The sequence below is a fragment of the Anguilla rostrata genome, chromosome 3 (genome assembly GCF_018555375.3).
Source record: "Anguilla rostrata isolate EN2019 chromosome 3, ASM1855537v3, whole genome shotgun sequence".
NCBI lineage: Eukaryota > Metazoa > Chordata > Actinopteri > Anguilliformes > Anguillidae > Anguilla > Anguilla rostrata.
This window is the reverse complement of record NC_057935.1, coordinates 48,801,466-48,942,699: the sequence shown is the minus strand read 5'-3', so window position 1 is coordinate 48,942,699 and position 141,234 is coordinate 48,801,466. Positions and strand designations below refer to the sequence as shown.

General features: G+C 44.0%; 2 protein-coding genes across 10 annotated transcripts in view; both read right to left on the bottom strand.

The window, feature by feature from the left end:
• The window catches only part of LOC135251026 (serine/threonine-protein kinase 24-like), a 37,358-nt gene extending 6,619 nt beyond the window's left edge, over nt 1–30,739 (bottom strand). Inside the window, exons 1-9 of the mRNA XM_064327978.1 lie at nt 30,329–30,739; nt 29,886–29,939; nt 14,772–15,002; nt 6,487–6,543; nt 6,144–6,252; nt 4,990–5,147; nt 1,838–2,023; nt 1,167–1,312; nt 499–631 (exon numbers count right to left, since the gene is read on the bottom strand). Of these exons, the coding sequence (XP_064184048.1) occupies nt 499–631; nt 1,167–1,312; nt 1,838–2,023; nt 4,990–5,147; nt 6,144–6,252; nt 6,487–6,543; nt 14,772–15,002; nt 29,886–29,927 (1,062 nt within the window). The 5' untranslated portion in view covers nt 29,928–29,939; nt 30,329–30,739. The remainder of the gene's footprint in view (nt 1–498; nt 632–1,166; nt 1,313–1,837; nt 2,024–4,989; nt 5,148–6,143; nt 6,253–6,486; nt 6,544–14,771; nt 15,003–29,885; nt 29,940–30,328) is intronic.
• Nucleotides 30,740–34,183: 3,444 nt separating this feature from the next.
• LOC135251024 (dedicator of cytokinesis protein 9-like) lies at nt 34,184–139,895 on the bottom strand. 9 transcript variants are annotated; one of them, XM_064327974.1, is made up of 53 exons: nt 139,801–139,895; nt 90,657–90,773; nt 85,324–85,413; nt 82,369–82,451; nt 80,997–81,066; nt 77,787–77,882; nt 77,095–77,229; nt 72,481–72,655; nt 71,164–71,216; nt 69,034–69,108; nt 68,707–68,847; nt 68,014–68,226; nt 67,507–67,629; nt 67,033–67,115; nt 66,040–66,162; nt 65,668–65,747; nt 65,377–65,564; nt 64,760–64,825; nt 64,468–64,560; nt 63,970–64,093; nt 63,306–63,424; nt 62,244–62,330; nt 61,879–61,968; nt 60,487–60,602; nt 59,209–59,278; nt 58,926–59,051; nt 58,042–58,113; nt 57,487–57,633; nt 57,044–57,127; nt 56,567–56,678; nt 51,372–51,550; nt 51,128–51,244; nt 50,646–50,757; nt 50,227–50,360; nt 47,834–47,948; nt 47,516–47,582; nt 46,561–46,608; nt 44,797–44,933; nt 43,908–44,023; nt 43,378–43,515; nt 42,784–42,966; nt 42,545–42,658; nt 42,180–42,395; nt 41,877–41,934; nt 41,637–41,743; nt 41,083–41,205; nt 40,782–40,895; nt 38,230–38,376; nt 37,410–37,620; nt 36,672–36,862; nt 36,286–36,386; nt 36,052–36,190; nt 34,184–35,562 (listed from the first exon to the last, which is right to left on the bottom strand). In XM_064327974.1, exons 1-53 carry the CDS (start codon nt 139,834–139,836, stop codon nt 35,437–35,439), a joined length of 6,180 nt encoding a protein of 2,059 aa, XP_064184044.1. In that variant the 5' UTR covers nt 139,837–139,895; the 3' UTR covers nt 34,184–35,436. The 9 variants fall into 9 exon arrangements, with proteins under 9 accessions (XP_064184044.1, XP_064184039.1, XP_064184047.1 ...); XM_064327969.1 differs by lacking the exon at nt 139,801–139,895 and adding an exon at nt 139,058–139,318; XM_064327977.1 differs by lacking the exons at nt 44,797–44,933; nt 139,801–139,895 and adding exons at nt 44,397–44,440; nt 138,462–138,934.
• Between the last annotated feature and the right edge of the window lie 1,339 nt (nt 139,896–141,234).

The window sequence follows — 141,234 nt, the reverse complement described above, 5'->3', positions numbered from 1 at the left end:
GAGTGACAAAAATGAAACACAGTTCAAGATATACGACTACTCCAAATAGCACAATTCCTGTAAAATGACCCCCTTAAACTGTGTAAATGCTTCAGTATACACTGTATTTCCCTCCCAGTTTTGGCATTTACGATGTGTAACCCTTCAATATATATTTAAATTGCAGTAAAGCCAAACCAACTGCAGTCGCTCTCACACAAAGTCACCAAATTAGCCCAATTTTTTAGCCAGGAAAAACCCTGCGACAAGCACCTTCTAAAGCCCCATTGCGATGCCAGGGCACTGAACTTCCATCTGGTCCAGAGGGAAGAGCGCCCCCCTACTGGCCCTTTGCAACCTCTTCCAGCAGCACTTTTCACCGTGTTCCAAGGAAGGCTCACACCCAGGTAGTACGTCCACAGTTCACACCTTACGCGCTTCAGCAGTTTGACATGAGAAAGGTAGCGGGTACGCAGCTGCTGCTGGGAGGTGCGTAACGCACCCTCGGTGCCCTCTCACCTCGTTCCTCGCCAGTTCGTCAGGCTGCGCCGCTCCGTTGAGAAACTTCTTGGGGTCCTTCTCTCTGATGGTGTTGAAGATCCAGTCGTCGTTCCCGGAGTCGTTGCCCCCAGAGGCCTGTCCATCTTGCTCTCTGACGGCAGGACGGGAGAAAGCAAGACCTTCAGGAATGCCACGTGGAGATTTCCCAAAATCTCCAAATGTGTACAGCTTTAGTTTAGCATGACCCACACCCACAAAATGTCCACCACATCAGAGTCTTCCATTTGCAAACTGCATATTGTTCATACAGCATATTGTTTATGACCATGACAGACTGTTCTTACTTATCGAAGGTGAAGTGAATACCCTTTTAAAAACACTGCAAACAAATTTGGACCGCCTTGACCAAAGATGGCCAAACAAAGTCCTGGAGACCTGGGCCCGCTGGTTATTGTTGTGACCCGGCACTTAATTCATCAATAATGCATCCGATTACACAGTTAATCCACCTCACCTGGTTTCTCAGGTCTGAAGTGGTTGTTGTTGTATTTCAGGTGAAAAGAAAAGCCAGCAGATCCTGCGGCTCCCCAGGACCATAGCTGGACACCCCTGATCTAGAACATTCTAGACTGGTGCCTCAGAAAGAGGGGTATGAGAGAGGGGGCCCTGCCCACGAGGCCACTTACGAGTCGCTCTCGTCCGAACTGGACTCGTCCCGAGTCTGCTCCGCCTTCCACCTCTTGTACCGGTCGATGAGCTCGGTCAGGTAGGACGTCTTCTTGGCGTGCCGGACGATTAGCTTGTGCTTCAGCAGCTCTTTGGCCGTGGGCCTCTGAGGAGGAAGAAGAGGCGGACGGGAGAAGAGGTGACCCCAGCAGGCTCGTTCATTCAACGCTTTAAAACACGCAAGCCGACTACATAAAGGACTAATGAACTGCTGCAAATGTAAAACAGACCGAGAACTTAAGAACACCTCCATCACTCCGTAGAGTCTAATTATAAAATCCCACAAATGTGAAGTACGGGCCAAATTTCACTGGATGACACAAATTTAAGAAACATCAAGCGGTTATGTTAAATTTGTGGTCAGAGATAAGAGCAGGCCTGCATTAAAATCAGTAATCCTTGCTCAGGCAATCCTAGTTCAGGAGTGGCAGGGGGATATTTCCTGCTTTCATTCCACCTGAACTCTAATTATGCAATGGGAAAAGTCGCTAGGCTACATTAGTCATGTGCTCAAAACCACATGGGGTTTGACCATGAAGAGACCAAGAAAATCCCTCAGGATCTCAGCAGTCCAGGAGCAGGGCTGTCCGATGGAAGGGAACTGGGAACACGAGCGCGGGCGTGGACTCACGAAGCTGGGCTCTTTGTTCAAGCAGGCCTCCACAAACTCTTTGAGGGGTTTGCTGTAGCTGCCTTCCAGGGTGGGCGGGTTGTTTTTGGGGATGAGGAAGAGCACCTTCATGGGGTGCAGCTCAGAGTGGGGCGGCTCCCCTTTCGCCAGCTCGATCGCCGTGATTCCTAACGACCAGATATCAGCCTGAGAGAGAGAGAGAGAGTGTGTTTTGAGTTTTATCCCACCTGAATTGTGACACTGTCTGACCTTTTAATACAGAAAGCAAAATCAAAAACCACAAACCAGAAACCAGAAAAAAAAAACAAGATCAAAAGTGAAGCTCCTGTGTTTGCCACTACTGTTGTGTAAGAATCACAGTAAAATATTCTGATGAAATATGTATCCATACTACTTTTTAATAAGAATTTTTCTAGCGATTTTATACACCAAGACAGACTGTCAGGTATAAAAGCCCATCGCCTTGTACTTTGCTTTGTACCTGCCTTCTGCTCTTACTGCTATGCGCTGACAGACAGCAAAGGTTGGGTTTAGCAAACACAACGTTCAGAAACAAAGTTAAACGTCAGGCTCTTTCATGAAGGTTTCCTTCTTTTGTTCGGGACCCTTGGGTAACCATTTATGTCCTGATGCAAGCCTGGTCTTAAGTCATGCCCCAGCATTAGGAAAGGCACAGTCTAAGCTTGCAACACAGACTACGAACATCATGCTTCCTCTGCGCTACTGCACAGCACCACACCGATTGGTCTGTTCTACTGTGCAAAGCCACACCCTACTGGACCACAAAGCAGACTCCCTCCCCCAAGTCTTACTCATCTTGGCCATTTACAGAAAACCTCCATATCCTGAGACAGACTGCGGTGGAGGAAGGCAGTAAAAGGCAGTGTGTGTAGCAGTGTCTGCCACCACAGCCCAGAGAAACAGCATCACGTCAAAGCAGGGGCTGGCTACATTCACACTGACATATTCACTCATGGATGCTGCCCACAGTCAATTATTAAACATCTGGAGAAACTCATGGGCTCTTTTTTTTTTTACTTTGTACTCATTCCAGAGTGGCCCCCTGAATCTTTTCTGGCTTTGAGGTCATTGCCCCCACTTCTCAACATTTCAGATTATTTCTGATGCTGGGCAGAGAGGGATCAGTGGAGTGAAATAAGAAAGGCTCAGATGTCATTTCATTATGTCAAAGGACATGCTCCCTTAGGCCTGGGCGACGGGACTTTGAAACTGAACATCGGCGAGAGCGGGCGTGTATCGCTACTTCGATCGTGATTTAAGTGCCAACATTCTGATATCATTTTTGAAGAGATCGCCCAGCCCTGTTACCCTAACAGAAAAACAGGAATTAATTATCTTATATTAACATCACTAACATCTAATCTGAGGACATACCACAGCAAACCAATTGCCTGCTCTTCAGAAATGGCCCACTTATGAGAACCAAATTATACAAAATAGCTGTATTTTTCATAGGAAATATTGTAACACACAGAGAGCTGTACTCAGCAGTACCTTCATTTGTTTAAATTACGGTACGTGGAAGCAGGTGTGTTTACTGGAATGTTACTGCAAGGGCTCTCAGCAAAATATTACTTTTATTATTCCGGAGAATGTGGCTTCCCGAAGCATGCGTGAAAGTCCAGAGCTCCTAATGTGTGGCTGTACTTGTATAGGTGCTTGTGTGGGCTTAAGCAGTACTTGTGTGTGTACGCTGCTCTGGCAGAAGGCACGCAAATGCCATCGGACTGTTAGCACGGGTCACGCAAATGCTAACTGTAGTGCTGGTGTTCAAATGAACCGTGACGGCATTATCTGTTTCATCTCAGTTCCCCGGATTTTAAGCAAGCCTTTCCGCAATGGACGACAGTAAAACATGCATTCTCTCAGACACTGCTCTCACATACGCAAGATGTACCTTCAGAAATTCAACAAACCACCACCCCCCCCCCAACAAAAAAAAAACTCCTTGGGACTGCTTTGAGTAGACAGTGAGAACATGACTACATAGAGCCAGAGTCTTTAACGGTAAGGTCATGTGCATCCTTTCCACAGGAAGCGTGTGTGTGTGGGGGGGGGGGGGCACTACCAGGCTCTTCTCTGCCCGTTTTCCAGCTCTCTGTATAATCCTTCTGGAATGTGTCAAACCCAGGGGGTGGAGCTAGATAGAGAGAAGCAAAACTGTGGCCAGATCCGCTTGGAATCGTTCGCATGAGCACGATGAGCTCCTAGCGCTGAGAACGGATCGCTCTCGTCAATGAACGGCTCGTCCGCCCGCGAGCTGAAATGTGCTAATGACCAGCGCGACGGGCTTGGAGGGCAGAGGAGCCGCGGTAACCTCGCCGTCTCCGCCGGGGAGGGGGGGGGCGGGGACGCAGGCGGCCGGGCGAGGCGGAGGTCTCTGCGCCGGGTGACTCACGCCTTGCGTCTGTCGCTGACGGATCGGACGGCGTTTGCGTCACAGCGCGTTCGCTCGTGTCGGCGAGCTCTCGAGAGGTCAGTGAGCTCGATTAGCGCCTCTCTGACGCCGACGGCCCTTCATCGCTAAACCCGGCCAGGCCGCCAGACAGCGCTGCTCAAGTGCGCAGGGACGCCAGTGCTCTGAAAACGCGCAAGTAATTCCATCAATTCCATCGAATCACGAATATCCCAAATCAAATTCATTCGATCTGCCTTCCCAAAACCTCTCGCCGCACTCAGAAGAAGCTTGATAACCTTATGTTCGGAGACAAAAAGGTCGGACATCAGCCTCAGCATTGAAAATCTTATTCCTTGTCTGATCCACCCCTGACATAAGCAGGGTGGGGAATCAACAAAAATGCGCCATTATCTGTGTTTACACTGGGTACAATTATAGACAATCCAGACTATTCAATAATAAGTAAGAGACAGAAACTTGAAAGGAAATATGCAAATAAATGTTTCCCACAGAGAGCAACGACAATCAATGTGCTTTCCAACTTTGGCAATTTTCTCTCGTCAAATGCACACGGATTACCCTTTCAATATAAAGTTAATAAATAAAACATCCACAAAACATGTTTTGCAGTTACATTCCACTTTGTCTGAGCCAGTAAATTCTGTTTGTCCTCTTGATCCTATCAGGGTGCAGGTCCACACTGTAGGCGCAGGAAGTCTGGGGCGACGCTCACCTTTGAGTCGTAGGCAGACTGCTTGATTACTTCCGGGGCCATCCAGAAGGGCGTGCCTACGAAGGTGTTCCTCTTGATCTGTGTGTCCGTTAGCTGACCCGCCACGCCGAAGTCCGCCAGCTTCACGTCTCCTTGCTCCGACAGCAGGACGTTGGCGGCTGGGGGGGGGGGGGGCGGAAGGTACGGTTCAGGGCCTCCGGCGAGAGCTGAACGGACTCAGCCGCGACCCTGCTACACGCTACGTATGTGATAAACCCCAGGGTTAGCGTGTGCTAGTACATTCTGCTAGGAAGGATGGTGCCCTCCTAGCACTTTTTTTTGGTATAGCATCATGAACGCTTGAGAGCTTCACTCAAAACCATGAACTTGGAAATACTGTCAATGCTAAGTACGAATGTTATGGACTGAGCCCCCCCCCCTTCATTGGGCTCCTGCCAGCCATGCAGCCTGCAGGCCAATCACAGACGCACAACTGCGGGAGGTGCTCAGTGATGCATGCTGGGTACGCGGTCTGCTGAGGCATAAGGTCGCCATGCTCTTATAGAGAAAGAAAATGAGACAAAGGACCTTTTTGACAACCCAGCTGAAAAATGGAAAACTAAATGCACACCAGCACGTTTCACATACATATACTGAAATGGTTTCCCATCGCATTTAATGGCAAACATATCACCATGGCCATTTCACATATGTTCCTTTTTAGATAGCTTATCGGGCTTATTTAGGCATTTCATTAAAAAAAAAAAACCTCACCCAGATCGATTTTATAATCTTTTTTATTTTCAGGGGATTGCTCAGTAGAAAAGGCAGGATATGGGCTAAACCTTTTTTTTATTTCTCAGGATTTTAGATGAAGGTTAATCACACTTGGACTGGTGGAGTGCAGTGGCAGCAGGGAGCACTGCTGCAAGAGGACAGATAACTGCCTCACTTTATGCACCTGGAGGAATAGCCAATGAAAAAAAGGCTTATTCGTGCTATCGATGGCAAGCCCTACTGTAATATACTGTCTGGAAGAGGCTGTAATTCAATCTAGCTTCACAGCGGTTTATGGTAACTCAGGAGTTGGAGGCGAGAGGGCAATGCGGTTAGTCCGAATTCAGGACACAGGGGTAATGCAATGCCTTTTCGTGTGATAAACCCAAAACCATTACCTTTAATATCTCTATGAATTTTCTTTTCTGAGTGCAGGTATTCCAGGCCCTTGAGTATTTCGCGGAGAATGGTGGCGATCTGCGTCTCGTCCAAAGCCCCGGGCTCCAGCTGAAATGACAGCACAGTCTCAGCTCTGCGCTGCAGTCCGGTCCGTCTCAGAGAGAAATGAACCGTTTAAACCATACTGAACGCTGAAACATGGCGATAAGCTCTTCGGGCTAACGCTCTCTCAGTTACGCGACTGCATTTTCGCTAAGGGCTCAAACCTCTTTCAGTGACCTCCCCCTCCCTCATGAACAGTGCCCCCCAGTCATAGTGCGGCCTTGCAGGCAGTCAACTCACCAAATCCAGCGCTGATCCCCCTCCTAAATATTCCATAATAATCCATAGCTTTGTGTCCTGAAAAAGAGGGAGAGAGGGAAATTCACAGAGAGACAGGGAAAAGGAAAGCAGAAGTTCAGGCAAACCAGACGACCGTCGCATCTGTAAAAGCTGACAATGAATGCAGAGTCACTGCTGCCAGGACTAAACAATTATGGAATATCACCTTCACATTTGGAAAGAAATATGTTTTTATACGCCATTCTAGTTAGTGCATAAGGTTGCATGCTACAGCGGTAGTCCAGAGAAACAGACTTTATATTTACAGGTGTTAACACTGGACCTGATGGTCATACATGGGTTTATATCCTGGGATGGACAGTGGTGTCATCTCTTTGTCCAATGCAGTTTACCTCAACCGCAAAATCCCAGCTGAATTACTGCGTTATGAAAAATACATAATACAAAACCTAAAACTGCCCCAGATAGGAGATTCTGCTGAACAGACAAATTGCGTTAAATGATCACTTTACTGGTTTGCCACACTGAAAATTCCAGTGCCTCACTACATAGGCAAATCTATTCAACATAATTGACAATATAGCCTACTGTACTAATACATTTCTGTCAGAACTGCAGCATTTCATTTGAATAAAAAGGAGTTTTATAACAGAGATAAAATGGCACGCAGCTACCAACTTTTAAACCTTTAGGCGTGGATGTGTGTCTCTTCGGTTCATCCAAGTTCCCACCGATTCTGTATACAATACAAATACGGCTCAATGTAGCCTCTTCAGTAATCCCCTCCCCCAGAGAGTTTATGGAAGCCAATCGAGGACATTTGCTTGTCACGAGCGAGCCAATTAAACGGTAGACAATTAGGTCGCTTGAAGCATGAGAGCCAGTAACTAGGAATAAAAAGTATGGGATGATATGCATTTAAATAATGCATTAGTTAGGATGAATTATTTTGCTGTGGGGGATGTGAAGCTACCAAGCGAGGAGAGCTTTTTGGTACAGCCGGAGGAGTATGCACACACACACACACACACACACACACACAGCACAGTAAAACTCCAGTTTAAAACAGCAGCCAGCTGTGTGAGGTTAGGGCTGACACATGCCAGCAGTAGCCTTACCTGACCTGCAACACAATTAAACTACACTGAACTGATTAAGCCACACTTTTTCCACAGGCAAAAAAACTAAATGCATAATAAGCTAAACTGCAGCTTCCCTTACATAGAGGGGCTATAGAGACATCAGGGATCTCCACACAGGCACTTAAGTACAAGACAGTAGGGAAATGTTATGCAAACACACTGCTCATAAATAACATCTAGCATCTTCACAACAGCCAAACTGCTGATAGATGAAAGACGGAGAGAGACAGAGAGATTGCATTTAAACACAGATCACCTTTTACTACATATCAGCACACAAAGAGCCATGCCCTAAAAGACCAGGGCTCTGTGTCGGTCCACATTTGTTCCGGCTAAGGCGCTTGGACAGGATGGAAACGTGCTACTCGGAAATGCGCCTTGGGCTGTCTCCCAAAAGAATAAAAATACCTCCATACTCGGTACAATATTCAACCCCATAATGCATGAGAGCACGCTATTAAAAATCTCCAAATATAACCTCTGCTGGCAAAATGGGCTTCTCGTTGCTTGGGATGCTTGGCGACAGTCCTCAACATGAAAAAAAGAGAGTCTGATGAAATGTGTTAACATCACCCCTGTAGCCTCCAAGGGGCTGAAACGCACAGCCAGCGAGCTCATGCCTGAGCGCGTCCAGCGTCTGCCCCTGATTAGATGCTCCCCTTTCAGAAGGGCAGTCATCCTGGGCGCTGTGTGTGGGGGAGCGCATATGGCCACAGGGCCTACTGAGCGCGCGCGCTCTCCCCCCCCCCCTCCTTCTCGCTGGGCTGCGGTCCGGAGCTCTGCCCGGACTGCTACAGCAGGTGAGCCGTCTCTGCTCCAGGACTGGCCCTCTAATCCAACAGCCTACCGCCTCCGCTCTCAAAACATTACATTACCACCATTTTGTAGATGCTCTGATCCACAACTGCTCACCATTATTAAATAGTATCCATTTTTACAGCTGGATTTCCCCTTAAGCAATTATAGTTAAGTACTTCACTGACATGGTAGTGTCTTAACCAGGAATCGAACCTCCTATTTTTGGGTTACAGGCCCAGTTCCCCACCCATCATACTACACTGGCCCCACCCTGCACAAAGGGAGTCTCCAACCCTCCATCGCCTCCGACGCCGATGGTAATGAGCTCAAAAATGGCCTGCCGCATGTTGCGATGCTTCCTGTTGTGCAAGGGTTTTAGGGAATGGTTTTGTGTCTGGGAAAGGGATTGTTCTGTCCTAATCTGAGCCGCCCATTTCATCTCTGAGCGATTACGGGGAGCCTCGCCATTACGCTGGCTTTTTCAGGTGACACACAGACATGTAGTGGAAGATAATGCAATACCACATAATGGAGCCCTGCCTAGAATTGCATTAGAGAGTCGTTCAGGTTTACCGCAGCAACATTCATGTTTGTGCTCTACATGAGCTAGCCTCATACGCAAGGCTGCAATTTGCCAGTAAATTTGGCCCCTCTGGTCCAAAGTTAAAATTTCTCCTCGTTATAGTGAAGTGGCGGCCTGTGTAAAGTACTTGGATGGAAAACAACATAAAACAGAACAATGATAAAGCATACATACAACACTTTAGGAACGATGGCCTTAGTTTAAAGGGATATTCCACCCATAAACATCTAAATGTCCTTATTTTCTACTTACATTGAGTGTTATTGATCTATCCAGATAATCTTCTTCCAACATGTTCCCAAATTATATTTCAACATGAGCCATGAGATCTGCCCGGAAATACAACTGACTCCAATGGGCAAAAAGCTGCAGCTCTAAACCATGTCTAAATCACCTTGCACTAACTTTAGCTCATCTCATTTGACCACGTAATGACTTGGACCAAGGTGCGCTCATCTGAATCCACTGCAGATATTAAGTTTGGAGCTAATAATGCAGTGAGTGCCAAAATCTACTTGGAACAGGCTTACAATTTATATTTGTACCAATAATTTTCTCTGAAATAAGTCAGCCTGGAGTTCACAGAGCGCTCCAGCCTTATTTCCCTCACACTGAGTTCCCAGGATCAGTCCCTGTCCCACACTCCGTGGTCATAGACCACTTCAGCCCTGTGCCTCCCCTGCCCATGTCTTGACGCAGCCTGGATCTCCAGATATACCACCCAGCCCCTCTAAACCGCACTATACTGAACTATACAATTTGGTCTCCTATTATTCCTGTTAGCCATCACCTCAACTGTAACTTGTGTAAACCCATTTTATTTGCTGTGATAGATCCCTTATTACATTTCACCAGGCAGGCCAGTGGAACATGAGTTACCCCTCTACATCCTGGTTCCTCTTGAGCTTTCTTCCCATTGAGGAGTTTCTTCTCGCCACCGTTTTGAGGGTTCTCTCCCTACTGGGAGTTTTTTTTTTACCTCATGTACTTGCTATTTGACGGTTTATGCGTGGTGTTTGCTCTGTTTGGCCTGTTTGCTCTGTCCTCTGAGCTTGCTAATCTGTAAAGTGCCTTTGTAACAGTTCTCCGTAAAAAGCGCAATACAAATAAAATTTAATACAATTGAACTGAATGACCAGGTGACTGACCAGGCAAGCCAGTGCCTCTAACAGAGCATAAAAGAGCAGTGAACTCAGTACCGCTGATAAAACTTGATAGGCATGCACTTGTACCAATACATTTCTCTGGAATAAGTCCGGTTTGATTTGTGAGGTGATTGGATAAAATCGATAATAACCAAATAAAATGCTTCAGCTAATTAGATGTCGTCAGAATCTCACAGGTTGAAAGCAGTTTACACAGGAAAATGCACAGATGTTGGGTAACTGGCATCTCTCATTAGCACACCCCCCCCCCCCCCATACGAAAAGCACTTCCTTTGTTCATTAAGCATTCCTCCACTATAAACATCTGGACTGACTGAGAACACTATGCAAATAGAAAAAAATGAAAATGTATTTATTTGGAGGAATATCCTATAAATATCAGAATTTTAAAAAATGCATTCTATAAATACTTTGAATTCTGTTTGCAGTCCCTCCAAAGCAACATGACACATTCTAAACTTATTTAAAATGCAACCCACCATAATGTCAGAAGTACACGCTCGGTGGTCTTTATCGTTTGGTTTTATATTGTAGCACTGTATTATTTTCCCACGTGTTACTGTAGGGAAACATGACTCTTTTGTCTGCACCTCCATCGCAATGTAAAAATGTGGACTGTTGAAAGGTTAATCACTACCCTGTCAGTCTGCTATGGATCACGCACTGGTATGGAATGCACCTGTCAGCATGGCTTTGTGGTTGCGCACGCCCATTCTCCATGCCTGTGTGTGTCACTGGGCTCAAAAAACCACCAACGGCGAGCCAAGACCGTCACCTGCTCTCACCTTTCAACAGGATACTCGTTCGCACCTTTTGAATGAATGCCTTGGTTTACCAGACGCTGAGAAACACCACCACCCACTTCCCAACATAACAGCAGGCAAATGGCTGCCAGTTCAGATCAATGCAGCGAACAGGCCAAGGGTGGCAGAGCCAGGATGATAGTACATTTCTGTCAGCTGTGAGGCTACTGACCCAAAGCAGCTTCTCTACACCAGCCGGTACACAATTCAAGTAACATACCGTGAGGTTATGTTAGTGAAAACAAATGTGTCATTGTCATTCATTGCATGATTTATGATATTCAATTAACTTGAAAAGTAAGCTAATGTTGACAATAGCAAGCTAGTTTAGCCAGATGAACATTAACTAGCTAGATTAACATTTGCTAATGTCAATTTCATTCAGGGATGCAACTAATAAGCATTTACTCTATTTTTCACAACAGTAAAGTCACAATGTAAATTAATTTACATGGTCTCAAGTCAAGTTATTATAACACATCTTATCTCTACATATTTGACTTTGGCTAGAATGGCAAGGCACAGCACGATAATTCAAGGCTTAGTTATCTGTCATTTTAAGTGGTAAAGGGCAAGCCAATATGTTTCAATGACAAACAACTTCCTTCCAGCAAAGTAGATAGATACTACATTTAGCTACAGCTAATTAGCTATATTAATCATTTTCATATAACACGTCTACAGTTGTACCTGTGCGGGTGCTACTAAATTTGTCACAGCCACAAAATTCTCAAGCTTACTTGTAGCAATGCTACTGCCCCAAAAATAAGCAAACAGCCCTTTAATTATAAGCCACTGAATACACACTATACTCAAAGTACAGCCAAACAGTACCAAAAATATAACCCAATAGAATTATGAAGACAACCTAATATTAATAGAATTTTGCATGAAGATGTTTTTGTCACTATAGCTTTCTTATTTCTTAAACAAACCCAGTTAGAAGACAAAAAAAAATCACCAGATTTGACTTCCCCTTCTAGAAATGTTCCGAATCATGAATAAGTAAGAGTACTGCTGAGTGCCTTTTCAACCACTTCTATTCAAGCAAAATCGTAAGACTGCAACTTCAGGCTTCTTCATGCATGCTGTTGATTGGAAAAAAGCAACAAACTCAGTTTATTAGCAAGCCAGCCAATAACATGCGATTATCGCTCTTATGAGAGGAGTGTGCACTAAAAAAGAAAACTTATGAACAGCATTTACAAGGCGGAAGATGGTCTTAACGTGCACATGGGATGGATGCTCTCCCACTCCTCCTGTCCACTCTGTGAAGAGTAGACTCCTTTCATAGCATCCCTGTGCCACTGGCCCACATGAATGATTTAGTGACCCACATACTGTAGGCTGGCTAAGTGCAAAAGTTAGGATGAATGCATGCACAAGCCCACAGTCATGTTCAAGACCATTACCTACAATATGCATTTAACAAGCTTCAGGCCATAGGCCTCAGTCCTCACCACGAAATAGGGCAAAGACACAAAGTGACTTGACATAAAACGGCATTACATCACTGAAGCATTAGAACAGCTTGACGTGATGAATTCAAGGTGGCTTTGTATTTCTGGCAACTTAAATACAGGCTTCTCCATTCTGTCTGTGCAGTTACTGGCGCCATGCAGGTAAAAAATACCTTTGTCAACAGACACTGCGATTTGATCTCTAATAAGATAAATTTGTCAAGCTCACAAAGTTAGGTTAATCATTCCAATATTAAAATACGACAATTACCCTCATTATTAAACCGAGCATAGGACCAAAATTTTTGACAAGACCATAGTGTGTTCAGAAACACTTGTTGACAATATTCTGCTCTGGATTACAAAAAAAAAAAACGGTATTCTCGAGGTACATGTGCAAACATGTAGCCTTTGGTCAATAAGTACAGATAAGCATGCACATCAATGCGGAGGCTCAAGAGTGTAACTGCACCTTCTTCCTCAGCAAAAGAAAGGGGCAGCTTCACAGTCATTGCTGAGGGAAGTCTCTATTAAGTCGTGATGTCTTCCACATAACCTCTTGAACTACAGTATTACGACCCACAGTTAAATACACACACAGTCTTCTGCTGTAGAGAATGTTGCTGTCTGAGAAAAAACAAACTCATTCTCCCTGCATGAAGAAATACCATCTACTGCAGAGGACATCATAAAAGAGAAGCTGCTTTTCTACTGCACAGTAAAAGTATGATGCAAAATTGCTTCTTAACCAGAAATAGAACACTTAAAGCGTATGAATGATAGATTTCAAGAAAGCTGCTTGGGGAACATATTCTTCTACTTTGATTATAGCCTTATCTTCATTTTCCTCTGAGGCTGAACATCGAAGTTTAAAACTGAATTTGAAAATCGAAGAGCTGAAATTTGGTCTGGTAAGCAGTAAAGGCGCCAGTACGCACAAAACGAAATCTAACTTTTTGCTTGAAACGACCCTTTTCAAACAAGAGACAACCAAAATGAGGTGGTGTTTTGAGTTTGAACGTTACGGTGTATGCATGCTTCCCCAAGCGCAAACTATTTTCAAGCATTTCGCAAGTTCACAGACCTCTCCCCCCCCCCGTCTGCGATTGGTCCATCCAAATATCACATGGTTGGTTGCGTCACGATTGAGCGGCCAGGGGCAGAGTTCAACTTTTTTCTTTTACGGTTGGTTTCATCACTGTGGAGTCCTGTGGGAGCATAGTCTCGGCTGTGGGAGCATAGTCTCGGCTGTGGGAGCACTGTCTTCGTTGGTTGAGCGAATGTGTCGCTCTCTCCTCCGCCACACTATTGAGCAACCGAATGACCGCCGCTTTGATACGAGCTTCCAGATCAAGAGCTATCAAAACTAATTTTGCACATGTAATCACACAAAATTCATTCACTGCAATCGTGTGATGAAGTTGATAAAGACTTCAGGGTGGGGATGAACAATTGTGAGCGCTGCAGTTATAGAAATGAACTCCGCGAAGATAACACCCTGACATATTTTTAGTCTTTAGTCACTGAAACTGACACTTTAACTGAACAGACTACATGACAACTGCATGAAATGTAACCAATTTGAGTACGGTCCCTGTGCAAAAGGAAATTACTTCTAAAACAAAAAAACGGCTCTTTGCATTTCTTTAACTACTTTTTCCATTTTGTGTTTTGCCTTGTTTTGCACATTTGATACATTTTTCCCTAAGCCTATATAAGAAAACCACTATAATGTAAAAATACGACTGTTAAATTTGATTCAGTTGTCCTTTTTTTCGACAAAATTGTTTTGCAACATACGGTTTCATAATATTTATGAAATTAGGTCGAAGTGGATGCCGAAATCGATGCTGTAATGTTAGGAAGTGAGCGGCTTGGAGTGATATAAAAATAAATGTACAGTTTGTTTTGAGTATACTGACCACAACGTTCACAGACGTATTCATCGGGGGTTCCTTTTCAAAAAGTTTGCACATCAGTTGGAGTGTACAGCCTACTTAAGGGAGGGGAAAATGGCTTCATTTAACATTTGGACCCAAACCCATCACAGTGTCAAAAAAGTGTTTCCAATAAGCCTATCGTTCTTACAACATGAAGGCAAGCTCCACTACCGGACAACTGAAATAAAATGGATTTGAATACATTTGACTTGGGAAATGAATCAACCAAAATCTGCCTAGTTCACAAACGGGGAAAATGGCATTGCAGAGGCAGGTAAAGGGCTTATCTTCTCAAAAAGAACATAACACAAAGCTCTGCTGGAAAAGATGACACTGAAGTGACCTGTAAATGCCACTGCTAGAGGCCGGCCGTGCAGCTGTGCGGAGACTCACCTTCAGATAGGATCCGTAGTACTTGGTTACAAAGGGACTGTCACACTGGCTCAGAACCGTGATCTCTTGCTGAATGTCTTCTATTTCGTCCTCCGCTTCCTCCAGGTCGATTATTTTAATAGCCACGACTTTCTGAGTCCGATTGTCAATGCCTTTGTACACTTCTCCAAAGGAGCCCTTTCCGATCTTTTCCAGCTTGGTGAACAGTTCCTCTGGGTCTGCCTTTAAATTCTGCGCAGGAGAGAGGAGAGAAAGATTAATGGAGGTAATAAAGACTCATTAAACCTCGCCTGTGAACAAGGTCTTAATACACTTCAGAAAGGTTCTCAATGCTCTGCATTTCAAGCATTCCCACTTTAAAAGTAGCTAAAGTATGCGTGCATGTGCACACACACACACGAAAACACACACACTCACACACATATTTGCAAAGCAACAAACTAATCAAGAGTGATATGTAAGCGCATACACACAGTAGAGGAGGGTGTAATTTGAAGCATGTGATATGTACTGTAGCCTAATACCGCAATATAGTACACTGTTTAAAAACAAATTGAAGGCATCTGCTTCAGTCATAAATTATTCAGAGTGTGAAAGCTTTCCAAGTAAAAACGGAAAGTTTCTCAGTCTTATCTTTGAAGGAACACAGAATGGAACCACACTAAGCAACCGATTTTCTTAAACTTAGAATTCCAGCCAAAAAAAAAGGATTTCAAAAACAACAAAAATGGGTTGAATTTGACAATATGGAATTCTCACATTATCTGAGGTCATCTTAACGGTAGACTTTTGCTATATTAAAGGAAGCCCAAATTCCACTATAGATTAAAATCAGGAGTATGAGACTATTTATTTATTGACCTGGTAAAGCTGGCACAGTCTGCTCATCTAAGTGTGACAGTGCCCACACTTCAAAGAAAATCCCTCCCTCTGAGGGAAAATGCATTAAGGCTCATTTGCGTGGAAGCTGGACGCAGACGCTAGCACCCGATAACATTTTCCCCCCATTTCGGCTCTTTGCTTACGAAAATGACAGTGCAGATTTGAAGCTCGTTCTACCGCAGCAGTAAAATAAAGTAAAGAACTGTGCTGCAGACTGATAATATTTACAGAGCGAATATACAACATGGCCCAGATCCCTGGCTGCTCCACGCACTGCCTCTTCCGATGAAGACGCAACCCAAGGGCTGCAGTCCGGGGCCAGCCTAAGGCTGGGGCAGGCCCCAGGCTCCTGGTGCGCCACCATTCGCATACACACTACGTTGGACCACAGTATGTAGACACCTGAGGATCAGGGAGGACCAACTCCATATTGATGCACATAATTTTGGATGAGATGTTGGATGTCAGGTGTCCACGTACTTTTGGCTATGTAGTGTACATACGACACGCCTAACGCTCAGCACATTGTGTGTGTGTGCGTCGTGCGCTCATGTGAGAGAGACACCATACAAATGTGAGAACGTGTGCGCCGTCTTCATGGTTGAGTGACACGGTGCGGGCGCAGTGTACTGGCCGGGCTCTGGTGAGGCGGTGATGCTCCTCCCCCTCCGGCTCCTCACAGCGAGAAGCAGTAGGGGTCCGTCAGTCTCACTGTCACTCAGTCGCGCTGAGGACACGCTGAGCTGCACTGAGGACACGGTGAGCCACACTGAGGACACTGAGCTGCACTGAGGACATGCTGAGCCGCACTGAGGACACGCTGAGCCACACTGAGGACACGCTGAGCTGCACTGAGGACACTCTGAGCTGCACTGAGGACACTCTGAGCTGCACTGAGAACACGCTGAGCCACACTGAGGACACGCTGAGCTGCACTGAGGACACGCTGAGCCGCACTGAGGACACTCTGAGCTGCACTGAGGACACGCTGAGCTGCACTGAGGACACGGTGAGCTGCACTGAGGACACGCTGAGCTGCACTGAGGACACACTGAGCTGCACTGAGGACACACTGAGCTGCACTGAGGACACACTGAGCTGCACTGAGGACACGCTGAGCTGCACTGAGGACACGCTGAGCCGCACTGAGGACACGCTGGCGCACTGAGACACCTGAGCTGCACTGAGGACACGCTGAGCTGCACTGAGGACACGCTGAGCTGCACTGAGGACACTCTGAGCTGCACTGAGGACACTCTGAGCCGCACTGAGGACACACTGAGCCGCACTGAGGACACGCTGAGCTGCACTGAGGACACTCTGAGCTGCACTGAGGACACGCTGAGCTGCACTGAGGACACGCTGAGCTGCGCTGAGGACACGCTGAGCTGTGCTGAGGACAAACTGAGCTGCGCTGAGGACACTCTGAGCTGCACTGAGGACACGCTGAGCTGTGCTGAGGACAAACTGAGCTGCGCTGAGGACACTGAGCTGCACTGAGGACACTGAGCTGCACTGAGGACACACTGAGCCGCACTGAGGACACACTGAGCCGCACTGACACGCTGCTGGACACTGAGCTGCACTGAGGACACACTGAGCTGCACTGAGGACACGCTGAGCTGCACTGAGGACACGCTGTTGGACACTGAGCTGCACTGAGGACACACTGAGCCGCACTGAGGACACGCTGAGCTGCACTGAGGACACGCTGCTGGACACTGAGCTGCACTGAGGACACACTGAGCCGCACTGACACCGAGACGCTGCTGGACACTGAGCGCTGGCTCTGGAGTGACGCCACTGTAACTCTCCACTGAGCAGCCTTAGCAGCACTGTACCCGTATCTCTATCACACCCTCCAGTCTAACAGCACGCAGCTCACCTGCTCAGGTGCTGCTGACCCCACAAAACATGCGTCACCCTTAATTTACACTTTTTAAGTACTGCCTACACCTCAGTATATTGCATTTATCTGCAATGAAATTAGCAAGGTGCCGCAAAGAATTTGTTTGTCTGTTCACAAGCTTGTGAGAAATGAACAAATCCCTGTGTCTGTGCTCAGTTCAGCAGCTAGAGTGTGTGCCCTCCCATACACTCACCAAGGAGCCATCCTATAGGTCAGAGAGCACTACAGAAGAGCTAGCACCAATCAAATGAGACACATCGTTCACTGATGAAAACCGTTAACCTGTACACCTTCGGCAAATATTAAAGAGCCACTTCAAAAACAGGAACCAAAGGGACCCAGGCTGACTTCAACGACACTCTAACCCTGACCAGAGTAAGCCAAGAGCATCCCGACACTCCAGATGAGGAGCATATTTGGCAGTGACTAAATCACATTCCAGGCTGAAAAACATCAAGTTGTATTCGCCAACTACATACTGCTTAATAGAAAATATCAAAAGATTATAAATGGCACGTCGACCCATGTGCATGAAGTTCTTACGTGGCTCTTTCAGAAGTGCTCTCCATGTGACAGCATGCCCTGCACACTACAGGCCCAATATGAAGCCCTAGCCTCTGCTCTGCAGGCGGTTCTGGCATCGACGGTTTAACAGGGCCCATAAGAACTCCAAAACCCAGAGACACCTGACAGCTGCAGTGTGAGATTGTGACCTTTCAGAGCTTCAGTATACCATGGCAACCTCACTGAAGAAACTCACTGAGGGAACCGGTCTGCCCGGCCCGAACGGTTGGCCTACGCTCTTCAAATACTAGGGTGTCTCCATCACTTCTGTATAAACATATCCCACGCAGTCTGAGTGGACTCAGGCTCCTCGGAGACTGGGGTTAAATCTAAAAGGGAACCAACGGCAGAAACTGCACAAAGGATTAACGCAGCTCAGCTGGGACCTTCTCCCACGTCCTTCCCCACTCAACACAGCAAGGGAAGGGCTGCTGGAACAATTAATAAAACACGCAAACACAGACGTACAAAAAAAACAAACTTTTCTTACAGTTACTGGAACCTGTATACATTTCAACTGCAAGCAACAAATTTCCATTACGTAAAAAAAAAAAACTTTTGGCCCAGTTGTAAGATTAGAATGTATTTACATATGCACAATGACTATTAAGAACACTCCCCGACAAATACTTCCTTACAAATGCAAAACAAATGGGCGATACAATTAAACAGTAGGCACCGAATCGGTAATTGCCTTCCCCCAGGTGCAAGATTTGTTTTTTGTTTTTTTGGAGGACGAGGTAGCGTCTGTCGCCGAGCCACATCTTCACACCGCGCTTCAGCAGCAAGCCATCTGGGAGATGAACGTCGAAAGCATTTCTTGCATCCCTGTTCTAGTGAATCAGAGTGCGGCGCGTTAAACCAGTGCTGAGGAGGCTCTGTGCCAAGCACAGCCGTAGACCACACGAGTCACAGCGAATTCATCCACGCTTCCTGCAAAGCAGAGCTAAATGCCATCTACATGCACGCCCATCTCCTTTATTTTATTGGATAATAACGCAACTGAGAAGCGATCATTACTTAGCCCGGCTCATATTACGCTAGTGTTCGTGCAGAGCGTTCGCATGCCAGGGAAATCATTTGATCCCGTTTTGAAATTCTAGCTCGAAAGTCAAATTGACGTTTCCAAAATTCAATGGTGGCAGCAAAGAAAGCGATAGGCCTACTCAAAGGGCTGAAGTAGACGAGGACTTTCCCTCCTGAACGCAGCGCAGGTCATTTCTGTCCATTAAAAATCTTGTTCAACGTTGTTCAACGGCAGAAAAACTGCTGCCGCCACTGACACAAGGACCCCCGACTCCCTCTCCGCCTGACCCGCAATATATGAGCTGGTGCTCTTGAGGCCCGCCGATCCAATTCCCTTAATTACCAGGACAACTGGAGCACGGGCACTTGTGCTCCGATTTAATATGCAGCTGTGTCATTTGCATACCGAAATGCCTCCCCGAAAAAAACGTACATCCTGATGATCACTGAGAGCTCCGCATGAATGGAGTATCGGGCCTGTCTCTCCATTCATCCTCAAAATTAATCTTGTATTTCCATAGAGGAAAACTCAGAACAAACTGGCCAACTTTATCGGCTAGAAAAGTCTCACAACATGAAGCTCTAAGTAGCCAATGGACTGTAGCATTTCGCTTTGATCCTATAAAAGTAATAAAGCACTTAATTCTGAAGCACCTTCAAGTCAACACAAAATGTCCTTTACTCAGTCTAACTCGCATTATTTCAAAAACAGACCAGCTTCAAAAACACACCCCAGCATCCCAACAAGATGCTCTGTGCTTCGTTGGACAAACGTCTTCCTTCGGACCTCCAGGAATTTCCAGGCTATCAAAGTGCAGCCAGGTTGAATGTGCGGAACATCTCTCCTTAGATTCGTATCCTGAAAAGCCTTAACTCGCACTAAAGACCCCGCTCCTCCTCCACCGCCCCTCCATCTGAAACGCGGCGGGAGTGGACCCTGCGCCCGTTCCAAAGCGCCCTGAAACCAAGCTTCAAGGTGCTAGACGCTTCACTCCCAAATGCGGAGCTGCCAAAGATGAATTCCTCTGTAACTGTGTCTTAAAGTTCTCATGTGACTGTGCTGCCAAACTACTAAGCTACTGTGTATGTTCGTCATTTAGCATTTGGCAGAGTTCCATGAATCTTAATACGACCTGCTTAGTCATCGTGTGTGAATTTCACCACATCGGAGCCGGAGGACCTTACCAAAATACAGATAGATTACTGTATGACCGCTAAGCAGACAGGCAACTGCGCTGCAATAGTCAGCAAGAAGCACGTAGTAAAGTTTTTAGCATGGAGATGCAAGACAAACTCCTCTAATACACCCACGACAAAAAGAAGCTTAGTTTGCTAAGTGCCTGACAAAGTCTATTAGGTGTGATCAAACAAACCTAAAAATGCTCAGGGCACAAATCCAATTTATGCCACAAAATGCTACTATGCTACTGAACTAAACACACACACACACACACACACACACCCTCAAGCTTTGAGACACGCAACAGAAATTAAGCATCTTCGTACTGCTCTTTACGTTGCCTATGGCAATAATGTACCCAACAAAACTTGGGAGCATGGGAACAGCAAGCCTACGTTTTAACACAGGCCAAACTGCAAAAAGTGCTGGGAGAGAATACCCATAAACAGAGCTCTGCGCAGACAGCGCGCAGTGACGAATGAGGAAGGGTGGCAGAGGTCAGGACAGGCTGATTACCCAGTCTCCCTCCTGTCAGCGGCTGAGAGCAAGCAGCCCGAGCGCCGGGGCCGCGTCTGAGGGCCTCCTCTGAGAGAGCCATTATTCCTCATTATCAGAGCGTCCATCAGACGCGCGGCCAAAATAACGCCTGTCAGAACCCCGGCGTTTAATCACGCTCCCTTTCTCCTGCGATACCGTCGCTGGGTGCGCGACTCCGGCGGCCATCTCCAGCGACAGGAGCAACGCTGAGCCTGTTCTTCTGTCAGGGCACATGTGAAAGCTTTCCCATCGAGGCCTTTCCAGGTCACTTTCCGGACCGTTCTTACGATACTGCGAAATTCCTATAGCGAACCCGTTTGTCTCCAACGCTGTGCTTTCACAGGGAAATCCATGAGAGAGACAGTAAGGAGGACAGTGGGACGGAGTGATGAAAAAGCAAATCAGACCAAGCTGCAGTGGGCATCCAGGAAAAACACAGACCTTTGAGGACATGGTGAATCAGATCCCCGTGATCACAATGGGGAAAATGTGGCTATTGAGCGTGGCTATGGGTGCGCTGGGAGCTCGTGGCTGTTCCCACAGTCAGCAGGTTTGTGGGGAAGGTTAAAGCCTCCTGGACCCCACCCCTGCTCTGAAAGCAAGCGTTTGATTCGCTCTCTGGTCATACAGCACCCAGATGGCCAGGGCTGGCGCAGCCTCTGCACTGAGGGCTGGGAGTTATGAGCCCTAACTGATTTACACACACACACGCACTCGTGCACGCAAACGCCACACCACCCAAAGGTCACACCAGGCCGCCCCTGCTTTCCAGTGGAAAGCGGCTTCCTCCGCAACTTCCATCACATTTTTGTGGATGCTGTGGAGAGACGCAGCTGGAGCCGTGACTCATATCCCGCATGCCTCCCCCCCCGCCCCAAAAAAAGAAGGTTGGTACGGTGTTAGGCACAGCAGGCGGCCCAGGCTTGAGGCGCACACAGCGAGGCGGTAGGGTGCTCAGACAGCAGTCCAGGCCTCTCCTTGCCAGCGGAGGCCCCGTTTCAGGGCCACTGCTATGGGAAGCCCTCGGGGCAAACAGGGCCGCCCAGTGTACAGGACACAGGCTAGCAGCACGCGTGCTTAATCCTCATTGGATAGAAGTACATATCCATGCATATCAATTTAACTGAAAACCTTAATGTCCGTTAGATTTAGTGGGGCCATTCATTGTTGTTCCATATTAATGTTAATATCTCTTGACTGCTAGCCTATTGCAAAGGCACAGTCCAAGGTGACACTGATGGCTGTATTTTGTGGCACAGACCCTCAGTTTTGTGACTGTGTGTGCTCTGTGCTGCCACATTTACCACATCCCATTGAACATCTGAAGACAGCTCACTGGAGTTCATTTCAGGTTCAGCTGGGGAAAGCAAAGCTTTGCTATCCTAGCCTGGGCTAACCTGTTTTTTATTTACGCTAATGGCCTAAAGCAAAGCTACCAAAAATAATGAATAAAGACATAAATCAAATCCAGAACTGACTGTGAAAATGACTTAATACAGGTTATCAAAGCCTGTCTACATTCAGAGCAGTAAAAAGGCAATGTGTGTGGGAAAAACTGAAAAAACAATGTCTCCCAGAGTGCACATCAAGGACTGGGTCCAGTTCTGGGTACCACACTAACGATACACTCTGAGAAAAAGACTAGAATGATTCTGGGTAACAATCAAGTTACTAAGACATTTCATCTCAATCACTTACAAAACAACAGTAGGTATTAAGTTATTCATAACAGCGCAGTCCGTCAAGATTGTTTAATCAGATTGCCAATACACCTTATCTATTTATTTACACAGGACTAAAAAGATAAAAAATAAGTACTCATAGCCCGCGATTTATACATTTTGAGTTCTGCTGTTCATGTTTAAATTTTAATTCAATTAAGCATATGTAAATTTGATGTAGCTAATCACACTAGAGAGATATTGCCTAATATAATATACCCTGAGCAGCACTAACCCCCCTGATTTGTCAGGAGCCATAAATTGGTCTTCTACAGTACCCATTTTGTCAGGCTGACAAGACCTAGCCCACCAGTGACAACACAAAAATGCTTTAAAATAGGGGTGGGAAGCACACCATTCACAGTTAATACAGCAGTGTTGAGCTCTAGAGTATAACGGACATCATGCATGACAAATGCTGGTAGCACTCACAAGTGCAAGTCAAATTTTCATTAGGCTGTGCAACTTATCTGCTATTTCCCACTTATTTAAATTTGCTGCTAAAAGTAGACTGCCAAAACAAGCTGTCCTCGTAGTGAAACTATAATCCCCAAGTTAATAACCAATAATCGAACCAGCAGTAATCACGATCTCATTAGAACATCAATTAGTTTTTCACTGCGTGGGCTTTTCAAGTGATGCATCTCATTTTCAGCAACCCACTATCTTTGGTCTCTTATGCAAAGCGGTTTGATTTTGTTCTTCCCCCCCTTTCATATGATCCTCTGCTGACTTTTCCCAAATTGTGTCCTTCAGCAATTATACAAAGGCATGCCTCGTGCCTAATTCTGTCAGTATTTAGAATTTTTCCATAGGAAGTGTGACACATTTTTGACAATGTACGTGTAAGATTCAATGCATGCGGATGCTGGTTTCATAGCCATTTGTTTGACTGGTGAGTTGGTTTCTTTGAGGTTCTACTGCAGGTGCATCTATTCCAGTCACAAGCATTGCATTCCAGAGAGCCTTCAGCACACTGCAGTAACACTGCAGCTCAATGTCCAGCACTTCACCGGCTTGCTTTGCTTGCGACAGTAACACAAGGTTGCCACAATGACAAAATAAGAAGAAATGCACAGGCCTATGATGTCAGCACATTTAAATGCAGGTGCATTAACTTAGCATGGATTAACATAGTTCTTATTTAAATTAGCATTTTAAAAAGTTACTCCTGAAAGATTTAACTTCATACAACCCACTCCAAGTTTAAACAGAATAACATGTGATGGCTGCCTGACATTCCTGTGAGCAGCATCTACTGGAACATGCCTCTTCCTTCCATGCTAAGAGGACTTCAGCCCCTGGGGGATTTCTCACCAGTCCAAGTCCATTATCTGAATGGGAGACGACCAAGTGACCCAGTTCTTACACGGTCCTACAGCTCTTAGTCTGACGAGCTCTAGCCGCACTAGAAAGATATACGTCTGTTCAAAGCTGACCTGAAGCTGCCTTGCAGCAAGTGCAGACATGGTTTCTAGACAGGCAGGGCTTCTCCAGCACCGTACAATGACATCAGCGATGTGCTTTAAACAATTAGTTGAAATACGAGAGCTTAAAACATCTGTTTCCTTTATGCTACAGGACTGAACATCTATGCTAAGAGTAAAATCTGACAGGGTGATTTTTTTGTACAGCTATGTACCGTAAGCCATATAATCCACTTAAAATATGGTCGGAATGTAGGCCAGAACTGAGGTATGAATTCAATCTTGGCTTATTGCAAACGTCAGAATAGGCCCATGTGTTTCACGCAGTCCCAACAGCAGACCTTATGCTGTGCTGAGAAACTACTCATGCTCTCCTACAATTTCGCTACTTTAATCAAGAAAAGTTTTACCTGTGGTAAGAAAACAGACTTTTTCAAGACTACAAAATACAGTCTGTGCAGAACATAACACACAACGCAAAAACACAAAACATTTTGATGTGACTGAATAATCAGTATGCATGGATCTAGAGAACCTTTAGGCCCTGATTTTTAAATGATGGCAAATAAGAGGAATCCTCTGCATTCTCTGCAGTGAAATGTTGAGGGCGTGGGCTGTGGTATGGCTCAGCTTCAGGCCCACAGTGACATGGGTCTTTTAGCAGGCCTGGTCTCCGGGGAGCCGTTCCTCACCCGGACCCCCGCAGTGTGTAAAGGGACGGCCCCCGGTTACCCTAAATGGCCGTGGATCGTACAGGAGGCCTGAGCCCATCGCGCTTTAGCAAAAGCAGTGAGGCACGGCCTCCCCATCAGCAGTGGCAGCGCCGTCGTTCCACTGTGACGGCCGCGTCCCTGGGCACCCGCTCGCTCTCTCCCACCGGCTCCGCGGCCTTACAGCCGTATTTCTGCTGGGGTTCATAGTTGCACGTGCCGCACGTTCATTTCAATAAAGGGAAACGCTACCCGGGAAAAAATACCACTGACGGACCGGTGCACTAGATAGCTCATTATCACACTTCAAATTAAGAAGTTAAAGTGCAAGTGAAAACTAAAACAGGAAAAGGAACAGAATCACGAGATGAGTCTGACCGATATCTTTTAGGGACACGGCGGACTGCTATTACCTTGACAGGGGTTAACCAGCAGTGAATGTTACGTAAATATACAGGCTATCTATACACCAGCACAGGCACAGCTACACATGCAAATTGATAGGATGAAATATTAAAACGTCAACCAAAAAACTTGTCTCTGGAACACAGCTGCACCAGAATTATTATTATTATTATTTTATTTAATTTTTTTAACAAGTTTTCAGTGGGATAGCAGAGTGGTAAGGTTGCTCTTGTCCTTCACATTGGATAGGCTAAACGTTTGACAGTTCTATCTAAACTTACATAGACTGCCTGTACTGGATACATTTAAGTAAGTAGCCAAAATTGTGTCTATTATTTACCAGCATCGCAACAAAGTGTGCACCGTAACTATTCCGCTACAGAAGAAGCTATTTCACAGTCATCTGTGATGTGCACTTCCCTTTAGACGTCAAAATGAATCTTTTCTCACCATGGAATACTATGCCATAGAATGAAAAGATTAAGCTTGGTGAGGCTAGCCCACACAGAACCGCAAAGTCTATACAACGATTGTATATGCAGTCTGGACATTTACATTTTTCACTTTAAAAGCAGCAGAGCTTTGACAGACAGCTCCAAGAGTGATAATGAGCAGGTTTCAGTGTCATGTTAGAAAGACTGAGAAAGCCACGAAGGCCAACGAGTGCTTTTTTGATGTGATGCACAAGGAGGCTGAACATCAAATAAGGGGTATTAACCAGATGTGTCTGTAGCGTGAAACGAGATGCATCAAAATGGACAGAGAGAGGAGCAAAGGGACTGAATGCAGACAACTGCACAGGCTGAACACCTACACATTAACCCACTGATTACTGCATTTCAGCCGGTGAGCTACCGAGGGGTACCAAAAACAGCTAAAGCATGGCTAACACAAATCTACTGCTCTGTAGGAGAGTTTTTCCCCCATCTCAAGATACCTGGCTGAGCATCTGTATGAGATGCACCATACTAAGCCAGTGTTTCCCAACCTGAACACAATTTCAAAGCATTCTTATGCAGGCTTAGTTTATGGTTGTCAGGTTAGAAATACAATCGTGCAGTCTCTCAACACATTGATTTCTGACACAATCGATAAACAGCAGTAGGGTCTCCGTGTGTTTGACTTTTCCCAGCTCTTTGATCGAAACAACCCAATTTAAAGTGATCATATACGTGCGGCAAATGAGTTAGACAGAACCAACATGCGCATAAAAATGCAAATCTTAAATTTGAATGTGACATGACAAATTACATCCTCATAAATCCATAAAACTCTTGAGCAACAAAGCCACTTTGTCCTTAACTCTGAACAAACACCATGGGTTCAGTAGCTGGTGCCAATTACAAAACATAGCCGGCTGCATTGAACCAAGCGCTACGAAACCATATCAGCTTAAGTGCATTGTACTACACTGAATCTGGGCCCGACTGTGCCCTTCTCAAAACCACTGGTTACAGTAGCTAAGAATAGTCACAGACGTCTTCTGCTCATTTCCCAAAGGCACAGCTTTCACAAAGTAAACATTCTGCAAAATCACTTAAATTTTTTAAATTTATGAAAAACAAGTCCAAATAGCCTAACTTACTGGCGGCCACTTCAAAAATACAGCCATCAACAAATTGAGCCCAAATAAAAACAGATTTGTGTGCCCAGCCGCTAAAGCAATTTGATCAAAAATGCAACACTATTAGACCGAAAGTGGTCAGAATTAACCGTGGGAATTTACCAAATATAGTGAAAAGCAGTTTTCTTTGTAGCCTAGGGCACACAGAGTGATTTCCTGCTGTTTCTCCTGATAATAATAACCATGATACATTTGCTACAATTCCTGCTGAAATTTTGCACGTACCTAACGGAATCAGCCTGACAGTTCAGCCGCCAAAAGGTGAAAGAAGCCACAGTGTGCAAGTTCACCATTTTTTTAAACGCTCTTTTCCCCTTCCCTCCCCAACCCTGAGTACCCAATCATGCTGAAGCTGCAAAGCTCACTACAGCCTTCAGTGTTGATTCAGGAGAGCACACACCCCTCACTGATTCACACATTGCAGTGGACAAGTCAGCAGAACTCACACTGACATGAGTTGGAGGACTGTGGCTTAACAGACTGTACACACATACGTATACATAGGTATATGTTTGCGTGCACGCATTGTGTAAGCATATATACAAAACTACACCTCTCAGCAATGTATTTTCCAGCAGTGCTTATATCAAGGTGCCACAAGAGAACTGCGGCAAGATACAATAGCACCAAAACCTAGGCAAAAATACACATTGTGCAGAAGCGGAAGGCAGTGAGCTTGCACAACTGTGGAGAGAACACCAGTGTTTGTTTGATAAGAAATAATGGAAGTGTGATGGAAGGAAGGAAACAGACTTCTAGCTTCTTAGCCAGGCAAATTGCAAGTTATGTTCCGTATTGTCAAACATCTGAGCCAGTAGGAAAAAAGAAAACGGCAAGCTTGGTCCTGCAACTAAAATAATTGGCACATCCTGAAGGGGAGACTGCTACAGCAATGGTTTCCCAAACCCTAATGGCATCTTGACCAAAAATTTCACAGTAGCACGTTCAAATATAGTGCGTTAGGTAAACTCGCAGTTCAGTCATAACTGTGGTTTAAATTTATAGACATGCAAAGTTTCAAAATTACTGCGCTGAGACTTAAATTGTATGCGTAAAAAATAATTAATGAATCAAAGAAAAATATGGCTCCGCATGCCAAACGATTCCTCAAATACGCTTAAAGATTAATTCAAATATATTATTTTGAGCATGTTTGAACCATATTTTGGAGTGCATATCCTTCCTTTTCTTTGATTCAAATTTATAGATACCAAGATAATTCAAATGCCTCCGCGTGAAATCATTACATTACCTTCCGAGCAACTTACAATGCAGGAGAACGTACGCGCATTCGTCTGATTTACACGAGCAATACTGCCAGACCTGGCTAACAACATTCCCACACCAGCAAATATGCATCACTAAAGCACTAATGCAAATGACCAATGCTAGGCAAGAACCAAAATACAAACCCTGAACACACACAGGTTATATTCATGACAACAGTTTTGGTAACTTGGCTGTGTTCTCCCTATTTAATGCATGGAATTTTCAACGACCAATAGCGCCTCAGAATGTCATATCCCAGATTCACAATGCACACAAAGCAAGATGATGCAGCAGGGACAGCATCCAACGTCATTACACAGAAATAACCAGAAAAGCAGTTCTGCTGGGTGGGCCATTTCAGTTTTAATCAACCACACGGGCCATGCACGGAAATACTGAACACTGCTCTACACTGGCTGGGCTAAACAGAGTAATTGCAGGCGGTATGAAGGAGAAGTGCAGAGAAGTGCGATAATAGCCCTTCCACAGAAGTGTGCTCATTTAAGTGCAAAACCTTGTTTAGATACAATGTCTTGTTATTGTATGGATTGAGCTAAACCTAGCAATATCGCAATGTTAATAGATTCGCGATATTGCTAGAGCACACTGACCAACGTCCACCTAAAATAATCATTTTTGTTTGCAGCGACATTTAATTCGTTTAATTTCACTGATTTCACTGTTGGAAAGTGGTGCTCTCGTTTCAAAAGTTCCTGTTGTGTTGTTGCATTACATAGCTGTTTCTCACCACCCCTCCTAACTCATGTTAGATAGCGAAGTACGTGTAGCAAGCGCAAAGTCATTCCGCGCTGGAATCCGTGAGTGATATTTTGAATAGGTGACCTAAACTGTTGCTAGTCGTCATTACGCTGGTTAATGCAAGCGAAATGCGGGAAAAGATTTTGTTGGTCGCAGAATGTTATGCTAAAATCAAGATAAACAGCTTCACCAAGTTATTCGAGGCATTTTCTAAGCTAGCGTTTCCCTTTATTCCTAGCGAGCTTCCAAGAAAACAGCCATCATTCGTAATCTTCCCAAAAACTATGGACATTTCCCCGATGCTGCTGTGTGGTGTAACTTAGTTTAGATATAGTCTAGATGTAGTGTTTATTGTGTTTTACGTTGTAAGTACTTGGCTACAGTTAGCGTTAGCCAAGTGTGTATATTTTCGTATAAGGTTGGTTCTCCTTGTCTCCGTAACCGGCAGAAGAACCGGTTAGCCAGCTAGCTAACGTTAATATGTCCACATAAACAATTTACAGGCCTCATGTTCCACCGCAACCCTTTCTTGACTGGCTGCAGTGCAGCAGCCAGTCTATAAATACTGATAAATCATCATGTTAGCCGACTCTCGGTAACGCTACTGTCTGTCTAGTGAACGTTACTGCAGCTAGCATAGCGAATGGCTAGTTATGACTGGCTGTGCATCCAAGAAATATTCTCTGGAGAACTTCACAGTGTAAGCCAAATGGCCAGTTAGCTAACAGCTATGATAATGTGAACAAGCCAATACGTTGACACTGACAGCGTTTCCTCGGTAAACAAGGTATTCCCTTTACTTGCAATATGTAGCCTACCTATCTACCTAACTTGGCAAACTGGCTAACTGGTATGCAAACACAACATTAGCTGATTATCAAAGTTTGGCGTTCTCTTAAAACTGTAACTTGGGTCAGCAACTATCTAGCAAGAGATACTATTAATCTGCTATGTCAAGCTAGGTAGCTAGAAACACACCACCATGCAGTTGTTTTTCTATAATCAATGCTATGTTAGTCAGTACAAGTTAGTTAGCTATTATGTCTGCATTTGCAAAACAGAATCGTGTACTGGAATTAAGATGGTGAAAAGATGTCTTACCTGCATCCCTGGCAGGCCACCCTGAACAGGGGAGTGAGCCATGGCGTCACGCAACTTGCACCAGGAAAAAATAAACAGTCGGTAGCTAAAGACAAACTCCCAGTTGTAGCAAGATCTTGAAAACTACGATGTGATTTGTATGCCAAGTCTTCTTGTTCTTTTGAACAATTCCAAATCCAAAACAGGAAAACCATGTATCCAAACAGAAACAATAAATTTTAGCTAGCTATCGTTCGCTAACTACCTAGCTAGCAAGCATGCTAGCGCAAACAAGTAAAATCACAACCACCACCAGCCTGAGTTCAGTACAGTCTCAAGCGTTTCGTCACAACACCGTGTTTCGAGTGTCTTTTCCTTTCTAGATTAGCTAGTTAACTAAGATTATAATTTGGCTTCCAAGCGCTGCAGTTCTCAAACATAACTTACTGAAAATCAATACATACAGTAAATCAGCTAACGCTGGCAATCAAAATAGTGTTAGCTTCCTCTGCACTCCACTTGACTACCATCAGCTTCTTCTTTTAATTGGTCTGGTAGGCTAAAAGCGAATGTTAGCTAAATATTGGTAGCTAGCTAAATATCTTTTCAGCTAGACCAAGTAGATGCAGTTTCTTCAGGGCGGTTAGCAAGCTAGCTTAGTTGCAACTAATGTCTTTCTTCTGCCGATTGCTCTCCCTCGCAGTAAGGGGCTCATTTGCTCCTCGCCTCCCCCACGCCAGTCCAGTGCACTACCTGTACTCAGTTCAAAACTCGCAAAGGTCTTCTAATTGTAGCAGTTAGACTGTTATCCAATCTCACTTTGCTCCTGTCCCTTCCGCCATCTTGTCAGCGCTGTCACAGTGACATCAGGGCGGATCCGAACGCTTAATGGCACTTCTAAAACTGCAGGGGGCGCAGGACTATGCACCGCCCGTCTATTTACTCGGTGCCAGTTTATGGAGGACGACCGGGTCTTTACTTCAGCATGCAATATCATGCCATTAAGGCATTCTGAACACTACTAAATATAGCATATTAAAAGTAGCACCTACTGTAGGCATATAATGTCCACAAATGTATGATGATTGGCCCAACAACTCTATAATTTGTATAAAGGTATGCCTGTCTGCCAAGTTATGGTTTGGTGGGGCATGCCCTATATACCTATACAGCACAGAGAGTTTGGCATTTTTCAGGGTTTCCTACATAAATAACCACAATAACCACAGATTCTCAGCCCTTAAGAACATTAACTTATGTACCTTCTGACCTCATGTAAACATTTTTAAAGCTCTGAACTGGCTGGCTCCCTTTTATATTACTGACCTGCTCTGTCCATACACCACTCCTAGGCCACTGTGGTCATCCAACCAACTGCTTCTGGCTGCTCCATGGTCCTGGCTAAAGCTCAAGGGCAATCATGCTTTTGCTGCTTTTGCTCCACACTTACCTCTCAACATCAGGTCCGTGCTGTTCATCTTTGTGTTTAAATCAAGACTTAAAACACACCTCTTTGCCCTCTATTCATGAATCAGACAGCTACATGACTACAAGGTGGGCCCTAAAACTTCAGACTACTATTGCAGGCTTCGCCCAGCCACAGGCTTGTTCTGCAGGCCTGCAGCTGGGTACTACTGGAATCCTTTTGCAAAAGCGTTACACGCAGCGATAAAGATGCTCAAGCACAGTGGCAAGATAAATGATGGTCCATTTGACTGTTCATGGCCATTTAAGTAAGGGTTTATAACTTTATTTCCTTATGCAATGTTGATATTCAAATTATAGCATAATGGTCAATACAAATGTTTAGAAAAAGTCATAAAGGGGAAGCCATATAGATTTATTGATGTTTTCCACTGCTCCAGAGTCCAATGCTCCAGCCAAAGTTTGGCATAGCGCATGGTGATCTTATGCTTGTGTACGGCTGCTTGGCCATGGAAACCCATTTCATGAAGCTCTTGATGAACAGTTCTTGTGCTGACGTTGTTTCCAGAGGTAGTTTACAGTGAGTGTTGCAATCGAGGACAGATGATTTTTTATGCACTACACTCTTCAACACTTGGCGGACCCGTTCTGTGAGCTTGTGTAGCCTACTGCTTCATGACTGCTCCTATACATTCCCACTTCACAGTAGCAGCGCTTACACTTGACCGGGGCAGCTCTAGCAGGACATACATTTGACAAATTTACTTGATGGAAAGGTGGAATCCTATGACAGTGCCACTTTGGAAGTCACTGAGCTCTTCAGCACGTCCCATTCTACTGCCAATGTTTGTCTATGGAGATTGCATGGCTGTATGCTTGGTTCTATGCACCTGTTAACAATGGGTGTGGCTGGGGTGTCCACATAGTTTTGGAAATGCACTGTATCACAAAAACACATTTTCAACATACCAAAATTTAGACAAATAAAAGTTATTTGTGTGTACAAAGCACTGTCTATAAGTCATTCATTAAAACTTAATTTTATAGTTACATTAAATAATTTTGAAAACATTGGGTAGCATTGCTTTGGAACAAAGCTTGTGTAATTTCTGTCAGCTTAGACAGCAAATATTGTCTATTGTAACTTGGCCTCATATCGATATGAATACATTTAACGGCAGGTCTAGATTTAGCAAGTACATTAATGACCTCTTGACAGTGCTTCATATGCATAAGTAACTTGGCATTGGTGCATGTTGCAAATATGTTTTTATTGTTGAGATATAGATATATACAGAAAAAGATGGCTATTTCCACATGGCTGTTCACTGAATCGCTCTAATGTGGCATTTTAAGATACATTTTAAGATAAAAAGGCACAGCCAGAGCTCAAAGTAATGTGTCATAAAATTGAGCACAGTCCTAAACTCTCACAAAATACCAGAGTCAAGTGCCGATAACATGCAAAATCAGCTGATACCCAACAAATAGCTCTGTGTTACCTTTACCTCTCAGCTGAAACACATTAGAAATGCGCAAACAAGCACCAAAACGGTTTATAATGGAAAACCCATCTTAGCATCACTGGCACATTTGCTAGGTCTATGTGAACACTCGTTTTACTGTCCATGTATTTGTAAACTCCTATTTCTGTGCAAATGTTCTAAGGTGCTGGGGTAGGCCTATCCTGAATTACTTTTGTTCTGTAGTGTGGGCAAGGTGAGGTTTCAAAGACAGGATGTTACCTCCTTTCCACCTATAGACAACGCTTACAAAACATGGCTTCTCTGGTTTGCTCTGGGAGACTATAATCCGACCGAGTATCTTGAAGAGGTATATTTATACACAGGAGGTGTAGAGAATCCTAACAGGCACTTCTGACAGATACTTGCATTTTCTAAAATGATTAACTATCTAATAATGAACATTCAAGCTTCAGAGCAAATATTGCTCATGAGCAATTACTTCAGAAATATTCTAGTATTTTTAATTATTTTTTGTTTCCCAAGATTCTTTGATAATACTTGGTTATTCTGAAATTACACAAAAGAGGTAGCTTCTCCAAAAAATATACCCAAAAAATTCCAATTGATATATGTATCTTACATCAGAATGATGCTTATAATTAGACAGCACCATCTTTTGGCCATTGACTGCAGTACAGTACTTTGACTTGATTAAAAAAAAATTAAGCTCAATTATGTAGATATGAACAAATATATTATATATGAACTATATACAGAAAGGTGCAATGATTATTGCTTAACACAAATACTATTTTGTTCTTCAATTTAATTTTATGTTGATATAACATTTATTACATATTACATTTATGATGGCAGAAAGATAAACAGCTGCAAAATACAGCATTACTCATCACACAGTGTTTATAAATGGGGTGTTTCCATAATTTATGCCAATACTGTGTGTATATATATATATATAATTACTTGGAAACTTTATGCTAAGATACAGATAATTAAAAAATCTGGTAGTATAGCATTCTTGGGCAGCAGTGGTTAGGGAACTGGGCTAAGATATGAATTATTATTATTTGACTTGTCATTTTAAAAATAAATACAGAATGTGATTTCAAACTCGTATGCAGAGAGAGCAGGCATTAACCATAAAGTATTATTTATCCATTGCTTATGTATATACATTCAGATCAAGCGCTCTATATACAGTGAAAGATTGTGTATTTACTCAATGCTTAACATTACATACAGTAGTTTCAATGTATGATATTGAAAATGTATACATCCAATTTATTGCAAATGTATTGGTGCCTTATAAGAGTTTATTGATATGTTTTGAAAAACATTGTTTTAAGAAAAAAGAACTGACCAAAATTAATCTCCTTTTGTATCACAGAAGCCATATTTTCACAGCTGTTAAGTTCTGAACAATTTTCCATTTATTACTCTCTGAAGCATCTTTGTGACAGTTCTGTAAAAATTACAGCATAAAAAAAACTAAAAATAAACAAGTAAATAAGAACTTGCAAAGCAGAAGTGTGCTGAGAAATGAGCAAATTTTAATTAAAAGATAAGCATTAGGGAAGATTTACATTTAAATACAGAACAGCGACTTTATATTAAATAAAAATTTAAAACCCTTTACTTCCCATTTATAAAATGATCTCAATAAAAATTAAACATCAAAATGGTAAAAGCTTCATATTACAACCGCCTCTTCCACACAACGCACTGTTACTGGTTCCATACCCCATTGCTTTGGCAAGAAGGATGAATGTCATCTGTACAGTGTATGAACCGAATACAGCAACACACCTCGAATAAAAGACTACATATTGCACTCCTTTCTTATGTACAGGGATAAAACCTGGGGACTACATGTGTGCAATTGCTTTAGATGTTTTCTTTAAACAGTCTCATGCTCCGTGTAAGACGCGGACATATTCAGAGCACAAGACATAAGCTTTTATGGGAGAATCTTTTTAAAAATAAGATGCATTTGTGTAGGAATATAACAAGCCTTCATGTGCAGAGTGCCAATGCAATGTCTGCAACAAACATCATTCATTGACACCCTCAAGAAGGGCTATTTGTGTCCAGAACAGACATTTATCATACACTAGAATACTGTACACAAAATAATTGACCGTTCATAAGCTGTAAATAAAAACAAACATAAAACGAATATCTACCAGATTGATCCAGGTGACTAAATTAAAAGTAAAAAGGGATCTTTTTCCATAAGAATCCCCATAAGGGCGTCTCCACAGGAAACACTACATAAAAAACCCATACAGATACATTCTGAGATGGAGAAGGTATGGATCACAACAGTCAGCATTTAAAAATCGCCTTGCTTTTGTTCTGTTTGCTGCCCCTTCACCTCTGGCTCTTCCTGGGTGAACATCATCACTGTGCACATCCAGCACGTAGGGAGTTCTCTGTATACTGGCATTGGACAGATAAAACACAGACCAGCATTGTGGTCTGACCAATCACATCGCCTCCTTGTGTCCAGGGTTTCCTCCAAAACTAGCAGACTACTGAAATCAGCAGCAGGTGACCTGAGGGTGCAGAAGAAAGGGGAAAGTTTGTGTTTGTGGGTGGGGGGTGAGTGTCCCACCAGCCTCTCTCTGTGGGGGAGGGGGGTGGGGTGGGAAGTGGTCGCCTCACACCACTGAGGAGGAGCTAGGGATGCCCTGGATGGTGGTGCCAGTGGGCGTGCCACTGATGGCGTTGAAAATGTGCAGGGAGTCTGGCAACGTGCTCTTCATGCCATCCTCCACTGGGATAATCTGAAGATGGAACAGAAAGGGGTGAGATCAATGAGTAAGGTATGGCTTCTCTCAGATGTCTCCCATTTAATATGATAAATACAAAAGATCTCAAAATCACATTACCATCCAATCTGCTCATGGCAGCATACAGAAAAAGAAAAAAGGGTTATTAAAAAAGAACAACTCTGAAAGCTGGATTAGCACTACCATCATTTTATTTTTATTATTATTATTATTATTTACATATTATTATTTACATATTATTATTTACATATTATTATTATTATTTACATATTATTATTATTGTTATTAATATACTACAGACTGCTTGTTTGCTTTGTCCTTTCATGATACTATATGTCTGCTCAAATAAATGCATCTATTTAACAATGAACATTGGAACACAATTCCCAAAATATATGCATTGCGTATGTAAAGAACAGTAAAGAACTGTTCAAATAGGAAACAATATGCTCCTACTTGGTGAAGGGGGAAATTCTGCCTTACCGGCTCGTGCATAATGGAAGAGAGCTCTCTGGCCAGGTCCCTGTAGTTGGCCTTCATCTCGTCGTGGTACTCCTGCTGGTCCTCTTTAATCAGCCTCTCGTTGATGCTCAAACCTTGGCCAGAGGCTTCCACAAATTGCCTGAGAATGATAAAAGGCATGTTACTTCAGCAATACTGTACGCTCCACAAAAGCCACTGGAAGGTGCTTTTGTGTGTGCGGCACCCAAAGCTCACCTGAAGACCTCCTTCAGCTGTTTGACCTTGTTGTCGGCGTACTTCTTGGCGTTGGCATCGTCCAGGAAAGCCCTGGCATAAGCAAGCGGGCCAGCATTTACCTGGAGCGGAGAGGGTGAGAGTCCAGTCACAGGGTTGAGTTCAATCACTGAGTGCCCTGTACACTGTGCGTACTCAAGTCACTTTTATGCGTCCTGAAAACACACCCGTCTAGGTCTGGATGCAGTTCAGCACTGTTATCCAATGAGCACTACCTTTTAATTAGAACCTTATGAAGATAGGTACTGGCTGTGAAACTCCAGCTATGACGCTTGGCCCAGCAGTTAAGCTGCGGTGCTCGTATGTGCTTGTGTGTGGCGGGTCTGTGTGGTGGCACGCCAGGGTACCTGCACGCTGATGCTGCCCTGCAGTTTGAGCTGCAGGCGGATCATGTCCACCTCGCTGGCGGAGCAGAGCTGCCGCAGCTCCGCCACCTTCTTGCTCATCTCGTCGATGGCCACTTCGATGGGGTTCAGGTCAGTGTGGTGCTGGTACATGACGGCGATGCGCTTCTTCACGTAGGGGAAGCAGTGCGTGGCTGGAAGGGAGACGAGGCAGAATCTAGAATCTCACTGGACATCTCAGTCACTCTGATTTTATTTCATTATCTGATAGATCTGACGGATCTTCCACATTATTTCCTATGTAAACCCACATAAGAATATAGAAATATAGAAAATATAGAAAATCTGGAAGCTCTAGGTGTTTCCACAGAAAGTTGATTCAAATGGTCTTGCGACAACAACAGAAACATAAACTGTATCATCCCTTGTCCCTGCAAGTGTTATCAGGTAATGAAGAAGAGAGCAGTGCTTTGGAATCTTTCAGATCACATAACAATAAATCTAGCCTTGTAAGAACCCAGCTGTATACTTTTGTAGACCTGACAAGGTTCAAAACTAGCATGTGAAACCAGAAACCTGGGGACCTTCTAGTGAAAAACATATGTACTTATTACAGAGTATTTTAACTTTACATATGTTCCCTATTGTAAGTCCCATGCCCCTGTGTGGATGACTACGCTGATTTTGTGAGACATAGGAGTATATAAGGAGTACAGGGCCCCTGTTTGCAGGGTCACCTACTGGTCAGGATGGTCCTCCGTTTGCACTGCTCCTCCACCCCGCCCTGCTTTTTGCCGGAGACGGTGAAGGGCATCTCGAACACAAAGCGCCGGATGTTGTGGCTCTTCTCAAAGTCCGTCTTCCTGTCCGCCAGCTCCCTCTCCTCCAGGAACGGGACCACGTGTGTCACTTGGATGTAGGCATATTTGGAGTCCAGATCCTTTGGGTTTATCTGCATGGATATTTTTGGTGTAAATAATTGCTGCACGAGTAAGCATTACACTGGTTTAGCACACACTCCAATGTAAAGTAACTTACTAAGCAAGAACAATAACCCCACAATGACACACTTAGAATCAAACCCTTGTTCAGATAAGGTGTTAGGCCACCACCTAACTTAGAGGAAACTGGCTACTTTTTTGCACCGTGAAAAAATTTGCAGTAAACTGCTCTGTGGTTCTGTCTTGCAGTTGGAATTAATTCCTGAAGACCTCATCTCTGGTCTTTGCACTTTCACCCACCACTGCCCTTTGTCTTTCCCTTATAGTTCCATCCTGACATTACCTTCTGCACAACTGCTCATGAACCATGTGACTGAATGTCCCATCAAGCATGCCACAACATTCATCCCTATTTAAAGACATTTATATCACCTGTTGTAGCTGCACTAGCTATAATTACAGGCAACCAGGCATTTGCAACATTATTATACACAACTCTCTGCATCCTGGGATTTAGTGTGCACATTAGACTCAGAACATTTGGAGAAGCAGCAGTGTAGAAGAGCACTGCTGGGCTGGGGCTCTCCAGGATGAGGTCAGAGGCACACAATCACTCTCACCTTCCCAGAGTCTTGGATCATCTTCACATTCTCTGGGCCAAACTTGTCAGAGTACAGTTTGAGCAGCCGTTGGGAAATCTCGGACAGGGGTGTGAATTTGGGCTCTTTGTAGATATACTCTTTCCCATCTTCATCCTCAAAGAAACCCTGCCAGGCCAGAAATACAAGCTTTAAGGTGCATTTTTCTATGGTCCATCTGAAGTGCGTATTACAAATTGCATGTTTGTTGAGCAATAACTCATTTATATGTATGAAACAACTTCTAAATGTAAATAAATATGGAGACTAAAATAATCATGTGCGGCCTAAAAAAGAGGGGGAAAGGTGACGGATGAGGTTGCAGAACACTGACATCTTGTGACATGCTCTACTTTGCTCCTCGCCACTCTTAAGAGCTTTTGTCTCATAGCGGGAGCTGTATCACTGTGTGTGTGTGTGTGTGTGTGTGTGTGTGTGCGTGCATGTGTGTGTGGATGGGTGGGTATGTGTGAACAGAAAGGAGATTCTCTTTTCTCAACTGGATGAGGACAAGCAGGGAACCAAAAATGTGAGTAACCACATCTAAAAACATACCAGTGACTCATGCTCACTGTACAGAAAGTTATGATAGGAGGATTGACAGACTCAGCTCGCAAAGACACTCAAAGAGTCAATCAACTCCAAAGATTCAAAGATAAAACCAAAGGAGAGTAGATATAGGTAAAAGTGTTCTTTCGATCAAACTGATAAATTTGTCCCTTTATTTAAGCCAATGTTTACACTCAACAGGTTAAATCACCCATCATCTGTGACCAATCCCATGTCTAGCATGTTAGGTGAAGTTGTTCTTATGCATCCATCTTCCGTTCATATCTTAAAAGCTAATGGTCTGTTTCATTTCAGATTTGTATATATGGCAAAGTGTGCCCATGGACACTGAAATAACTCAATAGTGGGGTAACCAAAATCTAACATGGTTAGTTAGTGCCATTTAACAAACTTCCCCGCTAGAAGAAGCTCTATAAAAAAATAATAGGCAAGTATCTTTAGTCTGCATTTGCACTCAGAATTATGTCAAATTTATTGCATGATTGAAAATTGCCTTGTGAGAATTTTCTCTAACTATAGGTTGGAAAGGTGGTTTTCCAACAACGAAATCAACAATTCAATAAGATTTCATGCACGTTAAGTCTCCAACAACAATGAACATGAAATGGAAAAAAAAGGCTAACCCTTTCCACACCAAAATGTTAAACATCACTAAATTACAAAGATTAACAGAGATTACAGCTTGATTGTTTTGCAGTTGAAGGATTTTTGTACAATCCATTTCGAGCATGTCTGAAACAATGGATTTATACGTAATACTGTATTTTTCTCAGCAAACATTTTACATTTGCTTAAAAATAAGCTGAGAAACTTTTGTTTCAACATGTCAGGAAAGAATACGTGGGTACACTCATCGTAGTGAAAGAGTGCCCTTTCTATGTCAGCCTTAGCTAAAATGGCCACCGCGAGCCAAAACACCAAAACACTATAATGCTGAAATGGATGAGCTACAGTAGGTGAAGGTGATGTGAGTGAAGATATATCACTGACTACACTGACAAGGGCACATTCAAAACCATAAGCTCTAATGCAGCCCACTCCATGTGCTTGCATTGTTTATTTACCTCTGTCTCAGAGTCAGTAAACTGGTACTGCTATGGGGTTGTAAAACAAAAGGACAGTTATTCCTTATTTTCATTCCCAAACACCATAAAGCTAACAAAAAGCAACCACGGAAGCCAAAGGGTCTACAAAGACGCACGCTTGCAAAGTTTTTAAGCTACTTTCAAAATAAAGCAGCAATAGAAGCAACTAAGGACAAAAACGGCTAAAATAACCCCAGCGCAAATGAGAGTGAGAGAGAAATATAGACATGAAGGCGAACAGGTGGAGCTTTAATGGTGGCGGCAGGCGAGCCCAAATGTTGTTTTCAGCTCCAGTACTTGCTTTACGGTTGGGAAGTAACAAGCCGCATCAATAAATCACTAACACTGAGAAGGAAAGCTGTAAACTGTAGCTGAAAGCAAGCACTATGTTTTGTAAAAAGCACAGAAGCACAGCACACTGAAAGCTTTATGCTGCTGAGAAAAGCTTGCAGAGCCTATTGCGCAACTTACCGCTGCCTTTAAGGAAGAAAAGAAAATCAGAAAGATTAGATTAAAATGTATAACGGGGAGGCTGGTTACAGGTTCATGCTTTAATTATACAAATGATTACTCCTGCAGTCATGCTTAAGCGCTGAATTAACAAAACAATAAGCAAAATTGCAAGTGGTAGGATTGTCTTCTCTGGAAAACATATTAACAATTAGCCTGTTTGAGCTTATATGAAAAAAATACAAAAAAGTTGTTATTTCCTGATATAATTATCCTTTAAGACTAATTTTTTAAACCTGTAGAACACTAAGGAAGACAGGTGAAATTCAGGTCAACAGAGGTCAAAGGTTAAGTCAAGATGTTCTGTCTGATTAAAAGTTGGACTGGATGCTCTCTGCCTGTATTGCTATACCCTCTCCAAGCACCTACCTGGCCAAAGAATGCCACTCTGAAGTAGGTTCCCAGCATCCTCTTTCCTGTGTGCATGACCTCAGTCACTTTGCTGTAGGCACGATGCAGTGTGTCATATAGGTGGGCCAGTTTCTGAACAGGGAAGAACCAAAATGGAGTCAGTACTGTCTATTCCACTGAAGTATTACTACATTCTGGTGTCTGAACAACCTTTACCTGCTCAGAATGGAGTCACAGTCAGGGCAGGCAAAAATTATAGCATTCCTGCTCTTGAGTATTACCACAAACTACAGCATGTATCATTTTTTTAGTGGGGTACCTCAAAGTCTCGGCGCTTCTCGTAGATGGGTATGATCAACTTGTAGATGTCAGAGATGAGCTCGTAGCGCTCGGCCTTCCACAGTCCGTCCGCACACTCCTCCAGCAACTCCATCAGTACGTCCTGCAGAGAACACCAGTAGCCCTCAACGGCAAGTTACCTGACTGTCTCTCACTTTATAGAACGCTATAGCATAGCAGACAGCGACTACTGAATATACTACACACATTGCATTTTAAATGCAATTTTTAGAAAAAGCGTATTTAGGTTACAACATGTCAGGATATCTAAGAACACCCGCAGGTTCTGTTTCATAAGATTTTGTAGGACAAGGCAAATAAGGCAATAAGCTCAAAAGAACCTTGAGCCATTAAAAATGTAATAATGCAGCAGGTCCCAATCACAACGTGTGTTCCACCACACCCATTAATGTGCACTAACACTAACCTCAGACTCAGACTCGTATCATGCTAATCAGGACTGTACTGCAGCACTGACTCAGGGTCGGTGCTCAGCAGGACTGACACAGTGACACAGCAACACAATCCTCTCACCTCATTAAAATGCACATCCTGCATGCCTACGTCCTCCATCATGGACACCTCCTCATCGATGTTGGGCGTGACCACACGGAAGGCTGAGCAGCCTTGCTTGAACATGCCTGAGACACAGGAACAAAGAGGAAATGATGAATTATCTACAGTGAGCTAAAACACCTCAGTTACATGTTTTACCGAAAATATGGTAAAGTAAACAAATTTCAATAAGCACAAGAGCTCATTGCCCAAAAGTACCTTTTCTTCGCAGGTATTCAGCCACCAGTGCGGCCACATGCACGTAGCACATTGCTGCCTGCGGACAGTAAAGACGCTCAGATTAGACAGTGAATTGATGATTCTACTCTAATACATAAGGACTATGAATCCGCTATGAAAGATATATTATTATACATCCATTGTAATGGTCTCAAATGCTGTCTGTCTTTGGAGCCCACATCCCTATCCCCTTCCTCTTTCCTTGCTCGTGAACCTGCCTCCACAGCTGACCTGGGGCCTCCTCCCGCCCTGCCCCCCTGCCTGCCTGGCCCCCCGGCCCACCTCAGACAGGTCGCCGTTCTTGACGTGGATGCGGGCCATGCTGTCCAGCCAGGTCTTGCGCAGCTCGGGGGTGCTGGCGTAGGACTTGGCCAGGCTGTACTGCAGGTCCACCAGCATCTCGGGGTCCCGCTCGTGCTCCTTCATCTGCGCCGTGGCCATCAGCACCGTGCGGATGCGCTTGGTCAGGTCCTTCACGTCCGAGGGGAACGCCGTGTTCTGCGGTTCAAAGGAGACCGAGGTTCAGGCTGCCACACTGCATGTAGAGGCACATGTCTGACCTCACAGATGCTTCTGGGGTCATAATATCTATTGTGACACACTCTGGCCCTTGTAAGAACTAGGGGCTCTGCCCAATGGCCACTGACCTTGATGGTCTTGTCGCTGTTGGCACAGTTGTTGATGATGGAGAGAGACTGCTGGAAGCGGGTTCCTCCGATTCCGATGACATCCGCTATCAGCTGGCTGACCGCTATCACCACCTGGGGAAAGACAGATAGATATGCTGTATTACTGCACATGCTAGCTATGGAACATGCAGGCGTGAGCACGTCAGAGCCCGGGACTCCAGCCCCAGCGGCGGCTCAGCGACGCGCGCTCCCCTCACCTGCAGGTGCGTGCGGACGAAGGACTTGCGCCCCGTGTAGTCGAAGTTGCTCTTCATGAGGAAGTAGAGCAGGTGGGCGGCGTCGTTGCGGATGGAGCTCAGCTTGGAGTTACAGCACTTAAGGATTTCGTAGCAGAAGGAGGCGCACATGTCTGCACGACCCTCGAAAAATGTGCAGGGGAACTGATAGAGAGAGAGAGAGAGAGAGAGGGAGGGGAGAGCAAGCAAAAGAGAGAGAGATGTTTCAGCCAGGTTAAGGGGATAATAGTCAACCTTCATTAATAGTGAATAGGCATATGCAAGTGGAGTTTCCCTCATGTCCTTTTTGCAGATAAAGGATATCAGGTACAGCTCAGTTGGACATGGCAAATACAAAGCAAATAAAAGTCCCTTATAAGGCACAATGCCTGAGCTTCCATCAAACAAAATGTTTGGGTTGCATAGTGGTATTCAGTTCCTCTTGTAATCAGTGGGATGTTTCAATCAACAGTGGGATGTTTTAATCAACAGCAGGATGTTTTAATCAACAGTCCCCAGGGAAAGTATGACAGACATGGCATCAGCTGATAAACTGTGATTCATTTGTAGTCATACCTTGTAGATGAAGGTGCGCAGAGATGTGAAGACCTGCTTGAGCGCGGTCTCTGACTGGTTTATCTGCAGGAAGCAGAGGTGGACCTCAAACACCTTCTTCATCAGGGGGTTGTGCCCGTGGTCCGAACACAGCTGATTCTGGGGGAGACAGCAGATGCTTTTAGACTTCCACAGAGTATACTTCACTGCACAGCACTCTGGAGAGACATTACCCCCGAAATGAACACTCAAATCTCCAGCACAATAACAGCACTGCATGTAAGATTTGAACCACAAACCTAATTACAGTTCACATCCCCTCCCCCTAATTCCACACTGAAAGAAATGATTAACAAAAAGGCCTCTACATGAAGGATCGTACCTCTGATTTGTTTTTTTGATTGTTATTGGATTTTTTAAATTTGTTTTTCGATTTTTATTGTTATTTAACATTAACTTCAGCAGTGAGAGACAGTTCTTTGCGAAAGAGGCCAGGGCTGTTGAACATGTTGAGGAGAGAGAGAACACACACACGGGGGCTGGCAGCATACCCTGAATCCTGTGATGAAGATGCTGAGCGTGTCCAGCACGGTCAGACACACCTCGGTGGCGATGTTCCCTTCTAGCAGCGACTGGTTCAGCACGTCGGCGTCCGAGTGTGTGTACGCTGCACAGAACACACCGCACCGCTGTAGGCCTTCAGTCAACACTTTACACAGACACACACACACTCACGTATCCAATCAGATATGGCGGAAAAACGCAAGACCAGTCGTCATGGCAAAAGCATGGAGTAAAACGGAGGTCAAGTTGAACCGAAACACAAGTGCACGTAAATCATAGTTCACGTTTTAGTGCAATGGGATGCAGTAAAATCAGACAGAGAAAGGAATGCAGTCAGAGGGATGAGATGAAGTAGTCTGGAAAGGCACATTCCCAGCTAACATGGCATGCTCTTAAAATATGACTGAATTCATCACTGAAGAGCGGTTTATGATGGTTTGCAAGCTGACTTGTCTGGCAACCTGGCACATTCTTACCATGGTCTACAGAAATTCCAAGAACACTTGAAATCTTTCTTACACTGAAAACACAAAGAGAGTCACTTCATTACGTGAGATGTGTCGGACCTTTCCCCAAAAACGGAAAAGTCTGTTTTAATAGAAATACAATTCTAGGAAGAAACTACACTCACCACTGTAGGGGGGTCATGGTTATTTTTAAACTTCCTTACCTTCTGGGAATACATAAAGGATTACCTCTCTGCTTTGTTAACCTGTTTAAATATGTTGCGCTGTGCAAAGGATGCTGGGTAGACGGTGGTCGGTGTGGGCGGGGTTGAGCACAAATGACGCGAGCAGAAAGATGATGATGAGGATGAAGGAAAGTGACTCAAAAGGAACAGGGGCGGGTGGTAGAGTGGGAGTGGCCCGCACTTACTGTGGTTAAAAGTGTAAGAGTTATCCAGGCTGCTGAGCTGCTGTAAGCGGGCATGCATCATTCCCGCCCTGTTACGGGACACGGGCAGAGTCAGAGACCGCCGATCATGCGCTACAGGTCCCGCCCCTTCCTGGTTCCTGACGAGGAAACAGGAAACAGAGCAACGGTTAGCGGCGAGGCCGACTCTCCGCCGTGCCAGGGGTTAGTAAGCAGTTAGTGTGAGCGTATCCAAACATCCCACTGCTTTCATAACGGTGGGAAATGAAAGACGAACACGCTGTTCAACATGGACACGGTGAAAGCGCGTTTTTGAGGAAATACGTTTAAACTGTGGACGTGGCGAGAAAATGGCAGACTCCCCTTTCCACTCTCCTCTACTGTGTCTTTTCTTTCTAGTCTTGTTTAAACTAGGACACGGCACGCTCAAGATCATTAAGGTAATGCAATGGTAATGCAGTGTAATGGCAATGCATTGAGGGATGTTTGTTTGACATGCAGAAAGTACCACACACCAGACCAGCAACAGTGCAAGAGGTGAGAGCAGCAGCAGAAGTGCATGCAAATCACAGGACAATGGGAGGGTTACACTACCATTCAAACCCAGCTATGCAGAGGCAGGCAATGTACAGCGCAAAGGTTTCAACACAGCCACTCATGACGCAGAAGCAACAGCAACATGCTGTCAGTATAGGAATGGGGACACCCGCTCCGAAAAATGTATTTCTTATTTCATTTTTAATTAAAAAAAAACCATTTACCTTCAAAATTATTAATCATATACAAATGTAAATTATTATTCTGCATTTCATTAAAATAATATTTTTTTAATGACATGCAAATGTTTCTAAGATACTCTCTTGATTTGTTTTACCCATGGACACACCTATCTTCTTTAAAAAGAAGACAATTTTAGAAGATTGGGGCCACGAGAGACATACTTAATCCTTGATTATAAAGCACTTTAAAAACTGCACATGTATTCTTGTTTTAAGGTAGACAATTCTGGGGATTAAGAAAGACATTTTTTCAGTGTGGTGCTATCTTACCCAAGGAGGGGGCAGGGGCCACGGGTTTATAACATATCAAACTTGTCAGCATTTCAGTGCAAAAACAGAGGAAAAGTGGGTTAGAGAGACTGAGTGCCAGCAACCGACCGTATACCACTGCCAGTGACCCCGGGACAGTGAGCTTGTGTGTGTGTGTGTGTGTGGGTGCATGAGTGTGTGTATGTTCGTGTGTGTGCTGGATTTCAGCTGGGGATGTAACAGGGCAATAGTAGCACTTTTGCACAAGCCAAAAGACAACAACCCAAACCACACAATGTTAATAATAAATAATAAATTAATATACAATACACAGTTAAACCTTGTTGGATGTTTCAGTACAATTAAGATCTGTACAAATAACATTATCACAACAGCTTTCATTAATTGTCTGAGGAATTAATACATTCAGAGGAGTAGCCTCAACATACAGACTGCTTTTGCATACAAAATGACAAAAATAGGAGTCATTTTTACTCTAATATACAGCCATATCACAACACATTTCAATAGACCTCCAAGGGCAGAAATCAGCATACACATAAACACAGACTATTTACACGAGCATGTTCATTTTGTAAAATTTAAAATGAAAGGTTAATAGTTAAGTAAATTAAGCATTTAAACATGTATACAAATATGTTATTGTCATATTAGTTTGGTACTGGTCCTGTTTACATTGTAAATCTATACAATATTTTTATAAAAACGAACACATTACCTGGCAAAGTATCGCTTCCCCATGTATCTGAACTGGTGGAGACACACCCTGTACAAAGAACAACAAGATAATGGGTCTTTCATTTAAGTGGTGTATTCATTTGAAATTAAAATAAATTTGCAGGAAAATGTTTCCTACTCTGAAAATAGAAATATGCGAAAGGTTTAATAGGATGTACTTGCCATTTATAAGCCTGCCTTGCAAGGGCTGTTAAGGTGGTGTATATTTTGCACACACCTATACACTCTCCCTGAGGTATAAATTCAAATTTATATTAACCATTGCTAGCAGCTTTTTCCACAGCATGCTAAATTAATTTCATGCACTAATTTCAATGACAATCACAAGACAAGTAACAAGGTATACATTTCTGAAAGAACAACTTCACGAAGAGATAAACTGTGAAGTCAAGTCATCCAGCACTACTTAATGATGGAGCATTTTTCAATGATTTTTTTCAGTGGGTGACCATTATTTAGAAGACTACTGTTATTCAACTTGCTATTCCGCAGCTCATTTTGTGAACCAGAATATTTGTTGCTAATACAAGTATTATTTTGTTTAAAATCACACTACGAAACAAAGCATTTGAGTCTGTACATGCAATGTTTGCTTGCAATATTGCTTCCAGTAAATAGTTACATTAGTTACAATCTCCAGCATACTGGAGATGTACTGCAAAATCCTTAATTAATATGCTATGATCAAAGCATTTTGGCTCTCTGTGTGACCTTTAGGCAAACTGCCATTTTGATTTTGCCTGTGGGGTTCACTGCAAAGAACAACACAGCCATTGGAGTCGCAGGACAAATGCCAATAGCCACAAACATTAAAACGTTCGGAGTATTGTGATTTAGTTTGTTGGGATTATACTTTCAATTGTGCAAAAGCCATGGTTGGGTCTTCAGATGGTGTCTGTATAAAAATGTTATTGTATGTGAGAATTAAGACTTACTCTATGAGGATGAAAAAGTCCATGAGCTCAGCAGAACTGGCCTTGTTCCAGTATGTGAAAAGAGCATCTGTCAGAGAGAGGGAGAGTGAATTATTACACATTTAATAACCTTTCCAAAAAAAATGCAATTCTCTATGGTTTTTGTTTACTGACAACTATTTTCTCAAATGACTGAGAATTTCAGACTGTGCTTTTCAGACATTTTTCAGACTCTTTCAGACAGCTCTACCCATTGGCTCTTTCCGTACTTTTCCATAAAACAGTAGCTGGCCAGTAGCTAACACAGAAGGTGCGGTGTGGTGTGGGTGGCGAGCGTACCCTCAGACATGCTCTTGAGCACGTGCAGGAAGCACATCAGCAGGCTCTTGATCTCCGCCTGGTCCAGTTTGTCACAACGCAGGAGCGTGCTCCCCAGCGCTGAGGCGGGCTGGTTCTGAGAGGGACATGGGTGGGAGGGAGGGGGACAGGGGACAAGGGACAGGGGAAGGGGGAGGGAGGGAGACAGTCAGGGGAGCAGGGTCACAAACAGAAAGGCACCCCACACAGCAAATGCTCACACCTAACACTCACCCCCTCCACACTAGCCTAGCCTCTCAGGACCAAGTGGTTCTGCTTCTTTGGTTAGTTATCTACATCATTGACAGATAATACTGCCTAACTATCTATCAGATACTGTCTATATAGTCTTATGTTGTCTTATATAACTATAAAGTATTGAGCCATCTTGTACTTTGGCTAAACCTTAACCTTAAACCTTAAATATTCTTATACTATTTGTGGAATATGATAAATATGGAATTCAAGAAAATATTTCAGCATATTTCTTTAGCAAACTATAAATCCAATAAATTTGTAGCAGTTAGAAACCTGAAACAAACATGGCTATGTCACAGAATGACAGCATCCAGCAGATTTTCACCCACTGATGTATTACCAGCATGACATAAACTAATGGTGAGAAGGTAAGTGTTCACTAGAAAACATTTACAGTTAGCTTTCTGACACTCCAGGGACACTTATGACATCATTCAGCTGCTAAGGACACTAAAGGAGACACTTCCTGAGGTTCCTGAGGGACTAATATTTGTGCCGAGGTGTATCTACAAACTCTCCAAACGATAGTGCCACACACAAAGAAAACAGAAATCAGGAAAAAAGCTAGAATAGCAGATCAAATTCAGGTTTGGTGAACAGCATCGTTCATTCAGGCTATAGCAGTATATTTCAAATTGTGACAAATGGAAGTCCTCTGTCCACGGATATTTGTACGCTACAGAAATACTTGTTGAACATAGATATGTCCTGTTTGTATGCTACAATGTTTTTATGGTTTACTCATTCATATGGAATAATCCCTTGTGGGTGAAACATTTGACATAACTGATAATGTGTTGCTGGGACAACACTGGAGATGCAAAACCAAAGACATTGTCTACAGTAAAACCAAATGACACAATGCTGTCAAGAAAATACATTTTCCAAATAGATAAGATCAAACAAGCTGCCGTTAGCCATCCCTGACCAGCGCTGCCTGGGCGTTGTATCTTTCCTTCTGATGTGGGTCTCCAATGAATCAGCACTCATCACACAGCAATTTTAGCTGATAAAAATGTTTGCAGTAAACACAGACCATAAAGAGAGAAAAATAGGAATAAAATACCCAGATATAAAAAGTAGGACATTCTTTATTCCCTTTCGATTACTACAATTTGTGGCCTGACAATGTACCTAACTGCAATTCATACGGTTGTTACTTGAGCTATAAAACACTAAAATGGAGTGGGGGAATTAAAACTCCACTCTACGATTTTACAGCTCGAGTAATGATGATATGAACAGGAGCGAGACACAGAGAGAGCGCTGAGAAATGCCGTAGGAGTCCTGAGGGAAGTCCCGTGAAGCAGACGCTACAGGATCATAAGAGCAGCGCAGAGCAGTCCATGAAACCAGAACTCTGGTTCATGCCGTCAGGGAGGAGACCCGGCCTGACCTCCAGCAGGACCCGCGGGGGAAGGGGAGCTCAGCAAAGCACGCACACGCTCACTCCCAGAGGGGGGGGGGGGGGGGGGCACACTCCGGGGAGGACGGGAGGGGAGAGAAAATACGTGCTGTACTTGGAGCGAGAAGCCGGCATGCAGGGCGTTCTCCTGCAGCGCGGGCGCAGAGAGCAGGGAGAAGTCCATGGTGGCGCGCTTGGCGCGCGTGGAGACCACCGTGTCTTCGGACTCGGAGAGGACACGAAGCGCGTTGGCCGAGTGCCGCCGGGCGAATTTGTCCCTCTGACAGGCCTTCGGGGCGCGTGGGGGCGGGGATTCAATGGCACGAGGCAAAGTTAGACAGCGCAGGGGGGGAGGGGCGTCACGGGGGCACCACTGCAAACACATTTCTTCGCTGTGCTTTCTCAGTGTCACGGGAGCACACACACCTTCCGTGAGCTATGAGACACACTTCCCCTTAAATGTGTCCCTGTATGGGGTTCCTCCACAGTTGAACAGGAACTTACGTGTTTTTTTTACATCGTAATATTTCACTGATGGCTATTTAGGTCAATGAGCCAATCTTCTGCAAAATTCGTCCTCAGAAAAGTAATATACACTCCACCAGGGTTCTGTAACCCTGGTTCTGGAGAGCCACAGATTTTGCTGGTTTTCGTTAGATCAGCCAACGATGATGGGCACAGTGCGTGAGATGAGGTTCCCAGCGGGCAGTACCTTGTCCAGGGAGTTGGTCTTTTCGCTGTTCTTCTCCAGGAGGCTGTTCCCGGAGTCCGTACTGATGAGGGAGCCGCGGGAGTCGGCATGGCGCACAGAGTTGACGTTGGGCGTGGAGGAGGGGTGCGGGGAAGCTGAAAACAGAGAGAGCAGCAGTGGTTTGTGGGTCTCACACGGAGCAAACGGCTATGGGACTCACGACACAACCAACACCAACAACCTTTCTTGTCCGTCAACCATTTTCTGGAGAAAATGTACAAATCAAATTCAGTGTTAAATTCAGTGTTAAATGAACTCCGACAGAGTTTATATGAGTCCAACAGGGACCGACCCAACTCAACTGGAGTTAAAAGTACTCAGTTGATTTTACGCTGAAGCTCTTCTCTGCCTGTGCAGATGTGTGGCCAGTGGTTGCGCACCTGTGCCAGAGATGACCCCAAACACATCCTTGTGCAGGCTGTTGTCCAAGCTGGCTCCGGGCTTCTGTGGAGTCATCACAGAGTTTCCCAAGAAAGAGTCGTCTCGCCCATTCTGAAACAGACAGGAGAAACAGTCAGCTTAGTACAGGGGTGCACAACAAGGGCTGAACCACTCCAAGATCTTCAGTCAATTTCAAGGTTGATTATTTAATTAGCTCCATCACATCTTGATTCGACATTTGTATAAGCAAGTTTTTGCTGTAGACTGCAAGACTAGCCTAAATATTTTACTGTGCTCATGTACAGGATTCAACCAGCATAGTTTATAGAGCTGTCAGAAAAATAAAACCAAGGCAACTGATTGGAACAAAAACCAGCATGCAGACCGGCCCTCCAGGACCAGAGCTGTGCACCCCTGCCATAGGATGTTTCAACTGCACATGGCTGTAATTTCACACTTGTCCATTAGGTGGCAGACTTACATTATTAGAATGATTTACGGTGAAAGGCGAGACTTCCCTCACGTTGAGCCTTTGCACGTTCTCCTGCAGCAAGCCAAAGAGAGGCAGATACAGGGTGGCTAGCCTGGCCTGTTGGCTCTGGAAAAAAATAGAACACACATTATTTCCAACATCAAACCATTACAACACGCACAGACTCGTGCAGCAAGCATTGAGAAGCTCAGAGCTGTGAGAGAGCAGTTAGGCCTGACGCCCAGACCTTTACCTTAGAGGCGTATCTGTCGTCAAATGTGTGCTTGACCATCAGGTTCTTCAGCACCTGGATGGCGATTTGGCGGATCTCTCTGAACTCCTGCAGGGCGCTGCCCACCTCCCTGAGCAAGAGCCCTACCAGGAAGTGGTTTTTACAAAAGTCGTCCGTCAGCGAGTAGTCCAGCTGCAGATCTGAACAGAAAAAGTATCGATAAGGACCAATGAGGAAGAAGGAAGTCCTGTATAAACATCTTAAGTCTATCCTGGTCAGTATGCTCTCAGACTGTAAACCAGGAACGGTCTGATGCTACTCATGATAGAATGCCAGTATAATGGCTCACTGCAAAAGACAAGCAGTTCATGTTTGTCCTGAAAACAGAGCAGGCGTCTAAACTATCATAGGGGCTATCATCATGACTGTGATCAGAAACAATATCCCAACCCCCATTTCCATCAACCCCTGCTCTCACCCATTTCCATCAATGATGACACAAGAAACTAAGACCAAGCAGGAAAGATTGATTAACCGATTATTTATGATTTTCCACTCCTAAAAAATTAAATATATATAAAATAAAGATAATATGAAAAATAATTTCTAAGACCAAGCAAACGAAAAACAAGCTAATCTCCTGAATGACTAATTGGGTTTCCGCAGTCTATTTCAGAATTTTTTCAGCATGTTTCTAGATTAGTCATCATGCAGAATGACAAAGTTTAGCGGCTATTTTTGGGTCTTGCGTTCAGCACACAGCAGTGATTCACCTCCACCTCACACTGTGTAAATACCAGCTCAGCCAACAGTTCTTTATGAATACAATGTCAACAGATTTAATGAAATCCAGTTGATATTTCCAAGGCACATATAAACTATGTAAAGATATATCCTGTGGACTATGTTTATGCAAATCATTTTCTGAGCCCTGGGGACTCATAATACTAAACGCAAAATAAATAATTTCTTCAAAGCAGTTAGTAGTAAGCACAGTTGAGTATGTCAAATCAAATTAGAACACCTCAAAACTGGTCCACCTGCAAAATGCATAACACTAATTAAATACTCATTCACCTAGGTTAATCTGTGATAATCCCAGAGAGATAATAGAGATAATCACAGATAAGCATATACATAATTAGTCACCAAACTCTAAGCACTGATTTACAATAATGATGATGGCACTATTCAGAAAACATACAAAAATTGGAGAGAAATGTCTGCATAAAATTAATGATCCAAGAATGTGACCACAGCACCACGTGAATTACAAAAAAAGTGCAAATATACAAGAAAAAATACAATAAAACCAACAGTTTAAAAAAAATCAGAAGGCATGCAATAAAGAAGCAGGCTGGATTTGCTAAGTACATTAATTCCTGGGCCAGTGAAAGATGATTCTAATAAAACTCCAACTCATTGCCATTTCCACATGCGATTTACTGCAAATTCTTATAAACATTCACACACTTGGCCTTAGAACATAAGAGGTGGCAGGAAGAATTTAGGTTTTGCTAAAGTATTATTACATTGATACCCTACCTAAAAGATAACCATTTTGCAAACAGTACCACAGCTACATCTCGTTAAGTACCAGGCTCAAGCAAGTTCTTGTTTCCAGTGAGCTGTGAGTTATTAACACACCCCCATGTCTAGTTAAGGACAACACATTTTGTTACTTTCAACACAGTCTGGTGTCTACCGGTCTCAATGGCCAGGTTGTGATCACTGAGTCTATATTTTTTCAATGTTCTCCTTGTTTTTGTTTCGTTCACTGTGGTCAGGTAATCTGCCACAATGTACTTTCTTTTTAGGGCCCGATAGCATTATAATTTGCTTTGTGTTTCTGTTTGTGTCCCAATAGGTGATGTAATTTCCTTTATGTTTTGCTATAATTTGGTTGACTCTAATTAATTGTATAGAGCTGTCTTGAGGCTGCTTTGCATTAGGGGTGGTTAGTGAACTAAGCCTCAAGGCTAGCTGGCTGAGGTGGCTCTTCTCTGGGCTCATCTCTTGGTATTTCAGGGCCTTGTAATAGTACGAGTGGGGATCGCTGTTTTTGAGGTGATTCCAAAATTTAACTGCCCTTTTTTGGATGTTAATCAATAGTGGATATTGGCCTAATTCTGCCCTGCATGCATTGTTTGGTACTTTTCTCTGGACCTGGAGGATGTTTTTACAAAGTTCTGCATGCAGGGTTTCTATGGGTTGTTTGTTTGGCATTTGCTGCTATACAGAACTTGTCAGCAGCTCTCTCACTGTCTCACACACACACACAAACCTGCTAAACACAGTTGTTTCTTAAGAGGAAATCTGAACTCCACAATTGCCAACTGACCTGGCCCCACCAGAGAATCAGCCAATTACAGTCCACACTGACAGTTTAACCCTTCTATTATGTTTGGGGTCAATTTGACCCCATTCAATGTTTACTGTCTCTAAAAATATGGTTACCATACTTTTTTCAGCTAGATATTTCATGACTTTTCCTAACTTTATGGGGAAAACATGGCAAACATGAAATTAACTGAAAAAATTATTTTCCTTTGCCTCGTGTGTGTGTGTGTGTGAGAGAGAGAGAGAGAGAGAGAGAGAGAGCATGCGTGTGTGTGTGTGTGTGTGTGTGTGTGTGAGGAGAAAACATAGTTCCCACGAGATCTCTGATCATTCTCGCAACATGGGGGTGGGGGCAAACTTATAATAAGGGCTGCACCCACAGCCCTCTAAACCATTTCTCTTTGCATTTGTGCCTCAACTAAAGATTTTGAAAATGACCACCAGACAGAGGCATATATTTTCTGCCACTGAGGTTCTGTCCCAGATCTTGAAGGGTGAAAGTGATTTAGATGAGGATGTCTGAGACTGAGGATAATGTTGAGGAGGACCCTGATCATGTGGCATCCTCCTCTGATGATGAGAATGAAGAATGCCTTTGAGATACCACATTCTGACCCTCCTGTTGTTTCTCAACCACCAATAAACTATCCTGTCATCTCTCAAATACCAAGAAACCCTCATGTCATCTCTCAACCACCAAGAAAACTTCCTGTCGCCTCTCAACCACCAATAAACCCTCCTGTCATCTCTCAACCACCAAGAACTGACATGTTCACTTCCAAAAATGGAAAACTACTATGGTCCGTATCCCCAGTTGAAAGACAGGGTAGACTTAGTGCTGCTAATGTCATCAAAATGGTTCCAGGCCCCACCAGATATGCTAGCAGTCATGTACAAGACATAAAATCTGCATTTGAACTCTTCATAACACCATCAATGCAAAAGGATATTCTTGAGATGACAAACCTAGAGGGGAGGCGTGTGTATGGTGACAATTGGAAAGAGCTGGATGTGACCTGCTAGCAATCCTATATTGGGTTGCTTATTTTGGCAGGAGTGTACAAGTCAAAAGGTGAAGCAACAGCAAGCCTTTGGAATGCTGACGCTGGTAGGGAAATTTTTCCAGCCACAATGTCTCTGGAGACATTTCATGTTTTCTCCCACATTATACACTTTGATGACAGGGAAACAAGGCAGGGTCGACAGGAGCGTGACAAACTTGCATCTATCTCGTCTTAATGAAGAATTGATACCCATGGGTACCTAGATGAGCTGTTATGTTCATTTTTTATCAAAACTCAATTCTGGTGACTAATTTACTTTTTATTGGTGTTTCTTCATTATTGAATAACTGTCATGTGTTACTTATTGATGCTCTGAAGTGTTTTCTGAACCTAAACATTGGAAATGTTTGACATTTTTAATATTTTTTCCTGGGGTCAAATTAACCCCGAACATAAAATGTTACTGTGCTTGATAATAAAATGTGTGTTTCTTTCCAAATGTTATTTTTCTTTTTTAATTTGCACTTAATACCAACATAAAGCCCTGCAAACATCCAAAACATACTTTGTTTTCCATTTTAGGTCAATGAATGAGATTGTACAGTCATTTGCATATTTTGCAATAGTCATATAAAATCAATACTTGATGTATAAAGGGAGGATGGGGGGAGTCATGTTTTATTTACTGGGCTATTAAGATGGTCAGTAGAAAGGCCTAAAGTAGCTGAGAGAGAAACTTGGGTAACACTTTCAGTTGCAATTATTTTCTACAGGTTTATATTGCTGGGGTCAAATTGACCCCAAACATAAAAGTTGTTAGTTAATTTGAACATAATAGGAGGGTTAAAATACATTATTGTGTTAGTAATGAGCAAAGACAAATACTTTATCACACATCAGATATGCAATGCCACTGAAGGCTAATGGAATGGCACTAAGAAGGGATAAACAGTCTCTTTGTCTTTTTGATTTTGATCCAAGTATACAATCATTAACAGCCATGAGCAGCAAGGCAAGACAAGGCAAGCAGCACACCTCAAACCTACCTACGGGCAAGCCACGTGACTCCACGGTGGGAGACAGAAAAGCTAATTCACAAAGGAAGAAAAAAAACATGGAAACGTACTGCAGCTGAAAGCAGGAACAGAGCTAATGTTCACATGAAACACAGCATCTCATCTCCAAAACCCACAGCCACATTCAGCAACAGACAAGAGAACATCAAACACGCTGAGGTGAAACTGACATTTAGAGCAACTGGCACAGTATATACTGTACACCCCATTTATCAAATCAGAGAGAAAATGGAAAGAATGTCACTAAGACTATGAGTTTGTTTTAATATCCATGGTTTGAAGGACAGGTCACACTGGGTAGTAATATAACAGTGTACTGACTATACTGATTGTAATATAGTTATGCAGATGTTTTTTTAGGGGGGTAAAATAATGGTATAACCGTCAGGTCCAGAAAGCAGTGCTCTCACCATGACACTTTATGTTACCCTGTGATGTTGCTCTACATTGGCACAACACTAAATAATGTTATGTGGTAAATAAAGGTAAATGGTCCATAAAGCATAAATTGATCATGCCTTAATGGAACCCTCACTCAAACACTCACTACAAACACAATCAATAGATCAATCAATCCACCAACCAACCAACCAACTAACCAACCAACCAATACCTTTCTCAATTACATCAGTTAAATCAATTCCTTCCCCTAATACATTATCAGGTCCATGGAGTGATCATACTTCTCATCACTACCTAGTATGCACCGGCAAAATAACTATTCCTACAAAATCCTCAAAGATCCAATTATACAGACAGCAGTATGGTGATTTTCAGAGAGGTGGCAGACATTTACCTTGAAACCTCATTATTCTGCCCTTTCCAAAAGGCATGGGAAGGTTGAGTGGAATGTAGTGCTCGTGGTTGCACACCACGCGCAGGAACTCAAACTTAAACTCGTACAGAGTCTGAAAGAAGAGAGCACCGGTCAGAGACATATCAAACCCTTACTTCCTGCCTCAACACCTCCTGTGCTCAGTTCAGAAGCACTGAATCATGGGTGTTATCCCGTGTTCCTTATTTTGGGCCAGTCCCCGTGAAATATCCGGGTAAGAAGTTGTTACTCTAGTTTGACTGCCCTGGCTGTTGAGAACCTATCCATTCCTCTTTTATTCAGCCGGCACAAAGCACGTTGGGCATCTCTACTTTACTGCATCATGGGTGTTTCTTTACTGAGCATCCTGTGGCTCTGACACCGTTAGCATAAATGCAAATGCTAATAATGTAATGTATAATGTATAATGTAATGCTGCATGCAGAACGGTGCTAATACCTTGGAGTCTCCTGGCAGAAAGCAGTTGATGTAGTTGTTGATCTGCTTGAAGATGAAGCCTCTGTCCATGAAAGTGAAGCACCGCTGTGGGAGCATTAGAATTGTGAAAAATCTTCATGTCTTCATGTCAACTAACTATATATGTACACCATATTGTAAATATAACAACACCAGCACATATAACAGTTGTATTTGGCTAGTATGCAAAGATGGAATTCACTGCAGTATTACTGACTAACTTACTGACGTACATTTTACACGCTCACCATTTGTACAGCTAGATATTTGTAACAGCAGGCTAAGCGTATTTATCAAGAATACTCCAGCTGTGCCCTAACCATAAAACAAACCTGAAACATATTCCACACTGTGGCATTCTCATTTTTAAGACACTTCTGCAGTGTATCAGATCAGAGCATAACTCTCCTGGCACTGAGCCCCACCTTAATGAAGACAGCCAGGCTATGGTTGGCGTTCCTGGCTGCATCCAGGTTGTCTTTGTACTTCTGCGTAATGTGGGGCATCAGCATATTGACCAGGGTCTCCACAGTGTGGTGGAAGGCGGCAGAGAAACGCTGGTTCCTCGACAGCTGAGAGATGGAGGGAAAGACAGAGAGAGCTGCTGACAAGTTCTGTATAGCAGCAAATGCCAAAATAGCCATTCCAGAAAAACCAATATACCACATGGTGATAATTCACTCATGCAAACATTCCTTATTTTCTACTGTTGTTAATGTTTCCCAGCTTGGTACAGTGGAGAAGGGTGGGGTTCTATGATAGCTCCTTGATTATACAGAACAACGCCACAGTTTAGTAAACACTGGGTTATGCTGGGCAATTAGAGTTGTCTGTGTGACAGTGCGGTACAATTATGAAAGACTCTGTAGAGAGACTGGAAGTTTAGAGATCATAAGCACCAATATACAAAATACTGAAAACCAAACCAAGAGCAACCATGTCACACATTATGCGAAGATTACAGAGACATTTGAACTTACCTTGACTTTACAGCTTTCTATCAAGTACTGAGCCATGGACTTCACAAGAGCTTCAAAGAAATACCAGGAGTACTAAAACACAGACAAATGAAACCATAGAGCTCTTAATATTATACATATCATTCCAATACCCAATTGTATTCATTTAAAAGCAATCCTGTACTTGAGGAGCAAGATATTTCCTTAGACCACTCTAAATGGTTAAGTACTAAATGCCATGATCACATAGTTGATCCAGCTGTGTAGATAAAAACCTATGAATGAAAACCACATAACAGGTGCTACAAGGCTATGGTTGCCTAACCTTGAAGTACCCATGAACTCTGAAGCCAGACTGCAGGCTCATGATGAAGACTGGAACTGTCAAGTACATTAAAATGAAAAAAAGGTGTTTCCCTCCATCTGTTTCTTTTCAAACAGCAATTCATTCCATCTTTCTTTAGTGAATTAAAATACAGTTACCATGTCATATGATAAAAAATGCCGCCTCACTAGCCAGCTCTTTGTGAGATATGGTATAAAGTATTTTTAAAATCAGCTATGCATGTGAACAGAAAAAAATCCCTTTTCTGCTCGTACCTGGGTGTGGGCAGCAGTGTGATATAATGTCGATGTGTTGTATGTAGATTGTAACTCAGGGGTTTCCAAGTTCTATTATCTGATGTTGCACTAGCATAGTACCCTTGAGCAAGGGTTCTTTCTCCATCCAGTTGTATAAATGACCTTTATGAAAAATATATAAATTGTGTAAATTACTCTAGATTAGACCATGTTCCTAAATGCGTAAATGTAAATGTATGCAAACGGATGTGAGAACATTGGGCTTTTTCAGTGTAATGGTGCCCTTCGCAGACCCCTCTTGTGCTGCATGACCTGGTCTGTACCTTGAGCAGCTTGTTGCTGGTGAGGAAGTCTGTGGAAGGTTTAAGGATGGCGGTCATGGCTTTGGCCAGCTCCTCATGCACAGTTTTTACGGTGGTAGCGGTGAACGGCTCCGTCTTAAACACGTACTGGAGAAAGGAAAGAGAAACACTGTGCTGGACAGAAGGGCGGCACGGCACAACTGAACCTTGTCGTCACTTTCAGTCATGCTATCTGTATTATATATGGAATACATACATGTGAACACATATTTCAAATACAAGTATATTGGAAAATGTCAATTACCTTCACATATGAACGCAAATAGTGCTCCAGACCCTCCTCGTGGCATTGGGAGACGATGTGAATCATGACCCTGAAAGAACGGGAAGATCACAGGTCAGAGGTCAGTCAGAGGAGCAGGGCTCTTATTGTGTAAAGAACAGCTTTGCACGATTCACATCACATCATGAAAGTATGAAAGTATCTGGGGATTACACAGCTCTTAACCCACTATACATTGGCATCGTATTAACAAAGAACATGCATCATTAATTCCAGGTTCAATACTTTCTTGGTGAAATTTCTCTACAAATAGAACTGAGTGGGTACAGTTGAGAGAAGACTGGGTCTTGAACGGGCAAAAGACTGGACTGACCATTATTATTTAGTTAGCACCTCATGCTTTGCTATTTTTATTTGGAATTCCTCAATAAATTAAAACGACACGATTTCCTACAACCAAAAAAAAGAATACGCTGTACCTCATCTTAGAGTTAAGCCTGTATGCATTTTTTTAATCAAAAAAATGAATTTCTTCCAAATGAATTAAAAAACTAGATCCTGCACTACATCCTTTCATATGATATACAATATGAGGTTTCAAAACAAAGTGGTTGTTCTGCCAATTACCTTTTAATGAAATATAATGCTTATTAAAATTTGAGCAGAAACCGACAGTGTAATTAATCTCACTTTCCTGACTGTCCTTTGAATACAGTCTCCAGAATCACTGATAAAAATGAACACTAATTCAAATTCCGGACACAAACCAGCTTAGTGAGAAAAGAAAAAATGATTCATTCATGCGGTCAAGTACACTTGCTACAGAATAAGCAAGTAGAATTGCAAGAACAGCAAGAACTGTGCAATCTAGTGTTTGTAAGAGGGCCTGGCATAGGGTAAGAAACCACAAATCCACTTGTGTTCTTAGTAATCAAAACAAGCCAGGCGTTTCAATTGGGACACGTACTATTGCAAAGGCAATGAGCAATGTTTCCGGTTTCTGGGAGACAAAAGGAGTTTTTCCAATCGCATCAAAAAAGGGTGTTCTGGAGCATGTTTCTTTTAAGTATCAGAAACCTAAGCTCAGATGACGGCAGGTTATGCCAAAATACATCAGGGGTCTGTGGCCACCTTTGAACAACGGCCTTTTAACATTTTCATAAAGCATTTCACATTTTCATAACATTTCACAATTTTTTTCATACGTTCTGATATCCAGTTTCTGATTTTAAATTTCCAATTCTCCACCAAAGTGGTCCGACTTGCTGTCCTGAATCAGGTACAAAAGCGACCACTTGCCTGGTGACGTTAACCGCAACGTCCTCCTGGGTGGCGCTGGTGAGCACGCAGAACAGCTGGTTGAGGACAGTGGGCAGGAAGTTGATCATGACATGGCTCTCCATGGCATGAAGGCTCTGGGGGAGGGGAAGGAAATGGTTTATTGAACAGAGTCCAGACGATCCTGCTTCAGCCATCTTCAGGTCACGTGATAGCCAGTGATGTTATTCCAGCAAAACTTAATTATAAAAAAAAAACACCAAAAACACACGAGGAGATTAGGATGGGGTATGCCTCACTGCTGCACAACTTTACAAAGCATTTTCTGGGGCAAATATTTCTCACCTCCTCCATTCCTCAACATCCTCTTTTCAGATGCCATTTGTGATAAAATACTTAGCGGCGTCACCCACCCAGGAGAAGGAAAACACTGTAAATATATGCGCCACGGGATATGAAAGGCTCAACAGGAATAACAGGACACACCTGTAAAAAGCGTGCGATCAGCTAATGCCTGATTACTCAGTTCCTGCAGTAACATGAATGGGCCTATCAGTGCATTAGCAACCACCCGGCGATAACCCAAGGCCAATGGAGCCATTTGGCAAAGGGCCAGCGAACAGCAGTGGCGTGCCTGAACTTGCGCCTGACCCGTTCCCCATTGTTTGCCTGGACCCGCGTGTTTATAATTGAACCCAAGTGTGCAGCCCTCTCGGTGGCAGTGACTGGCAGGACAATGGAGGATCAGTGTGTTGCTGTTGCACTGCGGCTGGCGTGAGTGATCGCCCACTGATTTCACGACTTCCTGCGATAATGGGGGCACGGCGGGACAGCGGCTGTGTGGTGGCAGTAAAGGCAGCACAGGTGAGATGGGGGCGGGCAGGGGCGTAAAAATCGCCACATGATGGGACACGTGCTCTAAACTATGTCTGTGGGTCACCCCGACTCTGTGTACTGAGGTTGAGCTGCCACTGTCTCTATATTGGCCTCTGTCCTGGTCTCTGTCTCTGGCACCGTCACAGTCTCTGTCTTGGACTTAATTATTTACAATTATTTACTCAATTATATCTTGGTTTCATTTACAGTCTCTGTCTCTGTATTGGTCTCTGTCACTGTTACAGTCTCTATCTCTGTCTTGGTCATCGTTACAGTCTCTGTCTTTAAATTGGTCTCTGCCACTGTCACAGTCTCTGTCTTTAAATTGGTCTCTGCCACTGTCACAGTCTCTGCCTTGGTCATCATTACAGTCTCTGTCACTAAATTGGTCTCTGTCATCTTGTTTTGTGTCTCCATAACAATCTATGTATCCATCTGTTCTTGGGTTGGTATGTTGTCATGGTGCCTGTCTCGTGACTGTCTCGGTCTCGGCCTTGGCATCGCTCACAGCCACCATAATGGTCCTCTTTGTTTTACCTTCAGGTACTTCACCAGCTCCCCTCCCGACACCAGCCCGGCACACTGTGTGTACTGACAGTGATGGAAGAAATTGTGCAAATGTTGATCCTAAGGTTAAAACAAAAAGCAGAGTTGGATATTTGTTCAGCAAAAAACAGTAAAAGGGCAAGAAAGTTCCATGATAATTTCAAGAGTAAAGGTACTGTACTTTAAAACTTGCCGATAACTCTGCAAGCCAACGATAAGGACAGACCCACATCTCACACACAAATCCCTCTAAAACATTACGGTCTTACTGTAGGTTTCATTGATTTGATATGCAGTATGCATATCGATATGATAGCGCCGTATCCATTAAGTTATTTAGCAGCTCCATTACTGACCTGAGCGTAGACAGTGGAGACTAGGTGGGTGGACACCTTGAACAAAGGTTTTCCTCCATCGACCCATTTGATTTCAGGTCCAGAATGCTGCCATTGACAACAGGCATACAATAAATGGCTAAATCCAATAAACCATGTAAAGCAGCAAAATAACAAGACTAAAGTCGTAATTATAAAGGGACTAAAAAGAACAGGTTGGTGAAGGGAATTCATTATTTGCACTGCAGGTAGATTTAAGTGGGCTGAGGCCAATCCTAAACATAATGAAATTAAGCCCTTGGGAATGGAAGCTGAAACACATACAGCAGCTCAGCAAACAAGCCAAAACAAAGAGGATTTAAACATCAGTAGTCATTCAGGAGATAAGAAGCCTTCATCTTATCTTTTTGTAGGCACATGGTTTGATGGTTACAAACACCACCACAGCTTTCTAAATAAAACTGTTTCTATATGGGCCCTGCTGCGTGCTCAGGGGACATTGTCATGCTGAAACAGGAAATGCCTTCCCCAAACTGTTGGGTAAGCACAGAATCATCTAGAATGTGATTGTATGCTGTAGCATCAAAATGTGTCTTCACTGGAACTAAAGAGCCTACCTAGCCCAAACCATGAAAAGCAGCCCCAGACCAAGGTATACAAATTTGGCAGCACATATTTTTCAGTGAAAAAGCATTATCATTGAACTTTTCAAAATCGTTCCACACAGTACTCTTTTGCAAGCTGGCCATCTTTTCAACTGATGGAAAGTAAAGTGAATGACAACCCGCCTGCCTGCCCCTTCTATTATCCTAGGTGGCATTGGTGATCTTTTATTTTGAACAGTTGCAAAATTTAAAAAAGAAAAAAATATAGAATTTTTGATAATTTCATTCTACATTCGACAATCAACAAAGTGACAAATTGTTCATGTCCCTAACATACACACACACTCTCTCTCTCTCTCTCTCTCTCGCAATTACAGCCAACTCATAAGGGATGAAGGTGAATGAACAAAGGCTTGGCCCTTATCCACAAACACAAAGAGCGCCCCTCCCCTCCACCCTGTATAAGAATGGCTGTTACCTTGGTGACACCCTCCTGACAGCTGAGGTAGCCTGCAGGCAGACTGGCAGCGACAGGGATCTGCTGCTCATTGGTGATCACCCGGCCATCCTTCAGCAGGGGGAGCCAAGCATACCCCACTGTGGACAGATGAGAGGAGAGCCTGTCAACTATACAGGTGAAGCCAGCCTTGAACACTGACCCACAGAACCACAGACCCACAGGTCCAAAGAACGACAGACCCACAGATCCACAGAACCACTGACCCACAGATCCACAGACCCATAGAACCACAGACCCACAGACCCGCAAATCCACAGAACCACAGACCCACAGACCTAAAAGAGACAAGACCCTGCCAGCGGACTCCACCAGCTCACCTGGCAGAGGAAAATGTTACTAGAAAGACGGAAGAATTTACACCAATAAACCCAAATGATTGAGGCACATTTTTATTACTAGTGGCTATTAAACTATTAGGAGATGCAAAAACTACATTGGTGAGGCCAATATTTCAAGATTAAATGACCTAGAAGAGAATTTGGCCCACATTAAGGGACATGTCACACACTCCCAGCGACGTGTGAAGGAAGGGCTCCTGTAGATATGTCAATATCCTTGGAAAACAGAAGATATTCTATATAAGAACACTATGTACTTTTGTACTACAGTACGCAGCTCCTACCTTGTGTCTCCACCAGGTCCCTCTTCTTGGTGCTGCCCTTGCTAGTGCTGTCACAGCTGATGTGGAAGAAGGTAAAGAGAAGGTGGTGCTTCTCAGTAATCTGGGTGGGAAGCTCCAGCTTGAACTAAGACAGGACACAAACACAGTTCCTTACAACTCACACCAAGCCCATGCAGCTCTTCTTTATGCTCTGCTAACATCCTCACGGACATTTGCTAGCAAGCTAGCATACGGTCCACGGTTTCATCCAGGGTGACTGTCACTTTAGCACAACTGAATCTGCATGCAGAAATCCCACCAGACATGGACAAACTTAATACTGTAAGAACAATGGTGGCACATTTTGAAAAATAAGAAACAAAGATTAACTTGCATCCATGTTTCATGACCACTCGGCTTATGGTATGCAATACTGCATTGTTTATGTGACTCAGCACATACATTGCACTGTTCAATCAAATTCCCCTCACAATGAGGGAGCCAATTGAAAGCACTCACCTCATCATAGAACTCTGGGTTCTGCTGGTGGTGTAGCACAGCAGCAAAGGCATTCTTCATAAACAAAGGCCCTCCTGGTCTACCATAGATGCACTACAGTCATAAGAACAGGGTGATTAATTGATGCCATTTGGCCAATTTCATGTATCTTACATTTCCAACTATTTACTATTTTCAGATAATTTGATAATACTGGTTCTGATTTGCAGTTAAATCTATGTATAATATTATAAATGAGAATTGGAGAGTTAACCACTGAGAAGGTAGGGACGAGCAGGTGACAGGAGCTAACCTTGAGCGGCTGGGCGTCCTCATCATCAGAGTCCTTGAACTCAATGCAGACGGCTATGTTCCTCGCCTGAAAATGGAGGGAGGGAGGGAAGGAGGGAAGGCAGGAGGGAGACAGACAGCACAATGCTGACCCACATAAAGAAAACGTTTCTGGGACACTCTTTCATTGCTAGCAGGCACTTCTCAAATGTTTCTCTTGTTTCTTGTAAATGTTTTCAATCTGTGTGTTCAGTGTGATTTTACTGGCAAAAGCATTCAACTTGGCAGGCCAACATCAGATCTTAGTTGATGTGCAGCTATCATCTGGAGGCAATTTAGAGGGTCCTGATACAATTTTAAATCTTGGCCACAATAAAAATTGTTCCCTATATCTTGCCATGACTTGTATGTTTGCAAAAGCTTTATTGATATTCACATTTATTTAGATAATGAAACCGTTAATGTAAAATCAAAGATAAATAAAACAGATGAATCTTAATGTATTTCATAATGTGAAGCATAAGCTTCTGAATATAAAGGCCATTCAGAATATTACAATAATGGACAAATTATTCTTTATTCCAAACAAACGAATGTGATTTTTACTAGGTACCATGAAGCCCAATTTTGTGCGCTTACCTTGGCAAAAGATTTTTGGCTGTCGTACTTCAGGTGTCTGGGGTAGACATAGAGGTGGTTGTTGTAGTTGGTGAAGGGCTGGGAGCACTTAGCTATGCACGGCACAAACTCCTCCACTTCAAATAACACGTTCGTCTTGCCATTGGCCTCAAAGGGCCTCACGGGAATGTAGGAGGAAGTGACACAATCTGCAGGGCGGAAAGGAAGATGGAAACAGCATGGGGGCGATGATGAGACAGATCTCCTTCAGAGGAAAAGATGGTCAGCGACAGTTCAAAGCAGACGTCTTACTTGTCAAGTCTGGGGCCACGGTGTCGATGGTCACGTCCAGATTTCCTAAGACGACTGGAAGTTTAGCCATTTTTTCTGGCCTGAGAAACAGAGACACACAAGTACCAGTTTAAGCCTTTGTAGCCTTGGGTTTTAGAAGATACATAAAGCACAACTTACTGGAAACTCCCCCATAGAATTAGTGAGTAATTAAAAACATGACAGCCTCAAGGAACCCCAATGGTATAACAGAATGTGCAGAGGCCAAAGACATTCTGTAGCACAACCCATAGCTCAGTACATTTCGACTGTACAACTGACTGCTGTACGCCGTTAGATCCATAAACCAGACTGACCTAGGGTGCACAAGAATGTTCACAAAACGGTACAAACTTTCTGAAATCCGCCAGCAGTTTGAACATGTCTTCATTAGAGAGCTTGCTGCTGTCCTGCCGGTAGATGGCTGAGAAGCGGGAAGCCTTGTCCAGAGTCCCCGATGCGTCTTTAAACAAGGGCCTGCGCAGGGGAATGAGACAAGCTTCCATGAGAAAGAAACTTCACACACCACATTCCTCCTGAGAGCATGCTAGGTTTGTTCCTAGCATTCTCTCAGGCCTCTTGGATAATGGTTCCTTGGGATTTGAGCATTTTTCCACTCTCTCATTCTCTTTCCACAGCTCCTGCAGCTCCTCAGAAAATCGCGGGCACAAGCAGACCTCGTTTGGAAAGACAATCGACACCCCGTGACACATCCAGACTCTTTCAGAGCACTAAAGATGCAGAGCCATTTCCACGGCTCCCAGTGGAACTCTAACCAACTGTGAAATGAAAATCTGCTCTTGAAAATTCAGGCCATTTATTGTTTGATGAACATGGCTTTTATTTTTGGCGAGCTAGTGTGAGCGAAGCTTACTGATCAAAGACCAGAAAGTCACCTCAAGGGTCCCAAAAGAGGAAGGCATTACATGTTGTGGACAGAGGGAAGATTTACATACACAGACTCCACTACTGGTCAAATGTCGCAGCATTATCATGTTAGTTCTGCTTCTAGTAGTGTTGGCTGCTGGGCAGACTCAAGTTTATTTGTTTTTATTTAGAGGACTGAATTAATTGATCAGAGCCAAGTAGCACAAGCTTGATTCAGGGTAGTTCCATTCAGTGACACTGTACTTCAACTGGTTAGAAATATCTAAGTTCCGTAAGACTGAATCTCCAGGAATATGCATCTGAGTGATTCACACATGAAGACAAAAACATTCCAAACACTTGCTTTGACAGATCCTTCACATTTCAAACTGACTGTTTCCTCAGAACCCTCCCTCAGAGGCACCTAGTCATTGCCAGAAGAACAGACCAGAGAAAGCAGCCTGTGTGAGTGACCCGTACCTAGCCGCCCAGGCGAAGGGCATCCTGTACTGACCCAACCGACTGCAGGCCAGTTTGGCGTTCTTCAGGACCTTCTGCGCTGCCTGACAGTGAAAGTGAGTCAGAAAGAAGAGCATTGTTTCAGAAAGACAGAGAAAGCAATTATTTTAAGTGCCCTAGTGAGTCCAATTAAGTTAGCACAACCACTGCCAACATTTCCATAAAGCACATTATAATACTCCCAAATGCTCTTAACACAATCTTTATCAACTCATCTCATTACTGGAAATCTCCTGAATGGATTATGACCAGATTTGCAACTGCAACTACAACAGCCTGATAGCATAAAGCTAACAGGCTAATATTCGTAAGCAGAATGAGTCTTTATTGGTAATCATGTTGACTTGGCTAATGGATAGAAAGGGCAATCACACATTTAATTATCATTTGACTCAAGTTAGGGTGGGTCTTATGCTTGTCCCTTCGGATCTGCACCTTGGTGACATCTGAGCTCTTCATATACGGTTCAGCGCAGTGTGTTATTCCCCCTTGCAGCACCTTCTCAATTCGAGCCACTAGGAATATGTCAGGGTGAGGACATGTCACCGAGAACACTCCCTGCAGGAGGACAGATAAACACAGAAGAAGGACAGTTAGAACACACACCATCGACTGATCTGAAATTAGCGCTGAAAAGGAAATCAATGCAGTCGTCTCCCTTGCCTTCAGCAGAGTAACAATAAAAGCTCCTCCTATTGAAAAACAATAATGGTTGGTCTCATTCACATCCAGCAAACATGAAACAAAACCCCCTTTGCCGTCTGCAGATTCAAATTACAACCACAGATTAAAGGAATTTCTGATACACAAGTTAGTGGCAGAGCAAACTGCATTATTTCCCTCAGGAAATAAGTGGAGAGACTATAATCTACTAGAAACCCCTGCTCCCCTCCCTACAGAAGCCATCAGAGATGCTCTTATTTTAGAAGTGCGTAGGCTAACCTGTCTGGGGTACTGCAGAAGCCCCTCCGGCAGCCCATTGACCGTCCTCTGCCCCCCAAGCAGGGAGTCTCCACAGCCGTTCATGTGCAGGCTGCTGTGGCCGGAGACCATCTGCCGGACCGAGGCGTGGTTCAGGTCCACGCGGAAGTCCGCCGAGATCTTTCTGCTGTTCTGGATGTCAAAAAGCGACAGGGTGACGTAAAACGGCTCCACCTGCAAAACAAACACACGCAAAAGGTCTTTAAAGGGTAGGTGCATTTTCTAAACAGACGCACCATGTTTATAGTGGCGAATGCTGAATTAGGATTGGACAGGACATAATAGTGCCAAACACATAAGCAAAACTACTGTGTCGAATATGTTCCAGAAAACCGGTTAAGGGAGTGGTATGAGATGGGGGTATTAAATTCATATGCTCCATGTGCAGGTGTTACCCATCAGCAACTGAGAGCCAGATACCAAGAGGTTATGGCCCAGTGCCCTGCTGCCAACAAAGCCTGAATAGTGGCAGGACAACATCTAATGCAGAAATGTCAACGCCTATATTCATTATCACATTATGCAAAGGATTCATAATGATAATGTGAAAGAGCTAAGGTATCACATGAAAGTCATATCACAATGTAAATGAGTCATAAATAATGCAATGCAGCCTTATTTAGCATTAGACACACAGAAAGACTCATAGCCTACGTTGGTTGTTGGCCCCTCTTCATTTTCAGCCACACAGCTTTGCAGATTGAAGGACAAATCATTGCAGTTCACCATAATTCGCTTCCCAAACTTCTCCTCAAACTGCTTAATATCCGGCTCCATTCCAGAAAAGTCAAATTTCTGCCACAAAAAAGACAAAATGAAATCAATCATCAGGGTTATTGCCTTTGAGGAGGTTAGGACAGGAAACAAAGGGAGCCAAGGGGAATCAAGGGCCAGACACTTGAGCTCCAAATGACAGCCATCGTGGCTTTCATGTTCCTGTCATATTGCACTTCATCATCAGTTACAAATCAATACACTGACCTGTGTGTCGGGGTCCAGGGTGAACAACTTCAGTCTGGTCTCACTCCTTATTCTCGATTCAATATCTCTCGCGCTCTTGTGGGAACACAAAACAAGATGGCAGTCAGGGCTTCAATAAATAAAAGCACACAGCAAAATTCAGCAGACGGTTTGCGAGCGGGACATTTTTAAAGACGTTCTGCAGGGAGCATAAAAATGTCATTTGGATTGAATCCGCGTATCTGCAGTCCTGCTGTTGCTTGGGGGTGTTTGGGTTCATTCTGGATCAGGAAAGTGCAGAGTCAGAAGTACAGTGCAGAGAAAGTGCGCTTTACACAATAAGCTATTCTACAGTATCCACCTCCCTGCCAAGCCTGTTTCCCAGGGGGCAGTCATTTTAGTGCACAGGCACGGGGTAGTCACCTCAGTGCAGAGGCAGGGGGCAGTCACCTCAGAGTACAGGCAGGGGGCAGTCACCTCAGTGTAGAGGCAGGGGGCAGTCACCTCAGTGCAGAGGCACGGGGCAGTCACCTCAGAGTACAGGCAGGGGGTAGTCACCTCAGTGTAGAGGCAGGGGGCAGTCACCTCAGTGCAGAGGCACGGGGCAGTCACCTCAGAGTACAGGCAGGGGGTAGTCACTCAGGTACAGGCAGGGGTAGTCACCTCAGTGTAGAGGCAGGGGGCAGTCACCTCAGAGTACAGGCAGGGGGCAGTCACCTCAGTGTAGAGGCAGGGGGCAGTCACCTCAGAGTACAGGCAGGGGTAGTCACCTCAGAGTAGAGGCAGGGGTAGTCACCTCAGTGTAGAGGCAGGGGCAGTCACCTCAGAGTACAGGCATGGGTAGTCACTCAGTGTAGAGGCAGGGGCAGTCACCTCAGAGTACAGGCAGGGGGTAGTCACCTCAGTGTAGAGGCAGGGGGTAGTCACCTCAGAGTACAGGCAGGGGTAGTCACCTCAGTGTAGAGGCAGGGGGCAGTCACCTCAGAGTACAGGCAGGGGGTAGTCACCTCAGTGTAGAGGCAGGGGGTAGTCACCTCAGTGTAGAGGCAGGAGGTAGTCACCTCAGTGTAGAGGCAGGAGGTAGTCACCTCAGTGTAGAGGCAGGAGGTAGTCACCTCAGTGTAGAGGCAGGAGGTAGTCACCTCAGTGTAAAGGTAGGGGGCAGTCACCTCACTGTAGAGGCAGGGGGCAGTCACCTCAGTGTAGAGGCAGAGGGGAGTCACCTCAGTATAGGGGGGCAGTCACCTCAGCGTAGAGGGGCAGTCACCTCACTGCAGAGGCAGAGGGGAGTCACCTCAGTATAGAGGGGCAGTCACCTCAGTGTAGAGGCAGGGGGCAGGAGGGTGGGGGAGAGGGGGCGGGTCTGCTGGATGGCAGGGCATGCAGAGGGTACTGTAGAGCCACTGACATATGGAGGCAAGCTGTCCTTCAAACTGGCAGCCCACAAACCAAGGCTGTCACGAGACTGCCACGTTCCCCTTCCCCAGACACACATGGCATCCCTCCGCTGCCGACATATGGCCAGCCGTTTCAAAGCACAGCACATTTCTGACGGAGCGCTGCTCCGGTCAGGCTCGCAAAATCGGCAGCAGCCACGCAGTTCAGCACATGCTAAAGGAAATCATGAGGAGCAACTCTCTCTCAAATTAGTCAATATCCAGAACATTCTTTCCAGTCCAGTGTTGGTTCTTGGGTTACTTTACATAAGTATTGTCTGTTTTATGAGCTATAAGCTGCAAATTTATATTCCACATTTGTAGGACAGCGGACACATTTTCCTCTCCAAATCTGATACTTTTCTGTTAAATTTCCCAGAATTCCCGGCACCAGATATCCAATGACTCTAATAGAGAAACATGTAAAATATGCTTTATATATCACAACTGAGCTAATTAAGGCCATATGTCTGAGGGCTACACATTGGAGCCTAAACATGGAGGGACAATTCAGTTTCAGATTCTCAAATGGATTCTGAATTCTTAAATTGACACTTGCTGAGGAAATACAAAAGCATGAGTAGCATTCTCGTTATGCTTTGTGTATTTGAGTACAGCTCCAACAAGATTCCCCAGGTGTACCCAGGTTCTACATCATAGGGATACAGTGTGAGTAATGTTGTATGAACTACTTTCCAATGACAACAGGACCTACCTGAAAACTCTCTAAACTCCCAGAGGAGCTGTCAGCCTTCCCCAGCTCATCGTCTGTAAAGAAGATCAGATTACCTTTGATTAATCATAACCATAACACACAGGCCTAACCATAACCCACACACGTAGCACCATTTCCTCCCTGTATGAAGAATGGGAAGAATGAAACTGGAGAATATGATGTAGCAAAACATCATATAGCCTTCACTCCCCTCAATGATAATAATAACATTATCATATTAGCAGTGAAAGGTTAAAAAACTGATTTCACTCTCCTAAAAGTGGTCTCACAAGCCAAATGGCTTTTCCTGTGAAAGTACAGAGATCGGACAGGCTTTTTTTGCTCGACGAAAAAAAATTGTGAAATCCCGCAAGAGGGGGTGTTATTACAGCACCTTAAACAACAATGAGCAGGCGCGTTTGCGAGATTAGAGAGCAGACACACTGGCTGTCGGCGGAGCGCTGAGATCGGAGGGGGACAGGGGAGAGCGTTTAAAGGCTGGGTGGTCCGCAGCACCTCGCTGTCTGCCTGGGGGGAGCTGGAATCCGTGGCAGGTTTCCCAAACGTACTGCTACCCCGGGGCAGGAGTCGTCCCGCACCACGCTGACTGACATCACTGACGTGGAGCGCCGCACGAGAGCCGGCCCGTCACGCGGGTCTACGGCCGAATGAACTTACAGCCAAAACAGCCGCGTCAACTAACGCCGTCATCTCCGATCGGCGGCTGCGGGCGACGCCACGCGACGTCATCCACGCTCGATTAAACGCGCGATGTCTCCATACGGAGCGCTGGAGGCGGGGACTCGGGGCTTCAGCTGTGCTACGTCAGTGCTTCCTGAGAGCTGTGCGGGGTGGTGGTGCACTCATCGGGAACAAAGCTTGAAACTAAGCCTTCCTGGGGATGCAGCTGTGCAGTCCTGTCTGGGGGCTTCTCATACCAAATCAAATTTTACATATAGAGCACTTTCAAAAGAATTTGCCACAATTTGATTCGCAGAAGACGCCCCGGCCTACAGTATACTGCGTTATTCTCCAGCCTCTGACTTGGCTCATTCAATTCTGAACTTCCTCTTCTGCAAGGGAGGGACCTGATGAGAGGACATGACTGAACAGAGAGTACATGGAAAATAGTATTTTCAGGGTCTCTCTCTCACACTTATTGACTGAGGCCTAAAGGACGTACACACACACAAACGCACACATAAACCCACACACACACACACACACAAACACGCACACACGCACGCATGCAAACACACAGACACACACACAAACATAACACACACAAATACACACATACGCACACACATCACACACCATCATGCAGGTCCCCGTTCCTCTTCTCCTGCATGGCGAGCTCAAAGCAGGTGTGGAGGATCTTGTTGAGGGTGCTGATCCACTCCTCCATCTCGGCCTCGCTGTCGGCCGCCAGCAGGTAGGTGCTCTTATCCTGCATCTTCAGCTCAAAGGCAAAGCGACGCACCTTGTTGTTCTGGAGCCAGAAGGGAGAGAGAAAGCACAGAGGCGTTGCTGCATTTTTTGGACTTGACATTAGATGGATGCAGGGAGGCTATCAGGCAGACACTGGTTTACACGTGCACATTCCATAGTAGTAATGTGTGGTGTGATGCACGATGATGTCCCGCACTTTTATCTTGTGAAATCAGCGAAGGCTTCTTAAGGTCATGTTGCACGTTTCATTCCATTCCGCTGAATATTTATGGTGTTAAATTTCATGGTTATTAAATTTTTTTTTTTAATTTCCGAAGGTGAATATTCAGTAACCAGCCCAAAACAGAATGTTCTAAATCATCCTCCAAAGTTAACAGTAAAAAAATATCAAGTCACCAGACAGCAGACTAAACTCAATAGACAAAGAGTGCTGGCAAGCTCAAATCTTTGAATGCAGTATCACGGAAGGAAAACAGCTACTTGAATGTTTTCTTTGCCTGTGATGTGTTATTTAATAATGAGATCGGTTTCAGAAAACAATGATCTTTATCTTCACGTACTAAAAAGGGGGTCCAGAACTCCCACCACTAGTGTTCTGCTAATAAAGGTGGTATCTGTTTCTTAGATGTGCCTTAAATTCCCTGCATTTAAAAACTGGGGAACTAATCTGCTGGTTTAGCGTTATGGTGCTTTGATCTGCGGTAACGGCCAGGGCCACAGAGTACACAGCAGGCCGAGGAGTGCGTAAAAACAGTTCCATGTGCGCAAACCGGCGCGGGGCTGCCAGGACTGGAGCAGAGCTCCGACAGAGCAACACAGTCAGCACAAAGTCAGTTAGTCACTGCGTCGTCCACCTCTGCTACCCCTGAAGCTAATGCAGCCTGCCTTATTGAACTACGGCTTTGACGGACGTGGAATTCGAGAAGGAGGCAAATTCCATTCGAGGAATTAAATAAACCTCCTCCCTACCAACACTGCCTGGACAGTTATTTTTATACATCAGTGACTAACACCGCCATGAAGAGCAGTCAAATAAAACAATGTGCATCATGACAAAAATGCTTTATTCATCTCATCAGGGCAAGAGGGTAATTAGGGCTGAACATTTTTTAACCACTGAGGAGTTAAAGGCAGTAACAGAAGGAAGAAAACGCTCATTACGTAAAACACATCAGACGAGGCGCATCGCTCACTTGAAAGGAACCCAGATGGTTTCTTTCATTAAATGATCCTGAGCACAGGGGAGGGAGCTGTCAATCAAGCCCAAATTAAGCGAACATAAGCACTTTCCAGTGCCTCCTCCCCTACCCCAGCCCCTCTAAATCTGGATGGCGACAGCACTTGAGAATATAAGAGAGCTAATTAGGCTCTAACAAAGAATATCACCGGCTGTGAGGACTCCTACTGTACCTAAAGAAGAGCCCTGACATTTTCCACTGCAGCAGATGCACTTTTTATAACGCTGGAAGAACACCGTCATCCCGGAGTTCACATTCCAAGTGGGACTGACAACAATAGAATGCAGTGGAGCCAGCGAAGCAATGTGGCAGCGTGCCATCAGCCTATGCGGCCATTTTGTTCCAGGTGAGACGGTCAGTAAAACAGCGAGGCGAGAGCCACGGCTCGCATACCGAGACTTCACGCTCCCTCCGTCGCGCCGCACGATTCGTGCTAATTATTCTGCCGGCCTGCGTCCGTCCAGGAGGCCGGCCCTAAACTCCCTGCTGGCGCTATTATAAACCAGAGCAAATGAAGAAAATATGCTGACCTCCTGTTCAGCACGTGGCTGTATAAATCCATAGATTGCACACAGCAGGATAAAAGGGAGAAATCCTGGATTATTTCCCTCGCGACGCATGAGGAATGAGGATGTGGTCAGACAAGATGGTGAACAGCTCTTTGGTACTGATGGAAAATCCAAAAGATGTCCTGGGGTGCCAGACCATTGATCAGTAGATACATTTCAAGCCTCTCTTTCTCTCCCTGTTCAATCACCAATTACACTGCTCCCGAGTTACCACCCACACCCAGATTAAGCTCACACGTGCACTCCTCCAGCACACCTATAATAATAACACCTATTTTCCACAAAACAAAACACACAGGACCTGATTTACTAAGACCTTTATTGCAAACCTTTTAGCACATGCAAAACGAATAACACAACCAATGATTGGTGCGAAACAAATACTATGACCAATCATTGGTCATGTTATTGTTTTTGCTTGTGCTAAAAAGGTTTTACGCATGCTAAAGGTCTCAATAAATCAGGCCCACAGTGTGCTACAGGAGAGCTAGCACCAATCAGATGTGAGGTACATCTCCCAGTGACAGCTGGTAACCTGTTGGGGCCTGGTGAGCAGCTCAGAGGTGCTCATGCAGAGGTAATCTGAGAAACCCTGGCTAAACTCAGACTTTCCCAGCAGTGTGAAGCCCATTCTTTCCCACTGCTGCAGACTCCCAGCCATAGCCAGCTGATGACATACCCCAGACTTGAACTAGGGATGTCTAGACTATAGGGCTTGGCTTATGTTCATGGTCAGAGCTTTTAATGGTTGGGCCATTATCAGGACTGAGTCCCATAGTCCTGAGGCCACAGTGATGCATTTTGAGGAGGGGAACTAGAGGCCAGGAGCAGGCTAGAGGGATGTCATCAGGAGTGGGTGTCCCATAAGGGAGGGGGGCTTTAAGAGGAACAGAAAACATCTGAGGGTCTTTAGGGACCTAGAGTTGGAAAAAGGGGCGCAAGAATTATTCTGGCCAGTCCATCGTCCCTCTATTTGTCATAGATTCCACCGTTAATAACGTGCAGTTCCGCTTCCAGGATGGCTGTTTCGGTTTATAATTGGAGTACAGCTATCTTGGCAACACAACACACGTCTCCCCATATATCTTGAGCTGCATGGGACACAGACGAGCCACGTGTGAAGCAATGGGGCCAGGGGAAAGAGCTGAGTCAGGAAATGCAACACAAGTGGAGAATTCATCCAAAATCCTGAAAAGCAACATTAGCTTGCTCCAAAAACAAGAGAACAAGATACCTACAAGGCATACAACACATTGTTTTGGTACTGTACTTAAAAACTAACTGTTTTGAGAAGCACCTCTTCAGTAACAGAAGCCTAAAATCAGTATGCCCATCTTCTCCAGTTTTTCATACCGTACTTCAAAACTAGCTGTTTTGAGAAGCACCTCTTCTGTAACAGAAGCCTAAAATCAGTATGCCCATCTTCTCCAGTTTTTCGTTTTTGTTTCAGAAGAGATTAAGCAGAAAAATGTAATTCAATAAATGGGACAGTGGGATGAAAGTATGTACTATAGTACGCCCTAATCCCAATGGAACTGGATAAAAACAGACGCATTAACTCCCCTTCTCCCATTCCACACATTAATTAAATGAGAGCACTGGGAGGGGGGTTATTATTTCTGATTGGACGGGGCCGTGCCGAGTCTCTGGAGGCCGTGGAGTGTCTGCAGTCCGCTCAGAACCTCCAATCCCAACTCCAATCCCAACTCCAATCCCCAGCGACAGGAAGGACAGCCTGACAGCACTGCTGCTCACAGCAGCTCCTTTCTCATTTCACAGGGAAAAAAGAAACAAAAACAGCTCTTGGGTGGCCTTCGAGGTAACAGGACCCAAAACAAGCTGTTTTCCTGCACCACCGAGCTGAATCTTCTTTTGGTTTCACAAAAACCCTATTCAAAATCATTCTTCCAACTTCTGTGTGATGTGTGCGAACGGAGATGCTTCTCCACTTCAGGGAAACCAGTGCAAGCATTACTGACGGATACCCCAGAAAAGCACAGGGTAGTATATGACCTATGGTGATAACTGATAACCTTCAACAGAGATAAAGTGCATCTGAGGCTCAGATGTCAGCCTTATGACTGTACATTAGGCTAACACATACAGTCTAGGTATGTGTGATGAGACCAGTCCTACTGCCTGCTGAAGGAATTTTATAACTTCACTAAAATTACAATGACAAACATTTGGCGAAAAAACGAAAGAAGACACTAAAGGAGGGCCTTAAAAACAATATCTGAAAAATAAATGCATCATACTAAAAAAAAAACATCACAGTGGGTTACAATTCATTAGGTTAGTTAAAAAGTGACACACTGTAGGCATATACTTCATGGAAGTCTTTGGCCTAAAGACAATGGCTAGGAAATACCCCATATTTATTGTCTTGGAATAGCACTTAGAGCAGATACTGCCATAAACAAAAGTATAAATACAAATACAGTAGTGTCACGCTTTTTTACTACTACAATAATTCCAGTACTTTGGAAATAAAGTACAAGAGTAAAATAAAATAAAACTGGGTAGTAAATCCAATGCCGATAGCACATGACTACAGACAGCCACACAATAATTTCGGGATAAAAAGCCATGTAACCCAGTATTAATAATTTTAGTGTACTACTCAGTCACTCCAAGCCCCAGTCATTCTGAGTATATTTTAAAGCAATCACCTGAACAACCCCCATGCAGGAGTCCAGAAATATTGTTCCTTTAGGTTCTTTGGAGATTTTCTCATCCTTGTAGAAGTTGAGATTGTAAGAGCCATCTACCAGCTGGGTCAGGTGGAAATATCTCCTCTTGAAGGACTAGAAAGTAGATTAAAAATGGAAGAAACAAACAGTCCATCAACAACATATGCTCCTTTTATAAAAGAAGGAACTGAGAAATCATATTAGGGCATAGAATGCCTTAATCCTTATAGAATGAGATAAGCTGGAGAGTAGTGTATCCTGCTGCTCCTGAACACATAACGCATGATTGGGGACATGACTATCTAGCAGGATGGTAGTGAAGGCACAGTTGGCTATCTGTATCTCATAAAAAGTCAGTGTTGGGCACAGACCTGTTTTCAAAAAAAAAAAAAAAGAATTCTACTACTAGCTTTAATTTTCCGACATAGCATTATGGTTTAGTCATGTGTGGTTTTGAATAGGTTGTCTTAAGGAACACTGACAGAACAAAGAGCTGGGCGTGGACTTTCTATGTATGTCAAAAACGATATGATAAAAAATGGAGACACAAGGTTTTTATGACACTGGTGCAACATAATGATGATAATGATGATGACAATCATCACTGTCAGCTTCAGAGCTCCAGATGTCTTTGTCTTTGCGGTGTGGATGGGGAAAGCGGTTCCTCTCACCCTCATGGTCACACTGATGGCACTGTTCATGTTGCCTTTGTAGAGCCAGCCATGTTTGCTGATCCCTCCCTTCTGGGAGCCCAGAGAGGCAGTGTCCTGAAAAAGCAAATATAGGCCATATTAAAATCTGTTCACCCACACACACATACACACACACGCAAGCACACACATGCACACACACGTATACATATACGTATACGTACACGCACACACACACGCACATGCGTGGGCCCATACATGCACGCACACTAGAGAATAGCAAAGTTTTCAACAACGAGTCCCTCCCCCTGGCCTGAACTCACTGTCACCCCAGCTGTGTTTGGATGGTGGGGTGCGGCCCTACAGCTGCCCAAAGTCTGATGAAACACTGGCTCACGAGGGGCGTCAGGGGAGGTCACGAGGGAACGGTGAGGAGGGAACAGCCCTGGGATGGGCCTGAAGCATGAGGTCTCCATCTGGGCCCAGACCCAGGGCCCCAGCTTTTTCATAAGACGGAGTCGTTAGATAAACACCTCTGACAAGTCTATCTTACGTACAACGAATCCAGACCTCTTTCTACCTCGTTCTGCAATACATTAAGGAAATTCAGCACTGGACCTATTTCAGCTGTTAATAATACGCTTATGATAAAATAATAAGTGAAGACTGCACTTCCTGCGTTTAATTTCTGATGCACAAAGGAACGTATAATCATTTCAGGCAAATACCTCTAAAGGACACATTTAGAGTTGCTTTTGATCATAGTGAATCCTGTTCATTGTCAGTTTTTACATGATAAAATGGTTCTAGAACATGTCTGCTGTGATTTTATTGACACAAAGCAGTCATCGCTCAGCATAATAAATCACATCCATTATTTATGATTCCATAGCTTTTTTTTTAGAACAATGAAAACATCTCAAGCACCAGTGCAGAAGGACATATTTTCAGCATGTCATAGTTTCATCTGCAGAGGGTCTGGAAAGTTCCAGAGACCTGTGTCCACTCATCATTCCCCATCCAGCTAAAGCCAGCCCCTGGAGGGCTGCTGAAACCAAGCATGTGTGCTTTCAGAGGACTGCAACTATTACCAGGCAACTCCAAAATCAACAGTTACCTCAAATTCCAGCATTTACTCAAATACCTGCACAATTAATCCTAGTTACAATGGAGCCCCCCTCCCGCCTTAAATCAGCTGTGTTGTGGATATTTTAAATTTTTTGCCATTTTCTCCTCAATTTAGTTGTTATACCAATGCCCCGTGTGTATCACACAGTCCTAGTCAATCCGCTATCCTCTGTCGGTCTGGGGAGGGTGCAGACTACTTCGCCAGCCGCTTCTTTTCACCTGACAGCGAGGAGTTTCACTGGGAGAATGTAATGTGCGTGTTACCAGTAGGAGTTGCTAATGCAGCGATCAGGACTCATACCCTCACCAGGTTCCCACCCACGAACACTGCCCATTGTGTTCGTGGGAACGTCTGACCAAGCCAGAAGTACTGCTGGGATTGAACCCGGGTCTCTCCGGTGGTAGGTGAGTGCTTATACCTCTACACTACCCAGACGGCCCTGTGTTGTGGATATTTAATTTCCTGTCTGCAGTCATCGAGTGGGGACCCTCATAAGAAGAAAACACATTTTCTTCAACTGTCAATCCCAAACCAAAAGCAGTGCATATCATAGCATAGAAAATCCACTTGGAAAAAAGATTACACACAGTCACATGACAAACTGAAATACCCTCTCTTAAAAAACTGTAAGGTAATGGGATACACATGATATCTTCTGTCTGAGAGAATCAAGGCGTACTAGAAGGAATCGTCCTCCACTTTAGCATTCGGCAACCTGGGATACACTCAGTATTCAGAGTGAATGAACAGTTTATCTGCTGTGTTTTATAGACCACGTGGTGCAACCAAAAGAGGCGTAGGAGGGTGTTCCTGTCTACGCCTGTCAGCAGGTGTTCTGGTGGGTTGTACTTCCTGAAGAACATTCTCTGCTTTTCCGCCTGAGCTCTATGGGATGGACACGTGGAGAGCTGACCTCACTCCGTGTGAGGGGGCTGAGGGGGCTGAGGGAGGATCCAGCCAGCCTACCCTCCAGGGCTGGTTTAATAGCGGGTGACCCCATCACGTCCCACCTCCCTCCGGCTTCATCCTCCATGGGCCTTCCAAGGCCCATAAAGCCACAGTCGTGTGGTGAACAGACGGCATGTCCATATACAGGCCAGAAATCCCTACGCAATTATTTAATCAGCTCTTTTAGTCGGTCTAAACAGAAATAAACAGTCAGGTCAAACCTTTGATTGCTGGAATGAGCACCACTGTGAGGTCAGCTCAAAGAATGGAAAAGAGTCCCTGCTGCACTCAGAAAAGGCCCCAGTTTATTGATTTGTTTGGTCTCATCACTTTTATCTGAAGTCGAAGAGTTTCAGCGATTTGGACTGAAACTTCTAAAGCAAAACCAAATCAGTTCCCAGCAAGAAGTAACCGAACCTGGATAATGTTTTTACTGCAGAAAAAGGAATCATTCTGGGACACAGAATACGCCCCTGGCCACATTCTGATCTTTCTCGGAATGAACTCTGGTAAAGCCTGGAGAATAGTAACTGAATTAATGCTGTCAGTGAGCAGATGGTTATTTATTCAGGGTCTGAGATTTGTATAGAAAAACATATCACTAGGTTTTCTCAAAGAGGAATGTCCAGAGCAGGCTGAAGGGCAAGCGGATATGAAGAAAAGATCTAAAGTTACAAAGAAGTCCGTGGTTATTCTGTATCTAGATTTGCAGAGGCTATAATGACGCATGGCTTATCAAGAAATATATGAAATTGAATGACTACAGTACTGACTGTGTCTGACAGAGTTGGCAGTGAAAACAGTGAAAGCAAATCTTATCACCTGAAAGAAAACAGTGCTCACGGCCAACTTTAAAGTAAATAAAGAATTTCTGTTGAAATGTTTGACAAACTATTTAGGTGACAGACATTTTTAATTTTAACGACCGCCAAAGGCCAGGGGATTCAGTCCATCTAAAAATGACCATCCCTGACTACCCTTGTCACGAGTGCACTTCCGGTCCCACAGCCTCATATTTCATTGCGATGAGGGCTAAGCCCATTCAGGTTTTGTCAGCCAGATTCTTCCCTGCAAAGTTATGTGAGAGATATCTCTCAGCCAGGTGTCTGTGGGTAAATGCACAGGACACAGGGGTTAGCATGCATCACACTCACCTCATCTTTATCCACGTCTTCATCCACCTCAAACACATGGACAGCCAGTTTATCCGGCCTGGACACCTTACTGCAAAAAAAAAAAAAAAAAAAAATCCCATTTTTATAACCAAAGCTGACTGAGAATTGACCCAAAATCATATTAGGGTTTAGTGTGACAGTGAGGTGTTACCTTCTACTACTCTCAAAAGTTTGGTTCAGCTCAGCCGATACGACATTTTCAGAATATTCTGAGAGGAAATTGTGTTCAGCGTGAACTGCCTATTTTTAGAACTTCCTCTGATGGCTGCTGTGGTACTTGAGACTCAACATGCCTAATATTGAGTCCAGAGTTTAGCAGGCAAACCAGTTCAACTCAGTTTTGGAAACACTTAATTTGTAAACTGTGTAATCTTTACTCAGTAACGTTCTCAGGTATTTTGGTGTTTTGGTCTGAACTGGGCTTTAGGAGAATGAAAAAGTAGCACCAGAAGTGATTCCGTACTCCTTTGATTGGTCTCTTAGGCTTTTCGCATCCCTCATGCACTCTGTTTGGCTGTGCACCACAAAGTGCTGCATTTCCAGACTCTGCATTTCAGTTGCTGGGCCTTTTGATTAATTAAGTTTGTTGCCATGTACTCCCACAACTATGGCTCTCCAAAAAACAACTTTAAAATATGTTGTCTATCAGGAAAAGGGCACATTGTGTCCCACCAGTCCTTTTGCACTCAAAAGTTGTATTTCTCTTAATAGTGGCAATGTTTTAAAGCAAAAAAACATTACACAATGCAAACATGAGGTGAACTGCTGAGATTGTATGAGTACACAACGACAGTTCTTTCTCCAGAGGACCAAAAAACCCCACCAGAAAGTCAGTGAACCTCATTTCCCGTAGCAAAACTTCACCATCCTGAAACTTAATGTCTGGAAAACCCATTCTTCAGTTTACTGAAGATGACCTGTGTGCGTGGCGACACAGGAACAGTGCTAAGAATAATGGGGCTTTCCGAAAATAATTGTCACCAGAGCACACCCAATCCGCACGTCTCCGGGAATGGTCTGGAACGGTGACGAGGGGAACGGAACTCTTTTGTTATCACAGCTAAGTGAAGAAGTGAAGACCTGCATTTCCTTGTTTGGTAGTCATGTTAACATCTTCTGAACGTAAACATTCAGCATGTATAGGAGGATAACAGTCCGCATGACAATGGGCGCGGGGCGCTGGAAACCGTTTACCACATCACATTGAAGGCATGTACAGACAAGTCTTTAGCTGTGATGCCTTATTTAAAAAAAAAAAAAATTACACGGAAACTGTAATCTCTTAAATGCATTATTTTGACTGGATTATTAAACACACCATAAAAACACTATTTGGCGACAGAGGGCTTACTTTGGAAGCTGGCGGAAGTCTCCTGAGTAATCCTCATATTTGTAATTAACAATGTGCCAGTCCGATTTGTAAGTCTTGATGCACTGTGAAGAGAAAGGAAAAGTTTTGGGTGTTACAGATCCTGAGAAAATAAATGTGACAGTTTTCCACTCAGAAGGAGTCAGGTTCAGGACTGGACAGAAAATGCACGCACACACACACACACACACAAGGGCACATACACACAGGTCACACATTCCAGGTTGATTCAAATTCACAACTTATTCAATGTTGGTAACGAAGGATAAAAATATAAACTACTTTAGCTCTTTATTCTGCACATCCTTCATCTTCTCTTCAATCAGATTATAGCAAATACAGGAAGGGGAAGGGAGATCAAAGTCTATATTCATCCTCAGCAGATACAGTAGTTGGCACAAATTAAAACTCCCTGCAGACCCAGATGAAAGGAGCAATGTTTCTCTGTTTCAAATATAAATTCAGAAAAAGTCTTTCAAGTCAATTGCATAAGCACAAACTGAAATCTGATTCCCAGAGTCAAATTTTACAAGTTTAGAATGGCACAGTAAATAAAGAAAAAAGAAAGTGTGTAAAATTAATTTGCCACTGCCCTGAAAATACCTTAAAGCCATTCTTCTCACACATGCAAATCACTGAATATATTTGTCTCATATTATTGCAAGAGAATGTAGTAAATTACGTGCAACATGATAAATTAGGCGTTCGCATAAAACTATCATAGAACACTCAGCCCAAACTGGTTCCTGAGTTAACTTTTGAGATACAGACAATATTCCGACATGACTAGAATTTCTCTTAGATTTGGGGGATGAACAGACGATCATACATTTTTCTTTGCATCAGAAGTATGTGAGGGGAGAAGATCTTCCATGTGACATTAGCACACACTACCGCTGTATGAGGCAGCAAGATGCATTCACAACTCTCCTCAGAGGCAGCCTGAAGTACATTTAAAACATTTAAAACATTTACCCTTTGTTAAATAAGTTGTTATGGCATTTACGATTCTTTGGCCAAAGATTTCAGAACCATGATGGGCCACAAGTGATTTGGGATATGCTTTAGGCGTGTGCGTGTGTGTGCGTGTTTGCTGACACTTCATTCAGGTTGGACATCTGTTCACCATTCGAGATTCCGGTAACACGAAGATCAGAATCATATTTTTCTTTTTACAAAAAGAGGCAGGGAGGCTGAAGGACATGACCTGAATGGGGATTCCTCCAGCTGAGTGTTTTGCAATGGGGCTCAGCATTAGTTAAAAGGAAGCAGAACATCTCTCGCTGTGTTGCAGTCTGCAGCTGTTCTGGATGATGTCATACCGCACTCGACCCTGGGTGAGTATGGCTCCATGCCCACAGTGGGTACATTTACATGCACACTCATATTCAGACATTATTCTGAATAAGACAATACCCCAAATAATATATGGGTCATATAAACAGCATATTTTGATTTAATACCCTGAATAAGGCCTTATTTCGAATATGGCATATGCCAATTAACACACGTGGCATATGCTGATATTATTTTGGTTATTGGAGCACTACCTGGGCAAGTAAACAACTTATTCAGAAAATCCATCTCAATCTGGGCTTTCACAACAGTTTGCAACACATACGACCTGAGGGTCTTGTTTACGGCCAACACTGCAGTTACTAGGCGACCAATTGCATTTTAATATGAGCCAGACCGCTAGCAGTTTGCAGGGCACAAGGATAGAAGGCCCTGCAAAAAAGACACAGCATTATTGGATGGAGAGAGAAATGATCCTATTTTTAAAAATTTTGAAAGCTAAAGGACCTATTGTTCCAACTTTTCTATAGAGATCCCCCACCCATACGATTTCAGTAGGTCTGCACAGAATCAGATGACATGCTCTGTTCCAAAGTAAACCACTTTCTTCAAATGCACATTCATCTTAATGAAGACCATTGTATCCATCAGATCACTGGGAGGGTCCACCGTGTCCAATGGGAAATCAACAATACTGAGGGAACCTTAGATGTGTTGGGTAATATCATATAGTAGCGATAAGCTGAGCGACTTGTGGTTGAGTGGTAGAGGTAAGTTGAGTTGACCTGGGTAATTTAACCGAAAGCCTTTATTCAGTGTAACTGCTCTCAACTTTGAATATGGCAATATTTCTCATTTCTTGCACATCATTGTAGAGAAGAAAGGAAATGAATAATGTCAAATGACAGGTCTTAAAATGATCTTGAATTTTCCCCTTGAAATCTCCAGCTTCAATAAGCATCTGCGACCTCTGGATTTACAATCATAGAAAAGCAGACATTGAATTACTTAGTGTGGGCACTGGGTTCAGACTACAGTTACCGTATTCAGTGTAGTAGCAATGAATTTCAAAGAGCTCAACTGCAAAACACTTTCTGTAGAGTAGACTTCAGACTAGGGTTTAATCATGAAAAGTGAGACACAGTAATAAATAAATCTTGTTAACTCTGGAATTTAGGACTTCTGACTCTAAGGATGTGCTCCATCAATCAAACCAGGTGACGCTCATATTGATGGACAGTTCTGACACAAATGAAAACACTCACAGTGCTTAGTTTGATGGCTTCCAGTTAAGGCCTATAATGTCAGGGAAGACTTCTCATTACTCAACTTGAATTTCCAGAAGCATAAAAAAGAACTGCACCCCATAGGATTTGAAGGCTAAAACAGAAGCTCAGCATGGCCATTTCTGTACTAAAAGGAACTGGAGAAAGTGTTCAGGAGTCTGACTGAGTAGCAGAATGAATTCCAGTTCCCTCTAATCTTGTGAGGGCTGTTAAGCAGGCTGGAGCCAGGTTAAAAGCTGTCTGAATGCTAACACACAGGGCTCCATGCTATGTGCCAACAATGGCGGACACTCACTTTTCGGTGCTAACACACCTAGGCAGAAATCAAGGAGAGGAGAAAAGGGAAGGGTCTTACTTCTTGGACGAACAGACTCTGCGCCACCTCCTCTGCATTTTCCGGGACCGAAGGATAAAGGGTCCTTCCTTGCCGCCGGAGTGTTGATATCTGTGAAAGAAGACAGTTGAAATGAACACCACGGTCGACGCTGCTCAGCTCCACTAGGCTATGGATCGCAGGAAACATTTTCATTTACTTTCCATCCCCAGGCCCCCCACAGGAACCCAAAACAATATCACGATATTTACAAAATATGTCATTTGTGCAATAATGCTAATGTTTGGAACCACTGGGCAGAAATGATAGGGTTTTTTGTTTAGAAATGGTACATTTGTTAATGAATGGGAGACAGGTGCACATTTAATGGTTTGATATTTAATTGTTTCAATGTTACAATTTTGCAGCAAACAAATCCTAGCTAAAACATGTCCAGAGTGAGAGGAGGAGTTCAGATATTTCCTGGAAGAATTTTCAAGCAAGACACGATTCATTAACAGACAGAGGTATTTCAAAAGGGCATTAAGGCATGAAAAAGAAACCCACCCAACATTAAACAAAAACCAGTTCTGTCCAGTAATTATCTGAAGAGTGTGTGCTCAGCTGGCCATGATTTCACCCGGAGCTCCTCAAAATATTATTCCATTCCTGCGAATGGACGCAGATCCTCGGGGGTTGGAGAGGCCTGTGTGTGTGGGGCAGGATGCTCCTCCGCATTGCTCAACACACACCCTGGGCCTGGCAGCCGGCCACCCAGCACACAGCGCCACAAAGCAGCAGGGCCGAGGGTTTCTGAAGGGACTGGCGCATGGAGAAACACTCTAGATGGCCTCTCACGGAATCCACCGGCATTGTTTGCAAAGACAGCGGGAGCGGGTGAGTAGCTGGGTGGGTGAATATGCACAGCCTGTCTTGGAGTTTGGGTGGACACCATAGATCATTAGCCACATTCCCACACGCAGGCTAACCCGGTCGAGACCAAAGCTTGCACAAGCTCACGAGTAAAGCCTCAACCCAAAAGCCAGACTGCATTCATGTTTGATTGTTCAAGGTCACGCCAGAGCCCTCATCCTTAATCCTTCTAGTATAGCACAATTAAATAAATAATCCAATATGGTATATGAAAGCACCTGTAGCTTGCTAATTATTTCATCCTGACTGACCACGGTACCATAAACAAATCTCAAAGGCTGAAAGGCTTATTAAAGTCACTGGAAGACTATTTAGCTAGCTAGCTATCGCACCTGTCACAACAAAAAATACAACCGGAAATGCATTTTTGTTCAAATTTAAGATCAGGGACAAGGAAAAATAAGTCCCTTCTTATTATTTCTAAGCTGCACATAATTTACATGCTGTTTTTAGTAAGGCTATAAAAAGTAAGCCAGCCACAGGCTTCCTTTTGAATCTTACAGAAACAATTTAGGCAAGATGTAGAGCCCCCCAGATAATTCCAGGGGGTTGGGAAAAAAAATTAATGAATTTACCACTCTGTTGATCAAACATCCTGAAGTAATTCCTCAATAAATGACTTCATTCTGATGGGGGAAGGAGAATCTGGAATAAGTCAATATTTTAAATGTGGGGGATGGGGGACTCTAATGCACAGCTGCTGTGTGCGTTGCTGTGGCTGTCATATTCGAGTCTACTTCTCCTAAGCTTTCTCACGCTCACAGAGCAGAACCGTCATGGTTTCACCACATCCCCATGAGAAAAACAAAAAAAGTGTCACCCCAGCTTTCCGGCACTTGACACAGCACACTGGCGGTTTACCCGTGGAAATGGACTATACAGAAACAACGATAAAGTCACAAAAACAACACTTGCTCAGGTCCTTGTGGAGCAAAAACAGATCAAAAGCACATTTCCCCGATTGCTGTCATTATTTGTGATGCCAGGCCCATTCAGTTCCCACTTCCAAGTAAAGCAGTGTAAAACTGAGGTAGTGGCAAAATCACTAAAGCTTTTACTTAGCACCACACTTAAACAGTGTGAACATTTACAGACCTTATTAATTACTACTTCTTTTTCTTCAGCCTGACTAAAAAAAGACAGATTCAGCCACAAGCACTTGCAAAGGTGCACTCCTACTGTGATGCAATTTGATACAAAACGACATAGCATATCCCCACCATACAGTAATGTTAGTGCTGCAAAATTCTAACCTGTGCAGTTAAGTTGTTGCAATGTCACAGCTTAGTATATCTTTGTTATTCAAAAATCTGGGTAAATAAGCTAAAATATGGAAGATGAAAGAACATAATTTTCATCATGGATTAATGTCCACATACAAGAACAATATAAAAAATACAACCTTTATCTTATCACTGAGCATGTCTTGACTGAAAAGATAAAATACTATTAACTGCAACTGAATTAATCAGGCACACTAGTGACAGCACCTTCAGTCTTGGATCTGAATGCAGGGATGGATCTGGTAAATCTGACAAGCCACGGTGTCCAATATGCCAGTGCGCATGAAAATAACTGAGCCGGCAGTCTATGACATTACTAAAAAAGTGATTTAGCAGAATTACTGGAATGAGAACAGCTCTACTGATAACCTCACAAAGAGGTTGCTTGTCTGCGGTCACATTCAGGGATTGGCACTCCCTGCGGTTACTCCAGCAGTGACAAACTCAGAAGCCAGGCCCCTTCCACGATAAACACTGGAGCTCTCGCCTTCCTCTCCTTCCTGCTGCAAGATGTAATCTACAGAGTAGAAACAATCAGGCCTGTGGATGGGGGAAGCCAGGAAGTGGGGTGGAGGAAACTAAGAGAAAGCCAGTGACCGTGAAGGGCTCAAAAGACCTAATGAGGCAGCCAACAAGTTTACTACTCCACCTATTCCTGCAAGGGCCAGATATTTCAAATACCACAGTGATAGTCTTACATTTATAACGCATACAATCCACAGCATTTCATTAATTTTTTAATGTCACTGATCGCAACTCTCTCCATATCATAATTTCAAATCTGAAGAACACATTGATTAACGACAAATGATCGTTTTTATCAATGTAAAGTACTTTCCAATAATTATTTGCAAAGTTAATGCATGTCAACCACAATACAGGAATGTAGGTATATTCAAAATTCATTTTCAAAAATAGGACTATTGATTAACAAGGCCTTCAATTATTGGCATGTAAAAGTAATTATTTTCTTTTCTCACTGTTTTCTCAATTGTTTTGACATCACCTATTTTTGCCAGAATAGTTTAGTCTATTCTTGCTATAAAAGCTAACTGAATCAAAATGAAACACAGACTGGACCACACACCAGACAAGTTCACAGATAAAAACCAAAAAACTTGTCAGGTCTTGTCTTGTCACTGATTGACACCGCAATATAATTTGTATGTTTCAAAGGAATGCAAAATTATAACTGCAGGTTAGTACTTATCTAAATAATTACATAGCCGAATCCACAATTTACAAATTAAGTCCTAATTTCCAATTATGTTTCCACATTCCGTTGAAACATGAAACATGTTATTAGTTTGTCAAATAAGGGCAAATCTCCGTGATTTGTACCTTATGGAATGGCCTAATCAAGGACATGGAGAGAGTGTTTCGAAATCATATTATTTCAACAATTATAAAAATGTTGATTTTATCATTACTTCAGATACTTGCCGTGTTTTTAAAAGATCTCCTGAAGCAGTCCCAATGAAAACATCCTCCTTAGTCATTGGCTTACTGCTCAGTGTGAGGGCTAAATTACATACAACAGGCAGAACTGCTCCAAGCTGACCTGCAGAAAGTTTGCTAACAAGCTCATCGGACAACACGGAGAAGTGGTCTGGCTCTCCCTCAGCCCTGCGCTCAGTGATCAAAACCAGATGCAGTAAACACGGTTTCAAAAATGTTTTTTTAATATATTTTTTTATATTTTAAACCAAGATACGTCTTCTGATTGCAAATGCTATCGAAAGCTTTTGGATTCAAGTGGGGTTGAAAATGAGAGACAACCCTGACAGTAGACACAGAGCTGAAACCCTGCCACATATGGGATCCACATAGCTGCTGGAAACAGCCAACAGACGCTACTTAGAGATGCTTCGACTAATGACACCAGGCTCTAAACTGGATATGATGCACAGTACCTATAATCAAAAGTAAGTAAATGATCACACCCCAGCAACAAGGCCATTGTGTTGCTCACCACACCCAAATTTAAGGTTTTGAAGCACAGCAGGACAAAGCATGCTGTCCAGCAAAGTGTTCGTAGAGTTATTCTGCAGGGAGCCCATGCTGGATCTGCTCACAGTGACTTCTGTGATTTGGGAATATCCTGATATACCTGTTTTTCACACACACAACACAGTCTAACCATTGTTGGAATGTGCCACAGAACCCTCTGAATTCAGAGAGCAGAGCTGAGGGCCAGGGCTGATGCAGCGTCCCAAAAAGCAGCCTGTCCAGAGTGAAGGTCACCATCACAGCTTTTCCTCAGCTTTTTCCCTGAGGACGCTAACTCACAATGACCAGGGATGGGGGACATAACAGTAAAACAAATAATAAAAATGAAATAATAACAAACGTACTATTAAAATTTTATTCTTCCTTGCATTATTAAAAGATGAATGTCACTGTGGCTGTACATACAGCGCAAAGAGTAAATGGAGAAATAATTTTTTTTAAAACCCTGTTCTATTAAACATCCTTTGGATCGTGAGACACTGGAAGGCCAGGCGAGAGGATGTATGCCTCTTTTCTGCTTTAGTGAAGAACATCTTCCTGAGTGCCTGAATTTCCTGTAGTGTTGGTGCCAGACAACATTCCATTGTCAATGTTTCCAGTACGAACCATTATAGTATGCATTGTGTCAATGGGAAATGTGAAAAGGTCCTTGTTTCACAGTGGTACGAACATCCCAGCCACAGTACTGAAATAAATCAAACTACCAGATCCCTGGCCTTTCATGTTGGCATGACTCTTTAGTTCTATTTACTCATCCAGTCTCATTGCTTTCAGTTCATCCTCAACTCTAGATAGGATTAGCAATGCAACTCAGAAACACGCTAAGGTGACTACATTCAATAAGCTTTGGGGGGGGGGCGGGCTCTCATGAAGTTGTTCATTGTAAGTGAGGGGGTGTGGATGCTGTTATGTGTGATGTTATTAATTCCATAGCATTTATTGCCGGTTATTCAAGATTAGCAAGCAATTACATAGACAAAGAGCATCTAGTACTGGATGGACAATTTTTGGCTGAAATACAGGAAGTGAGCCTTTCCTCAATGGGATGCCTACAATAAAGTCTGTGTTCAACAGAGCCTTCATCTGTAGCTATGCAGGAGCAGGAGGGGGTGTGGCTGGGCCGATGGCGATGCATGGCGTGAGACTCACCAGGAAGTCGTCCATGGGGAACTGCAGCATGTCCCTGAGGACATCGCTGAGGATCTGGGTCTTCCTCTGCACCAGCACATTCTCATAGTCCAGCGGCTCGATCACCTTGGGCTTCACCTGAGCACAGCACACAGCGACATACAGTCACATAACACCGCACACAGCAACATACAGTCACAGCCTGCAGATCACTTAGCACAGAACGCATCAACGTACAGTCACTTAACACAGCACACAACAACACACAGTCACAGAGTGCACAAATCACTGAACGCAGTACGCATCAACATACAATCACAACAAACAGAAACATACAGTCATGGCTTGCACAGATCACTTAACATAACACACAGAAACATACTAAAAAGGGAGTTGTTAGCATGTCACTCTCCAAAAGAAGAGAAAAGAAAATCTATATTGAGCCAGCTGACACAAAGCAGTACTAGAAGGCAAATCCATCAAGGGCATGAGAACACACCATGACTAATGTTGTAAGAATTTCATCTTAGACCCCCCTGGACTGATAGGCTGCACTGGCAAAATGCCAAGTCAAAACCTCAAAGTTGTTCCTTATCTTGCAGTGAGCTATCTTGCAAAATCAGCAATACAAAAAGTGTTGGTGTGAACCACTTGCATAAGGTCACAACGCTCCAAAATGAAAATCACTCTACACAGCAAACTCAAAGGATTAAAAAAAACCCTCTTCAGACCACAAATAGAAAGAATGATGGCATATGTGAAATTACAGTAACCAACTGCAGGAAAAGTTTCACAATGAAAGGGGAAGCCGCTTTGTGTGGAAAGGCCGCAGTCACCACCGAAGCCAGGGAAATGAGCAGCGCTGTTTCAGGTCCCTCCGGAGCTCCGTGTCCAGAATGACAGCTCAGCAATGCACCACATGCACGGTACAGTAATTACAACACAAGGTCAGTGCTACCAATAAGGATGACTCAAAAGACTCAAGATTTCTCAATGTTAGCAGGAGACTTCGGAGTGACCTTCTCACTACAAAGAATAAGGCTGTCTGTCCGTCCTCTGACCTCATCTGGGAAAGCATCCTTCATGGTTTCAGAGATGAGCGGGCAGGGCTTACTGAAAACACCACAGCTGAACCAGGAAAATATAGCAGAGAAACCAAAAGTGCAGATCTCAGTGGGAAAGGGGTTCTACACCACCCACAGTCTGGTACTGAGTCACATATCAGCCACAGGATGGGTCTGGTTGGAGGGCTGGCCTCAGATTTTTGAGGGTAGCATTCTGTAGGTGGACTGAGCATGCTCAAAATGCCAGAGTTACAGCTGTAATCAATGGGAGAAACAGGGAAACCCACAGAAACAGGGCCTGGGTCTCAGGCAGAGCGGTGGTACCAGCCGCTGAAGCCCGAGAGCGCATACCCCATCTGTTAACCACACCATGAAAACCTGAGCAGACAGCTACTGTTGCCCACTGAGAATACATGGGGTTGTGTCCAACCGGAGGTCGAGAATTACCTCACTTCATGACATCACACACACGTCACTAATGAGTCATGGAGGAGCCCTGTACCAGGCTACGCCAGGTTTTACCCTCCTCCAAGATACAAATCAGAGCACGCAAGGAATCCTCAAGATTCATCCTGCCCAATGAGGAAGCGGGTCGTAAACTAGCCTCATTTCCACTCATTATCGCTCAACCCCATAACCTTCAAGCGCCTTGCGCAATCTGCGAGGAAAGAGGGTAGATGCTCACGCAAGATGACAGGTGATGAAAACACAGAGGCTTGAGCAACTTCACAGCAGCCTGAGCACAGCCAGGACAATGGAGCTCATTCAGAGCGCTGGACACACTTGTGTACAGTAGAACCCTATGCCTGCTGCACTGTACAGCGAAGAGTCTCCACTACACTGCTGCACAGATACACAAGGCAGTGTGTGGCTCCATTCATTCATGCTGCAGTTCACACAAACAGAGCACACAGGCACAGTATACCCAAACTCTTCTATCAACCACAAACTCCTAAAAAACATAAAGCTGAACTTCTATGCCATTATGAAATACTGTAGTAGGAGCTGGGACTACTGCCTTCAACGATCAGTCACAATTAACGAGCATCATCATCTGTTCTACGGAAGGCAATCATTAAAACCAGTGTGTCTGATTTAATACACATATAAGCTACAAATCTTATTGAAAACAGTAATTAACCAGGGCACCCTGGAGGTGCAGCCAGTAAAGGCACTGAAATGTTCTAATCTCGCTGGATCATTTGTTAGCTAGTGATGTGGCGACCCAGGTCTCCACAGGAGGAGTAGTTGTAACGCCCTCTCATTGCTGTCCAGCAGGCAAACAGGCAAAACAGCATGAGGACATCACATTGCCTGGTTACAGTCACAACAAACCAGGTGAAAAAGTGGTGGGCGGTGCTCCACTAGCATTGGGGGAGGCTGGTGATAGTTTTCACTTCCGGGTCTGTGATAGATGTCACAGACGAGAAGGACTCCTAATACAATAGTAGGCCTATCCTAAATATGGCTTAATGTTTAAGTTGCAGCAAAAAGTTTCAAAGATGTGCATGCACAAATGCTTATCCTGTGCATATTCTGGTTCAGTGTTGAAATTATATAAAAAGTTTGCACAAACAATTCCCAACCAAGTGATATTATTCTGGTCTGCGGTATGTGAAAGAGTCATTCTGCAACCGAAAAGCTCTCTCCTTTACGTCATTTCAATTAAAGGGTGAATTAATGTGAAGCAATGACTCCAAAACTTTGTGGGAGGGTTTTGAGGGGGGAATGGGAGAGGACACATGGAAAAACATACAGTACTGTATATAAAACACTTTGTCGTGAGATTCACAGTGGTCAAACGATAAAGTGAACCTGTTACAGGAACTCCATAATTTACGGAGTTGTTCTAACATGCAACTGCATTTAAACCTTTAGTTTTCTTGTCTGAACATATTAAAGGCTACAATTTCCAAGAACTGGGTCAGAAAATGTTCTCTCTTTAATTGGGCTTTAGGCACAGATGGTTTGGGAACTGCTGATCCGCTTAGTACACACTCAAAACCGCTCTGTCCTTTGGGAGCGCATGTGGACCTAGGCAGGGACACTGTAGGCAAGAGCAAAGTGCCCAATGATGTTCTTCAGGTAGACTAAGGTAGACATGATCCAGGCTGTACTGTTTCATAACAAATTAAGTGAAATGGAGTGCAAATTCTTGAGCGAAAGCCAGCTCCCTACATAACCTTTCCGGACTTCAGGCATGAGCGTATCGCACTAGGCCCCAGAGAGAAAGAGAGAGCCAGGGAGAGAGAAAGGCATGAGGTTGAGTCAGGCCTTAGGGAAGAGTTACAGTGTCCACATCTGGGGCTGATGACTGCAGCATGCTCTCAGAGGGATTGCCTTGGACACTCGTGCGTTTGTTTGCGCTGAGTGGACGCGCTATCAAACGCAGTTCTGCTCAGCGCAGACTCGAGAGCCAAGCTGTTCTTCCTCTTAATGATTCAGAAGGGATCCTCTGACACAAGCGAGTGTTCTATCCGCAGGCGAGAGTGACCAGCCTGGATCACCAGACCGCAATATATTACAGCATCATCCAGAAGAGACTGCACACACTTACACGTGCATGTGCACACACGCTCTCACGCAAACACATACGCATACAGAAATGCACACGCACACATGCACACATAGAGAACACCCCCCCCCCCCCACACGCACACACACGCACACATAGAGAACACCCCCCCACACACACACACACACGCACACGCACGCACATGGAAGGAGTCATCAACAATTAAGCCTCACGAACACAACCACCTGCATCCAAAAGGAATGGGAGGAATGAAAACAGGCATGCGTTTTCTCTAAACAAGCAGACAGAATAAATGAGTCAGCTAGAGACTGCTAAAAGATAGCAGTCCAGACGCTCAGCGATCTTACTCATATTCTCGCTCCTGTCACCACCAACACGCTATGCCTTCATTAAAATCACAAACCACAGAGCCTGGGTGTGCAGCCCCATTCTGCAACACTAGCAGCCTGTGGTGCACAACACGTCCTCTCAACACCCTTATAAACACCCTGTAACTGCTTTCCATTATGAACTGATAGGAGTGTGCAGTCTCTCAAGAAATCCCGCATATCTCTCAAATCTGGGCGGATGAAGTTTAAAAAGCAGGCCGTGCGAGACCGATACTCTCACCAGGAGTTTCTCTGGAGCGCTTCCAGCATGATCTCCATCACAGGAGCGATCAGCAAACGCCTTCCTCCTCATCATCTGGCACCGGCCAGGGAAAATCCCTCATCCCGCGCATATCCCGCAAACCCGATTCTGACCGCCTGCTCCCGCCCATATTACAGTAAACAAATCCTGTGGCCGCAGTAAAGCATTTTCAAAAAGTATGCGTGCGATGCCTACAGTGGTAGATTCAAAAATGTTGTTTTACAGTAAGTAGCCTACTTGACTGAGCTAATTAAATAAGAACAGCAGCTGGCAGGAAATCCTGAAATGGATCATAACTTGTGACCTCTGTGCTAAGCCCAGAACAGGTTTGGAAACCATAGTCCAAATTCATGCCACACGAGTTAATCAGATTCCTCAGTTAGTCGTTATCATTTTTACCATTCTCTTCTCCCCCACTTGTGGCTATAGAGGTTTATTTATCTTTATTTTCTTGATTCCCCTAGTTTACCATGTCACTGCTGAGCTGTAAACAGCCCGAGCCCAAGCTCATTCCCCCATAACCAGAATCCTTTCTGTGGCCCTCCCTTTCGCCCAGCGTATGCTCGTATGCTGGCTGATGTCTTCCATATGCGAATGTCAGCAAGCAGACCGAGCAAACTAAGCAAGCGTAAGCGCCAAGATTAAAGCTCTGTCCACTGACTGCAGACACATCGACCCCTCCACCTGCAGACTGCACTTGTCTCCGGCGCAACAGCTATGTTTAGGTGGAACAATGCCTTTCTTAGCTCACATGCAAGCCATAGGCTATGGAGATAATAACTAAAATCACTGCGATTTAAGCGCTTGCCAACTAAAATAACGGAACGCCGGCGCACATTACATAGAGAGGAGTTCAATGGCGTCATCCTCCAAATCCCACCTCTACCTAAGACTCTTGTGTTCCTTAATAAAATGAGGTAATGTTCCTTTCCCAGACTGGGGTCCCACCATAGCAAGGCAGAACTTTATGTGATAAAGGCAAACGCCCAGCTTTGGACTTCCAGTGCCGTCAGCCAGTGAAACTCTTCAATAACATCAACCAGAAGTGCCAACACAAACATTTCAAATGAACACACTAATTATCTGCTTGATATAGGCAGGTAATGTGATATCAGTTGAATACACCCATGCATCAAAGCCTATCTGAAAGAAAACACTTACTTGACACAGAATGTCAGTTATTAACCCCTTAAGAAATTTCACTCCAACCAACTGACAGCAGATGTAAATGTGCAGTGTTTCCTCAATCCCAGTCCTGAAGAGTGTAACCTGTGCACAATCTACTCAACTTGAGTTTTTCCACCAATACTTTTGAGAGCTCTTTGTCCTGACTAATGACAATGACAAAGTAAACCTGCACCATGTTGTATTTCTCACCATTAAGATGACCTTTCTGCTGAGGAAAATGGATTGCTTCTAGAAGATGCGGTTTCAGTAGAAAAATTCTACTGAATTGTTTTCACTATATCATGTTTGTATTCATTTTATGTTGTCTGTGAAGCACTTTGAGCTTCAAGTGGATTATATTAAAGTATGACACTATGAGGTGCTATATAAATGAATTTCTTTATTATTATTATTATTATTATTATTATTTAAAATCATAAACATGTACACATATTATTATTACATTATATCTGAGTATATTAACACATATGACACAATGGCTAGTTATTCTGCCCATGCCCACTTGTAGCACTGGCAAAGCTCCTGGTTCCTCTCCTCCAATGCAAACAAAAGCGCTTTTGAAACTAGAACCTGTTTTACTGTGAATAACTGGTCAAATAAAAGACAGGCATTTTTTATGTGAAACTGAGACAGAAGACCGGGTTCAGAAAAGTGAGGCCAAACTTCAAACACCTGATTTGAAGTCCTCGCTCAAAAAAATTTCTCATGAAAAATCCTCAGAACAAGTTAAAAATCTTCAAACACTGTTTATATCAGTTTCAATCTCCTGTCGCATGGGAGTCAAACCACACCAGCAACATTTTTGTTTCCTCCTCAATAACTCCCTAAAACTGCTAGGCTAACTGTGATAAATGACACAGATAACATGAAAAAACTAGATAAATGAACTAGAGAAACAAAGTTCTAAATTTACCTTTCAAAAACAGTTTGCCTCCTTAGGTGAAAGCAACAGGCAATTATGAACCCCACTACAGCACCAAGCACCAGGCAAGTATGAACCCCGATACAGTGCCCAGTGCCAGGCAGGTATGAACCCCAATATAGCGCCCAGCGCCAGGTGGGTGACTTACCGCCACCTGCGGCACAGTGTCCACCTCTGGCTCAGCCGTGCCCAGGCTCCTGTACTGCTGCGGGGACTCGATCACCAGCTCCTTCTTTGGAGCTTTGCTGGCCCTTCCTTGCATTGTCAAGCGCGGCAGAGAGACAGAGAGAGTTCCTTCACAATATCCCAGAGATCCGAGGGCTGTGGCAGACCCCAGCAGCCAGCATGTCCAGCAGAGCAGCTCTCCGCTCCCGATCCAGGCGACTAAAAAACTTCAGCGCTCTTCTCTTCCCCTCACTGCTGCCGGCCTCTCAATCACAGCAGCTCAGCCTCGGCCGCCCGCTAGGGAGGGCTTAGCCCCTCCCACGCTACAGCGGGGGCTGTTTCCACCGACCCACAGAGAGCGCTCGCGCACCGCCTCCACAGCCCCTCCCACAGCACCGCTGCCCCGGCCGTCACCCGACTCCTCACCGTCCACCTGCGAGATAAAGCCTCCAGCATCCGGGCGGGTGAGCGGAGACAAAGGAGGCGCATTCCAGGGCTCCCCGAGGAGGAGCTCACGGAGCTGCCCTGCCTGTCAGAAGGCTGCAGAGGGAACGTTAGACCGGGCACGGCCTTCGCGGGACAGGCACGAGAGCAGCAGCAGCAGCAGCGCGTTTGAGGGGGGGCTCCTGCGCTAAGGGGCTCGCGCTGCGCCCTGCCGAAAGCGCGGAGGACAGGAAGCTGAGCGGGGCAGGCAGGCTTCGCACCCCGCAGCCCAGCGCTCTCGCTCAAAAGGCAGACAGCGTCGGGTGGGTGGGGGGAGTCTACACCACCCGACAGCTGCAACAGAAAGAGAAACCCAACACCGCCTCCACACCCGCTACACAAACCGATACCGCAGCAGAGCTGAGTTTACACTGACAGTACAAGCAGCTACTCAAGTTCACTGGACAAAAACTCAGAAGTTAGAGTTCTGAGAAACAACAGAAGTGGGTAAGAAAGGATACCTTACACATTGCAAAAGGCTAAACACATTATTTTATGACAACTATCGTACAAATAAATGTGTGCAGAAACCACCTTTTTTAATTGGGGGTGCCTGGTTGAACTTGTGGAGAGTGAGAGAAATTCTCAAGGAAGGGTGGGTTTTCTGGTTTTGAATAATTTAAAAAATACATCTGCCTCTGGTCACTTCCCATATCTGCCCATTCAAAACACATTCATCCTGAGAGGCTGACAAGAAGTTTGGGGGAAAAGAATGTGCTAAGTGCCCATGGCAAAGAGGCGAGTCACAAATTAGACATGCTCATTGGGGTGTGAGACAGCCAAAAAAAAAAAAAAAAAACAAAACGACAAAATTACAAAACAAAGCATCTCAATATGGACGAAGAACGAGCCACCAGGAAGTGGACAAGACTCAGACGTACAGGCACAATCAACAGTGAACCTGTTCAGGCCAAAAGGACCCCGCAGCTGCCAAGACAAGCTCCACAGATGCTCGGTCCACAGTAAGCCTTTGAGAGGCATCTTTACAACTTCTGTCTGGGTCATTAAAACAGGCGGTATGATTTTCTGTTTCGCTGTCTGGGGAAATGGTGGACCTGGTAAATATGTGTCATTCCTCCGGCTCACCCACACGGTGGGGGTTGGGCGCACATGGGTAACCTCATCATGGGCAACCAAACCAAGACCCGACCCCTTCCCCTTCTTCGCAACCCAAACAGAGACCTCACGCTTATACCCAGAGAAAAAAACCTGCTGCTTACAATAGTCTTTTCTATATCTCTTGAGAAATAAATATGATTCTTATTTTGAGATCAGTGACCTCCGAACTATTTCTCCTAAACCCCACATTCAGAGAAATGAAGAGTAAGGGCATAGATCAATCTAAGACAAATCATGGATAATTTGAGGAGAACAGGAAAAGTATAAGAAATGCAGGAGTTCTCACTGAGTTGTCACAGCACTTAGAATTAGAGAATTCTCATGGGTTTCTCCTTGGATCTGGCGGTTATCTCATTAATTTCAGACAAATAGAAGGCGTTGGAGTGAGAGTAAATCTCGAACATTGTAAGAGCGCATATTGTTATCTTAGAGAGACAAGTGAAGGGTTATTTCTCAGGAATGGAATTTGAGAAGTATGAGAAAATAGTCAAAATCTCACATTGGTGTTGAATGGAGCTCATTTCTTTCTAGGAGAAGTAAATGGCATAAGGAAGATGTCTTATTTTGAATTCTCCTTTCCTCTGAGTACACTAAGGAAATCCATATAAAAAATTTGCAAAAGTGCACGATGAAAGGCATGATTTTTCTATTGGAATTGTAAAGTGATACTCAATGTCTCAATAACAGCATTTTACTTCGGTCCTGAAAGAAATTCCAGGGGTAAGTGTAAACTCTTAGACCACCCCTTACAATGATTATCATCATCTAAAATCACCTAAAATTCTCAGAAATTATAGTTATCGTATCTAGCTACAAAACAGGGTAGCGCTGGACAAAATTCTTCGGTTACAGTACATGTAGTGAAAAACACTCGACAACAAAACAATGTACAAATGGGAAGATAAGTCATAACGAGACAAGCTCATTGCGGAAGTAACGCAGGAAGCCCGTTTCTTGCTGTGGAGTCGGAATCTTCTGTTGCAGACCGTCACCAGGCCTGGACAGGAGGGATTAAGTGTGGCTCCTCTCTCGGTGAGAGCCCCGCTGTTGTTCCATCTGCCAGAGGGGCATTCCATCCTGATGTGTCCCCGGCCATCCACCTCTGAGGTGGGAAAGTCTGAACTGCTCCCCCCGAGGGGATGGGGTGGGGTGGGGGGGGGTATTGGGGGGGAGTGGGTGTTGTATTTTCACGGCTGTGACAGTGTTACACACGAGAAGGAGCGTCCTTGTTGCTGAAACAGCTGTTCTTTCCCACTATCGCATGCCCAAACAAGCCTACAGACACACACATGCCCACACACACAAAGGGGGGCACATACACAGAAACAGCCTCACACACACACACACACACACACACACACACAAAGGGGGGCACATACACAGAAACAGCACATACACACACACACACACACACAAAGGAGGGCACATACACAGAAACAGCACATACACACACACACACACACAAAGGGGGGCACATACATAGAAACAGCACACACGCACAAATGCATGCATGCGTGCACAAAGCCTCACACACACACACACGAACATGCACGCACATATGCACACATACACGCACACACATACACACAAAGACACAAAACCACACATGCATGCAGACTCTCTTCCCCTCTCCCTCCCTCACAAACACACACATATAGCCCTGCAGCCGATAGGCCATGTTGTGTTCTAAGCACTGCGAGAGGTTCTGCTGTATGAAGCAAGTAAAGTGACATAATCTCCAAGAGTAAGACTCATCAACAGCATGGCTTCCTTTTAGTCCTGACATATCTTGCTCATGGTTATAAATATACTTAAATTATATTAAAACCTGATTATTTGCTGTATGATAGAATGAAAAGCACAATCTTTTCAATTCTTTACCAACTCCATCATTGCAATTTAATTTAACGCCTGAGTGACATCAATTATCTTTTATATTCTGCACAATAAATGTGAACTCTAAAACCCAGTGACCTTGATAGCTGCTACAACTCTAAAGGGAGGAAGCATGATAGTTATTCACTGGCTGTTTTACCCAAACGTCCCTTTTCAGACTAAACATTAATGTTTGCATTAAAAAACACAACTAAATTGTTTCTCCTTTCATTTTACATGCACCTTGATTGAAACTCTGCCAAATGCATAAATTGTAAGTATTAATGTGAAAACAATTTATATTGAAGGATTCATGGTGTCTACTTCACTGCCAATTAGCTCAATTACAGTTAGCCAAGAGCGGGCAATTGACAGAGCACCACACGCAATGCAGTCCCAACTATTTTGATGTTAAATCTGGGGCCAATGAGTCACTAGGTGATTAAGTGCAGGAAGCTGGGCACAGCAGACTTCCTGTTTTAAGCAATCTCCTTCAGAGAGAGGCATCGTGGAAATGGGACTTCCTCTCCGCACTGCAGCTCTGGCTGGAATTCCCATCTGGTAAGTAAAGCTGAATACAAATTCTGCTTTTACTCTGTGTTTCTTTGGAAAATTGAAAGGCCCTGTCACTTACAATATTTCTGAGGCTACAGAGGCTCGACTTGACAAAGAGCTAGCGGCAAACTTTGCTGCCCTTCCTGCTTTGCATTTCAATTTCTCAGTATCACTCCCATATCAGTTACAAATACATCAGTTACAGATATGGTTCCCTCTGTCAAAACCAAACAAGTAGTATACAGTGATGAATATCTGATGGGGGGCCTAATAAGGAGGGCATAAGACTTGCAAAGCACATTACAATCCACACCACAGTCTCATTAAAGCTAGCTGCCTGCACTGTTCCATTTCTAGGGTCCTCTATTCATTATTACTGTGGTTACATCCTAGCATCCCATTCCTGAAGAAAGGTTTGGTCCTACTTAAATCATATGACCATACCGATGCAACAGACCTGGCTAAAACAAAGCCAGTTATCTTTCAGTAATGAACGCTGCCGAAAGCCGTATTCTGGCAAACTAACTGCCATGATTTTTTCTCTGCCATTCAGATTATTAAAATGGCCAGAATGTCAAAGCCACAGCTGCTGTATTTTTTTTAGTCCATTTAAATTGGATCAGAAGTTTAAGGAGAACGCTGTATTAATGAGGACAATCTCTTACCCAAGTCTCCTGGGAGTTCAGTCAAAATTGATTCAGGTTACTTAAAAAACCCAATTATGTGTATCTGTAATAAAACATTGAATGCAATGCATGCAAACGAACACGCACACAAACACACGTACACACAAACATACAACACTTTATAGTGCTGGAGAGACTGCAGACCTGATTTTCTATTGCTTCCAAAATGGAGACCTCTAATGCAATGTTTTACACTCTTAAATGTACTTGAAAGCAGATCCAAAATGGCTCTGAAAATGTGCTGAAGGCTGAGAAGTGCCAGTGTCTTAGAGAGCTATAATGTGTCTGTTGTCACAGAGTGAAGTCAGCGCCGCACTCCCAGAATGCACACACGCTGGGCCAATCCCTCTCCTTCAACAATACCAGGTCCAGTCCCACAGTGCGCCTGCCAGGACGTGGTTTTGGGAGTCTGCGTGTGTCTGAGACGGCCCAGGCTGAGGGGCGCGGGCGACGGGAGTTGCGTAACGCAGGCTTGATGTAATAGGCGGGAGCCTTTGTTTTCCCAAGACCCTGCAGCAGAGAGGGTGTAGCCTGGAATGCAACAAAAACACATGTCCCGTCTTCACCCCGCCCTTCCAGGAATGTGAGCTCAGCGGTCAGCCGGCCCTCGGCCAGGACCCCTGGGAGATCAGCCAGGCCAGGTGAGACCGTGGGTCTGGAGAGATCAGCCAGGCCAGGTGAGACCGTGGGTCTGGAGAGATCAGCCAGGCCAGGTGAGACCGTGGGTCTGGAGAGATCAGCCAGGCCAGGTGAGACCGTGGGTCTGGAGAGATCAGCCAGGCCAGGTGAGACCGTGGGTCTGGAGAGAGTAGCCAGTTCAGGTGAGACCGTGGGTCTGGAGAGAGTAGCCAGTTCAGGTGAGACCGTGGGTCTGGAGAGAGTAGCCAGTTCAGGTGAGACTGTGGGTCTGGAGAGAGTGGCCAGTTCAGGTGAGACCGTGGGTCTGGAGAGAGTGGCCAGTTCAGGTGAGACCGTGGGTCTGGAGAGAGTAGCCAGGTAATGCAGGACAGGTGAGGGGAGGACATGCACTTAATCGTAATGCACTCCTCTCTGTGTGACATCAGCGATAGCAGAGCTGCTAGTCAAGACCTGTCACTCAAAGTCACGTGACCACACCGTGCAGTTCTGCAGAGCCACGCAGAGACAAAGAGGACAGTTATACAGGAGTCTGAGGTGTTCCTGGAAAGGTGTGCATTCCATCAGATAATATTTCCATGCACGTTCTCTGTCCTGAGGCGCGAAACAGTCAAACAAGCGCAAATATCAAAGAACAGCAGTCACTAAGCACCACCACGTTTTACTCCAGAAAAGCCTAGTATGGTACTTGTCTAAATCACTGTGACGTGCGTCAAAATCTAAAACATGCTCCAACTGACAAACACATTTGTTTTTGCTTTCATTCCCCAGAGGAAAATCTGGTAAACTATATGAACCCTTACTTTTGGTTCATGCAATGCTATTCAAACTGGTCCGCAAGACACATCCTTAAACTATCTTGTCAAAGGCATCCTACTTTTACGCATCTGTCTTCATTAAATACTGTAACCATTGTCGGAAATCTTCGCAAAAGATTTGCGGCTCGAAGGACAGCAGGGTCACGCAGCTGATATCTATGCAGGAGCTCCAGGGCTCAGGATAATGGTCTTCTGTCCCAATCAGTGCGCTAGAGGCCACGCAAAGGACATCAATGTTATCAGGACCCAGGGGCTCCCGCCTGCTGATGGAGTTACAGCACAGCCTGAAAGCCTAACAACGGAAACAATCACAAAAGCGGAAAAAAAAATCACGCAGTGCCTTGTTTTTTCCCTTCACTAACGGAACAGCCCATTGTTTCCCTGCTGGAAGCTCTGGAGAAAGCACGGCCTGTGTTTGCAAAGGCCACAGCTGAAGGCTGCCATTTTCCACTAGTGATGAGAGAGAAGAACTGAGAGAATCAGAAGAAGAGAGAGAAAGGGAAAGGGAGATAGATCAATAGAGTGAGAGAGAATGAGTAAGACATTGAGAGGGACATAAAGAGAGGGAAAGAAATATATTTATAGAAAGAATCAGAGAGAGAGAGAGTGAAGGAGAGAAAAAGTAAAAATGGAGTTTTTGGCCATTGAAGGAATGCAGTAATCAATTGTCCCAATTAATGCAGTCTAGTTTACATGTAAATACCAGACCTTGACTGGCAAATGTGAGAAATGGTAAGAACCAGTGGCGACTTCATCCTGAGTACCACAAACATGCAAGAGCCTTTAAATACTGGGGATCTACTGACTTGGCTCCATTGCTAAGTTTTCTAGTTTTGTAGTCAGATAAAGAACGTAATCTTCATTATACAAACAAAAGCTAATTTCACAAATATCTTTATTAGAAGCATATGGATGACTCATGTAAGTACGTTCCAGGAATTCTGGAATGAAAAGTCAAGAAGACAATGAGGTCATTCTTTTTAAAGCTGTAGTGGTCCATATACTGTACCATAATTCTGTTTATTAAGAGGAATAAATCCATGGGTGATCTAAGAAAATCATAAATTCTGGTCAACAGAATCCATTCTTTGACACCTGGCTTTCATCAAAAAGGCAGGTATAAGTCAATGTGCGAGCAGTATCCCTTCTCATCTACAAACACAAGTAAGCTTTCTTGAGCACAGGACCAATATTTTAGTATTTGCTATGTCAACGCATCTCTACAATGCAGTTAGTAACTTAGGAACATGATTTCTCAGAGCATTTGATTAACTTGCCTCTCTTCTGCAGTGTTCCTTTGAACTTTAAACAGTAAAAACTGCTATGTTAATGGTGCAAACACACCAGAGAGAATAGTAAATAGTAAGTAATAAATAATCAGAATATTTTTGTATGAAGACATTATTCTCGAGATGAATACATCTCAGCAAGAAGAAAACATTTTATTGAGCAAGCTAATAAATACAGAGCTGCTCATTCGCCAGTAATAAATCAATCAAAGCAAATCATTCCTCAGCTAGGCCCTCAAGCCCGCAGATCCATCTCATTCACGGGAATCCAAAGTCAGGTCAACCTTTGTTTGCCAAAGACATCTTTGTGGGGAGACTTCCTTGTGGGATATCCAAGTTCCCCTTCTGGATCGATGAGCCCCTTGAGGAGAGACGTGAACGCGCCGAAGAACAAAAGGGGCGTGCTGGTGTTGTGGGATCGGGTGCAAAAACAGAGCGATGGCCTTTGCAAACAAAGCCGTCTCTGATGAAAAACACAGCCTCTCTAATTAAGTGTGGACATTAACGACCGGGTCCTGTTCCTGGACTGCCATACACATCGCACAATGAGGGCAAATCCAGCCACATTTACACAGCAACATTCATCACCTGAACTAATCCACTGCCTTAACTGAAAAAACCACAAGCTCTTCAGTTAAAAGGGATAAAAAGGACAGCGCTCTTTAATAAATATAAAAAGAACGGGATGTTAAGACCATACTCGGGAATATTCATTCACAATATTAAACTGTGCTTTATTGCTGTCAGGACTGTTCCATACAACGTCAAATGCCCAGAGAGGACAGTATAGGCATGCTCCCCTCTCTACCTTGCAGGTCTTCTGAAGTAAATCCTATACTGCACACACATTACAGGAATTCTCCTTTATTCTTTCCAAGTCATCTGAATGCCAGACTCAAATAAAATACTGCAAAGGTTTACTCCCCATTCACACCTTTGCTCTGCAATTTCTGTCCTTGGGCAGCCATTCTTGGCAAATGCATGCAAAATGTATTCATTACAGAATGAACAGATGTTGAAAAGGAAAAATGCACAGGCTGACAAAACAAACAATTTCCTTTAGACCGCGTCAGGCCGCTAATTCAATGAACTCATCTCGTCTCATCAGAGCTTTGACTTGGCAGCACCCAAGCCAGTTCACCTTTCCACAGATGTGATCACTGTCACTGGACTGGTAAAAACAAATACTGTCTGCCTCAGGAGAGTAGTTAACCAAAGACTAAATCATTTTCCAAGAACCAGTAAGTAGGAGCAAGCCAGCACCCCAAGGAGAATGGTGGACCAGGCTGACATCCAGCTCACAGCCTCGACAGTATCTAATGATTTGATGATGAAAGATTCCAGGGAATACAGGTGAAAATTAGCCTTTGGCTAAATCTGGCATATTTACATTTGTTGTTGATTAATATGCACTGTCCCTTCTTAAATAAACGAACTAAATAAAATCAATAAATAAATAAAATTCCCATTGACTTCAACTCCCTGCCTGCAGAATCTCTTTTCAGAATCACCTCTCAGTATAATTTCACACACGAGGCATGGCAATACAATCAGACACATACAGAAGCTCCTTTCACATTCACTGGGAGGTTAAGTTTGGTTCACATTCATTATTCAATCAGAATGCACATCCTAATTTGAGATCTAAATGACATCATAAAGTTTTCACCAGAGGGACCAAAGCCTGTTTTCTATTATGCACAAAACTGATGTCAAGTAAATGGTCTAACCTTTAAAATATAATACAACAACACTGTTGCACATACACTGAAAATAACTGTTGTAAATGTGTGCGCGTAATTCACTGGACCTCAGAGAACAGGGATACTAGATAGACACTGCTCATCAAGCCTCTGATTCTGACAAAAAATAATAAATAAGACTCAGGTACAATGTCAAAGAGGAACACATATGGCCAGACCCACCCCATATGCCATCTACATAGTCTCTCTCTTTCACACACACACACACAGCCACAAGCACACACAATCACACACAGCCACACACACACACACGTACGCGCGTTACCAGTGCTGCTGTCGGCCATGCCCGGGACTCCCTGTGGGCGGGGGCTGCTTCGCCCTCCCCAGGCCCGCTGGGCTCAGTCACGCTCTTACAGATGTAGCCACAGTTGCTCTGGACGACCGTGCGGAGCCCCTCGAACAGAACCATGCTGGTGGTGCAGCCCATCCCAACACGCGCTCTCAGTCCATCAGCCCTCCCGGCAGGTGACCCGCTTTCCTCACCTCACCATCCTGGGGACCTCCCCTAACCCCCCTACCGAGCTGAGCCACTAACAGGCTGAGACTCTCCAGGACACAGAAAGAGAGAGAAAGAGGAGAGGGAGAGAGTAAGAGGGGAGAGGGAGAGAGAGAGAGAGAGAGAGAGAGAGAGAAGCAGGCAGCAAGGTCTTAGCAGTAGAAACAGCAGTGTCCCACAGGGCTGATCAGGTCCATTCTGAGTGGTATGAGGGATGCTGAGTCTTGCTGCGGCTGGTGCTGCTTGTTCAGCTAATGGTCTACTGCTAGCCACTGCCAGCATGCGTCTGATGCGTCTGATGCCGAAACTGTCTCTCTCTCCCTCTCCCTTCCTCCTCAGTGCTCCCCCCTCCCTCCCCGGCTCCCTCATTCTCAGACTACTCTTATCATTTTCAATGAAAACTTCTGCGCACGCATATCGGAAGCAAGAGAACGAATGCATGTGTATATTCCCAAACTAACATACACTTAACTAACACAGTGATGCACTTGCCTCACTGTCTGAACTTAGCCCTGATGTCACCAGTGTGAACTTTGACCCGGAGTCCAACGGTGTGATGCACATTTGACCATAGCATTGCCTATGGATGGAGGGTCAGTTGTTGGCCTGCCCGTGGAAGATGGGGGCAAGTGGACTGCAGAGTAAATGGACTAAAAGTGTACACCCCCATGCCTTGGAGCATCAAAGAGGCTAGCCGACAGTTATGAATAGAGACACATTATGAACAACCCAGACTGGCTAGACAGCTCCAAAGATGAAGAACAAAACGGCTAAATAACCACTTCCTTCAGTTTTAAATCAAACTCCCTCACAAGCCAAACACACCCCTAAAATCTCCTTATGTAAGATCTCCTCATCTGTTTGGTGGGCCGCAGGGAACCCAAATCAAACAAATTTCGCAAAGCTAGACTGTTTGACAACTGAAACAAAATAATGGCTCAAGGTTAGAACTGAAACAGCTCTTCTAATTTCCTTCCAATAGCCCTCTTAATGGTTTAGTTTCAGTGTGTTCTAGGGGTGTGGGACATGGGAAAGAACAGTCAAGTCGATGATTATTCCTGGACTTCTTCCTTGACACGGAAAGATGCATACTGAAGTCTAGATCAGATGATTAACCATAGTTCACCTAAATATAATAATCATTAAGAAAAACACTTTAATTATAACAGGACAATTGAGAATATTATATTACAAAAAAGATATTTTGAAGCTTTTACATAATATCAACTGCTCCAAAATTCTGAATATTCAGACACTAACCTAAATATTGATTTTCTTAAGCCAGACAGAACTACTAAAAAAATCAAAGGAATAGTTATAATCCACATTACATCCAGGTGAACAATTATTTACAGTAGAATACTAAATTTGGCTAGCTTGTTAAAGGCTTAAATATACACTGCTATCTTTTGACTGCACGGGTCGTTCCCCATTTACATAACATTCCAAAGGCTTTGAAGAGTTTAAGCCTTCAATATTAATACAACATAAAGTAAAGTGTACTCAAAATAAAAGATTAGGCACAAGAGCTCAAGGTGAAAAACCCTGAACTACCAAACACATCTGACTGCTTGTTGAAAAACACCGTATCACACGGTTGTAAAGTAAAACTCACAGAACCATTTTTATTGACCCATTCTTATCAGTGACAAGTAAGTAACGTTATACATTTAGCATATCCAGTGTAGTTGGAAAATGTCCAGAAGTAAACTACTGTACTACCGTACCACACGGACAGGGCAATCCTATTGTACCTTAAATGCCTCCATCTATGCATTTATTACTATAGTAATTTATCTATATTTTTAATTTCAATCTACTACAATGTGAAGCACTTTGGGCTGCATTTCATGTATGAAAAGTGCGATACAAATAAAGTTTATTATTATTATTACTGTCCTTTATGTCCTATTACAGGAAAAAAGAGCCATCAAACAAAGTGAGCGTGAAAGGTGCGCTCTCTGAGGAAGGAAACGGACACTGTCCATCTTTGTTTATTTCTTTGGTTTTGGGGAGGGGGGGGGGGCTGTTTCCCGCCTCTGCGTGCCAATTGCTTGGGTCCTCCAAGAGAACGCAGTCGTCCGGCCGTCACTCAAACTCCGACAGGCACGGGCGTCACAGCACAAACACACACGGGCAGCAACAGGAAAGCTAGGGGTGCAAGCCCGTTAGGAAGTCTCATTTCGTCTCAATGAAAGAAATGATTTTGGTTGTGCTTCCAAAGACTGAAGACTTCGGAAGCTCATTTTCTTTAAAAGCCAGTTGCAACTGTGATTGATATGCCTGATGTACATTTCACACTTTGTGTAGCTTTCGAACGACAATAAAACTATTGAATGCACTCAATGGAAACACGTATCATTGAATCCCAAAAAAAACCATCCTCACTCAACAGTAAGACAGAATATTTTGCTTGTATATAGGGAGATTTCATGAACTAGGTAATCACATCCTCACTCTGATGTTTCAACATGACTGCCATCAGCTGGGCCAAATCAATGCTGACTAAAGGACAATTCATTAAGAGCACTACATTGGAGGACTAATGATGAGCCAGAAGGTCAGTGAACCCACATCATCACAACACAGCTGGTAATGCTATTAATATGAGAACAATCACCCCTCTAATCAAGGAATGTGGATTCTTCTACAGCAATTCAAAGGTACAGCTCTCAGTATTCACTCTCCTGTTTCTCCTGAATATAGAAGTCTATGTTTAATATTCAGCACTATAAAGAATGTTTATTATTATTATAATTATTACTATTATTATTAAACATGAGTACAAGAGGAGTACAGGTCAGGCAGACCCGTCATGTGTACTGTATGTACTAAGGAGCAGGAGAATGGGGCACCCCTAACCCCTTACTCCAGGAGTAGAAAGTCCCCCTGTGAATGACATGAATATTTCAGCAGCTCCCTGACACCCCCCCCCTTTTGTTAGGTCATACACAAAGCTCTGGTGCTCCATATGGGCCCTGAGGAGGGTGGTAACAGAGGGAAGGAGGGAGGAGTGCGGACTGCAGTTACCCTACCTGACGAACCCATCTTTTCTCTCCACTTCCTCGCAACCTACTTTAATTCAGCACTCCGTCCACCCAGCCCTCTGTGACCCCATGAAAGTAATCTCTTGCCTGCAGGACACAGATTCCATACACTCCCACATGCCAGAACTAGTCTACGGCAACACCAGAGAGCATGTCTCATTTCAAGGTGCGTGCAAGGTGCAAGCCATATTTCTTCCCCCAAAAAACTAAAACAATCCTGAAGCAGGGGCAGCACACATTGTCAGCGAAAAGGACCTCCTGAAAAAGGGCCTTGCGAAATGTGTTTAGAGAACCAAGTGCAACATCTGGCAGCCAAAGCAGCAGCGTGCAGCAGAGTGTACGCTGTCAAGGCTGGGGCCCCTCTCCTCTTATCAGGCAGCCTAGCAGCCGGTGCTTCTCAAAGAGGCCTTATCGGCGCGCAGAAGAATGCCGCGAGACCAAAGGCTGTGACCAGCGACCGTGACGTTCGCTCCGGGGTCCCCACGGTGCTGCTGCCCCGCCCTCGTTACCACACCCTGAGTTACCCCCCCGGAGGGCGCTGGACTGGGCCTCTCCCCTCAGCGCACCGAGACGTCCTACCGCAGGGAATCATGGGACGGAAAAAGCGGCTCAGTGTTCATAAATCCCCGTCGGGTGAGAAGAGACGCCTTGCCCATTGAGCAGAAAATACCGCAGTGACAAAGTAAGAATTTTCTTCATATTTTTACTGGAGAAGGAACAAGGCTAAGATGTGCCCTAAGTGCACCATTTCAAAATACAGTGTGAGGACTCATTTATTCTACAGCTGCAGCTGTAACATCAGCCAGAGGATTAGTTGTGCCATGCCATCTCAGTAGCTTTCCAACGTAATGGCTTCATGACATTAGAAGTATCCCCGGGGAGTGCATTAGGATAATGAATGCTAAATAAAGCCAATAGTTTGCTTTTAAGCATATTAACAGACTCTAATTCTACAAATAAAGCTAATTCAAACGCTTCAAGAAATAGCCGCAATACTGGATTAACTTTAGAGACAGGGGTCTGAAGTATACTCTCCATCACCCCAAAAGTGTGCATCTGATTCCCCAAACACATTACACAAATAACAACAGCCCTTCTGTGGGTATCACGCATTCCTCAGGTCATCTGGAGAATACAATTGAACTCTGACACTTAAACTCCGCCCAGTCCAGGAGTCTGTATGCGCCTTTTGTTTCTAGCGAAACCTTCAAGAGCAAAACTTTATCAAAAACAACCACAGGCCATATGACATCGTTATGTCTGACGTCATACTGCGTGCTGGTTTAGGTGACTTTAGCTGTAGCGACAAAGAATGCAGGTAAAGCAACTGATTAAATATCAATTTTATTTTGAACAGTTAGACGCCACAGAACAGGTCATTTTCACAAAGTAATGCGCAAAAGGAGAAGATCACACTTCTATGAATAGTGACGATGCGGAGAGGAAAGGGCTGCATTGTGCACGGGGTGCAACTGCGCTCTCAGGAGATGTGTGAACTGCTCTAAATTTAGTGTGAACTGGCAATGACTAATTCAGGTGGGGCCTTTTGCTGAGTCACCCAAACCCAGCTTCCTGTTCCCAAAGCAGCAGGCCCACAGAATTACCTGGTCCCGCATCACACTCGCCTCGGCCCCCCACCAACAGCATCCTCCAGGAATGCGATAGCTTCAGAAAAAGAGAACACTTTCACTTTAAGCCTGTCCAGCAGGGACAGCGCAACCATCGTGATGTCATGCCAGACACACCTGGTTATCCAAAAATAGCAGGAGCAGAAGGCTTTTTCCACATTTGTCACAGCAGGGCATCCGACTCGGTGCACTCTGGGAAATAAGACTGAAAGCTCTGAAGGACTCAGCTGATCGGTACGCGGAATGAATCATTTTCATGCGCGAAGGGGGAGAACGTAAAACTGACGCGTACGGTGTGCGTGTCCCCTTGCGTCGGTGTACGCATGCGCACATGCGCATGCTTCCCAAATGGAATGTGGTCAGACCGACCTACACGACTGACAGAGGCTCGGCAAGTCACTCCAATTGCTGGGAAAGAGACCCATGTGACGCTGCTCTCATGATGTCAGACCAATTAAAGGTCGTCTCTGATTACAGTCACAGCAGGACGTAATGCACTGCTTGCATCACCGTCTGAATCACCATTATTAAAAAGGTCATGATGCGAAAGCCCGCCCGCGGAGCCATGTCTGCCAGTCATATTTGCCCTTGCATCCAGGAAGGCGGGTTTCTCTGCTGCGCCGATGTGTCGCGGAGCAGGCAGTGGAAAGGCGGTCGAGTCTAATTAAAGACATCAAAGGCATCTGTGGTTTAACCTTTCCGCACAGCAAAGAGGAAATGGAGGGCGCACGTACACAAGGCTCATCTCCTCAGCATCAGTGAGGGTCTACACTTTCCTCATTAATTGGAGGTTTGAAAAGGCCCAGGAAGACAGAGGTGGGCAGCCTGCGGAGTCCGCTCTCCTGGGGTCGCCTGTGTCGCAGCACACGAAGCAGGCCTCGGTCCCCACTCTGAGACCGTCCAGAAAAAGCACGCTCTAACAATCATCGAAAGAACGCGGCCGTGCTTTGCAGGTACTGTTGCTGCACAATTCTGCATTTGCACAAACACAAAACTGTCAAACAGTTTTCAAGTGCCTCAAAGGTATCACAACCCCCTTTTGTATGCACAGTGTAATGTATCATTTTTATGACTCGTGTTCTCACGGGGCAAAACACTTACGTGTTTGACTCAAGACCTGCGAGGAATGCAAATGCAAAAAGCTGAGTTCCTGTATTTTGAGGAAGGAATAAGATGAGGGTGCTCGAGAAAAAATATTTCATGACCACAACAAAAAAATATTATCTTGCTCACTTTACTTCACACAGACCCTAGTGTCTGTGGGGAAAAGGGTACATTTTCACAGGGTCCTGCTTAGTGCCCAAATGTGACTCCTGTACTTCTGCAGATGAGCTCAGAAATTCACAACCGAGCGCTGATTTTGGCAATGCTTGTTCAGTAACTATAATTATAGTTTCATTTCAGCCATTTTGACCCACTAAATACTTAGAAATGCTAGTGCTGACTGGATGTTGAATGCATAACCTGAAGGTAAAGGGGATCTCAACGTGGTTGAAATGACAAAATTGTGTACTGCAAGAAAAAGATCTATTACAATATTCTGCTTCCAAAGAGATGCTAAAGCTTCAACATGTGTTGTACAAAGCCACTACCTTGGCTATCATTTGCTTCGCTCGCATATGAGGCCAACCCAACCATGGTGCGATGGATGGCAACAGTACATCAGTAAATGGCAAGTTTATGTGCGAGTTGAACTGCACCGGAAACCTAATGAAATGCACTTGACAGGCTGCTAATGAATGGGGGCTTCAAACAACCGACTAACTTCTTAATTCGCCCCCGTCACCCCACCCCACCAAAAACAGCCCTCGTAACAAGAAAGTGATGAGAAAGAAAGAGCGAGAGTGAAAGATTACCCTTTGACTGTGAGCCCTCAGTCCACGCAGGTTCACACACACAGGAAAGGGGAAGGCAGGGAGTCCTGATGACTCCAGAATGTGGTGAAATAAACTCCACACGCCCAACGCTACGGGCCCCTGTGTGATGTGCACAGTGGGACTCCTCTCTACCGCTGCTGACTGCAGGTCAGCTCGTCCCTCGTCCCCCTGCCAAAATGGCACTTAGCAGATAAAAGGGGCCACATCCTCTTCCCCAGCGCCGGGTATTTCAGGGAAGGTTTATTTACCCCGGGAGACGCACCAAACTCACCCTCCTGAGAGGCACCGCTTCCTCTGCTTTGTACTGCGGCCACAGGGAGCCTCTGACAGAAATAACTTAATGCCATGTAAGCACATTAACTCTACCACAAAATACACACACACACACACAAACAGGCATGCACACACATATGCACACATGCACACATGCACGCACGCACACACACACACGTGCACACGCACACACACACACACACACACACACACATACACATACCACTCCAGCCCTGTGACTGCTCCAGTACTGTCCCCTGGTTCAAGCCCATGCCTTGACACATCCTGGAGCTCCAGATGCTTTAACCTGCCCCACTGAACTGCATATCAGACATCCCTTCATTTAGACAATTCTACCTTACCTTTACCTGCTAGTTTAATGCCCCAACACCAACCTGCTCAACACACTTGATTCTTGATTATTGGCTGTGATAGATGCCTGATTACATTTCTGTTACATTACATTCTACCCTTACTTTACATCAGGCCAGCCAAAGGATGGGCTCCCTCTCTGTAGCCAGGTTCCTCCCAAGATATATTCCCTTTTGAGAGTTGTTTTCACCACTGATTGAGTGTTTTTCTCAACCACTGGGAAAATTTTAATTCTGTCTCTCTGTACAGTAAAGCGTCTTAGTGATAGTTCTCTGCAAAAACTGCTATACAAATAAAACTGATTGATTGATTTTTTTTACACACAGCAACAATTTTACAACCCACTCAAGCGTATGTATGGAAGCACCGTTGCACCCAGAAGTGTTTGCTGCTTCCCACAGAGAGCCGTCTGCGGCCATGGTGACACTGGCTTCACTGGCACCTCCCCAGCTTCCTGCTCGCTCTCCTGATGAGCGTAGCCTGTGCCAAGCCCTGTCGTCACAGCCCTGGGGTACTGCCAGCTGTGCCCAGCTCAGGGAACTCAGGCAGGGCCTCTATTCAGGGCCTTCTATTCACATTCTTCACTGCGTCCTTGGAACACTATTACTGTCATGGTTCTGTCTTTTTGTTTCTGTTTTTCCTTTTTGGGCTGCCAGATGGCGGCACTTCTCAGTTTTTGTATTTCTGTTCGTTTCCCTCATTCCTTTCCCCTGTGTTTAATTGTATTATTGTGTTCAATCATTCTATCAGTGTTTTCACCTGTGTCTCGTTATCCCTTCCACCCCTGGGTTGATTGTGAATTGAGTTCTCCTGTGTCTTGTTATCCCCCGGTCTATTTAAGTTCTTTGTTTCCCCGACTCGGTGCTGGTTCCTTGTGTTTCTGCCAATGTGTTTCTGCTTGTGTGTTTCTTCCTGCGAATATCTGCCTGTGTGTTTCTGCCCGCGTTCTGTTCTGTGAGTTCTGCCCTTCCCGAGTTCTGTTTTCTACGTGTTTTTGGATTTTTGGGTTTTCTGTTTTGAAGAAGTTTTTGTATTTTTGAGAGTTTCCCTGCCTGGCCTTTTTTTTTTTGTTTCCTGGTTTTTGTTCCCCGTTTTTGAGTAAAAGTCTTTGTTTAAACTTTCCTTTCGAGTTTCCTGTGTTTTACACTCCGCACCTGGGTCCTAACCCCCGCCGCTCCTGACGATTACAAGTTAACAACTGACATTCAGAAGCTCTACTTCACCATGTATGAGGTCAGTTATGCTAGCACATGTGACATCAAATTCAACACATTATATCCAATGAAACTGAATCCACACTTTCCTCTCCACACGTTTAGACTCAGGCAGATGACAAATCTTTCCTTTCTAACAAGCTGCAGATCTTTATGTGGAAGATCTCACTACAGGAATGAAAACCTTCCATACAATTGCACATTGTAGAGTCAAATATTGGCAAAACAGAAATTATTTTCCCCCCTTACTCCCTCGTCTGTGCTCCTTCCCATGGTAGAGTCCTGTTTCTCCAATCACCACACTCCTGCTAATGCAGCTGCTGCCACCTACAGGCTGAAGCGGGCAGACCCACAGTCTGTTTGCTGGCAGACACACAGCTGGAACCAAAATCACATGACCATATTTCCTCAGCACTCTCACTTGTTTTAAACCTGTAAGCACCGAGATAAAGTTAAACTAAAACAGGGGTCTAATGTACGTTTGAGAGTTCAGAGGCACGAGTTAGCACATGAATGCCTGCTACAGAATGTGACGTCACCCCGAGAGCAGCATTAAGAGTCTGACTAGTTCCCTTGGCTGGGGACCCTTAACCCTCAGTTTCACTAGCAAACGATCTCTTGTGCAGAGTGGCCAGTGAGCCAGTGGAGATAACCCCCCCCCCATTAAACTTAGACGTAAAGCTTCAATCTGCCACAACCAAGAACTTACACACTGATAGCCCTGCTCTGCCCTGATCACCCAAACTTCCTCTAACTCACCGGATGACAAAACCAGGGAGTAGAACAAACATCAATGCAGTATTCTAATTACTAATACCAGAACATTCTGAAGCACCTATGGTTTGAAGCTTACACGTGAATTTTACCAACAGGTTACAAAGCATTAACCTTTCCCAATTAATCTGTGTCTTTCTATGAAATGTAGAACTTTGCAGCGGTTCCTTGTCCTTGGTAAAAAGCTGATAATAATGAGTGTTGTGGTCCTGTTTCTCTCTCTGCTGTGTTCTCCTGTTTGTTCCACCCTGTGCTCAGGGGGAAGCCCTGGTTCTACAGTGCTGAGAGTGCACTCAACACGCAACTCTCACGAAACTCATTAACCCACAAAATTACCAGCCCACACACTACAAATTCTAGCCTTCAGAGGATCAGTGTAAATCACATGTTTCAGACAGGAACCACTGAAGACTGCAGGCTCAGAACTCTGTGTGCTAGAACCCAGGTTGTATTATGTTCACTCAATCCAGCACAGAACTACACTGAAGCACAGCCAGTGAGTCAAACAATCCACCGGATTGAAGGGAACCACTGATAACATTGAAATTCTCACAAGACAAAACATAAACATAAATACATTTTAAACCAGATGAATAGAACTGGGTAGAACCGGGCGGTATCAAACGAAAAAGGAGAAATCAATCTACTCAGGACCGGAGATAGACAAACAGCCTGGCCAGACTGCCTGTTGCCTGAGTGACTAAAAGATAGCCTACCTTTTGTGTAAAAGCAAACATTCATGGCTGGGCCCACTGGGGATCGTAATAATGTGATCACTAAATGGAATAAGATCTGTAACCCACACAATTTCCCACTGAAAGGATCCGAGCAGCTCTGCATCATAGCGCTATCCAACAGATGACTGGGGAGTACAGGGTACATTTCCAGACTTTTCTTTAGGCTGCTACGCCACTCCTCATATTCCCAAAGACACAAATGAAACTGCAGAGGGTGGTTTAGATGCTTGTCCCGTGTCAGTTCTGAGATCCATCCATTGAGCCTATTAAACTTTCTTTAAATGACAATGTAAGCACCAGCTGTAGTCACAGCTAACTAGTTAAATGGTTAAAAGATTTCAGTTCAGTGAAGGCAGTAATTAATTTAATAAATCAATTCAGCCATGTCGAAGAGAATTGAACTTCTGGACCTAGTTTATCCTCCACAAGCTGAAGTGGGCTCCCTTTGCCTAATGCAAAAAGCACTGAAGGCCTTATCAACAACACCCTCTAGTGGAAAAGGCCTACAGCTGATATTGGTTGCAGACATTTGCTCTGAAACAGGCCAGTTCCTATGCACCTTCCTAAATTCTGTACCTAATGGCATGACGGTAAAAACAGAACTTGGGTTTCTCTGAATTTAAAGCAAAGGCACCCAAGCTGCTTGCAGGAACCATTCAAATGGCATCCTGTGATCAAATCCAGATTGGGAGAAACATCACTCACACAGTGCGCTTATACAGGGGTGAGACAAGACACAAGTGCTGTTAGATATACTGCAGTGAAATCAAGCAAAGAGTGTCAGGACAGGATGTTCAGTGGCAAAGACACCATACGGGTGTAGATATCTTCAGGCCCCTCTCGTGGCTATTCCCAGCATGCCCCGCTGCACCACACAGAGCTCAGCGGTGAGGCAGGCGTTCACAGATATGCTCTTCTGCCCAGCAGCCTGCCCACAGACCCAACATAACTGCTATAGGTTTGAAAAGTGCTGGCCTCTACACCATGCAGCATATCTCTACAAACAAACCTCTATCTGCTGTATCTATCTATCTTAGCATGCAGCTTTAGGCCTTATTGCTGAGGAGCACAGGCCTATGGGCCCCTCCATAATTTGCTGAGAGTGAGCCATCACTCTTTGCTGGACATGTATCCCGATTGTAGCTGCACTCTGTAATTAAAATATCACTGTGTAAGCAGCGGCATTCACATCACCTCCACCACCTCACTGACAAGTTCTAACTTGAGGATCTCATTACTACACAGAAATGTTACAGGTTTTCCCCCCTATTGAATGACAGTGATTAATTTCACTTTACAAGTACATGTATTTGGTACTTGTTGACGTAAATTACAGCTCACTGCAATTGGCAGCACACACTAATTTGAAACTAATGCTGCAATACAGCAAGAGAGCAGGACACCAAACACTAAAATATGCTTACCAAAATGTCAATGCAAAAAAAACAACAAAATAAATGAAAGAACAGCAACAAACTTAAGCTCCATATTAAATAAACACAACCTTGCCAGCTAGTATTTATGATACAACAACTGTCAAAAATTTCTAATGAAAATGTCCTTATATGTGAACCAAAGGCATTTTTTATCTTAGGCATTTTTTCAGTTCTTAGACTGAAATGTCTTACTTAACAAACCATTTTGTGAGATCAATGATAGATTGATAAAGCATAAGGTAGATTGTGGGCTGGTATAAATAACCAATATTTTACTGGCCAGATCAGCTAATGCCAACACCTGTTATACAGTGTATGGGATATTTCTGTGCAGTTTATTTATTTATTTTTTTACTATGTCACTTCTCTTATCAGTTCGAGGACTCGAATGTGAAAACAGAATGAACGTATGAAGGTGTGAAAGCCAGTGAGGAAAGGAGACAAAAGGAAAGGAGCAGCGCAGAAGCAGGAGGAGTGGGGGGGAGGAAGCCGCAGAGAATAGCAGGAACTCATAGAGGCCCAGCTGAGGCTTCTGGGAGGATACAGCAGGCTGCAGCCATGGCAGAGGCAAACAGAGACACAGAGAATGTGTGTGCGTGTGTGTGTGTGTGTATGCATGTGTGTGTGTGTGTGAGTGTGTGAGTCTGAGTATGTGTACAGTATATGTCGGTGTGTGTGTGCGTGTGAGAGTGTGTGTGAGTGTGAGAGTGTGTATGAGTGTGAGTGTGTGTATGAGTGTTGGTGTATGTGTGTGTGTGTGTGTGTGTGTGTGTGGTGGGGGGGACGGGGGGGGGGCGGTACTGAGAGGATTATTTAAGACTTCATCTGTGAAACTGACCGTGTCGGTGGACTCCCGTTGCGCAGTGAAGGGGGCGCTGTCTGAAAGGTCACCCCCCAGGAACACGCCTCGCACCAGGGAGCCCTGAGAGCCCTGATAGGGTCGGCCTGCTGCGCTCATAAATTACTCCATTACCCATAAATCAGCAGAGCGGTGAGGTACAGAGCAGGGAAATGTGTTTAATCTGCGATCGCTCTCAAAGACAGGGGTCTGTGACCCCGGTTCTGCACAGGCACAGTCACTGCTGCTTTTACCCTAAAATCAGCAACCAAATCAGAGCCAAGAAACCAGCTGAGGTGAGCTAAAGGTATAATCAACTGCTTTAATTGACCAATTAAGTGCTGTGTTAACATAGTGAACCCTGCGGCTCTCCAGGGCCAGGGTTGCAGGCCTAGACCCCGGTTCTAAAAGATGAGGACACCTCAGCTGGGGACTTAACCAAAACTACTGCAGTACCAGTAGTCTTAAATATGATATCCATAATACATTTCCCTGTATATTTGAGTATGCAAGGGACAAATAATAGACAAATAAAAATAAAAGGGTACATCCTCAGTGAGCTTTTTAAAATTATTTAATAGAGGGTCATCAAAGAGGTACGGTATGAAGTGACATAGTCAGAGTGTCTGGACAGCGGGGGTGTGGGTGGGGGTTGAGGGGGTGGTGGCAGTGGTAATGGAAGCAGAAAAGCTCTGAATAATCTTTGGAGGATTGCCCTCCTGTGATCTCTATAAATCCTCTTGAGTTCAGTTAATGGTGAGCTACCAACAAATAGAGGAGACTGTAGAGAGGTGAACAGGCACACTGACCTTCCTAGTTAGCTAGTCCCTCCATCGAGGCTCGGGTAAATAACAGTAGGCCTTCTACTCCATCTACAGTGGAACAGAATGCATAGGTCTGTGCTGTTTTGTGTAAACCAATAGCGTTTGAAAGAAAAAAATCAATATCATTAAGACTCCCAAAAGTAAGTCTGTCTCTCTTGACTGTAGGTGAAAATGAACGCTGCATCCACAGAGGTCTGGCTGTAGCTCGCCTGCGCAGGTTCTTACGCAGCTCAGCAAACAGCCATGCGTAGCACAGCTCGGCCGCCTGGGCTAATAGCTCACAGCAACAAAGCTGGGGGGGGGGGGGAGCACAGGAGAGGGGCTCGCTGACGTAACCTCGGACACAACGCCCTTCCTGACTGAGGAAGCGCGCGTCATCGGATATGTCGCAGTTCTTGGAGGGCCCGTGGTGTCACACTGCGGGTCGAGCGTTACGGGGGTCGGGTTTCTCTGCACGCGTGCGGTACAGGCCTCAGCGGAGAGCAAACGAGGCGGGCGGACTCTGAGCTGGCCATGCGACTGATTGGGCCGGGAAGAAGAACCGTTCTTCTAGAATCACGGCACACAGTTAAACAGACATGCGCTCATATGTGTTTAGAAATGCATGAGAGAATCGGGGCGACATAGCTCAGGAGGTAAGACCGATTGTCTGGCAGTCGGAGGGTTGCCGGTTCAAACCCCACCCTGGGCGTGTCGAAGTGTCCTTGAGCAAGACACCTAACCCCTAATCCCTAACTGCTCTGGCGAATGAGAGGCATCAATTGTAAAGCGCTTTGGATAAAAGCGCTATATAAATGCAGTCCATTTACCATTTACCATGAGAGTCAAATCTGAAACAGTCCTGGAAAAGTGTCAGAATGTCCTGTTACAAAGTGTGTCAGAAACTGGCTACCTTTGAATGTAAATGTTCCGACTGAATTGAACTGGTGAACTGTTTTTATAATTTATTTTAATTTTTTTTGTTAATTTTCACATATTCATTTTATCACTTGGAACCTTCAGCTTTCGCCTGTTTTATCTTTTGTCATCAGGGCTTTTGTGATTTCCCTGTATAAATAAAGGTTTAGCAAAATGAGCGGTTTAGCCTTAATTTTGGAGTGACCCTGCGCTCGGCTGCTTTCAGGGCCTGTGGAAAGCGGCAGAGGAAAAATAATTACACAAGTGCTTCTGGCACAGGATGGGCAGTCCTCAAATAATATTTGAGAAGCTCAGTGACAATATTAGAGTATTAATATCGTGATCGGACACTCTCATCCTGGACAACTAAAAGCTTACAATAACGCATATCACTTATTACAGAGATTATACAGAGTTTAAGGTCAAAAACAAAAAAAACAGAGCGTCTCCTTTAACGGTCAGTAGGGACGTTAAAAGGAGATTAGAACTGAGCCTTTTATCCAAGCAGCTCACAGCGATAGCCGCAGAGCAGTGGAGTAATGCTCCGGACCCACTTCAGAAGCTCCTGATTGGACAGGGGGCTGGTGAGGTAAGCAGGAATGTGTCGGAGGTTCACCTCAGTGACTCCGAGCATGAGCAGGGCTGACTGAGACCAGGTCCTGTGGTTCACCATCTCTCCGCCTGTTCATAAACACAGCCAGCTTATTCGCCCAATCTCTCCAGCTTCCTCATGTTAACTCTCCGTAAAACAAACTGAGATCGGGGAGGTCACCACACTGTAGCAGTGCAGCAAACATAGAACCCACTATAAAGCTGCCTCGGTCAGCTACGAACAGCGTCCAAGGGAAAAAACTTAGCTGTTGACATTAGCCATATTTCATTCTGCCTTCTCCCAGCTGAATTGATTTAAAGAACTTCCGTACAATTCTACTGTGTTGGCTTTTGGTGCATTCTGGTGACCACTATTTTAAGCAGCAAATCTAAAAATACAACAGTGGGCATTCATAAGATAAATACATGAAAAACAAAGGCTTCAAAGAAATTTAATTCAAAATGTGACAAGTGTGCCATTCAGTGGTCTTGAGAAATCATTGAACATCAAGAGCCTTTTTCCAGCCAGTCAGATGTGTGGCTCAGTGCATAGGGCAGCTGACTCCCGGGCCAAACACCACCAATAACACCTTCTGGGCTGTGATCCCATCGCCATCTGTTACCCTCTCTGCTTTCTACCTGTATACATAAAGTCATAAATATAACAGGAGGGTGGATTGTCTGCTCTACTTAGTTTTTAAAAAACAACTACCAGTTCCCCTAGGCCTGGGTGTGATCCTGGCATTCCCCCCTCAACCTATAAGCAGGTTCCCCAGTTTGTGGGAAAACAATTCAGCAGCAGGCATACTTTGTTTTAATGTTTTAATTAAAAAACCACATGAAAAGGACCAAGCCTTACCCCGGCCCTCCTCAAACCAGATATTAACTGAAAAGTTTATATCCCATACCCAAGCGCCAGGTTCTTGCTCTACTGCCTGCCCCCCCCAAATCTAAACAGAGTGCACTGGCTCTAGGACCGCCTCCCCGTGGGCGGGGCCTCTCCTCTCCTCCACAGGCCCACAGTCTGGGTCAGGAATGTGGAGTATGCAGCGGCTCACAGAAAGGACATTACAGCTGATCCCCGCTGGCTCCTGCAAGCCCCGTACAGGCAGTGACCACAGCGACGCGTCGCCTTCACTTGTATCTGCTTACTTAACTTTATGGGCCCTATTTTCACAGTGGGAAATTAAGGCGGGACCCAAGTGAACTGAGCTAACTTTTGTGACTCATGACTGTGCACCTGCAGCTCAGCTAAAAGGTGGGTGGGTTAAAAGCCCAAGCATATTTCCACACTAAATTAGCATAGTGCCAACTGTTTTTAGTGATGTACAACCTATTGGGCCGCCCAACCCAACCTTTACTACAGATGACAGAACTACCCAACTGGGAAAAATATTCTGTTTGAAAAGGATGTCTCCAAGAGAACCCATTATCTTCTTCAAATGGGAATATTCTGCTCACAACTTTTTTAAGAAAATAAAATAATGCAGGTATTAAAATAATTATATATATATATAATAGAAATAATAGAATAGATAATAAAATAATAGAAATACAGTGAGAATGTGCACTCCCACAGTACAGCCAATAGATGCCTGTGTGCACATGGATGCTTAGTGCTCCATTCCTAAGCCACCTAGGGTTGTTCTCACGAGGAAATGAAACCCAGGTAACACTCACAACACAAGCAGGTCACAGATTCATGCGAAACTACTCAAAGATGCGGCCCACTCTCTCCACTACACCCTATTATGCACAGAGTCTCGAGTAAATGGCATGTTTGGCAATTCCACAGGAATCAATAATGTATGATAGCATTTCACTCTATTTGCTCTATCATCTAGCAGTCCACTTCCAAAAAAGCTGACACAGGCACTTAATGCACTATTATCTGCTGTAAGTCCAGCTCTAATGGTCTTGCAAATCGCCCGATACTAGCTAAGCGGACAGTGCCCCAGCGAAGGCAGGCAAACAGGCTGCAACAGGACATGGAGGAGGCTATGGTGCAAGAGCGGCAGGCCAACTCCTCCTGCACCAGAGAGGACACATGTACTGTAACTGCTCCACTGCCATGGTTACCCTGCTACAGATCTCACATGGCCATAAAGATGGGGGCACTATATATAAAATGGGCTGTAATTCCAACGCAGATCACCTGATATGGATGTAAATACCCTCAAATTAAAGCTGATAGTGTACACTTCAATCTCACATTCATAGTTTTATTTCACATCCAATATGCAGGAGCACATAGACAAAACAACAAAAATTGTGTCCCTGTCCCAATACTTTTGCATTTAACTGTATATTATCTGAATGAGCCAACAGCTGAAACATGGAACGGTATGAGCATAAATCTGCGAATCTGTGTAGAATCTGGGCACATTTGATCCTTGTAAACAAAAAAAACAATGCTACAATCACTGATATTGGCTGAAATTCAACAAAGCCAAACAAACCAACAAAGAATAGTACAGGTTTAAACACACTATCATAATGGCGTACAGTATATTGCATTGATTCTGTCCGGTTTCTAGAGGAACAGGGGGGCAGGAAAAGAATGTAGGACATTTCCTGAAGGATAATAAAAGGCAATAAATCCCAGATCGCACCAGACTGAGGGCTGGGCTCCCACAGGTGAAAAGTATGTGGTATTGCATGTAGCCCAGCAGGTATGCCAGCAATGACCAGGTTATAAAACTCAACATATTGAATCTGGCGGAAACAGTGCAGAAGGAATTCTTGCGTGAAAAAGCATTCCTGTAACTGTAACTGAATTAGACTGCCTTGACATTTGTGTTCATAATCTACATGGACTTTCCAGTGCAACTAGTCATTGTTCAACCCCAGTTGATATTTTTTGTCAAGTTTGTCTGAGCATTTTATACTCTGCTTATTTTGTAGGAAACCTTTTCCTTTGAGATAAAAAATAGACTTATGGTGTTGAAAGATTTCCCCAAGCCCGTGGCAGCACAATCAGCTATTCAAAAGGTGTTAGACATCTGCAGGGGAAGATATGGTTTTTGCAAGCTCAACCCCAGCTCAGATTGGAGGAGTTGCTATTTTAAAGTGAAAGGCTGCAAGAGGGAAAACATCACACATGTGCAGAACACAGAAGAACAACGCGGGATACCTGGCAGGGCTTCAAAACAGACGGAAGTGCCACAGAGAGGAACAAAATGCAACTGATGATTCTAGAACGATCTGTCTACTTTTCACTCATTTCATTAAAGTGGACATTTGAAAGATTCTAACAGCTATCAAAATTACAGTCCTTTTCTTGGTTTGGACAAGTATTTGGTGAAGGTTAAAGGTGTCTTTTCTGCATGTTAATTTCTACACTCTGAAAGCATGATAGACCCTTACTGAAATAATATGCACATTTTAATTAATTTTCTTCTGTTCATTTCTTTCAGGCAACTTTTCTGTTTTCCCCATTCTGCCACAGGCCTGTTCCCAGCCATGGCTGTCTGACTGGAGCTTGTTGGCTGGCAGTGCTGCTTTTGTAATTCGTAATCTGACGGATTTAAAGTGTGTGTGTGTGTGTGTGTGTGTGTGTGTGGGGTGGGGGGCGTGGGGGGCAGAGGAGGCCCACGTAAGGGACCCCCGCTCACAGCTCCAAAGCTCACAGCGGCTAGCGCACTGGCAGCCTCTCGCAGACCCATAGGTCACCACTGACCCCAGGCGCAAACCAGTGTGAGGCTTCCTAGTATTTCCCTGATTCACTTCCTGTTTAATGAATGGTGGGGGGGCATATGAAGGCCAGGCCTTTGCGGAGACATTAATGATCCAGCCCCCAGCTGCTCAGGGCTGGCTAAAGACAAACAGTTCATCCTGAGGTGGTCCACTCATACCAAAACTACTGCATTTATTTAAAATAAACTTTCCTGCAGAAAATCAAGAGGGAATACTAAAAGCAAAAAGACATAATGCTGTAAGCCTCAAGCTTTAATATGCACCACGAGTCTGAATCAATCACATTAATTTGTTTGTTAGGGACAAGCACAATTAAACCTTCATACAATGCAGAGGCAGTACCGAATTAATCAAGTGTGTGTTTATCGCCTGCGTTAATTCCCAGAGCCAGTCCCTTGGATGTAGAATTGTAGATTCCTTCAGCCAATGAGGGAAGGCTGGTATTCGCTGAAGTGCATTGGATTACAGTGCACAGCAGCCAGTGGCGTGCAGGGCAGGGAGGCAGAGGCCCCAGGCTCATGAATCATTCGGACGCGAAGCACAGATTTCCAGCGAAACGTGTATCCAGAGAGCTCTTTACAAAATAAGGAAGAATGAAAAGTGACACACACACGTCTTTAATCCCTGGCTGAGGACAACTCAAGACTCAATTACTTTCATATTTTGGTACAATATGTCATGTCTTTCCAGGAACAGTTAACTTTATAACAACTAGAGTGTTTCTGTCTCTTTAAATGACAGTGCACAATTGTGTTGTGTGAATAATATTTTCAGTTAAATTCTGCTTTTTGAATTCAAAAAGATGCCTCTAGAAGGGTGCACAAATTTCCTGTAGAGCATTGCCTCCTAGAAACTCTAGTCTTGTCACATGGGAACGGCAAGGTGGGAGGGGGGGGGGGGGGTGTCTCACTGAGAGAGTGTGAGAGATTAAAGTAAGGTTAGCCTCCCTTCTTCAAACGCCAGTCACAGACACCAGTGGGCAGAGGGTCAAACTACTATAATCATCCTGTTACACACCAAACATGCTTCCAGTAATCCTCCATATGTACGAGACAGCACAAGAGCTAAACATGCCGCTTGCGTGGGGCTGAGCATTCTGCTCTGTGAGAAAGCAAACCTCCCTGATACAAGCCCCTACCAGCCTCAAATCTAGACCACATACTGCAAGTTCCGGCATGAGCGTGCTCAAAATGAGGTCTGTGCCTCCAGGCAGACATAAATAAATTAATTCAGTACAGACCATTTATCTTTCAGTTCCTTGTATTAATGTTGATAACAACCCGAGAGATGCAAGTCAAAGATAAAAGATAAAAATCACACAGTGATACATGGTGAGAAAATGCTGGATTTAAATACTCCACAAAGAACTGCTGGGTCAGGATTCATTCAGCAGAATTCTGGAATTTGCTGCCGATTCCTGGTTCTAATATTTTGAATTTTAACAACATTGAATCAAAAAGTCTTTAATCTGTAAAGGGCTATATTTGCCACGGACTAAATAGAATCTTAAATATCTCAGCAATATCCAGAACAATTCTCAAAAGAATGTTTTCATTTTCCTGTTTCATAAGTGCAGCACCCTGCTGAATAAAATCCTTGGACAAAAAAACATTAGCAAAATAAAAGATTCTCTATCTTACTGTGATATTGCACTACAATATTTGGTTACCAAACATCACTGTTTTGTGCCCCTCAAGAAGCCATTTTGTAAAGAGCTTAAGTGATGTGGAAAATTCAACAGGATTCAAAACATTACTCAGTGCTTGTAAACACCAAAACAGACAATCCACCATGGCCCTTTCCAGAGCTTGTGTTGCAGTAACTCTGCTTCTGTTCTCCAAACAAGCAACCTCATCATGGATAGAGTTAGTGATTAACCCATCACCAGTCCCGTTTCAGGAAGTGCACACGCTTGCCTGAGTTCCAGGGCCTATTGCCTGGTTCCGGTGATTGGAGACAGGAAGCCATGGGCACTTCCTGTTTGGACAGCGTTATAGAGGATGTAGAGCAGGGAAGCCCAGTGATTAATACATTCTTGTTCCTATGTGCATGCCGGTCACTAAGAACTGGATCCATTTTGCAGCTGTGGTCTGTGAACATGGTAATACAATACCTACCCTACTCCTCACGAAAGTTAAAAAATACAACAGATACGTCCACAAAGAACACTATTTCAGCATTACAAAAAAAGCTCCAATTTACTGTAAAAGCCTACACAGTATCTTTCGATAAGAAACTAAAACTATTTATTTTCTTTTTTGTGATTTATTCAACTCTGAATTAATCTAAATAAGATCTATACTTTATCTAGACCTGTTTATCAGAGAAACATGATAAAAAAATTATGGCCCCAACATCAAAGTGTCTATCAATGACTTTGTAACCCATCCCTCCACTTGTTCTGTGACAAATATTTGGACGGCAAAATGTAATGGAGAATGCCTGTTGCTATTGATACAACCCACCCTTTACACCTCAAGGTGTAAGCCATTTAAGTCTACTGAAAGAGAAAGATCTACCAACTGTATGTGCTTATGATGTATGTGTAAAAAGCAAAACCAAAAGCCAAAACAGCTTCCCCAATCAAAAATGGGGAATACAGTAGAAGCACCCCAGCTTTAGGAAACTGTCTTTTGGCCCATGCCAGCCCAGTCTTCAGACCCTCACACTGAGCCTGGACTTTTCCCAATATCTTCATTTTGAGCAGCCTGTTTAGTTTCAAAAAAAGGCCAAAACATAAACACAAAAACATGCAGCAGTGGGCTCTTAACATGGGGGCATATAAAACATACAAAAGAAGAGGAAACTGGTCACCTCTCAGAGAAAGGTTAGGAACCCTGTGAACCTATTATGACATCGGACTGCTCAGATTTTTCCAATTTATCAAGAGAAATATGCATGCATATGTACACAAAGAGATTGGTCACATTATCATGAAAGATGGTCTTCCCTTCCTAAAGCTTACCAGCTGCCGCATACTGTGGGCTTGTGACAGCTGCTTATCCAATAGGGTGTATTTCCGTTTGCCCCTCTTCCCCCGACGACAGCCCCCCTGGGGAATTTGCAGTTGTTCCCCTGTGTGTTCTGGGGTGATGCCGGGGTGTGGTCTTATTAAGGCAAGGACAGTAGCTCCACAGGGGGCTTCCTGCCGGCAGTCCTAACCAGCTGCCCCAGCCACCGCCCCACTGTCCCCTGGGGGTTCACGACGGTACTCCATGGCTCTCCTCAATCACAGAGACCATTGGCTCATAGCACAGAGCAAGTCCAACAGCCTGGCCATTTCAATGGAGATCCTGGTGAATGGAAGTGCATGATGGATCATCACTGCGTGTGACCCCACATTTGGGGCACATCCTCAGATGTAGAAAAAAAAAACAGCTAAGTTTTAACATGACTGCAAGACAAAAAACTGGGTAATTTAAAAAGGGACTCTTAACTTGTGCAATCTTTCAGAAACACGTGGGCCAGCCCTCTCTACACAGCTGTCTCCTTTCTTTGAACATCGTTTCCGCGATCATTTCCCTCTTAACGCGCAAAATGACGTGCCAACCAATAATCAGTCCGCGGCGCCGAAACGGCCGGCGTAGTCACCGGGCGATCAATGGGCCATTGTGCCGGAGAGCCAGCGGCGCACGCACATCTCACACCGACCTGCCGGCCTGGAGCGGGGGGGGGGGGGGGGTCGGTCCCGCAGCAATGGTGCCAGGTCACAGGCTATTACATAACGCCTGCGCGCAACACACAGCACAATACCGCACTCAGCAGGGATCTGTAAGGGGTCAAACCATCATGGATCAATTCGGTGCTGCAGACTTCACCGCCTCATTAACCGTACAGTGCTGCCTATTGACTAGCTGGTAGCGCTGCCTCTCTAGAATGTGTCCACTTGCATGTGTTCACTTCCTCACAATGTCTTACACTATAATTAGCTAGCTGTGTTGATTATATATACATGCAAATATACGTTATCTATCCATCACTTCATACCTAGTTTTTTTAACCTCCAGTGGTCTGGCTGCCACAGCTGTGACCAAAGAAGCAGAAAGAACAACGACGCACTTGAGATACAGTGAACTGACAGACCTGATTCAAGTTTTACACACGTGCAGTATGAGGACGACAGAGGCCTGTGAGGAGGATTTCTCCCAAGATGGCCTCCGACCCTGCGGACAGCAGGAGCAGAAAGGACGGGTAATAAAAGGGTGAACGCAGGGAAGTGTGCCCACCTGGCTCAGCAGCGTAGCACACGGGTGTTATTTACCAGCTGACTCATGGGTGTGCTTCATTCCTCATATTTCAAAAAAAATGCTTCACAGCTTCCTTTCTGCACCGGGCTCCGTAAAGCAGGCACCAGGGGATATACCAGTGTCAATCTGCGGTGATAAAAATGTTTCCGATTCACTGCACTCATAACTGAGAGAAAAGGACAAAATCTCCCTTTTACACTGCTGACCAGGATGAGAGACATTTAGAGATGGACATGGATTTCTTGGTGATCTACTGTGAAATGCCTCAGTGTCATAAAATTCCTCAAACAAATTTGCTGACTCACTGAAAGGATGAAGCGTTGCCCTGATGGTGGACACATAGCGTGAGCAAACAACCTCACATCTACACCTCCACATCGGCCCTGCGCAAATTTCAAAATGAAGACACTGTCCAAGGAGGAGGCGACGGGAAGCGTACTCCTTGTACGAGGCTGTAATTATGAACCGTGCTTTGACAAATAACAGAGAAGGCAATTGGACAGCATGGATGATGGTCATAGGTCTGGCCATCAGAAAGGTCACAGAGGGTTTGTGCTGCGTTTTAGAGCAGGGGACTCTGCCTGTTGGTGTCCAATCGCAGCACAAAGGAGAGAGCAGGCCTTTTAAAAAGGCAAGACTCCTTTCAGCACATTCATATCAATTTTTAATGGTGCCAGAGGATCAATCAGCCAGTCGTCACCGCTCCCCCATGGCTGACATCTACACCACTTCCAGGCCCTCCAAACGACTGCTGCTAACGCAAACAGAGAATATTCTGGAAACCAGTACTCTACTTGAGGGAGTGGGTTTTACACTAATGAAAAGATGAGCTAGAGGCTAAAAAAAACCCCAATTCCAAAGCAATCCCTGTGATTTTAGAGGACCTGACAAAAAATAATGAAAGGTCTTTAATAAATTAATGTTTGAAATAGCAGCAGGTAGCTACACTGGGTGGGGCTTACAACAACGAGCAATAATAAGTGCGTCACGCACATCTAGACATAATGACTAATAATTGTAGAAAATTGGGTTGGAAAATAATGTGGAAAATTGCGTGGAAGTTCTGTTTTGCAACATTTGGTGAGACTAGGTGTGCCCAGGAACACCATGGCAAGCAATTAGTAAAAATTGATAATTAATTCCTGATGAATGTACCGCAGGCAAGATGACTGAACTAATGGAAAAAATTGCCGTAATACTGGCTGTGGCAGGATGTGGCCAAGAACCAACTTCCAGGGCAAGTGTGTGCAAGTATGGAAATTAGAATATCCTATTAAGTATGCCAGATCAGAGAGGAATGAGTGAAGGCTGAAACTGGAAACTTGTGAAAAAATGTCTCTGTGACCTTATCAGAGGTGAGTTATGACATGCTGGACAGTTCATGCTAGTTAAATGAATTAGTAAAGGCTATTAAAGGCTCTTGGGATGTAAAACAAAATTTAATGGCCATAATGACTGGCGCTATTTATCGACCGTGATCAGTGAGTATGTGGGATTTGAGTGAAACCAGGCAATGCTATAAAAAGATAGACAGAAAATAAATTTTAAAAACCTGGTCACACATTGACAGGGAGAACAGGAGCAAAACCACAGGCGTTCAGCCACCCTGAGTAATACAGTGTGTCCTCACTGATTAATCTGAGCGGCCGTTATGAAGTCAAACACAGGCATTTGCGTGCGCGTGCACCAGCAGAGATGTAGCGAGAGGCGGCAGGCTCTGTGCGGCAGGGTGCACACACAGTACATGACTGCGAGCGTGCGGCCAGTAGCCTGGTGCCAGGACAGCTCTCCACAGCCCACTAATCTCCAGACCGCACCGCTGACACCCGTCACCCACAGCAGCAGGCAAACGGCAGAAGCCGTGGCCCAGATGACACTCAACACACAGCTGAGCACACACTGAGCGTTCAGACCCGCACCAGGAGCTACAAGGAGTGGGAGTTAACTGGGTACATTCCTGAGTCCCTCCAGACACCCAACAACGTCACCACTGTATACTGGCTACATACCACCCATATCCTGCGAATGCTATTTTTTTTTTTTTTTTTTTGCAACGCAGCCTCATTCTTTTCCCTCATTATTAAAATAGGCCAAAAAATTGGTCATACCAACTTACCATTGAATCAAAGCAGCAAAAAAGCATTTACTTAAATGAGTGGCATGCAAGGATATTCACTAAAAAAGTACACATTTAGAAACTTGTAACTTTAAAAAAAATGTTCTTAGGAGAAAAACAGGAAAGCACTTTGTTGGATGTCCCATGCACACAAAGCCATTTTAGTAACGCTTGGCGACAAAGCATGTTCGCCCCGTACATGTTCTCACAGTCATCTTATTGCATTTTAAGAAGAGTCGAGTCGTAAAAACTGTAGCCTGGTACGTAGCAGTCTCGCTCATAAGCAGAACTACACAGTCGACTGGCCACTGGTCACTTACTGTCTGTTAAAGAATTAAATTCATATTCTTGACCACCAGGTGAAACACAATCTACACTACACTTCCAAAAGTATGTGGACACCTTAACATTACACCCATATCTGCTTCATGAACATCTCCTTCCAAAACCATGGGCATTAATATGGAGTTAGACACCCCCCCTTTGCAGCTGTAACAGCCCCACTCATCTGGGAACGCATTCCAGAAGATTTTGGAACATGGTTGCAGGGATTCACTGCCATTCACCCACAAGAGCATTAGTGAGGTTGGTCACTGATGTTGGGCGTAAGGCCTGGCTCGCAGTCGAAATTCCAATCCATCCCAAAGAGGTAGAGGTCAGGGCTCTGAGCAGGCCAGTCAAGTTCTTCCACACCAAACTCAGCAAACCATTTCTTTATAGACCTTGCTTTGTGCACAGGGGCATTGTCATGCTGAAACAGGAAAGGGCCTTCCCCAAACTGCTGCCACAAAGTTGGAAGTGCACAATTCTCTAGAACGTCATTGTATGCTGTAGCACTAAGATTTCCCTGCAATGGAAACATAGGGGCCCAGCCCAAACCATGAAGAACATCCTCAGACTATTATTCTTCTTCCACCAAACTTTAGGCCTACATTCCACACTTATTAGAAGGGGTGTCCACATACTTCTGGAAATGTAATGTATCTCCTTCTACACAGCATCTGCACTGACCAACCACTCCAAAGGGAGGCACCTAAAGCAGGTACTGCAGAAAACAGCCAGTGCTGACAGCAGCGGAGGATGCAGTGCACCACCAATCAGAACAGACCTCTTTCCATTCCAGTGACCCTGCAGCACAACTGGCCTGAATGACTTCTAATTTCCCTCTGGGGGCAGCTGGATCCTCTTATAAAATGAATGTCATGTACCTTATAACTAGCGTTTTATCGTCATGGGGAATGTGGTATATATAGACTGCTTGTCCTATTGGGGGGTGGGTTTTTGGGTTCACTTGACCCCGTAACACCACGCTCTGCCTCTGTCCTTATAAGGAGGACTGGATTTTTGATGGTAAGAACACAGGGACAGTAAGTTAATGACTGTGGAAGGAAACAGCCCAAGACGCGGGACTGTGGAGAGATGATATTCCGCAGGTCTGTTTGGTAAGGAAGATATACAGGACAGGAAATGTCCTGCTGCTTTGCCTGCCAAAACAATTACGGCCCGCCCCATTTCGCCATCACCCATTCCTTTAAATGACCCCCCATGGAGGATTTGGGACCTAGTCCACATTTATACTTTACCAGTATCACATCCCTTGGATTCAGTTGCAATAACTTAAAACTGTTTCATTTACATGTCCGTTCAACACAAGTCTTCTGTGCTTTATTTAATAGGCTAAGTACAGGACTCTGTGAAGCACTTAGTGAAGTAGGCTAGAGTCTGATACTGTATCTTAGAAGGCAAGTGCCAAATGGATAATCATTCTGATAAAGTTTGTTGTTGGCCCTCATGGAACAACCAAGTAGGTGATTTTCCTCAGGTTTGGAATGAGAGTAGCTCAGAACATAAACATTATGGGAATTATGGCTATTCACTACCAGATTAGCCACACTACAACAATAGTGCAGAATGAAAAGTTCTGTATGTTGGAAATCAAAACAAAAATATCTTATTGGTGGAACAAAATGTGTTGACTTCGAAAACCATTTGGGAAGTCTAGTTGAACAAAGTCTTATAAGGATGCAGGTATTGGGCTGTGGTAGTAAAAAGGTTTGAAGGATGATGTCATGCTGGGGTACGCAGCTAAAAGTATGAAGTATAAATCAAAGGTGGTTAATATTGATGTCATACAATTCCATTTTTCAGACATTTGAGTATTGTACACAGTTTGAGGCCCAACACTACGAGAAAAATATGTAGACTCCTGAAAAAGTACACAGAAGGGTTAAATTGGTTTCTGGTAACAACATTGGTTCCTGGACTGAAATGAAAAAGATACAAGGAAAGAATTCAGACACTTCATTGCTTCAGGCTTAGCAAAAGGAGACTAAGGGGGATTTGATTGAGGTTTTTGAATGTATAAAAGGGATTAACAAAATGAACTACAGTTTTTTTAGGTTGTGTTCTGTCAGCAGAACAATTGTCAATTTTTAGACCAGTTTGCCAGATTCGGTACTGCAGATGCACAGACTCTCAGGTTATTCAAGTCCAGGCTTGATGCACTGCTGGATGCTCTTGTTTGTAGGTAAATGGCAAGCCTAGACTGGCTCAATAGTCTGTTCCCATCATTATGTATTCTTATGTTTTAAGTTCTAACCCATGCTCTTAATGGAACTTTCCGAAACATTCATTATCCACAAAATGTCTTCTGTTTTGTATGTTAAATATATTTACTGCACATGCTATATCCACAGGACAGCATGTGATTAATCAATTATTTTACCACTGAAACGAGACCATTTTCTAAACACCGCAGAATATGACCGGTTAGCTGGCTGGCTGAGCGTGATAGCAAGAGTGTTGTACAGACCTAAACAATGTGACAATAACATTCAACACATTTCTATTCATGAGGTGAACTGCTGAAACCCCTGCTTTCAGATATGTCAACACATCGCAGCTAAATCTATCATGCCAATTATGAGTTGGCCAAAGACAGAAGTTAAAATTCCAAATACTATTTTCTCATCGCACAGAGCAACCTACAGAGATTCGCATGCACTGGTGCTGTTCCTCATGTACGGCGCCCTTCGAGCACATGTGCAGGAATAGCAGCAAGAGCAGAGATTTAGCCGCTGGCTGTGTAATAGCCATTAGCTGCAATGTTACATGAGTTATTGATTGCAATTACACAACAAGCCCTGAATGCCCTCCACCGCTTAACTTCGCATCATCCCCAGCTAGCCTTCTGTGATAAACATTTATCACAGGGAAATTTCTCAAAACCACAACTTGTTAAAATTAAAACAATCAGAAAAGCATACCCTTCATTCTTTTCTTCAAACTGCAAACAGAAAAGAACTACCAACGTGACGTTTTCTGGAATCACCCTATAAGTATGGCACTGGCCTTTCCAAATCTAATAACAGAAAAAAGAATGCAAACACCTCCTTTCTGGTGTGAAGGTGGGCAGGAAGAAAGATTCAAAGCTGATGACAGCCATTATAGGGCTAATGACATTCACAGAGGCCAGCCTCTGGACATGGAGGAACAGAGGAACATCACAGCTGTGGACACTGCACACTTGCACAGCCTTGTGCTCCAACAATGGACAAAGGAGCAGTGTCCAGCGCAAGCTCATAGATGCCCCAACCCTGCCTGACAGCAAAAATCTCCATTCGGCCTACAAGGGAACAGAAGCACCACCAAGAGATAAAACAGTTTGAGCACGGCTTCTGAAATGGCAGAGCTTTCAATGAATAGCAAAATATGAGAGAACCTGGTCAATGTTCTTCAGTGCCATAATGGCAGAAGAAACAAAAATTTTGGATCAAGATTAATAATTGCCACCCACAATGCCAGGGGTGGGCCTAGTCTTGGCTATGTTTTCCCTCTCCTTTTGAAAGTTATTGGCTGAAAAAGTTCAACAGATAGTTAATCAAATAACTTTTTCCACTTTGCCTTTTCATTCTTTACATTCAAAGGCACTTAATTTTGATGGACCTTTTAGACCCCCTGTGGTGATTTAGATGAAAAATTTTCCAACATAGCAAGTATTCCATCCTATTTTTTCTTTAATTCTCAGTCAGAACTAGTGATGTGTGAGTTGAATAATTTTATACTTGAACATTCAATTACTCATAAGACAGAATATTCATATTCTACTTCACCATTCAATGCAATATAGTTATTCATTTTAATTAAGTATGGATTCTGTAAAGGCAGGTCAGAGTTTCATACAGCAAAATGAATAATATCAAGGCATAGCCTCTTAAGTCTACTTCATGATTATTTATGAGACATTTATTTTCCCGGCAGATAATTATGTTTCATTGTGAAATTAATGATGTGGCTCAGCAGTACACATTACGCTCATAATACTGTGGAACTCACGCCTGACATTCCTGTTAAATACAACAGCTAGTGATAACTGAGCATAATGGACAATCTTTTGACATTACATTGCGGATCATTTTGCAAGGAAGTGTGCTACGAAAAGCAAATGAGACTGCGGGAGGTAATAAATACCATTGTAAAATTTGTGCGTTTTTCTGAATGCATGCTGACAGGATGACCCAGTGGTGTAATTAGGGTCACTTCAGCTAAAACAATATCTTCTAACCCCTGTGGCGATCAGTCATGTCTTCACGTCTTGTGTGAGCCTGTTACGCTCCTCCTATTCTCTTCTCTCTTCTTTCCTAGAATCGTCAGCCACTGTCCCCACATGGCAGAGTCAATTAATAATAAAGGTGTGGTGGCGTGTGTGTCTGGGGTCTCAGCTCGGGATTCCGTTTCCCTGACAGAGGACCTTGATGGTGTCCAGTTCAGTTACCTAGCAACTTCTCCAGGAAAGTAAGAACAATCAGTCATGACCAACAACCCCCCTCCCATACACACACACACACACACACACACACACACACACACAAAGGGTAACTCTTTTTACTTCAAGCTTTTAAAAAATTGATATTCTAATATTTTATTCAGGCCTAGTGCACAAAGGTTGAGCATAGGTTTGTTCCTATTCATAACGCAAAGACGCTGAATGCTTTGACATACTCAAATTCCATTGCTGTATGCCGTGTCAGTATAATGCTCAGGCTGGTTATTTGTTACAGCATTCAGGTACTTAACAAAAAAAGACGATCTAAGCATCTGAAGTTATGAACTTTGTCAGCCCTGCAGAAACTTTTAATTAAAGCAGGGCAACATGATTTATACTTTCTCAGCAAAAACTGACACTTCAATTAACACCGTTACTGATTAACATAAAATACCTCAGTCCAAAAAAGAAATAATAAATGATCTACCATTGAACAACATGACTTACACTAGTCACCACTACAGCACTAATACAATCAGAATACCTTGACATTCTACATGACACACTCTGTGTCACTTCCAAAGGCATAAAGCATTTGTGAGATTTATGAAACATTGTTTAGAGTTCACAGGGTTTGTGTTCATGATGAGTCAAGCTGGTATGGCAATGCAGCACCTTTTTGAGTCAGCTGTATTTTCAAAGGGTGTGCATTTAAATATAACAGTATTAATTACACTCATTTAGACTAATTCTCTTCCAATAAACTTTCCATAAACATTGTGCTTCAGAGAAAATCTTGTATTTCCTGTCCCAGAATGCATTTACTTTTCTGTTTTGCTGAGTGCAAGGCTAATTATAATGCAAATCCCCCTGTCAAACATGAGCATATCTGAAAATAAAAAAATGGATGTTAAGCTTCAATCTCTTCTCTATCGATCTCTGTCAGACCTCCACAGTGTTAGCCAGGGTGACCTTCAACATACAAGTGTTCCTCTGGTAATGATAGCTTTCTTCAGATCCATCGATTCCCTGGTTTCCATAAACACCCAGATGACCTGACAGGCAGGTAAAGAATTACAGCACCTGCCCCACTTGCCCTTGCATTTCCATCCACAGTGTTTAAAAAAAAGTTTTTTTAATGAAACAAATTCAAATACAACAGAGGTGACACGTACAAAAAATATAAATATACCCTGTCCACAGTGTTCTAAATGGTACTTGTGATGTCAGCAAACTACGCTGTCAACTGACTATAAAACCCAACGACACATTCTAGTCAAATCAACACCTTTCTAGAATAAAACATATCTCTGAAATAATGTGTGCGCCTTCACTGAGGACATGCTTTGAGTAATTCATATTCAGGACCACAGATTCAAGCGCTGGGTGCTGCAGAGGTCTGCTTCGTGCCAGCAGTGGGGAAGTCGGCCCTTCATGTTTCCCCATTCACCAAGCATAAAATAGTTTACAGGCACTGTCACATTATTGTGGTTTGTGATGAAGCACAATTCACGACTAGTACAGCAGCATTTTGATGAAATGTGTCCGGTTACACAGCCAGACTGTGCAAAATTACTAGAACAGAGTAATTCTCCTGGCAATTAAGTTGCTGAGAACTCTTGTGCATAAGAATAGAGAATTGTATTGCACAATTCTTCCCAGCCTGACGAAATCTTTTGCAGTGACTTCAAAAAACCCACATGGAACTTGTAAGCAAGTTAACTAGGTGCAATTATGGCAGTGGATTATTTGGGATTTAGCCATAATTGAATAACTCATTCACAATACACGATGAATGTGCACGTTCGATGTCCGAGGTAGAAATCCAATCAATAGGTAATAAATTTAATAAACAAGCACTGGTCACCCTGTGAATTTGGGGTTGCGTCACTTTTATCACAAAATAAACATTTTTCAGCAAAGACCTGACAGGGGCTGAGAAGCGCCAGTTACCACGATAGGCCTGATCTCACGTTATAGCACTGGGGTTTCCCCTTCAAGTATATGTTACAACCTTTTTCATACTGGAGAAAAATGAATAGTCACGCCGAAAAATTGCTTGGGAAGCATACAAACTGTGATATAGATCTAACTTGCGCTTTATATACACTTTAAAAAACGATTCTTCGCAACTAACTGTTTCATCCATATCCTTCCAGCATAGACTAGACTATGCACAAGTGACTCCGATACGCAATGCCAGGGCGAAGATTGTTGAAATTCAACAAGAATAGATGTAGATAGATATGAAATTCGATAGTTTACTTACAACAAGCACGGACGTCCGGACAACCTCTGAGACGCTTTGCCTCAGCTCCGCCGCCGTTCCAGGCTTGCTTAAACCCCGCGTGAACCTCCTAGTTTCTTGGGGGTTCGTAACAGACATCGCACAGAAAAACCTTTCATCTACTTATAAAATGAAACATTTAATCCCGAAGAAAGACAAGAAGTTCCGAGGAAAACATCAGCCGGTTTCTTTCCTCCGTCACCAGCTAATAGACCGCACATTGGGTCTGACGTTGTATCATCCTGGCGACGTTGTTCTATTTTCAATATTTCATAACTTGCTGTTTGGTTACAAACGAACGTTTTGCTTTGTTTGTATATTTTCCCCAACTGCTTTACTGTTTTCATAACAGACTTTTCCCTGCGCTGTCACTGTCTCATTATCGCTCTCTCCCGGGTGTCCATGCTGCGCCAGCCTCCGCCTGCCTCGCTGAAAGTGTAAAGCATCTGCTCACCCCTCCCTCCCTCCCTCCCTCCCTCTTCTCCCAAACAACCTAGAAACTCCCCGTTCGGCTTTTCCCCTCTGCATCAGATTGAAAACAATACAGAAATTAGTCTATTGGATATACCATGACTCACCAAAACATAGAGGGAAATGGCGTCATTTGTTATCCTTACTGCCAATCTTACTAGAAACGAAAGGGAAGCACTGTGAATCCGAAATGGTAGCACATAAAGAAGAACACAAAAGTAAACAGCCATGTAACCGCGTCCTTTAGGAGGCTTCATTAGACAAATCGTCCTTGTTTAGGACCTTTAAAAAAATGTAGCGTATATGCCTAGCCTTAGTTCACGATTGGAGAGTAAAATGTGCTGTAGGCTACTATTTGAGAAAGATATGGAAACATTGAAATTGTGGATGAAAATTCTTCTCTAACTGAAATGTAACGTACAATATGCCTATATGCCCATTCCCCTTCAGGCACAAGAATGGGCCTATAGTTTTCCCAGAAATTGTGTTTAGGGCTACGAATAAGCTAAAAATAAAATTTATAATAATCATAATGTACATGTGCACATGTAAGAAAGGAACCTACAAATAGGCTAAACAACCAGGGTGCAATCAGATATTATAATTGATTAACTATGAATGTCAAACCGAGTGTTGTAGCCTAAGCATGTGTAGACCTATTATGGCAACATCTAGTGTTCATTGTCGAGAACGAATCCTGTACCATATTTAGGTAATTAGGAGACCTCCTAGACAAAGGCCTAAAACCGCAGCTGATCAGAGATTTTTCCCTCTAAGAAAAATGAAAACCGATCAGGTGTGCTGAATGACTCTCTTCGGGGAGCCAGACGTGTATTACTTTTATCCCTACCTTTCCTGTCTGCAACGTTTTATTTGTGGCCGCCATGGGTCGCAGTGCGATAGAACTTTTGGCTGTTAGGATTTACTCGGATCATTAATGTGGGCACGTGCGTATAAAACGCCAGCTGTCCAAATCTAAAGTTAATCTTAAATTTTAGTTACTCTTGATCACGAAATACACTTAACCTAAAATGACCCCTTGTTGGAGATTACATAAGATTATAGGTTACATGCTCTTTTCGAGAGGTATGAGTGGAATTCTATATCATGTGACCGATCAGATTTAATGCACCAGAGGTTTGTAACCTGTGAGCAGCTATAGTGGCAGTGGCAATCAGTTGCAAGGTAATTTCTGAGCGGTATAGCATGGGAAGAAAGAACGGTATCTTCCCAGACTTTTGAGGGTTGATGTTCATCTGTAACCCAACAAGTTATAAAAGCATTTTGCCCTTGTCTTTTAAGATTCCATAAATATTGCAGAGGTGGATTAAGGCACTACTGTATGTAAGACTGTTGTATTCACATCACAGAAATCAAAACAGTTTAAAAAAAAGGAATGGCAATACTTCTTTGGAAAAAAATATTGTCTCAGATAAAAGCAAACATATTGTCATTGTCACAGGCAAATTGTTTATTTTATTTATTTTTATTTTATTTTTTACAATAAATTGTGTTATGTAGAATGTTCATACAGTTACCATAATATCATCTCAGATCATGCCCCGTTGATTTTGGAAATGTTTTCGCTGTGATATCGTTTGTTATTATGAGGATTGGCTCACATTTATATTTCAGATTACAGACATAATATCACAAGCTGTAGCCTGCTATCTGGGAGGTGTTGAAGGCTTATTCTATGCGTCAAATATCTTTTACACTACGTATACAGTATGAATAAGCATTCAAGAAAGTGGCAACCAGAGTTGATGGATCAGATTTTCCACTTAGAAAAACAAAACACCAGCTTTCCCTCCTTAGATCTTTATAAAGATGGCACAAAGCTAAAGACATAATTTAGGTTCCTAACTGCACATCATAAGCCAATTAAAGCCAATTAATCAGGGTGAGGTGCTCGTTCTATGAGCACGGCAAGGAGACTGGCAAACTGCTACCTCATTCCAAAGATAAAGCTGATCACCGGGCTTCATACAAAGTCAGTCCAGGGTCAGTCACATCAGACCAGGGTTACATTAATCAATAATTGAAACAAAGTATTCTAAATTCAGAATTATTTGAGAAGCATGAATCAATGGAATATTACTCAGGCAGCTTTTGAAGAGTCTGTTAGTGTTGAACAAATAGGACAGTCTGGGAAATCACCAGGCCCAGGCTAGTTTCTGTCTGGTTTAATTGACTTTTTTTGTTTTGTTGTAAAAACCTATTTTCAGTGTTTTCTGAATCCGTCCAGATGGAACCACTTCATTGCATGTTTTATGAAGCCTTC

Bases quoted from the DNA above. Each gene is read 5' to 3' on its own strand.
- LOC135251024 (XM_064327968.1), bottom strand. From the start codon at position 106,791: ATGGGCTGCACCACCAGCATGGTTCTGTTCGAGGGGCTCCGCACGGTC. The intron at 47,949-50,226 runs GTACTGCCCGCT...TGTCCCTCTCAG, and splicing joins AGACCAACTCCCTGGACAAG to AACCAGCCCGCCTCAGCGCT. The intron at 43,516-43,907 runs GTATGCTGCCAG...TGTCTCCCCCAG, and splicing joins TCTTCATCACAGGATTCAGG to AATCAGCTGTGTTCGGACCA.